The sequence below is a fragment of the Amborella trichopoda genome, chromosome 8 (genome assembly GCF_054954075.1).
Source record: "Amborella trichopoda isolate Santa Cruz 75 chromosome 8, AtrichopodaSantaCruz75HAP2 v2.0, whole genome shotgun sequence".
NCBI classification, from domain to species: domain Eukaryota; kingdom Viridiplantae; phylum Streptophyta; class Magnoliopsida; order Amborellales; family Amborellaceae; genus Amborella; species Amborella trichopoda.
The window spans coordinates 5,809,214-5,953,392 of NC_142343.1; the positions used below are offsets into that span (position 1 = coordinate 5,809,214).

General features: G+C 34.7%; 4 protein-coding genes and 2 long non-coding RNA genes across 16 annotated transcripts; 4 read left to right on the forward strand and 2 right to left on the reverse strand.

Annotated features, from left to right (window-relative positions):
• The first annotated feature begins 17,720 nt into the window (after positions 1–17,720).
• On the forward strand, positions 17,721–22,275 carry LOC148780734 (uncharacterized). Its single transcript, XR_016039734.1, has 2 exons — positions 17,721–18,746; positions 21,626–22,275. It is a non-coding gene; the product is annotated as an uncharacterized LOC148780734 (long non-coding RNA).
• Positions 22,276–37,501: 15,226 nt separating this feature from the next.
• On the forward strand, positions 37,502–44,319 carry LOC18436259 (uncharacterized). Its single transcript, XM_020668444.2, has 3 exons — positions 37,502–39,156; positions 42,735–43,277; positions 44,048–44,319. The coding sequence occupies exons 1-3, from the start codon at positions 38,170–38,172 to the stop codon at positions 44,150–44,152; spliced, it is 1,635 nt and encodes a 544-aa protein (XP_020524103.1). The 5' UTR covers positions 37,502–38,169; the 3' UTR covers positions 44,153–44,319.
• Positions 44,320–52,004: 7,685 nt separating this feature from the next.
• LOC148780735 (uncharacterized) lies at positions 52,005–57,981 on the forward strand. The gene is made up of 2 exons (XR_016039735.1): positions 52,005–52,138; positions 57,533–57,981. It is a non-coding gene; the product is annotated as an uncharacterized LOC148780735 (long non-coding RNA).
• A 9,357-nt stretch (positions 57,982–67,338) lies between these two features.
• On the reverse strand, positions 67,339–69,642 carry LOC18436258 (uncharacterized). Its single transcript, XM_006846280.3, has 3 exons — positions 68,427–69,642; positions 67,778–68,317; positions 67,339–67,665 (listed from the first exon to the last, which is right to left on the reverse strand). The coding sequence occupies exons 1-3, from the start codon at positions 69,288–69,290 to the stop codon at positions 67,552–67,554; spliced, it is 1,518 nt and encodes a 505-aa protein (XP_006846343.1). The 5' UTR covers positions 69,291–69,642; the 3' UTR covers positions 67,339–67,551.
• Positions 69,643–82,181: 12,539 nt separating this feature from the next.
• Positions 82,182–87,507, reverse strand: LOC18436257 (glycine-rich RNA-binding protein 4, mitochondrial). Its single transcript, XM_006846279.4, has 4 exons — positions 87,156–87,507; positions 86,970–87,038; positions 82,886–82,992; positions 82,182–82,701 (listed from the first exon to the last, which is right to left on the reverse strand). The coding sequence occupies exons 1-4, from the start codon at positions 87,289–87,291 to the stop codon at positions 82,597–82,599; spliced, it is 417 nt and encodes a 138-aa protein (XP_006846342.3). The 5' UTR covers positions 87,292–87,507; the 3' UTR covers positions 82,182–82,596.
• Positions 87,508–89,086: 1,579 nt separating this feature from the next.
• On the forward strand, positions 89,087–104,161 carry LOC18436256 (Tetratricopeptide repeat (TPR)-like superfamily protein). Of its 11 annotated transcripts, none has more exons than XM_020668368.2 (9): positions 89,090–89,251; positions 89,324–89,455; positions 91,391–91,486; positions 91,741–91,813; positions 99,921–99,982; positions 102,425–102,506; positions 103,010–103,070; positions 103,388–103,467; positions 104,098–104,161. In XM_020668368.2, the coding sequence occupies exons 1-8, from the start codon at positions 89,129–89,131 to the stop codon at positions 103,437–103,439; spliced, it is 681 nt and encodes a 226-aa protein (XP_020524027.2). In that variant the 5' UTR covers positions 89,090–89,128; the 3' UTR covers positions 103,440–103,467; positions 104,098–104,161. The 11 variants fall into 11 exon arrangements, 9 of the variants coding, with proteins under 9 accessions (XP_088701768.1, XP_088701769.1, XP_088701765.1 ...); XM_011625837.3 differs by lacking the exon at positions 104,098–104,161 and adding an exon at positions 103,573–104,013; XM_088845640.1 differs by lacking the exon at positions 104,098–104,161 and adding an exon at positions 103,573–104,013 and having other exon boundaries at positions 89,107–89,251; positions 89,385–89,455.
• Positions 104,162–144,179: the final 40,018 nt, after the last annotated feature.

The window sequence follows — 144,179 nt, forward strand, 5'->3', positions numbered from 1 at the left end:
ACATTTCCAGATTAAGTGCAGTCATTCTTATGGATTGCTTGTCAAAGTAAAGCTATAACAAGAGAAAAAAGGGGTTTATTGTACGTAGCATTTGTGTCTGATAATGGAACAGTGGGTCATCTCCTTCTTCACTGCCAATCACACGATGGAACTATGGACTTGGGGAAGTCAGTGGCAGGATTTGTATATTCATGTTTTCAAGAATATAGAGCTGGTGTTGCAACAGAGGACTTCTCCTGGTATTTAAAGATGGGGACAATCTTATCGAGATATATCTGAGTATCATGTGGAGCATTTGGAGAGAATGGACAATGGATCCTTTAGAATTCAGAGAAGAAGTTGTTATGGTCCCCTTCTTCAGTAGGTTCTCTCAAGCTTAATTTTGACAGTAGTTCTTTTGAAAATCCCAATCTTGTTGGATTTGGTAGACCCATTAGAGAGGATAGAGGCAATCCAATTATTTCTTTTTCGGTCCTTGTGGTTTTACTACTGCTAATGAGGCGGAAGCTAAGGGGTTATTTGAGGGTCTAAATCTCATTTCTAGATTGGAGGGACATAAGGTCATTGAGAGAGACTCGATTAATGTTATTACTTAGAGTAAAACAATGCTAGATTACCCCAGAGATTGGTTCCTATTTTTTATGAGATTAGAATTCTTTTATCCAGTCTCAGCTTTTCTTCATTACTATATTAGAGGTCACTTCTGAGGCGGATTCACTTGCAAAAAGGTGGTGTCTATCAACCCTCATTGGTGGGCACCATTGGTGGGCACCCTATTCTCTTGAGTTTTTTTTGCTATACTCTTTATCTTCTTGGACTATTACCACTTTGCAATGAAAAATAAATAGTTAATCTTCAAAAAAAAAAAAAAAAAAAAACTACTCTTGTAGTTCCATGTATGTGAGGTGAGAGACGTTCACATGCACGTGCTCCAAGATTAACTGTACAGCAAGAAAATTGCACGAGTCAAATTAGAATTTTTTGAAGGAAGAAGTTTATATAAGAATGCAACCTTCTAATGTAGAACTACGGATGCGTCTCAAAAAGTCCATCAGAAAAGGTAGTTTTAATGCTGAAAAACCCTTTGATTGATCATCTCGACATCGAGATGTATGACCATGAAAAATTAAAGGATTTTAACTATCAGAAATATTGCATTTTACAACATATTATCTACACCGTCCATTTTCAAGATTTTCATATGTTTATAGATCTACGTGATTTTAACCATTTTTGAAATTTAAAATTTTATAATTAGATATAAAAATAGATTTTGAGATAATCCCAAGAACATCTTACATCAAAATTATATACCATGATAAAATTTGAAGGTGCACCTTACCTCTACAGCTACGGATGCATCCATATGCCAACTGCACCCTTTATTGAAATAGTTGTGGCTAAGAATCTGGATATCATGTGGCATAATCCTGTTAATCGACTAAAATTTAAACTTTTAAAACATATATAAGAAAAGGGATTGTCTACAAAAAGATCATTTATCTTTCGTACATGGAGGTCACAATCATTCTTGTCTATTAAATTTTAAAATGGGTGATTGCACAAGTGTAAGTGAATCGACACGAAGTTCCCAAAAAAAAAATCGGACTTTGTGACCCAAGCCATCCAATTTAATATTTACGGAGTGCGAATGATTGTGACCTACGTGTACCAAAGATGAATGATCTGACCTACGTGTACCAAAGATGAATGATCTCTATATAGATATACCCATAACGAAACTTTATTTACGATGATAACGATTTTTCACAAATTTGAATTGACATGTTGTTTAATTGCATACACAAGGCATGCTTTGGTAATGGGAAGTTGGGGATTTCTTGGAACTTGAAAGTTTTAGTTCTTTGAAAGAAGTATTGGAAGTTGGAAATTCATAATTGCCTGGTTTGACATGAATGGAAGTTCTCAAATATAGAGAACATGCAACATAGTACTCAAACATACAAGATTAGGCCCAGAGAGAGAGAGAGAGAGAAAGGCACAAGTAAAGAATACACGATTAGAGAGAAAGAACACATTTAGAAAGAAATGACCAAATGAGTTATAGCGACAAACAAGCATGATTTGGGGAGAGAAACAACACATTTAGAGTTAGAGACAGTTAGTGACAGAAAGGTAATGATTAAATAAATAGAGATATAGGATATGATTAGAGAAAAAAAAAATACGGTTAAAGAGAGAAAAGAGATGATTAGAGAAAGAGGCATGTTAGAGAGGAATATATTAAGGAGATAAACACATGTAAGTTGTATGTTCTCGTTGCACTTCCTGCTAATTAATTAGTGCTATGACAAACTGAAACTTCCAGCTTTAAGAGTCTTAAGTTGGAGTTTTGAGGTGGAAGTTCCCATTATCAAACATGCCTAAAAAGAATATATAATCTATTAAGGGAAAACTTACTATATATTGTAAGCCTAGCAATGGGCCAAGTGACATAGCCCTAAAAAACTAAGTCTTGGGCCAGGCCAAGGCTGAGCTACCAAGGCCCTAAGCCCGAGCCTGGGCCTAAGCCAAGGCCACAACATAGCCTAGCTTGGCCTATATTTTCCATATTTTTAAAAAAATATATATTTTGGTGCATTCGACCCGTACAGAATTAGGCCAGCGTCCTTCACCTCAAGCTGGGCAGGGATTGGGCTGCCTTAAATAGACCTGGACCAGGCTGTTGGCCTGGCCCAAGCCCTGCCCGTTGCCATCCCTAGGTAGTGCCATCGCATATTAAGAATATGCGATTTGCTGTCAACCATCCCATCTAAACATACAGTTGGACTGCGATGAAAAAAGAGTATACTGTACCATTTCAATAACAATATTTTTGGCGACACCGATTTTCTCTCCACGGCTCGTCAAGCGACGGTATTGACCTTGTGAGCATGCTTGTCATAAAGTGCATCATGCTTTCCTTCTTTCAATGTGCTCACTACCAATATTTGCTCTCTCTATCTCTCTCTTCATGGGCATGACAGTTACCGCAGTCATTATTCGACAATGAAGGAAATTTTTCTCCAATCATGATATCATTTCTTTTCGAAAAGCTTTATTTATCATAGGAAAAATTTGGTGGAAAACTTTTATTTCTCGTATTATTTTGTGGTAATCTCTCTTTTTTTTTTTTTTTTAAGCGGCATAAAACAAGCCCTAACGATTTCATCGTACTCCTCATCCCTTATCTCCTTCTTTTATTGACTTTTAACTATAAAAATTAACCTCAACAAATCTTTGTATATCATTTCATCCCAAAAACTTTTTTAACCATCTTTTTTCCTTTTCACCTATTAAAAAGGTTTTTAGGTTGAAATGGTATAAAAAGATTTGTGAGGCTAATTTTTATGATCAAAAGTCAATAAAAAAAGAAAAAGGAGATAAGAGAGGAGGGGGTATGCTGAAATCTTTAGGAATTTTCTAATGCTTGTTTGAAAGAAAAACGGAAAAAGGGTCTACTACGAAATAATATGAGAAATTAGGGTTCTATATGAAATTTTCTCTTTATTTTATGGACCCGGTTTCTATGCCGTCAAGCCCGCATATGTAGAAATGTGGGCATATTAATAAATCTATTTTTGAAATGGATTTTTGGACTTAATTATTAAGGACATGTAATCTCTAATATGGAGAGCATAAATATGAGAAAACAAATAAAATTTAAAAATTAGAAATAATAATTCTAGCAAGAAAACATTTCGACAGTTGGTTTCCATTGTTTTTAAATGGAATACCTATTTGGATCCATCTTTGGGATGGATGCCTTACCCTTTTTGGACCGCATATGTAGTCATGCGGTCTAACTCGCATGAAACAATTTTCCATATTTTATTGCTTTTTTTCTCCCCTTTTAATACATAAATGAAGTTATCATTTTTTTTTCCTTTTTGGGATATTTCTTGAAAGAATTTTCCATTTTATGGCCTTTTGTTGAGGCTATACTCTATCTTAAAGGGTTATAAACGGAGGGAGGGTTTGGATAAAAAACGAAAAATTCAATCAAGTAAGTACGTAAGATTACGTTTGGTAAGTATTATATTTTTTGTGTCTCGTTCATTTCCCATGTCAATTTTGGAAAGTATAAATATCTTGTGAACTTCAATTGTTCTTTAATTGCTTCTAATTACCTCATTTTATTAGAGTAATTAGTAAGAGAAACACATGTATATAAAAAATTGGGAAAGTATAGAATGAAATCATTTACTTTTGATACAAGGTGGTCATATTAATCTTGACCATTAGATGTGAAATTGGATGGCTACAAATATTCTATTGACCTTGCCCAAACTTCAAAAGAAATTTTCTCAAACTTTGTGACACATCCAAGTTATTACATTTCACATCAAATAGTTATAAGGAATTGTGATTACTTTGTATCAAAAGTAAATAGTCTCACTGTATACAATTCTTATTTTTAATGGAAATAATATTGTTATTTTTTTAAAAGGGAATGTATATTATGATACCATTTATCCTTCATACAAGAATATTATAATTACTCCTAGCCATTAGATGTCAAATTGAATGGTTTGGAGTGTAGCACGAAGTTTGAGAAATTTCTTTATGAACTTTGAGTCTAATCAATAATATGCTCACAACCGTTCAATTTGAAATCTAAAAGACAAGAGTGTTTGTAACTTTCTTATGCTAAAAATAATCGGTTTCTTTGCATACTTTTTCTTAAAAATATATAAAAACACATTAAAAAAATATAACATAAGCCTCTAAGATATAGTTATGGCACTTGGCTCATCTAAATGGCAATCCCAAAACGCGTTTTCACACAACTCATGCCGAAACCCTAGAGAATGAGTCAACTGAACATAAAGGCCATGCAAAAATAAGCAAAAATTGCCCTAAAAAACACATACCAAAATAACCAAAACAATATTGTGGCCATTTATTACAATAACACGTCAAGGAAACGGTTTCTGGGCCTAATGGCGACGCTAGCATAACGCCAATCCTCTTTGATCGGGTCATAAAAACCTCCCTCCAAAACCCTAAAATAACCAGAAGGAGAAACAAAGAAGAAAAAACCCTAAATTTTTGTTGACCCCAATTCCCCATCTCTCTCTTCTTTGATCTTCTTACCACCCAAACAAACCTAGGGTTTCTAATGGAGACCAGACCACACCCTGAAACCCCACAAACCCTAACCCAAGAAAATCCATTAGACCATAGTGAACCAGATGCCAATTTTTCCATTGCCAAGTCCTATGAATGCACCTTTTGCAAGAGAGGTTTCTCAACAGCCCAAGCTCTAGGTGGTCATATGAACATACATAGGAGAGAGAGAGCAAAGCTTAAGCACTCTCTCTCTCCTCTCTCTCCTCCTCATTTGGGCCTGGTTTCTCTCCCGTCTCAATCGGACAACTCTATGAATTATCACCCTATGTATAATTCGGCCCGTGGGTCTTCTTCATATTATGAAATGGAGCGAGAAAATGAGGATAGATGGCTTAGTTGGCCATACCTAGTGGAAAGGGATGAGAGAGAAACTGGAGATGAGGAGGCTGTGGAGATTAGGCAGCTTCCTTTGTTTGTGGAGGGGCCTGTAGAGAGAGAGAGAGGTAGTGAAGATAGGGGCTTGGTTGCTGAGTTGAAGCTCGGAGAGATGCCTGGTGGTGGAGTGGAAATCCATGAAGGTGTGGACTTGGAGCTTAGACTTGGGCGTGAACCTCAAGAGATTGTGTTGCAATTGGCTCTTAAGGGATTGCAGTAAGAGAGAAAGAGATTTCTCTTATAGATTGTTTGATGGAGTTGTGTTCATGATTAGTTTTGTGAATATATAAAGGAGAAAAGTTTCCCAATTAATGGATTTGGGAATTGTTGGGGTGGTGAAGGAAGAGGATCAAAGGGGTCACTCTGCTCATGTTATATTATGTTGTTGGGCATGAGGTACATAATTCTCCTTTCCCACTGTTAGTATTGAAGGCGATCATTTAGCAAAAGAAGGAAATAGATAAATGCAGGTATTCTTGTTCATAAATGTTATTGTAACATATGAAGTTCATCTTCTTCTCAGTAATGTTTCCTTTCATTCATGCATCATCCCATGGTTCCTTTTTTGCCTTGTCCCCTGTCTCTCTAACATTAACAGAACCTCCCTCTCTCTCTCTCTCTCTCTCTCTCTCTCTCTCTCTCTCTCTCTCTCTCTCTCTCTCTCTCTCTCTCTATTTCAGAATTGATCCTCCCCATTCTTCAATAATTTTGTGTAGTCATCTAATCTACACCCACATTTTCCTATGTTGGTGGGCACCATGTTTCTTGTGGTGCTTTGCTACATTAGTGATCTTTACTTGAATAATCTTACAATAATTCGTTTTTCATCGATTAGTTCGTATTCCTTGTTTATGATAGGAAAGATTGCCTTTAATTAATAATCCATTAAAGTATTTTCAATGTTTGTAATCAATTAAATTTGGAATAATTTTGATCTCTTGTGGCATGGGTGGGTTTTTGTTTCAACTTTCTTCCTCAATGATGGTTCACATGGAAGATGAACTTTCTATGTATTCACTGAAGTGCTTTCTATATTTGATTCCTTAAACTTTGCTTTCTGATGCTAAAAGGGTGGTGAGAGCAACCAATTGTACAATATTTAGGACATGAAGTTCAAGTTGCAACTGTATACAGCCATGAAAGCTAAGAATAACAGTGGACAATAGTCCTACGGTCCTCATGTGTTATGCAATGTACCAAGCTTGGACAATAGTCCTATGGTCCTCATGTCTTATGCAATAACCTTGGACAATAGTCCTATGGGCTGTCTAGAGCTATAAAGGGCCACCATTTAAGCCCACAAGAGCATTAAGAGGGGAGAGGGCCCCACCTAAGGGTGGCTATATGTAGGCGGAATGTACAAATAGTCATAGGTGTAAGGTACAAGAGAATCAGTATAGATGCATTGAGAAGTCTTTTTGTCATGAATGGACCAAAGACAAAGGATTATGAGTTCCATGAGCAAATTTAGGGCAACTACACAACCTTTCCTCGCTTGGTGGGACAACTAGAAGTAGGGGGACGGTTTGTCACAATCCATTAGAATTATGGGGCATACCTAGGAACATATAATGTCTAATATCAAGGAGACTTAACATCATATTTGATGTGTCTTTGCGACCAGGGAGGAGAAGGGTGTAAAAGGTTATTACTTAGCTGTTAAGCTTGTTTTCTCGACTAGTTTTTCAGAAGGATAAGTCCAATGGAAACTGCTAACCATCATCCAAAATGCTTTCTTAAAGTCTTTTTCCCAAGTATAAATGGGAAATAATTTGTCCGTAAATATCAAAAAACTTCTTGAAAGGATGGTACCGTACATCTTTGTTGCATTGTTGTGAGATTCACAACATTGTCTCATCACCTTATTGTTGCCGGATCATATGGATATAGGGTAGAGCAATAGGCGGCTTAAAGAATGTCTTAAAGATAAACATAACCATTTGATGCTAGAGTAGGTTAAAGGCCTTCTTCTCAATTCAGACTTCAATTCATCAAGAATAATAGGAATATATAATAAAGGACTAAGAAACAAGTCCCTACACAAGTAGCCATGTGTTCCACAGTCTAGGTTAAAAACTAGGTTGTCGCATTTTTGTGTGATTGAAAGAACCACCCTAAATTAGGAATGTGCTCAAGGCTAGTAGTCAGGATGATAGGGTGTGACAATATGACCCCTCGATATCCATTTCTATCATGGGTAGGGGATCCACTTACCAAAACAAAAGAAAGCACTACCCTAAATTTGATTGACTACATAAGACTCCTAAATAACTGCAGAAATATCCAATCATAAAGTAACCTAATCCCCCAAACAAGCTATACTATCTTCTAGGACATCAAGCAACACCCCTATTCAACCAGGAATGAAAAGAGTGAACTCAAACCCTTGAGCTAATTGGCCAAGTGAGTTCCCTTCCACATTCTAAAATTCCTCCCTAAGGATCATGCCCTAAATAGATGATTGAAGGGCTCATGTATTGCCACATATACGCCCTCTCTGACACTTATTGGTCCATGTCACTCACCCTTCTATGTGGGCCTACTCCAACCCTTCAAATGGGCTACTTTACCTCCTGTTTGCTACTTACACAAATAGATCCTGGTAGAGAGACTATTGATATTGTGCTTCGCCTCAGAAATGATCATATACGAGTATCTAATTTAGGGCTGGAATGGATTCAAGCATGCATGCAAGCAAGCTGGCTTCTTGTAGGACCATGCGACAAGGATTGTGTTTGTGCCTTCAATGGGCCTGTCGGGTAGGCTGGTTCCGTCCTTATTATGCGTAAGTTACATATAAATATGCATAGTAAAATACAAATTATATAATGTAATTTATGTAAACTAGCTGACCCCAAATAGTTAAGTTAAGGCTCAAATGATGATGAATGTAATTTATGTAAGCTACATATTTTATTTACTTAAATTTGTATCTAAATTATATTATGGTTAATCATTCGTGAGATCGCTAAAATCAAATTTGTTTGACCATTTAGCTTTTTTTTTTTTTTTTGAAGTTATTTTTGCAATCCACCTTCTTCTAGTTGTTTAATATTTATCCCTATTTTAATGATTTACCTGTTCCTAATTATTTTAGCATTCTACATCAGAATCCAACGTTTCTAACAATATATGATTCTCTAACTATTTTCTCATTATTCCCACCTGGTATTGGCTGGAAATTTGAAGAGATGAGCAGGCTAGGCTGAGTACGAGTCTCCGCTATTTCAAAACCAAATGTGATGGACCTTAGTCTTCTAGGCTTGACCTGTTAAGGGCCCTTTGATTTCAGGAGGAGACGGTTCGGCCTTATCCCGAGCCTTCTGCACCCCTAGATTCAAAGGCTTTAAATGTCATTGAACTTCGAATTTAAGAGAACAAGGATGAAAGTGGGAAGTCTAAATCAAGTTTACGATAGTGTCTTGAACTTTGGGTTGAAGAAGATCTTGATGGTTTTGATATTGCAGCCAATATTGAAAGAAATGATGATGATATGGTTAGGTTTACATGATATACTGTGGTATGTATGAGAAGATCAATTAAGGAACATGTGGGTCGAATGGTTTGAATGTCCAGTTAGAATGATGATGATATGGTTAGTGGAGACATGATGGAGGGTGGGGATATATGGGAACATCGATTAAGAAAATAAGACATTGTAGTAGTACATGACAAAAAAATAGAATTTGGTTGGAAGACTAAATCATAAATCATTATGAACTGAGGGAAAAATAAGAAAAATAATATACTAAGATAAGAATTATAAGAATAAATATTAACTTTCTATAAGACGTTTTAGAATTTATAAATATTTAATTTTGATTATTATATACCCATTTCACTATTTTCTTCATTATATTCTTTATTTATTTCCATTTAATTTATATATTCTATTATTTAATTTATATATTCTATGATTTTAGTACTTATTAATCTATTCTATATCCACTGAATTCTACAGAAAAATATAAATTTATTAGAAAATCCAAAACATAAAAAAAAAACATAGATACAAATACATTTATTGTATAAATATTTAATAAGAATTTATTGAATATTCATAATAAATATAATAAATATTCATTAATAATAAATTGTTAATTATTAGAACGGATGGAGTTGTGACTGAAAGTGGAGTTGCAACCAATAGGTGCTGAAGATGAGAGGAAAGCGTTCCTAGTAGATGAGAGGATGGAGGTAGAGGAATTCGAAGATTGGATGAAGAGTAAGGGCACCACAAAAAATCCCTAGCCAAATATGACATGAATTCCAACCCAAATAAATAGCAAAATCAGAATCTCATATAAAACCAATTATTACGAAAACAAGAAAAGCACTTACTAAAACTGTGTTTCACGTTATTAGGATAATAATTAGTAAAATCTATAAGAGCACCACCTTTGATTACATTCACAATGTTAATATCGAATTTTATACAAAAAATTAAGCTCATACAACATTGCAATCATCCACCAATTTCATTTTTCAAATCTTAAGCTCTCATAACATTGTAATCACTCTCCAATTTTATTTTTCAAATCTTTATTGTTTATTATTTAGGACAATGTCTTTTTAATAAAAGTTTGAGATGTCTATTGAAATTTGTAATTCAAAATATATTTCAAAATAGATTTTTGTTTAGAAGTTCCATTAATATTGTTGGCTTCTGTTTTCGATTTTCAACTTGAATTTTTAATGGATCTTGACATGCATAATCACTTTTTCAGTAAATAGCATTCTTGTAATTTATTTAGTCCCATCCAATATCTCACATATAACATCAAATTAAAATCCAAATAAAACATATATCTCTAAAATATTTTCAAGAGTTGATCATACCAAAAACATATCCCTCTAAAATATTTTCAAGAGTTGATCATACCAAAAGCATGTGGAACATCACCCCAAAACCATGATAATCACAACAAAAGCATACTATCACTCTAAAAACACGTTGAAAATCACACCATACACGTAGCAAACATCACATTAGAAGGATCAAATCACTAATGGACTATTTGATTGCAAGATTTGTGAAATAGTGTTTCTTTTTCAATTTGTAATTGACCAAATGACAATTCCGTCAATAGTCATTTGCACTTCATGGAGTGTGATTTTTTACATTTTGATATATCAATGGGTGTAGTTTTGAATAAGGATGCAATATTAATTGTAAAAATAAGGTTCCGATACATTGCACCATCCATTTTATTAGGACAGTATAGATTTGATACGTATTTTAAGATATTTTCAATACATAGCACCTTATTTAAAATAGTATCCAATCTACACCATCCTAATAAAATGAATGGTGTAGATAAGTGCAACCAATAAATAAGATTGCAACCTTATATAAACTTTTCCCTTTATCAATCATTATTGGCATGTTAGTGGTGGTGGTAGCGATGGTGGTGGTTATACAATGGTGGTGGTATTTGTGGTGGAGTAGTGCCTAGCACGTAGTAGTGGAATGATGATAGTAGAACAATGTTCGAAAAATCGAACTTCCCTAAGAAACAAACCAAGAGCTGGGTCCAAGTAGCTGGTAAATTGGCCGGTTCAACCAACCTAACCAAATAGGCCCCGGCTGGTCTAAAAAATATTAAATAATAAAAAAAATACAAAAATAAAAAGTATATTTAAAGCATGATTAAACAAAGAAAATTCAAATAAAGTTGAAATTTAGTGAAAAACAATGGAATTTAAAAAATCGATTTGTGCCCAAAGGTATTTTCAAAAAATTTTAAAAAGAGGGAAAATGTAAAAATAAGTATTCTGGACCAAAACACTTTCCAATTTCTGCCAAAATGAACAATCAAAACCACATTACAAACAAATCCTTTATTTTTTCGGATTTTATATATTTTTTGAATTATTTTTTAAATACCCTACCGGACTACAAAAACCAGATCAGCCAATGCCCAGTTCAGGTTTGACAAGTCAGTTCCAGGTTGGACCGGATGAGTTTGCAAACACTGCACTAGAGCGGTGGCGGCAGTGATGTGACGGTGGAGAGGAAGGGGGGCGGGGGGTTGTTATTGATTGCAAAAGAACATGTAAAAGTTTTCAAAAAATTCACTTTGGGAGCACAATTATAATTGGGTTGTGAATCACTAAAATAAAGCATTTCTTGAGGTCAAATTGTGTTGTGAAGGTTTCAAATAGCCCAAATCACAAAAATAGTTACAAAAACACATGCCCAAACGACTTGTTGAGGTTTGCATATTAGCATCACTTTTATGTGTGAAGGTGTCAGGGAGAGCTCAAAAACTTTTCAAGTTATAATCATATAGAAGTGTGGTGTTTAACATAATTTTGTGATAATCGGTGAACCTTGGGGCCTCTAACCATAGTATATGACTGTGAAACCATACAAGCCAGCTGAAAAACCAATCCATTTGATTAATGAATCAAACTACTGCAGTAGTGTTCCCCCCAACAAATTCTTTAAAGAATATATGTTGTTATTTCAGTTCAAAATATTATGTGGGAAATTCCAACTTTCAAATGACATGGACACTTACAACACCTTAGTTTAGGTATTCAACTTCCATAAGGCATGGCCTCCTTCAATGCTATTAAGTATATAATTAGTCACACTCAATTCATCAACTCTCATTGCCCAATCTAGTAGATCGAATTTCTTGTTTGAGACAAACCTATGGAGAAATATAAAATGCTTCTAGAAGACTTGGGACTTTATTCAATCATGTAACTAGGGTTGTTAAAGGTCAGGTTTGGGCAGGGTTAACCCTACACGAGTGTTCGCAAAACCGGCCGATCTGAATCAGAACCAATCAATTAGATTGCTATCGGTGGGGTGACGAGTTTGGTTAGGGCCGGTTTTACGGTACATCTCACAAGACGGCACTATCCAAAACAAATCAGCCACAAAACCTATCGTTTCAAGGTCGAACCGGCCGTGTTTTTATCGAACCGACTGATTTTCAATTAAGCAGACCGGTTCACCGATATAACGGTGTTTTTTAGAAAATAACGGTACCGTATAAATAATGGCGTTATTTTGAAATAGAGACTGTTATATGTAGCAGGAAATTTGTTAATCCAATTTTGTACCTTTTCTATTCGGTTTGCCGCCAATTTTTTATTTTTTCCATGTTTTAATAGTTTAAATCACTATATAATTGATATAAAACAAGTAATTGGATTTAATCATTGAAAAAAAAGGGTTTCTTGGATTGAAATGGTGGATTTTTTAGGTTTTTGAAAATTTCCACCATTCTTTCAATAATCTCCTCAATACCTAATGGTTCTTAATGAAATTTGAGGGGTTTGATTTCTATTCGAAGTATTCAGTAGATTGAAGTTTTAATTTGTTTAGAAAACAAAAAAATCAAGGGTTTATTTTTGCCTGAAAAGCTGCTGCTTCAAGAACTTGTATTCTACCCAAAAACGTAGATTTTTGGTCTATTTACTGGTTGTTTTTTATCAGATTCAGTTGTGTATTTCGATCATTGAGGCTTCATATGTCAAATAAAATTGCTATGTTTATTTATGATTGAATCAATTTTTTTATATGAATTTTATCGTTGCATTATATCATGAAATTTTTATAGATCTGAAATTTCTGCCTTTTCTTGAATTAAATTTAAAATACTGAATATTTTTTTAGGATATTTGGTACGTTTGAAAGATGATCGAAGCCTTTACAATGCATGTATGTTTCTTTGTTCGATTATTCAAACATTGAGGGCAGTTTGAAATGTTGCTTCACTTTTGGGGTTTTTGAAAAGTCGATTTTTCTAAAAAAGATATATTGAGTAAGAAAATTATATTTTTTGATGAAATTGGGAAGTGTTTTTCTATTTTTATTAATAGAATTATTTTTAATACAATTATGATTTTTTAATAAAATTATGTTTTTTGGCTAATATAGGAAGTGTTTTTCTAATTTGCTTAATAAAATTATTTTTGGATCAAATTATTTGTTCTACTGTTCTTATTTTTTGATAAATCAATGCACAACACACTGATATGGATATGGTAGATACATACAAGAACATATAAGAACTGTAGCACATATCAGTGTGTTGTGCATTGATTTTTCGTTTTGTTGCATATTATGAGATGTACTTTTTGTGAAGTATGCCTTATTTAACTTCATCGAAAAAGTATTGTATGAATTATGCTTTATCTAACTATATGGAAGAGGTCCACTCTATTTCTTGTCATAATTAGTTGGCATTTTTATTTGATTTAATAGCATCAAGCTACTTTTGTTATTTGCAAAAAAAATGCATAAACTTTTATTCCCAATGTGAGCGATTTTTGTAAAAAAAAAAAAAAAAAAAAAAAAAAAAAAGGAAAGAAAGAAACATAAATTTTTCATGGAAGGTTTGGGATAAATATGTTAATTCTTGGAAGAATATGTTACTTGCAATGTTAATTTTTAAGGCACGTACAATGCCTATGCGGTTTCATTATAACCTTTAAAGTACTTGTGCAATAAAGGTACGTTTTGCCACTCCCACCTGTTGGGTCTTTGAGAATTTAGGAATTATGCAAACATTTGAGTCACACTTTGGAGCTTATAATACTCCCCCACTACTTTCTTGGCCACTAATAATAACTTATGCAGTAAGCCTTTGTTGTTTTGAGGTGTTGCCTGTTTAGCATTCTTCTCTACAATCTAGTTGTGGTAGTCTTTTGGACCCATCTAGAGAGATTTTTTTTTATTATTTAGATTGAAACTAGCATTGATTCCTTTAATTTCACAAAAGGGAGTCTCAATGAATATTTAAGAAGAAAAAGAAATGTACTCCTCAAGATTAATTTTTTTTAATTAAGATGTATAACATGCTCTTGTGGGAGAATATAGTATAGAAAATATATACAATGAAACCATTTACTTTTGATATAGAAAAGTCATAATCATCATTTGGCCATTGGATTTCAAATCAAGTGGTTGAAGATGTATCATTCTTTAGTCATAAAGTCCAAGATAAAATTTCTCAAATGTTGTGACAGTTTTATATATTAGGTTTCACATTCAGTGGCTAAAAATGATTGTGACCTCTTGTATCTAAAATAAATGGTTATATATCTTAGAGTTACATTTGTATATTAACTCCCTCATGTGAAGTGCCTATTGGGGAGGACATTTTTTATCTGAAATTTTTAAATCCACATCAGAATAACTCACTTATTATTTTTTAAAAAAGAAAAAAACAATTTTGTGTTTTTCAAATCGATCGGCTTTGTTCAAATCTTGGGACATTATTTAATCAATCAAGCATAGAAAATGTGTGCTTTAATTTATTGGAAAGGTTTCTATGCTTCCCCTACAGCATAGAAGTTCTATCTTCCCTCTACCATCCAGCCGTCCAATTTTGATCAAGAGAGCCACTCACCATTTGATATTAGATCCGACGTCTCAAACTATTTTATGTTTAGTTTTTTTATACAAATTGTATGAATATACAAATTGGTATGTGTCATCTTCTCATTGGGGGGAACCTATAAAAATTATTAAAAATAATTTTTTGATAAAATATAATAACCAAAATACCTCTTGAAACTTACAAGGGTATTTTGGTCATTTTATTTTATTGAAAATATTTTTTTATATTTTTCGCTAGTGCGAGTTTAATAAAGGAATGGACATCCAAATTTGGTGTCAAAATAGTTTATAGAAAAAAATTAAACATAAAATAGTGTAGAGACGTGACATTGTGATTGGGGCAATCTTAACCCTCCATTCAGAATAGACGATTGGATAAGAGGGAAGATAGAACTTCTATGCAGTAGGGGAAGCATAAAAAGCTTGCCCTTAATTTATTTTGTTTTTCCTTATTTTTTATGAGGCTGGTGGGCAATTCACCATGTTACATCCCGAAAAGCTGAGGTCATAAAATTACATCTAATTTGGGTTTTTTCATAGGGAGCAAAATAGACGCTCTCTAGTGCGGGAGCAGCAGACTTTTTCACTTCTATTATTTTGGTTAATAATTCAAGTGACTTATTTAAAAATTGTCATTACAGATGCGTAATGTCATGTTGCTAGGTATTATTGATTATATTCTATCCAAGCTAGGATATGATGCATTGCTCCCAGATAAAACTAACGGTTTCATGGGAAAAGGTACGGATGGCAATGGACCCCATCAAACTGGGCATTTGACGGGTAGACTCGACATTGGGTTGGGGTATGAGTCTAACTTTTGGAATCGAAAAGTTGGGTCCTGGTTTAAAACTTGGACCTATATACTATTCACATCCAAGTCTACGCACGGGTCCATTCGGACTTGACCCGGACCCGAATAGTATAGGTATATGTGGGTATTCATAAATGTTGTCCAATATTGTATATGTTGCTAATAATATAAGTATATGATGCTAAAAAAAAAGCTCATAATTATAGCCCATGTGTCTCAGTAGGTGACAATAGACCCGGGACCCGATAGATAGACCCAATCTCTGACCCGCGTATCGGTCCAAATTTTGGACCTAAAATGTTGGGTCTGGGTCCAAAACTTGGACCCAAATAGTATTCGGGTCCGGGTGCAATCGGACCCGACCCATGGCCAACCCTAGGGAAAATAGAATGTAGGCTGCACAACCTATGGAATAGTACACGGAAGATGGCTAAATTCAATGGCAGTGATTTGGATGGGGATGTTGTCTTTTCTTTTCTATTTTTTGGGGAAATTTATGAAAATACACAGACTATCTGATATTTGCCATATAATTTGGTTTGATTTCAAAAAGTCTATCAAAATACACTTGGTTATATGAGTTGAACAGCTAATATGTTATGTGTCTGTTGACAACAAGAAATCAAGATGATGTGGCTAGATTGACCTGATATGGTGTGGGGGTGTATGAGAAAATCAATTATGTAACCCGTTGATGATGATATAATTAGAAAAATAAGAAAAAATAATAAATATAAGATAATAAGGTACGAATAATAAGAACAAATATTAAGATTGATATAAGACCTTTTAGAATTTATAACTATTTAATTTTGATTATTATATACCCATTTCATTATTTTCTTCATTATATTATTATTTTATTTATTTCTATTTAACCTTTATATTATATTATTTAATTTACATATTATATTATTTCATTACTTATTAATCTATTCTATATCCATAGAATTCTATAGAAAAATACAAATTTATTACAAAATCCAAAACATAACAACATGAATATTTATAAATACAAAGAATTATACACATATTCAAATTCATGTTCCATACTTATTAATAAGTATTTATTGAAGATTCATGATCAATATAATGAATACTTTTATTAACAATTAATTGATTAATTATTGGAACGGGTGAGTTGTGACTGAAAGAGGAGGTTGCAAAGATATGGCATATTGGAAGATTTGTGATTGAAAGAGGAGGTTTTAAGGAGATGGCAACGAAGAGAGATTGGGAAGATGAGAGGAAGGCGTGGGTGGATGAGAAGATGGAGATAATGGAATTCCACGATGCATGAAGATGAGAAGATGGAGGAAATGGAATTCGACCATGGATGAAGATGAAGTGCACTACAAAAAATCTGAGTAAAATATGCCGTCAACTTCAAGACAAATAAATAGCAAAATCAGATTCTCTTGATAGCAACACCATTTATCATTACAGAATAACAATGAGTAAAATTGATAGCAAGATCATTTCCTAGTGCATTCACCTTATAGAATTAATTTAACTACGATAGCATTCCAAATCACTCTGACTAGTTAGTTTTATTTTTCAATTCTTTATTATTTAGGTCAACATTTTGTTGATAAAGCTTAGAAAAATTTATTTAACTTCTATTTTTCTTTTTGTTTAGAAGTTACACCAATATTTTTCTTTATGTTTAAATTTTTTGTAGGCTTGAATTTTTTTTATATGATCTTCAAATCCACAGTGATACATCTTCAATAAATAGTATTCTTCTACCCAATAACTTCAACTACTTTAATCATTCTCATCCAATGTATTAGATATAATATGAAATTAAAATCCAAATAAAAGACATCCACTTCAAATAAAAGATATCCCCTCCAAAATATTTTCTAAAGTTTCACAAAAGACTGTTTAACAGACAAAACTATCAAGAATCGTAAGCATACAAAAAACAATGAAGATCATACCAAAAGCATGTGGAACACCATCCCAAAACCATGTTAATAATCACAACAAAATCATCCTATCAGCTCTAAAACAAGTTGAAAATCTCACCATACATGTAGCAAAGGTCACATTAGAAAGACCAAATCACCAAGGGACCATTTGATTGAAAAATTTTGTGAAACAGTGTTTTTTTTTTTTTCAATTTGTAATTGACCAAATGGCAATATTGTCAATGGTCGTTTGCACTCCACGGAGTTTGATTTGTTATATTGATCTATCAATGGTATGGTTTGTATAAGGTTTTAATCTTATTTGTAGAAATAAGGTTGCAATCTTATTTGTAGAAATAAAGTTGTGATACACTACATATCTATTTTACTAGGACGGTATAGATTTAATACATCTTTTAAGATAGTATCAACACATAATACATACATAGCCCATCTTTTAAGATAGTGTCCAATCTATACCGTCTTAATAAAATAGATGGTGCAAATTACTACAACCTTATTCTACAAATAAGGTTGCAACCTTATATAAACTTTTTCCTTTATCGATTGTTATTGGTGTGATGGTAGTGGTGGTAGCGATGGTGCTGGTACATGTGGTGGAGGAAGTAGATGGATGGTGGTGGAGCAGCAGTGGAATGATGATAGTCGAGCGGTGGCGGAGGAGGTGAGAGAGAGAGAGAGATAGACGATTTATTGCTAATGAACTTGTAGTAGTTTTAAAAAAAAAAAAGTGTTTTAAGAATCTCAGACATGCTAGCCCGTTGACTCACAATCGTTCATCTTTAAGATGAACCTCCACAGCTAAAGATTCCTATCGAATAGATAGGAATTTTTTTAAAAAAAAGTGTGTGAAATTTTTATTTTATTTTTTTGTATTTTTTATATTCATGGTCATTATAGTGTAGATCAAGAATCTATACAAATTTGGATCCAAGATCCATATAAAAAATAGGTGTTAGAAGGAGCCCGCACGAGAATAGAATGAGTCGGGGGACTCATAAAAACCGGTTCCTTTCAAAAAATTTACTTTGGGAGTGAGAACAGGGGAAATCCATATGACGCAATACGTCAGACAAGTCCCACTATATGTCAACCCAAGCTGCGTCGTCTTCTGCAGAACTCCAAAAAGGTACTTTTGGAATACCATATTTGAGAATCAATTCAAACCTGTGAATCACTAACTCAAACATCTCTTGAGGTCAAATTGCTATTTTGAAAGTTTTAAAGGAAAAAGTTTATATGAGGTTGCAACTTTAAAATGTAGAATTAAATATTTATTTCAAAAATCTTTCGAAAAAGGTTGTTTTAATGTTTAAAAACCCTCTAATTGATCATCTTGATATCAAGATGTATGAATCTGAAAAACAAAACAAAAAAAAAAGAAGACGATTTTGAGTCCCCAAAAATAGTTCAAGATTTTTATACGTATAGATCTATGTGATTTTACTTATTTTTGAAGTTTAAAATTTTATAATTAGATATGAATATAGATTTTCAGATAATCCTAAAAACTTTTACAGCAAAACTACATGTTATTTCAACTACAATTCCTTTAAAGAATATATGTTGTTATTTCAATTCAAAATATTACGTGGGAAATTCCAACTTTCAATTGACATGGACAGTTACAACACCTTAGTTTAGGTATTCAATTTTCCATGAGGAATGGCCTCCTTCAACACTATTAAGTATATAATTAGTCACACTCAATTCATCAACTCTCATTGCCCAATCTAATAGGTCGAATTTCTTGTTTGAGACAAACTTATGAAGAAACATAAAATGCTCCTAACAGACTTGGGACTTTATTCAATCTTGCAACTAGGGCTGTTAAAGGGCCAGGTTTGGGAAGGGCCAACCCTAGACCTAGCCTAGCCAAAAAAAATGAATGGTAGGCCTGGGCCCAAAAATTTAGCATTGGGCTTAGTTCCAAAATAAAATAAAATAAAATGGGGGGCCCTATATAAATATGGAAAAATATTATTAATTATATGTGAATATATGCATTAGAACCTTTGGATAGGGCCCAGGACGTGCCAGTGGTAGTCCAGGCCAAGGCCCTCCCAAAGACCTTACATGAAGCTTGAAACCAGACCATCCCAAAAGCCTATGGACGGGCCCGGTCTTGTTAACCGCCTTTGTTGCCTTCCAAATGTGCTATCCAAATCCTGGTCTTCTTGCCTTCCAAATATAATTTTTTAGATCATTTTCCTCATTAAAGCGTTTTTAATTATTTGGGGTTGGTCATATAAATCTTAATCTATCATTCTGCTCTAAAAAAAACCGTACTTCCAATAAGATCATTTCTAAATAATATGGCATAAACCCACAATGCCTGTGGAGTTTCATTCCAGCCTTACAGCACTTGTGCCATAACGTAATGTTGTAACACTCCAACCTGTTGGGTTTTTTAGAATTTTAGTAATTAAACAAACATTTAGGTCACACTTTTGAGCTTATAAAACTCTCCCACTACTTTCTTGGCTACAAGTAATAACTTTTGAGGAAGCATTTGTTGTTTTGAGGTGTTGCCACAACATGTCTTTAGCATTCCTCTCTACAATCTAGTTGTGGCAGTTTTAGTGGAACCCATCTAGAGACATTTTTTTATTTAGATTGAAGGGCAAGCTTTCTATGCTTCCCCTACTGCATAAAATTTATACGTTTCCCCTAATCTAGCCGTACATAAAATTTATATGTTTCCCCTAATCCAGCCGTCCATTCTGAATGGAGGGTTAAGATTGTATCAACACAATGTCACGACTCTACATTATTTTATTTTTATTTATTTTTTTATAAACTATTTTGACACCAAGTTTTGTACGTCCAATCCTCTATTAACTCGCACCAGCGAAAAATATAAAAGCAAATATTTCTAATAAAATAAAATGACCAAAATAGCCTTAAAAATTTTAAAGGGTATTTTGATCATTTGATTTTATCGAAAATTTATTTTTAATATTTTTTATAGGTATGCCCCAATGAGAAGATGGCACATACCAAATTTCATATTCATACAATTTGTATAAAAAAATTAAAAATAAAATATTTTGAGACGTCGGATCTAAGATCAAACGGTGAGTGGCTCTCTTGATCAAAATTGGACGGCTGGATGGTAGGAGAAGCATAGATCTTCTATATTGTAGGGGAAGTATAGAAACCTTCCCCTAAATTGAAACTAGCATTGATTCCTTTAATTTCACAAAAAGGAGTGTCGATGAATATTTCAAAAGAAAAAGAAAATCTACTTCTCAAGATTAAATTTCTTTTGTTAGGATGTATCAAATGCTCATGTGGGAGTATATTGTATAGGAAATGTATACAAAGAGACCATTTACTTTTGATATAGAAAAGTCATAATCATCATTTGGCCGTCGGATTTGAAATCAAGTGGTTGAAAATGTGTCGTTTTTTTGTCACAAAGTCCAAAATAAAATTTTTCGAATGTTGTGACACAATTTTATCTATTGGATTTCATATCCAATGGCTAAAAATGATTGTGACCCCCTCATACCAAAACTAAATAGTCTTATGGTATACAATTTTATTTGTATATTAACTCCTTCGTGTATGGGGCCTATTGGAGAGGGCTTTTTTTATCTAAAATTTAGAAATAACTCACTTATTATTATTTAAAAAATAAAAAAAATCGAGTGCTTCAAATTGGTCGGCCTTGTTCAATCTTGGGATATGTGCTTCAATTTTATCTTATTTTTCTTACTTTTTATGAGGTTGGTGGCCAGTTCACCATGTTACATCCCCAAAAACTGAGATCATAAAATTACTTCTAATTTGGGTTTTATCATAGGGAGTAAAATAGAAGGTCTCTAGTGCGGAAGCAGTAAACATTTTCACTTCTATTATTTTGGTTAATAATACAAGTGACTTATTTAAAAGTTGTCATCATAGATGCGTTATGTCATGTAGCTAAGTGTTATTGATTGTATTCTATCCAAAGGTATGATGCATTGCTCTCGTATAAAACTAACGTTTTCATGGACTCAACAGGTAGACTCGACAGGTCAAACCGTGTGGACTCAACAGGTAGACTCGACAGGTGAAACCGTGTGGACTCAACTATACCCGATCAAACCGTGTGGACTCAACAGGTAGACTCGACCTTGGGTTTGGGAATAGGTCCAAATTTTGAACCCAAAAAGTCGAGTTTTGGTCCAAACCTTGGATCCAAATACTATTCGGGGTCTAGGTCCTGGCCTGAGTCTAGCAGGACCCGAATAGTATGGGTGTATGTGGGTATTAATAAATGTTGTTCAATATTGTAAATGTTAGTAATAATATAAGTATATGATGGTAAAGAAAAAGGCCAAAAAAAAAAACTCATAATCATAGCTCGCGTATCTCACTGGGTGGCAATGGACCTGACCAGACTCGGGACTCGACAGGTAGACCCAACGTCGGGTCCCATTATTGGTCCAAATTTTGGACTCACAAAGTCAGGTTTAGGTCCAAAACTAGGAGACGAATACTATTCGGATCCGTTTCCAGGTGCAGCCACATCCGACCCATTGCCACCCCTAGGGAAAAGATAACCTATGGAGTAGTCAAGGGAAGATGGCTAAATTGAACGGCATTTGGATGGCTGATGTCTTTTCTTTTGTATGTTTTGGGGAAATTTATGAAAATGCACACATATTTGATATTTGCCCATGTATTTTGATTTGATTTCAAAAATTCCATCAAAATGCACTTGACCATGAGTTGGAATAGTTGAAAATGGATGAAATGGTATAATTAATATGTTATGTGTATTTTGATAAAAAAAATTCTTTTTTTTAAATTTTATACGATATATGAAGCCTCATTTAGGAGCTCCAAATATTATACTTAAAAAAAAAAAAAACATGTACCCGCCATCGACAGTGAAGGCTGGCTATCGATCCCTCCTGTGCTTCAATCTGAGCTGTCCTTTTAAATATTGAAATCTAAATAAGCCTATTTTGTTGTCTTTTCAGCATCGCCAACCCAAACACACCGCCTCATAACATTGTTTAACTTGGTTCTTATAAATTGGTAACCATTCATAGATTTATTGCGACAGAAGTGCAAAACTTTTAAAACCATGTCGATGATCATGATGATTCTCAATATCAAATGATCCTTAGAAGGTCCTCAGCTCCATGATGTTCATGAACACACATTGTTTTGTCTGTCTTTGATATTCATGAACTTGTACCTGAGATTCTGGCCTTTCGGTACATCTTTGAAGTCATTTTTGTGAGTAAAAGAACATTTTGCAGTCAAGACCATACATCATCTGTGACACCCTTCAAGGTCCCAATAGAATAGATTAATTTCAATTTATCCTTTGCCCTACTTTTAGGAACCTTATGATCCTCTAGAGTTATTAATTACTTGTCTTTTATCATTAACATTTTTCGTAGTACCATTTCTGTTTTTAAAGTAATTTTGTACATAGTACTATTGAGTGCCTTATTAACCTGGCACTGTTATAATACCCTGCAACCATAGTGCATCTCTCATTAACCCAGCCAAGAGATGGAAATGCCCTTTCGAAGGACCATATTAATGACTTGTAGTCTAAAAGAGAAAAACGTAAAAAAAATAAATAAAAGTAGGTCAACATGCTTTTTTTTTTTGGGAAAATTTCATTTAGGACCCTAATTCCTCATATTATTTCATGATAGACCTTTCTTCCCTTTTTCTTTCAAGGGGCATAAAAAAAACACTAAAGATTTCACCGTACTCCCTCATCTCTTATTTCTGTCTTTAATTGACTTTTGACCATAAAAATTAATCTCAACAAATCCTTTTATACCATTTCAACCCAAAATCTTTTTTAACCATCTTTTTCTATTTCTATCCATTAAAAAAATTTTCGGGTTAAATGGTATAAAACGATGTTTTGAGGTTAATTTTTATGATCAAAAGACAATAAAAGGAGAAGATATGAGATGAAGGGGTATAGTGAAATCTTTAGGGGTTTCTTTATGCCGCTTGAAAGAAAAACGGAAGAAAGGTCTACCATGAAATAATATGAGGAATTAGGGTTCCATATGAAATTTTTTTTTTTTTTTTTGGGTTGATGACAGTGAAAGCTTTCTATATTTCTTCTACTGTATAGAAGTTATATTTTTCAACTCTCATTCCTATCAATAAATATATATACTTCAACCTTCATCCAACCGTCCAATTTAGATCAAATGAGCAAATGACTGTTTGATCTAGATCTGACGCCTGAGATTATTTTATTTTAAATTTTTTTACAAATCATATGAATATAAAATTTGATATATTCCATCGCACCTAAAAAACTATTAAAAAAATATTACCCATAAAATAAAGGAAAAAGTTTATATAAGGATGCAACCTTATAATGTAGAACTACAGATGCACCTCAAAAATCCATCAGAAAAGGTAGTTTTAATATTGAAAAACCTTGGATTGATCATCTCAACATCGAGATGTATGACCATGAAAAATAAAAAGACTTTAAGTCTCAAAAATAGTTCATTTTACAATATATTATCTATACCGTCCATTTTCAAGATTTTCGTATGTTTATAGATCTACTTGATTTTAACCATTTTTTATATTTAAAATTTTATAATTAGATATAAAATATATTTTGAGATAATCCTAATAACATTTTACATTAAAATTATATACCATGATAAAATTTGAAGTTCACCTTACCTCTCACCTACGGATACATCCGTATGCCAATTGCACCCTACCATAAAATGCCAAAATTTCCATACAAATTTTGTGGTATTTTGATTATTTTATTTATTGGAAATATCTTTTTATATTTTTATTGGTGCAAGGTTAAGCGAGGAGTGGACTCTCAAAATTTGGTGTTGAAATGTTTTGCGGTAAACATATTAAAAGGAAAACAGTTTAGAGGCGTCACATTATGATTGGGTCTATCTCAGCCATCTATTTAGATCAGGTGGCTGGATAGGGGAGAGTATGTAACTTCTATACTGTAGGAAAAGGATGGAAAGCCTTCCCCTAACTTTCAAGGTTGAACCCTTAACCTCTCCGTTACAAAGCAATTGTGGATGTGATCTATTAAATTCAAGCCTAAGAGAATCACAACTTAGTTAACATAGCATTGTGTATGTTATTTCATCCCATTCTGGAATCATCGATCTGGAGGTATATATAGAATTATCCACCATCTAAGGTGATCTCAACTTAGTTAACATAGCATTGTGCATGTTATTTTTGTTGGACATCGTGATATCTAAAATCACCCGTATATGAAAATCCCATATTATATGGGATTGAGATTGGGATTGATATTGATAAGTATTCTAAAGGAAATAGAATTCCAAAAAGATTAGAATTCTGTATATATCTCTTTGTTCTTGAGATATATGTAACGCATAAGAAGTTTCATATTTGGTGTGGGCTCCTAACCTCATGTATATGATAAGAAAGTACAAACAATTTGTGTGTTCTATTTGAGTCACCGTATAAGAAAGGTGGTTTCCTCTAGAGAGAGAGGTAGGGGCCTCCTGTACATGAGAGACAAGGCCTCCCCGTCAGAGAGAAGAGAACTTCCTATGGAGAGAAACTTAGTTCTATGCCTCATGTAAATTGAGAGGCTAGCTTCTCTCTATGGAGATAAACTACCTCTTGTAGATTGAGAGGCTGGCTTCTTGTAGAGAAACAATTCCCATGAAAATTTTGAGCGGTTACCTCTCTTAGAGAGAGAAAATCTAGGTTTCTCTCAAAGTTCTCCTCTTGGATAGTGGTTTAGCCATGAAATGAAGATGGTCTCTTCCTGAACAATGGTTTAGTTGTGGAATAGAGATAAGAGGTTTGACTGTGGAATAGAGATGAGAGGTCGATGGTGATGTCGATTGGGAGACTGGATTACTCGACTGGGTTTTGTCGAGGATTAAAGAGGTAACTCTCTGTCCCAAAATCTATGATGTAATTTTTCATTAGTACAGTGGATTTCAGTTTGCTATGCCCGTAGATGTAGCCTTCTTGGGGTGAACTACATAAATCTTTGTGTTTTTATGGTGTTTGTGTTTTATGCTTTATTTCTCGTATTATGGCTTGTGCTTTCGCATATTTTGTTTCTAGTTGGATAAGTACACGATTTTGATGGGATCCAATGTTTTATATTCCTGTTTCGAGATCTAACAGGGTTCTTAAATCTTAACAATTTTCCCATCAACTTTTACACCTAGTCTTGCTGAAATGTAGCAACACATCTTGTAAACAATTAAAGGTGTGGTTAGCATAAGGCTTAAGTTGTATTTTGAAAAGTGAAGTCATAGTTATGAGACCTCTATGATGGCCTACAAATGTATTTTTACTATTACGAAATTCAAAGCTCCAAAAAATGATGCACATGTGATGGATTTACAAACATTAGAAAATAAAAAAATATATTGTTTTCAAGGTCTCAAATCTTTTTTTTTTTAGATCTATGACGGTCTAGGATTTTGATTTGGGGCAGTTTTTTAATTCAAATTCCTTTTGAATAGAAAAAGATCTTAGAGCTTTATAAAAATAAGGTGAGACTAACAAGGTCCATTTTATCCCCCAAATTGGGGGTTTGAGGACAATTGTTCCTAGAGAACCATGTGGTTTGTTTAAAAGTTAAAACAATTAGAAGTCATCGCATTCACCCTCGGCAACATCAACCCCAATTTTTTAGCACCGAAAAAAGCAACCCTTAACTTTATAAGGCAAAACTTATTGTACTTCCCACCCATCTATATTTTTTCTACATCCACCGTCCCCCAGACGAGAGATATGACTTGATGGCTAGGATGGCTTAAGTCATAATATCACAACTCATAAACGAGTTATTGATCGTTTGATCTAAATTTGACAACTTAGAGTATTTTATTCTTAATATTTTTACAAATTGTATCAAGATAAAATTTGTTACATGCCATAAGCTCAATGAGGCGCACCTAAAAAAATATTACAAAATATTTTTAAGAAATAAAATGATCATTTTATTTCATCAAAAATATTTTCTTATATTTTTTGCAAGTGTAAGTTTAAGAGAGGAGTGGACGCCTAATTTTGTGTCAAAATGTTTTGCTAGAAAAAATTAAAAGTAAAACAATGTATAGGGGTGACATTGGGGCTATCTCGAACATCCATTCAAATCGGATGGCTAAGAGATGAGGGATATAAGAAAACAGCAAGCTTTTTGCGTCCCCTATTGCACAAAACTTATATTCTTCCCCCTATCCAATCACAATGTCATGTCTCTACACTATTTTATTTTTAATTTTTTTTTCAAAATATGACACTAAATTTTGGGTGTCCACTCCTCTCTTAAACTCGCACCTATAAAACATATATATAAAAAAATATTTTCAATAAAATAAAATAACCAAAAGTTCAAGGGGTAATTTGATAATTATATTTTTTAAAAAAAATATATTTAAATATTTTTTTTATGTGTGTCCCATTGAGATGATGGCACGTACCAAATTTTATATTCATACGATTTGTAGAGAAAAAAACTAAAAATAAAATAGTCGGAGACGTCAGATCTAGATTAAATGATTAGTGGCTCACTTGATCTAAATTGGACAGTTGGATGAGAGAAGTATATATGTTCTATGCAATTGGGAACATATAGAAACTTTTCCCATAAGAAAATATATATGGATGGCGAAGTTTAGTAAGTTTTTCCCGATAATAGCCTAATCCAAGGTGAAAAATAGCTGCAAGATATGTGAGTTTTTGTGCTATACTCTACTGAGGTGATTGACATTATCTTAAACCTCTGAAACACCGGTCTCTTATTTGTTTGCTTTCTTTTGGACACATTACTGTAATGTACGCGTATGCATTATGCATTTGGCCCCCATAATCTATAGAACAGAAATTGGCATTCCAGCCATTTTTACTTGTCAAATGGACGGTGACGAAGAGCTGCTGTTCTTTTCATTTTATGAATGCCCTTCAATCGAAATACCACTTCCAATACGATCGAGCAGGGCGCGAACCCCTTTATAGTCAAAATTTAATATCAACTGTAGTTGCTGCTCTGATTTCAAAATAAATAAATAAATAAATAAATAATGAAGATGGAACTGAAGAATGCTCCAAATCAACTCCCTAGGAAAAACTCTCCATAGTCTACTTTGAAAGATAATAGATCATGGATTTTTAGTGCACCAAAGATGTGTTTTTTTTTTTTTCATGGAATTATTTATAAGATTAAACGAACATGAATAGTTAGATAGAAAGATCTCCTTGGGTTTTTTTGGGTAGGCTACCTAATTAGGTGGCTTGAATGGAAAGGTCACCTATTTAATATCGACTCTACTCAATTTTTTTCCATCCTCTCAATTTTTTTCCATCCTCTGCAAAAACAAGTTCACCGGGTACTTTAGGCTTGGTCCATAAATAATTTGCAATTATGTTGGACATGGGTACATGGGCCAATGTCTGACACAACTATGAGTATCACAAGTGCTAATGTACAAATCGCTTACAAATATTTTAGAGACCACCTAATGATGAAGTAAGGAGGTAGGAAGGACCCGGTTTCTATGCGGCCAAGCCCGCATGTGTTGAAATGCGGGCCATTAATAAATTCATTCTTGAGATATATTTTTTGACATAATTTTTAAAAATATGTAGTCTCTAATATGGAGATCATAATATGAATAAATAAATAAATTTTACAAACAAAAAGATATTTTTAATAAAAAAATATTTGGACTGTTAGTTTCTATTGTTTTTAAATAGAACACCTGCTTGCATCCATCATTAAGCTTGGTCCATAAATAATTTGCAATCATGTTGGACATGGTACATGGGCCAAGGACTGACATAATTATGAGTATCACAAGTGCTAATGTTAAAATTGCTTACAAATATTTTAGAGACCTCGTAGAAATGTTGAAGTAGGGAGGTTGGAAGGGACCCAATTTCCATGCGGCCAAGCCCGCATGTGTAGAAATGTAGGTTTATTAATAAATCCATTTTTTTAGCTCGAATATTGTGACAATCTTCAATCTATTGGGTTTTACATATAATGGCTAAAAATTATTGTGATCTCTTGGTACTAAAAATAAACAGTCTCATGGTGTACGATTTTTTATAAAAATAGTATTGTATACAAGGAGGTCACAATTATTTTTACCCAATGAGTGTGAAATCCAATAAATGAAAATACATCACAACATTTGAAAACTTTTATTTTAGACTGTGTTCCTAAATAGTGATACATTTTCAACCTCACCATTTCAAATAATGATGATTGTGACATCTTTGCATGAAAAGTAAACAATCGCATTGTTTACATTTCCTATGAAATTACCTATAAAAGTTCAACAACGTGACATTTTACCTATATTGTTTAATTTAATTTCATAATACCCAATAAAATACACATGATAGTGATTTAGAATTACTGTAAATCGGTAAAATGTTTAAATAGTATGGGTATATTGTTAAAACTCCCCATTAATATTTCAAAAAAAAATTCTCTCTTATGGTTGGAGTGACTTAAAGCAACTTCTCTCTCCGTCCCTCCTTGGTTATACACTATAATCAAGTATAGGAAGTTTGGTGATTTTAGGGGTCGCAATAGACTTGAGAAGTGAGGGGTTGACCATATCCAGGTATGGGTTCAAAAATTGGACCTGGCAGGTTAGGTCTGGGTCCAAATCTTGGATCCGAATACTATTCGCGTTCAAGTCCAGGTCCGATCGAATCCGGAACCGGTAATATTTTTCGGGTTCTAATATATAAAATATATTTAAAATATAGTTCAATACATAGATATTATTTTAATTTTTGGGTAGGGTCCGGTTGGGTCAGGGTTCGGCCGGACCTGGACCTGGACCGAACAAGTCGATCTCCCTGGGCATACACAATAATCTTGCATGGTGGTTTGGGGATCTAAAAAGTGCTCAATGAATTTTAGGAAGTAAGTGATAAAACATGTTGCTAAAAGGAAAATGAAAGTCCTTGATTACGTAGGTAAAGTTTGTGTCTCAATGATTGGCACAATATATCATGAAATAAAGTGAAATTGTTGAGAGGGAAAAGAAACTACTAAAAATAAAGTACATTTTGGAAATGATCAAGAATGAAACGCGTTGCAAAATATTAATTGGATGCTAAGCGGAGATCACAATAGAAAGGTATCTTTAGAGAAAGAGAAAAGGAAGTATAATCGGAAAGCAAAAGTGGATAGTGGAAAAGGGGATTCTAAAAGAGAACGGGAACCACCTTTGAAAGTCAGGGCATTGTGGAAAAGGAGTGAACAGCCTTTTTCATAAGTCGGGGTTCAATTCGTCCCGGAGAGAAAGAGGATGTGGGTAGGGGCCATAGGGCCGGGGCAGGGCAGGGATGCCGCGGGCCACGGGCTAAGCCCGGCCTGGGCGAGGACCATAACAAAGCTAGTAGGGGTGGCGACGGATCAGGTTCGGCTGGAGCCAGTCCCGAATAGTATTCGGGCCCAAAATTTGGATCGGTACCTAGACCCGTCGGGTTCGAGGTCTGGTTGGATTTATTGCCACTCTATGACTATGAGTTTTTTTGTTTTTTTTTTTGCTAATAATACTGTAAATGTTACCAATATTGTGACAATATGAACACCTAGTATGTGCCTAAAGATACATGACTATCATCATATACCCTACGATTACAGGTACGGGTCCGGGTGGACCCAAACTTGAATAGTATTCGAGTCCAAAATTTGGACCCATGCCCGGACTCGAGGTCAGGTATACCCATCTGATCTCGGGTCTCGCCAGGTCCATGGCCACCCCTAAACGACAGCTCGATCAGGTGCATGTTGCCCTTTTGTTTTTCTTTTTCCTTCGAGTGGATTAGGTTAGGCCGGCCTAGCCCAATCCCCACATAGACAGCTCAAAGCCTTGGCTAGGCTTAGGCCACGCGCTCTTCAGCGTGGTCCACGCCCTCTTCAGCGTGGTCCACGCCTAGCCTATGGGAACCAGGGCGACCAACCAGGGCCACCTCAGAGCCAGAGCTAGCCCAAATGATTCCCAGCCCGGTGCCAGCCCTAGCCATGGGAACTGGGAGTGATTAAGAAAGGAATTGGCATTTAGATAGAGAGTGGAAGACTAGTAAGAAGGTAACAAGCTTTCATAAGTTGAAAATGGAATCTTCAATTGGGAAAGTGGGTGGAGCAGAACAAGTCATGGAGGTATATTATGAGAGAGGAGATTAAAAAGATCAAAGAGATAGAAGGCATTGAAATTCGTCGACTAAGAAAAGAGGGAAAGCTCCACTGGAAGTCAATAAAATATACTATATATGTTTGAGAGAGAGCTCCAAGTGACTGAGATGACATTAGTGATCAACATAATTACTTTTGACCCGGTTTATTAGCCTATGACTAAGGTCTGCACCCATGGTATAAGGATAAGGTCTGCACCCATGGTAAAAGGATTATCTTTTCCAAATGACAATGAGATTCTTAATAAAAAAGATATCTCATTTTCGTGGTTATATTATTTTTTATTTTTTTATTTATTTTTATAAACAAACAAATAAGAAAGAAGATAACCATACCTCAGATTATATAGTAAGGAAATTAACCTTATCTAGCCAAATTTATGGAAGAGATAATGTTAGGAGTTTTTACTTGTCCTTAAAAATTTTAAGGGAAATATTTCAAAACTCATATGTACCAAAGGTAAATATTCTCATTATATACTTTTCTTTAAACAAAAAAGAACAATAGATAGCAAGGATGCACTTTACCTTAACTATTGTTCCATAAACGAAGTTAACTTATTTTGGAAAGGACTTGGTTGGCATGCTGGCAACCTGCATATTGTAGAAATAGACCGTCTATTTTCAAGATTTTCAAGATTCTCATATGGACGGTCTAATGGCAAGGACGTGGTTAGCATGCGTCATATTCTCATTAGGTATGAAAATAAATTTTAAGATAATATTAAGAATTTTTTATAACAAAAATATATGTTATGATAAAAATTTTAGGTGTGCCTTAATTCAATTGTTTAAGGTTGCAACCTTATAGAAACCGTACCTATTACTTTTTGTACAAGAAGATCACAATTATATGTAGTCATCTAACGTAAAATCTGACAGCTTAAAGTGTGTGACATAGTTCGAAAAAAAAAAATTTATGAACTAGTCCTAATCAACAAAACTCTCCTAGCCACCTGGATTTCATATCTAACAATCGATAATGATTGTGATTATTGTATCCATTTACATTATAAAGATATTATACCCACGTTTGATCACTCCTTACCATTAAAAAATACAAAGATACCGATTGATTACAAGAGAAATGCATTTACCAATAGAGGAGATTTTGGGTAACATGTTTTATGCATGATACCAAATCATACACCAGGTTTGTTGGTAACATGTATCTTGCATTTTCGTCTTGATCTCCATACTCCGTTCTACTGCATTTTGGATTAGGCCTCCGTTTGGATGCTCCATTTTCTAACCGTACCATTAAAACTCAGTCTTACTTTTTAGCTGAATCAGTCGCGTGAGATGAGAAACCACTATTAAGGGCGCAGCTTAAGGAATGGCTCGCCGGGATGTCTTTTTTAGCTTATCGAATAAAAGAATAAGAAAAAATCCTTAATCGAGTAAAATTTGGTATTAATCCACTTAATTAGAGCCATTGAAGAGTGTCAATGTTCACAACTACCCCATAAAACCTAATGCTTGAAGCTTTGAACACAAAACCACACACCATGTTAGGGCCGGCAACGGGCTGGACCAGGGCCGGACCCAACCTTGATTGGGCCAAAGAGGCTCTGGCTTTGCCTTGTCCCTAGCCCTCTCAATGCAAAAAAGGGCTATGATGGGCTAGAACTTTTTTAAAAAAACTAAAAATAGAAGAAAAGAAAAATGAGGGCTGGGACAGCTAGCCATGGCCTGACCCTATATTTTTAGAGCTGGCCTGACCAGCTTGGGCCCTGCCCTTTAAAAATTACACATTCCCTAATAAATTGCAAACCATTGTTTTAAAACCCAGGTGAGTCGGCCATCTGAGAATCTGGTGCGGATTGGTGGATTGGACCAATTTGTGAGAATTGATAAATAATAATAATAATAATAAGGAAAAAAAAAAAATTGTGTAGGAACTACGCAAATGAACGGTCTAGATTTCCCGGTTCCCTAATGAAATCGAGTGACTCTAATGGAACTAGACTTATTCCCAATTCCAACAAATAATTAGGTCGGATCTTGACCCATTCCCATTCCAAATCACTGGTCTTTTAAGCATTGATGCAAACAAATTCCTAAATTCAGGTTCTCTAATAGATGAGCCATGATTTTATTTTTAAATTTGTACTATGTTATCTAGAAACGAAAAACAATTCAAGAAACAAAAAAAAAGAAACAAATACAAAAGAAAGAGACAACCAACCACAACGTAAAGAAACAACTAACCACAACACAAAGATATACGTGGTTCGACAACGTGTATATATCCATGGCGAGATGTGAGCTTATTTATTTGTAATGGAGAATAGGAATACAATACTTCTATTTCTCTCACTTCTCTTTATTTTTGTATAACAAAAAAAACTCCGTTTTTTCTTCTGACCCTTAAAAGAACCCCATCGCAACAATATATAATCCTAGGTAGATGGTACAAATTACTAAAATACCCTATGAACGGCCCTTCGGAGTCGTCCTTTGGACTCCACCTTGACAGATCTATTTCCTCAAAATACAAGACATCAATTCTCAACATGTTCATGAACCTTTTTCTAGCACTTTCTGGACCACGGATTAAATCGTAAATCGTGACTTCATTGTATCATTAATGAACTTTTTTTGCCTTAGATTAATGTCGTTTTAAATTGTTGTCATATTTTCTGTCCAATGAGCTCTGTCCTTGTGATACTTCATGGCAACTTCAGTAAATCACGTCATCAAAATTGCTATTTTTTTTATCTTGGCCACGTAAAAAACGACATGGGAACAACAATTTAGAGGCATAAAATAGTACTTTCTTCAACTTTTTTAAAAATAAGCGATAGAAATCATAAAAACATTTAGATAAATAAAACCAAAGGAAAAAAATTATAAATTGAAGTCATAAAAATACTTAGACAAATAAAACCTCTTATAAAAGGAAAAAAAATTACACAAGCCAATAGGCTTATACTCCAGCATCGCACTTAGAAAAATAGGTGTTTATTAGAGTCAAAATCTGCACACGTGTGTAGCATCCAGACCATCGCTGTAAAAAGAGATTTGAATCAGGCTAAAGAGGGGAAATCGTTGATTATGTTTGATTAACATTGTCACACCCCAAGAATTTTCAATACTGTTGTTCCTGAGATGTGACATACAAAACATATATACATCTATTGATAGGACAAATTTACAGTGGCGGGGTCTTACAAAATAAATAAATAAAGCTAGCACAACAACAGTATCTTCCAAGGTTGATCTTGACTAGCACTCAAAATGGATTCGTAGTTATCCTGAAAAAATGTTTACCATAGTTTGATGAGTTTGGCTACTCAGTAAGTGATCATCATAATCCTAAAAATAATCATGATTGAAAGATATCAATATTTTCCAAAATGAGATCTATTAACAGAAATGCATCAACAGTTTCACTTTCAATAAATGCATAATTAAGTATAATCCGAATAATTGAAATGCATATAACACTTTAACGGTGGTGCATAATTCAAAGGATTTCACAAAATACCCTACTGGCATCCCAAGTAGGTCACCTATATACCCCATCAGCGTCCTGATGGGTCCACTTAATCCCTATCGGCGTCCCAAATAGGTCCACTTAATCCCTGCAGGTCCACTTATACCTTACCAGCGTACCGGATGAGTCTACTTAATCCCTACCGGCGTCCTAGATATGTCCACTTATACCTCACCGGCGAACCGGATGAGTCCACTTGCATACTTAAATTATTTCTAAATCTCTTTAAACATTCGAAAGCAGCAATATCATGTAGTCAACATATCACTAAAATCATTAATATGAATTTCACTTAAACCATTATTAACAATCACTCTATATAACATTTCAAAAATAACCAATCAAATATTTTGGGTTCAAATTTAGAAAGGTAGCAGTTTGTAAAGGCATTCTAGCATAATTGCCAATTTAATATGTATAGAAAAACTCTTATAAAAATTCAAGAATACGGAATTATCACAATTTATGGGATATCAATCCACAAATAAACATTTCACAACAATACTATAATCAATTGCAAAAATGTCAATTTTTTTAAATAATAAGGCAGTCATTTGCACATGAATTTTACAATGTCTAAATATTCAAAACAGTAGAAAGAAATATCACAATTTTACTAAAAGCAGAAATATCACATTTATTTCTAACAATAAACAAGAAAAATAAATAAATTTATTTTTCTAATGTACAACATTCAAAATTTCTAACATAGATAAAATATCACAATTTTTATCAAAAAGATTATTTTTCAAGATAATGAGGTCACGTGCGCATAAAATTTATCGCGCCTAAAATTCATGATAATAAGCAGAAATAATTATTTCATTTTATTTTTAAAAAGAATGAATTATTTTTCGAAACAATGAGGTCACTTACACATAAAACTGATAAAATAAAGATCCTAGACGAAAATATCACTATTTATTAGAAATAGACTATTTTTCAGGAAGACGATGTCACTTACACACAAAACTTATAAAATAAAGATCCTGGACGGAAATATCACTATTTATTAAAAATAGACTATTTTTCAGGAAGACGATGTCACTTACACACAAAACTTATAAAATAAAGATCCTGGATGGAAATATCACTATTTATTAAAAATAGACTATTTTTCAGGAAGACGATGTCACTTACACACAAAACTTATAAAATAAAGATCCTGGACGAAAATATCACTATTTATTAAAAATAGACTATTTTTCAGGAAGACGATGTCACTTACACACAAAACTTATAAAATAAAGATCCTAGACGGAAATATCACTATTTATTAAAAATAGACTATTTTTCAGAAAGACGATGTCACTTACAAACAAAACTTATAAAATAAAGATCCTGGACGGAAATATCACTATTTATTAAAAATAGACTATTTTTCAGGAAGACGATGTCACTTACACACAAAACTTATAAAATAAAGATCCTGGACGGAAATATCACTATTTATTAAAAATAGACTATTTTTCAGGAAGACGATGTCACTTACACGCAAAACTTATAAAATAAAGATCCTGGACCGAAATATCACTATTTATTAAAAATAGACTATTTTTCAAGAAGACGATGTCACTTACCTACAAATACTTGAGAAGGAGCTTCCGATAAAAATTCGGCTAGAGAGAGGAGTTCACTGTGTTTCGACCAGAGAGAAAAATCTCATAAGTTTTCTAAGGTAGGAGTCTTCATCTCTCTGAATTTAAATTCTACTAATATATTATTTTATTCTTTTATTACGTTACAGGTGTAAGCGTTAGGTTAAGCTTTAAACGACTAAAGCCCATGTCCTTTAGTGGACGTGGCAAGCGCAAAGAAGCTTTTAAACGAAAAGCTTTGGAAAGTAGAGATGGTCCTTAAGGACCATCATGTTCAAACGAATCATCATGTATTAAAAGTTTATTTTCTTCTTCTTCTTCTTCTTTTTTTTTTTTTTTTTTTTTTTTTTCAAAAGTTTAGGATTGTTACAAACATAGTCCGTCCATTTTGATGGATGTCCGATCTTTTTTTTTTTTCTTGATATGTTAATAATAGAAGTGAAGGGCCTAAACCACCCATGCGCCAACCCCATAAAGGGTAAATATCGGCCTCAAAACTTAAAACTATTGATATAAAAATATATTTTTAATGCAAACAAAATTATGCAAAACTACACCCAAAAAAAAAAAGGGATTGTTTACTATAGGAAAAATTATATAGAACCGAGACACTAAACAATCAAATTTGAGCCTGCTTCAAAAATTCCAATAGAAGAGGTTGTTTTGATACCTAAACATCCTCAAATTAATAATCTCGGCATCAAGATGCATAGATATTAAAAAAAAAAAAAAGATTTCAAGTTTTGAAAATAGTGTATTTTATAACACATTTTTTGACGATCAATTTTCTAGATTTTCATGGATCTATTGATCTACACTATTTTATAAGCTTTAAAATTTATAAATAAAGATTAAAATATATTTTAAAGCTATCACAAAAATTTTAAATATCAAAACTACATTTTTCGAAACCATTTGAAGGAAAGCTCTAATTTGATTGTTCAGAGGCTAGCCTCTATACAAACCGAACACCTTAAAAAAGAAAGTCAAAACTAATGCTAACCACTGAATGTCAAATCGGACAGCTTAAAATAAGTGACGGAGTTCCAAATAATTTTCTATAAACTCTTAAGCCTAATGAGTCACACACACTCAGCCTTCCATTTTAAGAGAACACTTTTTTAAGAAAAGTCGGGTGAATTCGGGGTAACTTTCTTCAATACACTTCCCAATTCAGGTACCTATAACTTACCGACCATAATTATTTGTAAAAATGATTTCTTAATTAGAAAATTTTGAGGGCAATTTAAGCATATAAGATAATGGCAGGGGAATAATATCGTCAATCTCTTGAAAAAAACCGCTGCGTCAAGGCCGGTTGATAAGAAGATTAAAAAATGACCAAAATATTCCGCAATAGCCAAATAAAAAGACAAAGACACCCTTCCTAAGAGGTATGCCCTATGCATAAATTTTAACTTTTATCCGTTAATTGGCGGAGTTTCCTCCAATTTTAACCGGAAAACAAAACCCGTCCCTCCAATTTCACCGGTTGACCGGGCTTCGCGTTACTCTTCCAATAAAAACACGCCACGTCATTATCGACCGCCAGCTGTGCGTCGACAGCTCTTTTATATACTGAATATCCACCACGTTTCAATCAGCCGGAGACAGTTTTTTTGAAACGCTCTGCCCCGTTTTCCGGCGGGAAAGCCATCGTTTTACGCCTACATCTCCCGTTTTGCGGCATCGCAATACCGGAGATTCGAACTGGTTTGGGAATGAATCACAAGAACCTCTGTGGTTTGCTTTTTTGGTTTTTTCCCATTGATGGCGAATTGATAACCTCTGAAGAGGCATTTTCTTCTGTCTAGTGTTCGGACACGAGGTCAGAGAGAAAAAAGCCGAATTTTGCAGGTGGAAAGGAAGCATAAGGAGCTTTCACGGCGGATTAGGGTTTCTGTATGGCAGATTAGGGATTCAGAGCAGCCAGGGCTGCTGGGTGTCTGGAATTAATTAGATTTAGTCCTTCAGTGGAAGGACTTCTTTAGGGTTTAATGCCCCCTTCAAAGCCCTATGAAAGCTTGCTCGTACTCATCTATTTTTGCACAGAAATAACCAAGAGCTCTGCATATTTTATTAGATACAGAGGAGGTGACTCATAGACTCCTTTATAACTGGAGTGATCCTTTAATGGCGTATTGTAATCCTCAAAACTAACGCTGTGCAATTCAAGCCTCTTTTCGCTTTTGGAAAACAACGATTTATTTACTATAAACGGCGTGAACTTCATTGTTACTGTCTCTTCTCCTGCTCATCTTTCTCTCTCTATGGGGAGCGAGAAGGACCTCTGGTTTTTCCGGTGCAAATCCGGTGTTTATCCAGTGGAAAATTGCCGCGAGCTATGGTGGAAAGGGTTCAAAAGAACGGTCGGTTTTGTCCTCCTCATTTCCTTCTGTTCTGTATTTTACCTCGCCTTTTTCAATCAATCCTGCCTCAAAAACCCTTCTCAATGTTCTCCTCGTCTCCTACCCTCCTATATTGGCCGGAAAACTATCATACTCAACTTTTCTGGGGAGCTCTCCAGCCACAACTCCGGTGCCCCAAACCCTAGCCCAAGCCCTTACCCTGATCCCCCTGTTCCCTACCCTAACCCTAACCCTAACCCTGATCCCCCTGTTCTCTCTCCAGGTATTGTTACAGAGAAAAACATAAAGACTAATTTTTCTCATCTCCTCTTTGGTATTGGAGGTTCTGCAAAGACATGGCAGAAGAGGCAAGGATACACAGAACTTTGGTGGGAACCCGGAAAAACCAGAGGCTTTGTATGGCTCGACGAAAAACCAGAGGAAAATGAAATCTGGCCGAAAACTTTGCCGAAATTCAAAATTTCCGGTGATACATCAAAGTTCCCGTACACAAACGCATGGGGTTCGAGATCGGCCATTAGAATAGCACGAATAGTTTTAGAGAGCTTCGCTCTGGGGCTCGATGGAATTAGGTGGTTTGTTATGGGCGACGACGACACCGTCTTTTTCACTGAGAATTTGGCGGAGGTTTTGGGGAAATATAATCACGAGGAGATGTATTATATTGGGGGGAATTCAGAGAGTGTGGAGCAGGATATCATACACTCGTACGGTATGGCGTTCGGCGGGGGTGGATTCGCGATTAGTTACCCTTTGGCAGCTGCTTTAGTCACCATACTGGACCGGTGTATCGAGAGATACAACTTCTTCTATGGCAGCGATGAGAGGATTAGGGCCTGCATGAGCGAGATGGGGGTGCCGCTTACTCGCGAGCCTGGTTTCCACCAGGTATGCCTCTTTTTTTCCCTCTCTAAACTTGCTGTGTTTCTCTCTCTATCCATCTTTCTTTCCCTCTCTAAACTTGCTACGTTTCTCTCTATATCCTCTGCTTTTCTTGTTTTCGTGGGTATTGCGCTCTCTCTCTCTCTCTCATTCAATTTCTCGCTGCTCTCTCCTGATTAATTTTTTTTCCACTATATGGGTTTCTCTCTCTCTCTCTCTCTCATTCAATTTCTTGCTGCTCTCTCCTGATTAATTTTTTTTCCACTATATGGGTTTCTCTCTCTCTCTCTCTCTCTCTCTCTCTCTCTCTCTCTCTCTCTCTCCACTCTGTTTTTACTCTGGGTTTTTATTTACTAAAAAAATGGTTCCTTTAAGGTTATTACAATTTGTAGTTAAACTTTGTGTAAATATTTTACAAGGAGGTTATTCTGTAGCTTTAATAGCTAGGAACTGATATTCGGGAAGTTTCGGCATCCAGTTTGACTACGAGGGAACCGAAATTTTGGAGAAGTTTAGGTTCTTTGCGTTAGGTAATTTGTAGGTTTCGTGTGTCGGTTTAAATCTCCGCCCAAAATTTTCAGCTGAATTTATCGCCTTCGATTAAATATTGAGGGCATGCAAAGAGCCTTAACTATGAAATGTCATCCACTTTTCCTCAAACTTTTTTTTTTGAAATTTGAAAGGTTGGATGATATCGATCTTCTCGGATTTTAATAAAGAGGTGGGTGTAGCTTTGTAGGGAATGTCACGTTCCCCATGTTTTCTCGTCATCTTAAACATTTGCAATTGGTTTCCTCCTGTCGTTTTCGTCCCATCATGTTTTGCCCTTTCAATAATGTAAATTTTTGAAATGAATTGGACTTATGATGATACAGCAGCCGATCTGGTTTGATTCATATAACCTATCTCAAGATGATGGATGATTTTTTTTTTTCTTCGATTTCGTAGTTTTATAATGTAAACTTATTATAATGTAAACTTAAACATTGGGGACTCGTTAATTTTTTCCCCTTGTCCTGGTGTTTTGATTTTTTTTGCCGGTGTTCTGGTTTTTAATGAAAACTTTGTTTAGGCATGGATTTAACCATAGGCATCTTTTCTGTTTAATTTGATATAATAATATGTACAAGTGTGACAAATGGCATCTTTAGCATCCCGTTTTTGAGGTGGCATTTGGATTCACTTGTTTTAATGAGTACACGTACCCTTTGTGAAGGATAGCGTTGTTTTCTTTCCGCATATGTGGAGGGTGCAGGCCCGGGTCCTCTCACTCATGAACCCCCTTTTCGTTTCGTTGTGGGTGGGGTTGTTTGGAACTCTGCGATCGAATCTATTTTGAGATGGGCCCGGTTCCCTTAAAACCACTCTTCTTATAATTATTATTTTTTGTCTTAAGTTTATTTAATATTTATTTTTTAAGTCCCATTCAATTCCTGCTTTATAAAGTCTTATTTTATTTTATATTGTTTTATTTATTTTTAAATATTTTTCAATTACTGGACTCACATCGATCCAAACCCTAATATGACACCGATCTAGCCATCTCACACAAATTTATAACCGAACAATCTACCCCTGATCTAAATTCTAAAACATCGCCCCCCCTTTCCTATTTGTACTAAACTTCTTGCAATACCATTGTAGATTTGATTTCGCCAGTCTTTCTTTGATCCAAAGGAAACATCGGGATCCTCCTGCCTCTACTCCCTATCTTCAAAGACCGACCCTGCGGCTCAGGTCCCACTTAAACTGTAGGTTACAATTTCCAGTCCGGTTTATTAATCACCGAGCGCGTTTCCCTTGTTTGTTGTCCCCCATTTCGTCACTTGAACAAAGGGTTGGATTTTCTTTTCCTTTGCAGTTCATGGCAGTTAACTTACTAAATAAAAAAAAATAAAAAAGAAAAGAACAAAAAAAAAAAAAATCCACATCCACAAAAAGATAAATGGTGTGGAATGTGCTAGATCGAAACGACGTGGAAATCTCATATTTTTCTTTCTTTTGAAAGAGGATCTTGGGCTTGTATTTCTTCCCATTTTCTCCCCAACGAAATCTTCTCTCCTGGAATTTCGTGCGCCGCACGATGTTAGTGGACACGTGGATCCGCGTATCTGGTGGTGGGGGCCACCATCTTAAAAGTTTTTCTTGTTTTGCAGTCCTCTCTGGATGGACGGTCCTGATTCAAACTGACACGGTCTTGCTTTGTCAGTGGTCGTGTGGATCGCGATCGATGCTGGAGTGGTTCATATGTTTGAATATTCGTGTTTGGGATTTGAATTTCTCCGAAATCTCATTTGAATTTGAGTTTATCATCAATTTCATTTTTTTAGCGCTCAAGCGCAACTTTTGGCACAAATGGCTGAAATTCTGAAAGTGCTTTTATTTTTTTTATTTATATATATATATATATATATATATATAGAGCGTTTTAGTTTGTGAGAGAATTTCTATCCAATTTGTCAAAAAATTTGAATCTTTAGTAAATTTTTTGTTCGCGGTAACTTTGTATTTACTGTAGGGCATGTCTGTCATGGTCCTAGGGGAGCACACAATACACTTAGTCCCTCAAGCGAAAGACTTTTTACATCTCAAATTTTGGGTACCACAAGCCACACTTGCTCCTCAAAGCGAAGATATCAATCTCAAATAGTGGGACACATTTGCTCCCTCATGTGCTCTCAAAAGATCTTTTCAATCCCAAATGGTGGGTCACACTTCCTCCTCCTAGGTGAAAGACCTTTTAGTTCTCAAATTTTGGGATCCACCTAAGAATCACCGGTTAGAAAAAAACGTAAAAAAAAATGGAACTATCCAAAAATTGATGGTCTTTGCTCAATCTTCAGATGTCTTTTTCCTGCCCAATTCAGAGTTCTTTTCGTATTTTTTTTCCCTGTTTGGCCTTGAGTTTGATGGTGGGGTTAAAGAGGTCATATCCCCAAAGTTTGGTGTCCTAACAATATTCCTATAATGGGTTTTGCCCACGGGAGTGGATTACTCTGGAGCGTGGTCTGTTGGCGAGAAAAAGCAAAAAAGTAACATCAGTGATTTCTATGTTTGAGCACTATGGTGGTTTTTCCATTAGCAACTGCATCTAATCTCCACATGGTTTATACTATTAGAACAGGGTCTTAAAGTTTGGAATTCGACCCTGAATCGCAAGGGAGCCAATTATTAGCCCACTGATCTGACTCGGGCAATTCACGAGTTGGAGTGAAATAGAAATAAATTAAAAATTTCAAGAGAAGGGGGAGTAGGGCAATTCCAAGCTTATTTCAAGAGTTGGGGCAAGGTTCCTCAAACCAGAATAGCCTGCCCACTTATTCCATGCAAACTTGGGTGACCTTGGGTCGGTTCTGCAATTTTTTAATAATGCATACACCAATAATTTAGTACAATGACATTGAGGTATATCCATCATCAATAAGTATTGTTGATCTGAACAGACATGGCTGCTTGTGGTCTCACCATGCACCACTTCTGTATAGTACTCTGCTGCACAAAAGAAATGGGTAATATTGCCTTAGTGCGCCTGAAATTTGTTGATGGACATTGTGCACCTGAAATTTGGTTCTCAAATATTGCAGGTGGATATTCGTGGTGAGCCCTACGGTCTTCTCGCTGCTCACCCAGTCGCACCACTTGTCTCATTACACCACCTCGACTATGTAAGCTCCATATTCCCTGGTCAAACCCAACTAGCCTCTCTTCAGACCCTAATCCAAGCCTCTAAAACCGACCCAGGTCGAATCCTTCAACAAACCTTATGCTATGAACCTGAACTCAAATGGTCAGTCTCAGTCTCTTGGGGCTATACTGTTCAAATTTACCCATCTATTGTCTTACCCAATATTCTTGAGAAACCTTTCCAAACTTTTAAGACGTGGAGAACTTATCAAAGTGAGCCTTTTACCTTTAACACTAGGCCTATAGATGCTGACCCTTGCAATAAGCCAGCGGTTTTCTTCTTGAAAGAGGTGGGGAGAAATGGGTCGAGGAGGCTCTCAACGACCTATAAGAGATACTCGTCGGATCCTTCAAAGATTTGTAAAGAGAGTGGGTACCCTTCATTTGAGCTTCAAATGGTCAGGGTTTCCTCGGAGAAGATGGAGCCAGGGGATTGGCAGAAGGTATGTTATTGCATTGACTGTTTTCTACTCTTTGGTTTCCTTTTTAGTATCCGGATTAGTGCGTAGTTTTCTTTTTCAATATCTGAATTTATGATTTTCAAACTTTTTAGGACAATCCAAATTATTTGTTGCCATACTGGTTGTGGATTAGTGTACAATGTAATTATGGTTTTCATTAAATTGGATCCCTTTGATATTTGATTTGAATTGTCAGTTGAAATACTAACTTCTATGTGCTATAGTTTAAATAAATTTAGAAGAAAATACTGATTGTTTGAATTCGATAGATAAATTTAATGACCATGTTGAAAGGATAGAACTGGTGTTGTTTGAAGTTGGAACTAACCCTTTTTCTTGGTTACATTCTCTTTCTTCATTAAGGTTTAAGTTTAGCCACCATTATGATTGCACACCAAGAGGTTAAATCCTGATGCTGGTGCAAGCTTGAAAAACTTGTATGTAGACTATAGGGATAGAAATATGCTGAGAGGAAAGGGACAATGAAGATGCAAGGAAATCCTAGTACAAGCAATTAATTAACCACATTTAACATAGATATCCTTTGTGTTAGGTGGGTTAATAAGATATTCTGATCGTATGTATTAAGATATGGAACAAATGGGGATTTTGATTGAATCCCAAACTTCACACTCTAAAGAAAATCCAAAACATTACTGAAACTCTCGAGGGATATTGGTGTGATGCTTTGTTTTTATTTTTCTTCTATTCTTGACCTTTGTTGCTAACTGTTCTTTGGCTTTCTTGAGCAGGCAGCAAGAAGACAGTGCTGCGATGTCGTGGTCTCGAAAGATCAACGCAGCACGGACATCAGGATCAGGAAATGCAGCTTACTGGAAAGCATATACCCCTTTTGATTTTTTGTAAATAACCCTTCATTGAATTTATTTAATACATATTTCATGTTAGTTTTAGACTGTACAGTCCTCAGCAGCCTATACTCGTTTCCTTCACCCTGTCAGTGATGATTGTGCTCTTGATCACATGATACTAAATGCCAAATTGTCTTATTGGCTTTTTAGCACTTCAGTTCAAAATTTGATACTTGGATGGCCCATTTCATACTTTTTGTCCGGTAGCAAACATATATGATAGTTTCTGAGCAAGCTTCATCATGAAATATTAAGGAACCGGCCAGTTCGTTATATTAAGTGGGAATTGGTTTGCTCCCAACGATTTTCTATCTAGATCGGCCAGTTTTGATCCGGATTGGTGTTTTTAAACCTTCGTTGTGAGCACTCGTTGGCGCCATTATGAAAATCATTGTATGGTGTACATTTACCATTAAAAGAAGAAGAATTTTGCCAAAATACACGAGATCAGCTATTCAACATTTTACCCGTCTTTTGATCTGATTTCATAATATTCATCTAAATACACACTGACCGGACTAGTGGAGATGGGATAAATTGTTAAATTGTTGGAATAGTTGAGATGGGTTACATTGTGGAAAGTGTATTTTATTTTTTTCATGAATTTCCTGTTAGAAACTTTTGGACACAATTAACTAGTTTTAGATATGACATTTTTTTTCTTGGAAGGCTTTTTATGTGACCCTACTCATATATATATATATATATAGATATAGTATATAGTCTCAGCCATAGACCTAAGTAGATAGTTACGATGGCTTTAGTCACATTGGCTTTTAACAGATCAGATGGTTCAGATTTTTTATTTTTATTTTATAAATCATTTTAAAGCAAAAATTTGGGAAATGAATATATGGAATAGGGGCAGATCTGATAAGGACGCAAGAATAAAATATAATAAAATATTTTTGATGATGAACAATTACCAGAATACCTTTGAAATTTACGGGAGTATTTTAGTGATTTATATAAATCATGGGGGTATTTTGGTGATTTATTTTTATATAAATTTTTTATTTTTATTTTTTTCAAGTTCGTTTTAGTTTTATGATGGGACATTCAAAATTTTATGCAAAAATATTTTGTAAAAACAAATAAAAAATAAAATAATATTTGACGTGACATTAGGGTATGAAGCCGTTCAATTCAAATTAAAGTGCGAAGAAGTGGGGTCATATATAACTCATATATGTTGTTGGGGCCACATAGAAACATTTCCCTTTCTTTATAGCCCCTCGCAGCGTTTTAAAAATCGCCGAGTCGAACCGGGCGGTTCGACTCGGAATTCACGAAAAAGGGACCGGATCGGTTCAAAAATCGGGAATCGTCCGGTTCTAGAGAGAACCGGACGATTCCGTACAGTGACTCGCCGATTCACTGTGCGGAATCGGCGAGTCCGTGAAGAACACGGGTTGCACAGTGTTCTTCACGGATTTTTTTCAAATTTGTCATTTTTTGATCATTTTTTTTGTTTTTTTCGGCACGTGATCTGTTTTTCAGGCTGTAAACAGCTTTATTCAGCTTTTTTAACGATTTAATGGTGGAAAAATTGGTTGTTTTTGGATCAAGAAAAATTCGGGGTTTAGGGTTTCCGCCATTTTTGAAATTTCATGCCAAATAGGGCATGAATCTTTCAAAATCTGTAGGCATATTGATCTTAAAGCTGTGAATCAAAAGATTTTGTTACTAATTTGTGAAAATCGTTGAGAAAAACAGACTTTTTTGGAGATTGAAGGCTTCGGTTCACAAAAACAGGTAAGAACTTTGGGTTTTTTTGTTTTTCCGCCATTTGATTTATTTCATGGCATATTTTGAACAAAATGAGTTCAATAATTAGGGTTTTTAATCTTTATTGTGTCTAGTATGATTTAAAATTTTTAATTTTACGTAATCTGGTCAATTACAGCAAGAAATTTGATATGAACAGTGAGATGTCAGGGGAAAAAAATTCCGCTGTTTTTTTTTTTTTTTTTTCCGCCTTTTGATTTTGTTTTCATGATATATTAGAAATAATGTGTTAAAAATTTAGGTTTTTGATTCCTTATATTGTTGTTTATCAGAAAATATAGTCAATTGGATGTAATTTATTCACTTGGAGGTGAATTTTTGAGTTAAAATCGCTTATGTAAAACGACTATGTGAAGAACAAATTTTTTTTTTTTTTTTTTTTTTTTTTTTTTTTTTTTTTTTTATTGTAGCCCATGATAGAATTTTTTGTAATCTATGATCGAATTTTTTGTAATCCATGATCAAAATGTTTGTTTTTTTTTCTTGTAATCCATGATCGAATTTTATTTTTTATTTTTTATTTTTGTAACCCATGATAGAATTTTTTGTAATCCATGATCGAATGTTTTGTAATCCATGATCGAAATGTTTGTTTTTTTTTGTAATCCATGATCGAATTTTTTGTTTTTTGTTTTTTATGTAACCCATGATAGAGTTTTTTGTAATCTATGATTGAATTTTTTGTTATCCATGATGTAATTGTTTTTTTCTTTTTTAGTAATCCACGATCGAATTTTTTGTTTTTTTTTGTTTTTTTTTTTTGTAATGCATGATCGAATTTTATGTAATCCATGAACGAATTTCTTGTAATCCATGATAGAATTTTCTGTAATCCATGATCGACTTTTTTGTAATCCATGATCGAATTTTATGTAATCCATGATCGAATTTTTTGTAATCCATGATAGAATTTTCTGTAATCCATGATCAACTTTTTTGTAATCCATGATCAAAATGTTTGTTTTTTTTACTTGTAATCCTTGATCGAATTTTTTGTGTTTTTTTTTTTTTTGTAACCCATGATTGAATTTTTTGTAATCCATGATGGAATTGTTTTTTTTTGTTCTTGTAATCCACGATCGAATTTTATGTTTTTTTATGTTTTTTTTTTTTTTTGTAATCCATGATCGAATTTTATGTAATCCATGATCGAATTTTATGTAATCCATGATCGAATTTTATGTAATCCATGATCGAATTTTTTGTAATCCATGATCGAATTTTTAGAAAATTTATGAATTTTTTTTTTTAATCCATGATCGAACTTTTTGAAAATTTGTTAATTTTTTTTTTAATCCATGATCGAATTTTTTGAAAATTTGCTGTACTTTTTTTTTTATTTCTTTTTATCCATGATCGAATTTTTTGAAAAATGATGATTTTTCGAAAAGATGTGAAAATCGTGATAAAGTTTTGATTATCATGATGTATTAAACATTTAAACCTAATTTTTAATTTTTATTGTTTGAGTTTGCTGTAATTTTTTTTTTTTTTTTTGGACTGGGAACACAACAAAACACTAACACTCAGGGATTTGGGAATAGTCAGACGCCCGCTAATATCGATGATTCGTTTTTAGATCGAATCAATGAATTGTCAAACGAATTCAATCAATGGCACCAGCGTGACCAAAAAGAACAACAACGTCGTCTATCATTTTATTTTTAGATCGTATGTTATTAATTTTATGCTTTATTGTAGTCCATGTATGTTGATATACTTATTCCATGATAATTCTATGTTTATCCTTTTGTGTGATGTAAATTAAATGTTGAATGGCGGTTCATGCAGGAAAAGAACATATCAATATTCGCATATTCATCCAAAAACATGAAAATTCTTAATGGAGTACCCTCATTTTTTATTGAATTCCTAAAAAACAATATTTATAATGAATTTTAATAATTTTTTCGGATTTTTTTGAAGCTTTATTCTGACCGATTCACCCGATTCCGATCCGGACCGCCGATTCGCCGATCCGGATCGCCGATTCGCCGATCCGGATCGATTTTTGAAAAGCCCGATCCGGGTCACCGATCCGGTTTTTAAACCATTGGCCCCTCGTAATTGTGGCGTTCCTTTCCATGCACTCGACACAAATACTTGTTTTATATATGACTTTTCTGTTTTGGGCCGAAGGCAGGCATACTGGTTTTATATTTCCCTTTTAGGCCGGAGGGGGCCAACAATGAGAGGCGTATGGTTTTATATATTACTTTTCTGTTTTGGGCCGAAGGGAGGCATACTAGTCTTATCTTTACCTTTTAGGCCGGAGGGGGCCAACAATGAGAGGCGTATGTGGGGTTAAGAATGGGTTGGATCGGGTTCGGATCCAAAAAGTAGAAGGCATTCAGATTCAAATTTGGATATGAAAAGTATATATGAGATCCACATCCAAATCTAGACCTAATGCATCCAAAAAATTATTTTATATAATTTTAAATCTATAAAATAATATATAGCTAAAAATATTATATAGCATATATGTATATATAAAATTAAGGTGCAGATTTTATACAGCCTAGGCTCTAAACAATCAAATTAGAGCCTACCTTTAACTAGTGTCGAGAAATATGGTTTCAACATTGGAAATCTTTGCGATAGCCTTATTGATAAAGTTTAAAGCTTAAAAAATAGTGTAGATCGATAGATCTATGAAAATCTTGAAAATTGATGGTCCAAAAATGCTTTATAAAATACACTATTTCCAAAACTTGAAATCTATTTTTTCTCATGTCTGTTCATCTTGATGTCCAGATGGTCAATTTGAGGATATTTGCGCATCAAAATAATCTCTTCTTGTGTAATTTTTGACGTAGGCTCTAATTTGATTGTTTAGAGCCTCGGCTCTATATAAACTTCTCCCATAAAATATTATATAAGATTTTAATAATTGGGTCGGATCCAAATCTGATCTGCCTGTTCTAGATCCGATCCAAAGTATTATTCGGATGCAAAATTTAGATCCGGATTTCACCCATCATATCTAAATTTTGGATCCATGCCCAGATCTGAATAGAATCCGAAATTCGAGTTTAAGATTCAAACTGGTAAATTCTTAACCCTAGGCGTATATGATTGGAAATTTAAAACACAAGACATGGATTCCCGTCATAAAAACTGTTAAGGCTAGAGTATATAGAGATAGAATGCAAAAGTAATATGTTTTAGGGAAAGCTTTCTATTTTTTTTCTATAGCATAAAACTTATATACTTATCTTTACCCAACCGTCAATTCTGAATGGAGGGCTAAGATTGCCCCAATCATAATGTCACGTCTCTATACTATTTTAGTTTTAATGTTTTTTCTATAAACTATTTTGACACCAAATTTTGTACGTCCAATCTTCTATTTAACTCGCACTAACAAAAAGAATAAAAAAAATATTTTCAATAAAATAAAATGACCAAAATACCCTTAAAAATTTTAAAGGGTATTTTGGTCATTATATTTTATTGAAAAATTATTTTTGATATTTTTTATCGGTGCGCCCCAATGAGACGATGGCGCGTACCAAATTTCATATTCATACAACTTGCATAAAAAAAAACCAAAAATAAAATACTTTGAAACGTCTGATCTAAGATCAAACAGTGAGTGGCTCTCTCGATCAAAATTAGACGGTTGGATGGTAGGGAAAGCATAAATCTTCTATGCTGTAGGAGAAGTATAGAAGCCTTTCACTATTTGTGGGGACAACAATTACTTGTGTGTATTACAGGTAATGTCAGTAATATTTTTCAGGAATGATTCCAAAGCTTTTAATTAAAACGTTCGAATAGCATTAGAGTCAATAATAAAATGAACAATAACAAATCTACATTGTCTTTTTATGTGATCCTAGAGAATATCGTCATGTGGGGCTGCTAATGTGCTGCCCCTCTGATTTTTATATCCATACATTTTGTTATCTATCTCTGTGTATATTGTTTTTGAATCCTACTTTGTTATCTTGATGGATCTTGTAGCACATGAATCAAGGATTAGTCCTAAATGGAGAGTGAGTTAGCTAGGGCTCCATATCATGAGAAAAGCTCTTTTTGATATATTGTAAAAATCGGTGTTTAAAAACCCCATTGGGAACCAGGGTGCTTGCTAGGTCTGAGTCGGCTGAGGTGACTCAGAGAGCCGCTCAGCTGGACCGATACCGGAAAAAAAAATTTGAAAAATTATGAAAACACATAAAAATTAGTTAACAGCTAAGTATTCAAAATAAAAATAAAAATACAATAAAAAACATTTCCCGTGTCTTGAATACACATAAGAGATCAACTATTTAACATTTTATCCATGTCACACTCAGATTGAATAAAATAAAGGCCAAATTAGGAAGGGCTAAAACAAGTCATTTCTAAACGAAAAAGAAAGGCTAAAAAACAACTGAGTCGATTTTCATAAGGTAAGTAAGCCAATTATCTACCAGGCCCGAGCCTACTTGGGCAATTCTGAGTTGACTTGCGAGTTTTTAAACTATCAGTAAAAATAAATTAGAAATCCTAGTTGATGAATAGAGGTGGCAATGGGTCAGGTAGGGATATGGGACCCGACCGGACCTGGACCTGGACCTTAAAATATAGTACGGAAGCCAGACCCAAAAAATATTAGCAGACTTGGACCTAGACCTAGACCCGAATAATGTTCAGCTCCAAGAGTTGGACCCGGACCTAACTCGCTAGGTCCAATTTTTGGACCCATACCCAGACACAGATCAGGTCTACCCCTCTAGCCCAAGGTAAGGTCCAGATCCATTACCACCCCTACCCTCGAGCCCCAGGTAAGGTCCAGGTCCAATACCACCCCTACTAGGAACTAAGTTATACGACTCACATTCAAAGATTTCTCCCAAATTCTGGATCATATTTCTTACCGCAATCGTCGGGTTGGAGGTAAAAAATGAGATTGTGACCTTAGTGGGAAGAAGACGCGTGCATGGTTGCTGGCTATCATCATGTCAAACGGCCATTAAGAGGATTTCCAATTGAAACTATGTTGTCAAAAGTCATGTGGAAAATGATTCATGACAAGCTTCTCAATTGGTGGCCACTACTCTTTCAATCTTTAATTCCTTTGACAATTCTTCTCCAAGGAAAAATTAGAAATTTCCAAGCATTTGAGCATCTAGACACATTTTTTCTAGTCAATTCCTCGAGATATCATCATATGTGGAATGACTTAATTCTTCTTAGAAACCATGGATAAAAGCATTGAGTTTCTTAGGGGTACAGTACCCTATGAGATTTTTGGTGGATTGGTCAAGGTTGATAGGACAATTTCCTTCCAATTTAAATAAGGGTTAGAGACGCTCAACTACCCCAACCCCCTTCCCCCTCCAAAGGTATTCCCCACATCCCACTAAAAGCAATTTTGATCAAGTACTTGAAATGTGGAAATTTCGTACTCTTTGATGGTTTCTTGGGTATTCAAATGTCAGGAATTCTCCTTGAGAGATAAATATGGAGATGTTTTGAGGGAGGTAAAGGGGCGGGGTCAACAAGGACATACTCTAGGCGCGGTTAGGGTGATGGGAGCCACAATATGACATCTAGAATTCAATTATTACTGGATCTTTAGATAATATTCATAAAAAAGAAAAAAAACAGAAATCGATGCGCTGAAGCATTCAATTTTACTGAGTTTCAAAGAGCTTGATTTTTCATGGGTTATCCTTGGAAAATGGCAGAGAAGAGTAAAAAACTATAGTTACCAAAAGTAAATAACTTGATAAACATATGAATGCTTAAAATAAAATGCATTTTCGTTATATGGTTTTTAAACTTTTGGCTTATATGGATGAATACTATTTCAAAAAATTTAACTTGACTTTTTCTATCAACAACAATAATTTTTCATCTTACATATTTTTGTGAAAATGTATATAATGAGACCATTTAGTTTTGATAAAAGGAGTAATAATGTGTATATAAAAAAAAATGTATAATTTCCAGTTGTCCTTTATTGTTGTTTCATATTTGTATAGGGATAATATGGTCTATACTAAATTTGTATTTACATATAAACCCTTTTAGGGTTTCATTCCTGGTTAATGAGAACTGATCAAGATTGTTTCTCTCTCTAATTGTTCTTGAGTTCTTCATCTTCTCTAAATCTAACATGGTATCAAAGCCTCAAAGATCTGATGATCTCTTCTTTGTTGTTCCTCGCAAATCTCCTTTTTTGTGAAGGTCAGTAATCGATCTCTCAAATTTCCATTGAAAATTTTCATAGCAAATTTACAAGTTCCGTTTGCATCTACAAATTTGAATTTGTTGCATCCGTCACTAATTTACAAGTTTCCTTTGCATCTACAAATTTGCAAGTTTCGTTTGCATCTGTAGCAAACTTGCACCTACAAGTTTTTTTGGACGAGTTGGTAACCAACCACTTGAGTTACGTTTCATCCTATTCTCTATTTCCATCGAAACTGTGAGTTATGTGTGTTCGGGGTGCACATGCTTTGTGCTTTTACTCTCTCTTATATGTGATAAACTCTCACCTAAGTTTGTCAAATGTATATTTGTTGGTTATCCAACAAATAAAAAATGATATCATTGTTTTGATCCTTTTATTAATCGAATTAGAATATCTTGACATATTACATTTTTCGAGCACATACCCTTCCACCAACATCGCTCACACCTTAGTTCAACCACACATGGACTCGAGTTTTTCTTTCTTCGTGGTTTCGATATTCCTCCTTTTCAAGATGATAGTTTTCATTATCATGAAAATCAGGTATTACCACTTTCAGTAACCTACTTTGATGAGCCGTCAAATGCTGATCATATATCACATCCAGTTGTTGATCCTTCTAGCGCTCTTGTTCACTTTCGGCGGTCACTTCGAAAGCCCGTTCCACCTGATCGTCTTAACTTACCAGTGGTTAGCCCATACCATACTTGTTCTCCTACAAACATTACTAATTGTTTCATGAGCCATCTTCTTATTTTCAAGTATCTAACCTTCAATGCTGGCCTATAGCTATGAACGAGAAAATTACGGATTTAAATGCAAATTACACTTGAGATTTGGTCACATTGCCCCCAGACAAGCATATCATTAGTAGTGAATGAGTTTATAAAGTCAAGTTACGAGCTGATGACACCCTTGATTGGCACAAGGCCTGATTAATTGCTCAAGGTTATGCTCAGAAGCATGGCATCAATTATGACAAAATTTTTGCTTCTGTTGCTAAGATGACAACTATTCGTACTCTTATTGCACTTGCATCTATTCGTGAGTGGCTCATATGGTAGATGGATGTAAAAAATGTATTATTTAATGGTGAACTTAAAGAGGAAGTTTACATTTGCCAACCACATGGGTTTGCTTGTCAAAATAAGTCATTGGTTTGTTGACTTCGTAAGGCAATTTACAGTCTCAAACAAGCTCCCCGTGCGTAATTTGAGCGTTTTCAGGCTGTCATTTTACAATATGCTTCATTCAAAGTAAACATGATCACTGCATGTTTATTCCTACCACAAAGCATGGTATTTGTATTATTTTATTATATGTTGATGATATTCTTATCTTTGGCAATGATTTCACTTCCATCAAGGATGTGAAGCTACGATTGCAAAATGAATTTCAAATGAATAACCTTGGGGAAGTGTCTTATTTTTATGGCCTTTAGATCTCTCGCTCTAAACATAGTATTTATAACTATCAACAGAAATATGTACTTGATCTTGTTTCTAGTGGCCAATTGATGCGAATGTTATTGATACACCCATGGAACTCAATATTAAACTTTCTACACATGTTGCAAATCCTCTTTATAAGCCTACGATATATCGTAAACTCGTAGGTTCCCTCATCTATCTTACTATGACTCTGAATTTTGCGTTATGTTTGAGGTACTTCAATTCGGGTATTCTTTGACTCCACATCCTTGTTTGATCTCAGTGCATATGCAAATGCAGATTGGGCAGGTGATCCAAACACTTGCCGCTTTACTACAGAATATTGTGTATTTCTTGGATCATCATTAATATCATGAAAAAGCAAGAAATGAGTCACTGCCTCCAAGTCGAGCACTAAAATTGAGTATCGTACTATGTTCTCTATTGCTAGTGAGATTGTTTGGGTTCGTGCTCCTCTTAATGAGTTTGGTATCTCTATTTCAAATCCCACACCTTTATATGGAGATAACCAATGTGCAATTAAAATTGCATCTAATCCAATTTTTCATTAGCGAACAAAGCATATTAATCTAGATTACCATTATGTTCATGTTCGTCGTCTTGATGGTACATTATCTCTCTCTTATGTTCCTTTTGCTGCGCAAAAAGTTTATATTTTTATCAAATATGTTACTCGAAACCGCCATGATTTTTTAGTGGACAAGCTAATGTTATACTCATGTCCGCATTAGCTTGAAGGGGGGGTAATAATGTATGTATAAAAATAAAATGTATAATTCTCAGCTGTCTTTTATTGTCATTTCATATTTATGTAGGGATAATGTGATCTACACTAAATTTATATTTATATGTGAACCCTTTTAGGGTTTCATTTCTGATTAATGAGAATTGATTAAGATTGTTTCCCTCCCTAACTGTTCATGAGTTTTTCATCTTCTCTAAATCTAACAGAGAGGTCATGATCATCATTGATCGTTAGATTTAAAATTGGGTGGTCGAAGATGTGCACATGTTTGGGCACAAAATCTAAAATAAAATTTCTCGAACGTTGTGACACACTCATATCTATTGGATTTTACGTTCAATGACTAAAAATAATTGTGACCCCCTTACACCAAAAATACCAAAATAAATAGTTCCATAGCATACAATCTTTATTTTTATTATAATATATCATTTGAACCAAAAAATACCTTCTAACTAACCTATAAGTGCTATTTTTGGAAACAAATGTTCAACTACACAATTATTCTATATTTTAAAATGCACAGCACTGAAAGAAAATATCTCAGCATTAATGGGGATATCTTGTATTTATCAGGTTTTTAGAGTTCTAAATAAGACATGCAAATATTTGTGAGCGGGTATAGATCATCGACATCCTTTGCTATAGAAAAATAATAAGAATGGATATTAGCTAAGTAATTGTAAGCTATTGTTTTGTTGTACTTTGTTCTAACACTAGAAAACATTAAATTTGTAAGAAATTAGTAAACGTAGACAAAAGTAAAATAAAATTTGAATAATACACAGCCTTTGACCTTTTCCAACTCAATTACCCTTTATAGCCTGCATTGCACATTCAAATTATATTACCTGACCACGGGTCTGGTGTGTCTCCAAATTTTGGACCCGAATACTTTTTGAGTTTGGGTTTGAATTTAGCGGGACCCGACCCGTACCTGTAGTCATAGGATATATGATGGCAATCATGTGTTTTTGGACACACACTAGGTGTTCATATTGCCACAATATTGGCAACATTTACAGTATTATTTGTAAAAAAAAATAAAAAAAAATAAAAAAAATCTCATGGTCAAACGGTGGCAATAGATCCAACCAAATCTGGGACCCATTGGATCCTGATATGGATCCAAATTTTGGACCCGAATACTATTCAGCTCCGGTTCCGGGTCTAGCCGGACCTAGACCATACCCAGCCCTTTGTCACCCTTATTACAATGCCATACAACTCTTGTGTACCTAGCAAGTTTTGGAAACTCTTTTTTTGTATTTTTAATGCAGGGCAAGTTTTAGAAACTCACGTGAGTCGACTTGGTCTTAGCCGAGTTACTTAGACTTGGCATCTTTTCGAGCTAAGTTATTACGTACAAACCCATTACCATAAAAAAATAATAATATAGGAATACGCTATGGCTAGGTAGTTAGGGTGATTGCGGGCGTTGTAACATAACGTTTTGGGTTCTATTTTATGAGTAGAGGACATCTTCAAGTTTGAATTACCCAAAAAACATAAATTTTTTATAAAAGGTTCATTATTTTACTAAATCATTATGTAAATATTCTTATAGAAAAATTGGATTTTCTTTATGATGATCAATGAGTTTTCTTAGGGCCAGTTTAGATAATTAAATTTATCTAAAGCATATTAAATTATAAAAAATTAATATACTCTGGATATATGTTTGATATGTATCTTGATTATGTATAATACAATTTAGAAGTTTATATTTGGGTACTCCTACATATTGAGTATTTCATTAATGTATTCAACATTTTAAGACACTTGGTACTTTACAGTAGAGTGTAGCAATTTTTTTATCTAGGGGTATTTTAGGTAATTAATCAAGAATAAAATATAAATTCTTGATAAAAAAAAAACATTTATTAACTATAGTTAAAATATCATCCACATGAAGCATGACATCACCTACATACAACATTAATTACTACTAGTTTTTTATAGAGATATATATTCTAACCCTCCTAATCACCAAAAGGGCCATTGCTCAAAAAACTTTTTATTACAAAGCTAGGGTGTTAAAAATGAAAAAATAATGAGTACATTAAGGAAAAAGTCGTTGTGTAAGAGTACCCAAATGTAAAATTTATTTAAATATTTAATTTTTTAGGTTTGGAAATTGTTCTATGCATCAAGGGACACATTTCTACATTTGCCCCCTAGGTATAACGCATCCATTTTTAAGATGGATGCAAATTGGTGGTTCATATAAAAACAGTTAAAACTAACGGTCCAAATGATTTCTTCATAAAATTATTATTATTAATTTTTAAATTTTATTTATTTTTTCATATTCATGATCTTCATGTTAGAGTTTATATGTCCTTAAAAATTGGGTCCAAAAATCCTCTCAAAAATATATTTTTGAGAGCAGACTCACTACATGGACTCATAGAAACCTTGTCCTTAAGGTTTCTACATATTTTTAGCTATTTGTTTTTAATAACATTTAATGTTGACGAAATTACTTTGAATAAAGTGAAAACAACTTCTCAAAAAGATAGGCATTTACGTAAAAAGTTTATATAGAGTCGAGGCTGTAAAGAATCAAATTTGAGCCTACCGCGAAGTTTTCACTAGAAAAGGTTGTTTTGATAGCCAAATATCTTCAAATTGATCATCTCGACATCAAGATGCATGGACACGAGAAAAAAATAGATTTCAAGTTTTGGAAATAGTGTATTTTGTAACGTATTTTTGGACCGTCAATTTTCAAGTTTTCATAGATTTGTCGATCTACACTATTTTTAAGCTTTAAACTTCATAAATAAATATAAAAATATATTTTAAGCTATCACAAATATTTCCAATATTGAAACCTCATTTCTCGACATTATTTGAAGGTAAGGATGTAATTTGATTGTTTAGAGTCTAGGCTCTATACAAACCGCAGCCTAAATGTAAACTAAATAGCTTGTTATTAGGATTAACTTTATTGGAATAGTGAATTATTAGTGATACAAGTACATCGAAACAGGCCATGATAATATGCTATATTTTTCTATTTTCTGGTTTTGCGGAGTTTTTGTAAATGTTTTCAATCATCAATTTTTTTTTTTTAATCCCATATTTTGTTTATAGTTTTATTTACTTTATATTGTTGTTTCTTATTTTTAACAAATTTCTTTCTTATTTTTTTCTTTTTCCCTTATTTGTGCTGGTACACTTCTCAGTTCAGGCCACTTAGACTGCTTGGACAGGGCCGATCCCAAGCCAGACCCAAGTAATTGAACCTTGGTACTGAGCAATCATAAAAGAGAGGAATGAACATGCATGAGGTGAAGCTACATGCCTTCTTCGGGTACCCAATATGGATATCGGGTAACTGTTGGCAGGAAATTTTGAAATTATGAAACATAGATTCATCTGAAAATGGAGACTATTTTGGGCATTCCTCACACTTGAAGGGGAATGAATAGAGTTTTGTCTCAGACCCTAAGAATGAACGTATTCTCATAAAGTACCATATTTCAAAACCTTGTTGCAGTATGAAATTGAGGAGTAAGTTCTTTTTTCTTTTTTTTTTTCTTTTCTTTTTTTTCTTTGTTGGGCTAAGTGAAGCACAACTGTTTGTAATTCTTAGCAAAGTAAACTCATAGAGTGGAGAGATATTATTTTTTCTCCTTGTATGCTAAAAAGAGATTATTTTTTCTCCTTGTATGCTAAAAAATATAGACATATGTTAGTAAGGATCTGACCATGTGTCCACCCATGGTAGACAAGGATACATGTGTCGATCTTCTAGAAATGCATATGATACTTCTAGAGATCGTATAATGGTATGACCCTTTTTTGACATGTTTTGTTTTTTGAATTTGGCACTTTTTTGTTCGGAATACCATTTTTAGAATAATAAAATTATTTTTGATAAAAATAGAAATTTTTTTACATTCTATTGAGGTTACAAATGGTGTGATCATATGATTTTGGATAAATACATTAAGAACCAATTTAATAGCCATAAATTAAAGGTGATACATTTGACTTAATAATTAGCTGATAGTTTTTAGCTTTTTTCCATGTTGTTATGATACAATCTTACATTGACTATAAAAAAGAAATTATGAAGAAAATTCTGATTCATAAAATAACATTTTTTGGGCTAATAATTTAACTTTAAAAAATTTTATGCTTAATTATTGTGATTGAAATATGAATGGTTGAAAATGGAAATACAGATGTGAGGTGCACATAAACTTCAATATATGTACATAAAAGCATGCGCATGAACATAGAAACCTATATATTATATGGATGTGTCGTGTCCATATGTCATTTTTTTGGTTCACATTAACGACACTCGCATCAATATCACAAACTGACACAAATGTCTGCTTCTATGTAACACAGCTTGTATTCAACTTATTGTGGTTAAAACCCCCAATAAATAAGAAACAACAAGTGAACCATGTATAAATTGACACATTTTTTTAATGTCCGGAAGATCCACTTTGCTATAATGTTTCAACTAAGCTTACACGGTGTTTTTATTACCCAATCAACCTTGTTTTATATGGGTTATCATAACTCTAACGTCCTGTATTCCTAGAATTTTTTCATTTTTTAAAATGGCCCTCTCTCCAATCCTTTTGGAGTTATCCATAAATTAACAGTTTTTAGAAAGGAATCTTTTATACTATTTTGAAAATAAATAACAAATAGGTAGTAATTTTATTAAGGACACGGTTTCTATGAGTTGAGTCACCTCTTAAAAATCTATTTTTGAAATGGATTTTTTACCTAATTTTTTAAGGGGAAAGCTTTCTACGTTCCCCCTACAACAATAAAAGTTTTGTCCTCCCCCTACCATCCAGCCGTCTATTTTTTATCAAGAGAACCACTCACCATTTGATCTTAGATCCGATGTCTCAAAGTATTTTATTTTTAGTTTTTTAATACAAATTTTCTGAATATGAAATTTGGTACGTGTCATCTTCTCATTGGGGCGCACCTATAAAAAATATTAAGAATAATTTTTCGATAAAAAATAATGATCAAAATACCCCTTGAAAATTTCAGAGATATTTGGGTCATTTTATTTTATTGAAAATATTTTTTTATATTTTTTGTTAGTGCGAGTTTAATAGAGGAATGGGCGTCCAAAATTTGGTGCCAAAATAGTTTATAGAAAATAAAAATAAAAATAAAATGGTGTAGAGATGTGACATTGTGATTCGGGCAATCTTAGCCCTCCATTCAAAAATGGACGGTTCGATAAGGGGGAGTGTGATTCGGGCAATCTTAGCCCTCCATTCAAAAATGGACGGTTCGATAAGGGGGAGGATAGAACTTCTATATTGTAGGGGAACATAGAAGTTTTCTCATTTTTAAGTACATGTAATCTCTAACATGGAGATCATGAAAAATAAATAAATCTTGAAAATTAATAATTCTATGAGGAAAACATTTGGACTGTTAGTTTCAATTATTTTTAGATGGACCACCACCTATTTGCATCCATGTTTAAGATGAATGCTTTATACCTCGTGGACCACATATGTAGAAATGTGGTCCACGTGCATGAAACAATTTTCCTTTTATTAAAAACTTTAATAAAATAAAACAACCCATACGTGGTAGCAATGAAGCCTCATGGTCACATATGTAACAAAATGTCTCATTTGGTCATGATGGCTGGATACATGGATGCGTGTCAAAGAATATTGCCACTCATTTGGTCACGAGTGCTGAAAAACCCAATTCAGCCTGGCCCTTATTTTTTCATCTCCTTTGCTCGGGTTTCCATTAATTTTACTCCATCAGGCCCGGCCCTCAAGAGACTAGGTCCAGGCTAGGGGCCAAAGCTGGCCCGGCCCATTGCCAACCCAAAACTTTCTAAAGAAACTTCTAAAGAGTACAAGGATCCTACTCTCTTGCCCTAGCTTCGTTTATGCTTTTAGTATGATTTCCAACTGATGAAAACAAGTTTCTCAAAAAAACGGTCGAGAAACAAGAGAGAAAATGCAAAATTCAGCAATTTGTAAATAAGAATTGTAGAGAGCAGTTGTCCAAATCGAAGTTTACGCAGAGTTTCCTCTCCCGATACTCTCACTCGTTCCTAATGAAATCCAACTGGGGATATAGAGAAGAAGACCCTTCTGCTGTAGATCGACTGTTGTCAACTTAAAATAGAAGAGACTTTAACCATGATCGAGAATGTTTATCACTCATTACTGATAGTTAAACAATGATGAACAAGGCTTAATTCATTGTTTATGGTTAAACAACATAACTGCTGCCAAAACCTGCCAAACCACAATCAAAATCATAAAACAGAGTAAAGCTCAATTAAATTGTTTGGGCTTTAATTGTGTTAGGAAGATGTTCTGAAATCCATCTCATCGTTAGCACCGACATTGTCCTAAGCAACTTCTACCAATTGATTCATCCCATTAAACATGTGTATTGATCAGGCATCCAAGAACAAAATGCACCACATTATGCTCTCATAAACTGAAACCAATTCTTAGAATTTAATACAATTAAAGTTGGCTTGAAACAGAAAACATACTATCATCCATGATAGCGAAGTATCTAAGGGCATAAGTGAAACGACCGTACAATCATGATTACAATCAAGAGAAAGTGGGAAAAATTACAAAATGAAAGTATTAGGTCCCCTTGTATCTCCAAAACCATCACGCCATTTGTGAATAATGCAAGCCCTTATGTTCAAAGATAATCTATTATCATCATATAAATCATATATACTTCTTTTTTTTTTACAAATATTCTTTACTTTATTTATAAAATCTACTCAAAAGAAATTACATAAGAGGAGACAACTAGAGCGGACAAAGAGGCCCCTACTTTAGCTAGAAAGTCAGCCAAAGAATTTGCCTTGCAAAAGACATGCTAAAAAAAAATTAAAAGTGGAGCTACCAAATCCATAATCTACAACCAGCTAAGACCATAATTCCCATGAAATAGGCTGCTCCTTCTTGCATCAATTAATTGCGTTCATTGAATCTTCTTCAATAATGCAGCTATTCCCGATGTTTCTAAAGATACAAATTTTTAACCCTTGCAACAAAGCCAATAACTTCGATCAGTTAGCCGTGGTTATACCAATAGGGCCAGCATATGAGAAGATGACCTCTCCAAATCAGTCTCGCACCACATCCCCTAATGCCTGCCAAACCTGGATTGTCCAGAGAGCTCCCATCAAAATTTAACTTAAATCCCCCACTCTCTGATGCCACCCAAATACTCATTAGTCTCATCTTTACTCTACTCATCAAAAACAAATTTGTCAAATTCAACAGAACATCTGGTTGTGAAATCCCTCAACCCTCCTTAGTCACTGAGAGCCAAGACCAAATAGACAGTTCTACTTTACTCAGTAGTCTATCAAAAGATAAACTCTCTCCTTCAAAAGTCTGTCTATTTCTTTCTTTTTATAGTTCCCATAGAGTAGCCCCTCTTACTATTTGTCACACCAAGATACCCCCGGAAGGTAAATGATTAAAGGCTAACTATGACACTAAACCCATCACAGATTGGGACAGTGAAGCATGAACCCCAAGTAGCCCAAATAACCAGTACCAAATTCTTGAGGCAACGTGGCTGTGGATGAGAAGATGCTTCCGAGATTCCTCATCCGCTTTACACGTCAAATAATTGTTATGTAAAATTTTTTCCCCTCTTAATCAAATTATCCACCGTCAGAATCTTATTTTGGATCACTAACTATAAAAATACCTGCACCTTATGGGGAACAGGCCATTTCCACACTTTGGCTGCGGCAGGTAAAGACTATCTCCATCTATCGTAAAAAAAGAGCCTATAACAGGACTTGACCGAAAATACCCCATCGCACTCAACTTCTCAAATCACTTCATCTATTGCCCCTTAGGAAATATAAATCGAAACCAAGATACCCATCAAATCATTCCATTGAAGATAAATATCTTCACTCAACCTATTATATGGGAAATTAATACTCCAAGCAACACAATTAAATCTCACTCCAACCATATCAGAAACCTTAGCATTAGGTTGCGAAACCTTAGTAAAAAGTTTGGATAAATAAGCATAAGAGGGACATCACCTATCCACTTATGACATCAGAAAGAGATGTTATCACCACAACCAACATTCCAACGAAAATAACTTATAATCATCAGCCTACATTTGTAAATAAACATCCACAAAGAAGACATCTCTCTATTTCTACCCCCTCCTAACCACATTCCCTGCCTATCCAGGCCATATTTCGAAGACAAAATCTAAAACCAAAGTTGATCCGTATACTAAAAACTTCTCCACCACCACTTACAAAGCAAAGCCTCATTCATATATTTTATCCTTATAATGCCAAGATCACCTTCACTCTTAGGGGTACAGATACGTTCTCACCTAAGCAAGTGATACTTCATTTCTTCCCCAAAAGACCTCCACAGAAAATTACGCATCAGTCTTTCAATTTTCTTTATCACTGAGGCTGACATTTGAATAAGAGGCATCAAGTAGATTAGTAAATTAGCTAAACAATAACTTAGCAATGTAACCCTACCACCCATAGACATGTATCTTGGTTTTCAACGATCCAATTTCACTTGGACTCTCTCTAACACCTTATCCCAAACTGCTATAGAGTGCCTAGAATTTGATATTAGCATTCCCAGATAAGTAAAAGGGAAAGAGCCCACCAAGCAACCCAAAAGATTTGCCAAATGTTAAATCAAGGTCGGAGAACAGTTAATATCTATCATTGAAGTCTTATGGAAATTGACCTTCAAACCCAATGCCACCTCACAACAATTTAAAAATCAAGCAATGTTTTTCACTTGCGTCTCATCTGTTTCACATAAAATAAGCGTATCATCCATATATTGCAAATAAGAAACTCTTGGACCCATCTCAGTCACTTGAAAATCAGAAAAATTCCCACAACCTTCCACTTTATGAATCATCAGGCTAAAACATTCTGCATAGATAGAAAAAAAAAATGGTGACATGGGGTCCCATGGCGAAGATCATTGGAAGCCTTAAAGAAACCAATAGGGCTTCCCTTAAAAAGTATTGAGAAATGAGCAAAGGATAAACATCCAAAGATCAAATTCCTCCATTTAGCCTCAAAACCCACATTCTTAAGAATTTCCATAAGTACCCCTTATTCAATTTTGTCATAAGCTTTTTCCATATCAAGTTTAATAATGGCTCCAGGAATTTGACTTCTCACTCTAGAATGAATACACTCTTGAGCCATTAAAATGCTATCGGTGATTTGACGATTCTGAATGAAAGCATATTGAGTATTAGAGATAAGAAAATGAAGACTGACTTCAATCTTTCAGCCAAGACCTTTGCCACAATCTTATAAAGACTGGTCAGAAGACTGATGGGCTTATCTGATAACTTTGTTGTCACTGAATTTTTAAGGATAAGAGCTATATAAGTGGCATTACCCCATTTGAATATCTCACCCCTAGTCATAAAAGCTCTAACCAGAATGAAAAAACTTAGTATTCAGATCACATTCCTTTAACCATTTTATCCTTGATATTTGCTTCCAATATAACTGTTTAGCTCTACGATGATCATGAAGAGATTTCAACTTCGAACTCCTTTCACCCATCAACTCCTCGGTTAACGCACCTATAGACTAAACGTGCTGATCCAAAGCTTCAATTCCACATAAGACCTCATCGATTGTGGATTGAACATTGAAATTATTCTCTTTTCTTTCAGACGATGAGCTTATGTTTAATATTGAACAGCTTTTTGTGCAATTGAAAATCCAAGGAATCAATAGAAATTGTGTTTTGACAGGTGGTTTTAATGACCAAACGATGAGCTTATGTTTTAATATAGATCATGTATACTTTCCCATGTGACAAGGTATACGTTTACCAAACCATCCTATTTTCTGTGCACCTCTCTTCAACTACTATTATTCCCCTCTCTCAGTCTCTTTCTCTCTCCATTGTGTTGATCAACCCAATGGGTGTTCTCATTGTTTATAGGTAGTGTTGGTCATTGTGGAAAACTGCTTTTAGTGGGCCCTTTATAAGCAATTATGTGGAGAGAAAAAGTTGATCTTGAGAGAGAGAGAGAGTGCTCTTGTGAAGTAGAGATTTTGCATTTTGGGCAAAAACCTAGCTACTATTTGTATCCTCTTTCGGATGGTTTTATTGTTATTTTCTATTGTAGGTGGAGCCATAGAGATGGAGTTGACAATGAAGGTTAGATCGATGGCTCTTTTGAGGTATTAGAAAGAAAAATCAGTGGTGCTTTACTGATTGTGATGTAATCCATCTATTTACCCAAATCTTGTAATTCTTTTATGCTAATAAAACGGTTTCCTTATCAGTTGCCCGTAGATGTAACCCGATTAGGGTGATTCACGTATATTTGTTTGTTTGTGGTGATAAGATTATTAGTTGTAGTAAGTTTGTAGTGGTTTTAGCTTTCATATTTTGCTTATCTTGATTTCCTTCTATTTTTTTCCAAATTCAATATACCATATATAGTTTTGGTATGTTTGGATTTTTTGGAATCGATTTGTCTGTGATAAACGAGTTGGTTTCAAGGCATTTTGATTTTGTTATAATGGGCGTTTACTGCAACCAAGGGTAATTGAGTTTCTAACAAGTGGTATCCAAGCTTGAGAGAAGTGTATAGTAATTTGAAACAATGGCTAGCTACAAATTGAACTACAGAAGTTTCATAGAATGAATAATTTTGAACTTTATAAAATAAAGTTCATGATATATTAGTGCAAAATTGTCTTTTATAAAATATTAGAAGGAAAATCTAAGAAACCAAAAAGCATGCAGGATTAAAAAGGTGCTCGCCATAATTCACTTGTGTTTAGTAAATTAAATACTATTTAATATAGTAGGAGAAAAGATGGCAATGGATTTATGGATACAGCTGGAGAGCTTAATACCAAACAGTCCCACATAAATTAATTTTTCTTAAAAAGAACATTGCATTCTTTGAGGACAAGAGATGAATATATACGAGGAACTTGAATGTGGTCTTAATAGGCGACGAGATGAGAAAAAGTAGACTTAGGTGGGCTGGCCATGTGCAGTGTTGGGCTAATACAACAATAGTCAAGAAGTGCTATTTGGTTCAAGTGGAAGGCAAGTAGTGAGAAAATATATGGTGATTTTTTGTCTTACTGAGAGTATGACCCTCGATAGAAAGAATAGAGAAACAAGATTCATGTAGCTGAACCCAAATCATTGGGACAAGACTTGGATGATGAGATGGTTTAGAGTGTCAGAACACTTGAAAAAATTCAACAACATACTTACCTAAATTGAGAGCGTCAGGGTGAGATAGGTAAGGAAGATAAGGCGGTGTCATTGCTATGTTCAATTCCAGAGTCTTGTAATAATCTTCTTACTACCTTGAGTTATAACAAGGACAAATCCCTCAATTTGGATTCGGTTTTTAGTGCACTTCTTGCCAGTGAACTTCAAAATAACGTATGGTTTGGTTACTCGATGGGTTAAAAAATTGATGTTCTAATGGCAAGCTACTAGTCAAATGAGTAGGGTAATTCATTAATAAATTCTTCAAGTGACAAATCTTACTTCCTACCGAAGTTGATGGGGTCTTATGAAAAGATTGTTGGTTTTGTAGCTAGCCCTACCACATAAAAAAAATTCTTGCAAAAGAATAAGGCTAGAGTTTGGGAATGGAAGATGAAGGTGAAACTAAAAATGAGGCCTACCAAATTGAAGAATCAACATCCAACTACATTGAAAATGAGGTGATAATGGTGGAATGCAATCCCATGTAGTATCACAGTTAGATTCATGATAGTAGAGTGTGCCCATATAGATTTTGCTTTGATACATATATGCCATATGAGGGCAGTTTCACATCAATTTGAAGTAACTCAAGGAGAAACTATTGGAATACCCTTCATTTGCATAAGGATGTATGATGGAATAGTTCGAACTCTTGAAAATATGTACCATGTATTGGATTTGAAGAATGGTTTGACTAAACTGTCTTCTTTTGATATAGAAGATTACATGTTTACCAATCAAGATGGAGTGCTCAAAGTCTCAAAAGAGACTCTAGTTATAATTAAAGGAGTCCGAGAAAAAAACTTGTATAAATTGTTAGTAAGCATAAATGTAAATAAAATAGTAAATTTGGTCATAGAGGAAGATCAAGCTCAAAATGGGGCATATGATTTGGCAATAGAAGATCTTGATGGTGCAAAGTAAAGTCTTGACAAGGATATTCAGCAAGGTGGAGAAATTGAGGATTTGGGATTTTCACAAGATGATGGAAGGCCAAAAGCACCTCATAAATTTTTTTCAAACCAATGCTCAAAATTTAGTGAAGGAAGGGCCGATTTAATTAAAGTGTTGCTTATAAATCTAGTGTTAATTTTGATCATTGCTATGCTTTGTATAAAAAATTTCATTTCACTTATTTTTTGCTTTCTTAATTGGCTTGGGATTAGCCATGGAATGAAAATTTGAAATCGAGTGAAATGCGTACTTCGGGTGGTTTCATGGGTGTACTCTATTGTAGACAAATCCATGGAGATGGAATCAACATGAGGGTTGGATTGATGGCTCTTTTGTGATTGTGAGCAAAATTGGTGTTGTTTTACTAATGGTGAGGTAACCCATGTATTGCCTAAATCTTGTAATTCTTACATGATAATGAAATCATTTATCGGCCGCTTGCCCCTAAATTGCTCCCGATTAATGTGAACCACTTATATTTATGTGTTTGTTGTGATATGGATTATTGTTTCTAGTGTGTTGTGGTTTTAACTTTTGTATTTCGTTTCTCTTTATTTCCTTTCATTTTCCCAAATTTATTATGTTGTATATTGTTTTTAGGTGCTTAACTTTCTTGAAATCGATTTGCCATAGGTGGTTGGTTTTGAATCATTGGATTTGTTGTAGTGGGAACTTCACTGCAACTAGGGGTAATCAAGCAAGTCTCAGTACCCAACACATTGCAGTAGATTTGAATGTATTCCTAAAGCCTCAGGTGACCCACATGTAAAATTGGCATCTTGTTTCAAAGATAAGAACATGTTTATATTTTGAAATTGTAAATTTTGAGAAAGAAGAATGTATGGGAAAAGGTATGGAGCATTCCTGTGACACATAAAATGAAGCTAATTCTGACAGGAAACGAAATGCTTGATCCCTTCTCTCTCATAACTTTTGGGATAATCCACTCAACGTCTTTCATCTTTCGCTTACAATAAAGGGAATGCAACATTTTCGTCATCCAAGCATTCCCTTATCCTTATTTCAGTGACATTCATGCCTGATGAGGGAAGAACTTCACAGCACTGTCTTCTACTCCCAGCCTGCAAAAAGTACCCAATTTTTCAAAATCATGGAGAGAGAAGTGACAAATACCTAGCAATACTCTTCAGACACACGCAAAAACCAAAAATCTTAGTTTATAACCAAAATTACCACTCTAATATCCTGCAACTCGGAAAAAATTCTGACTTCATCGACTATGTTTGGCAAACTCTGATTCAAGTTACAGGCCGAAATGCTTCGATCCTCTCTCCCAACATAAACCGTCTCAATGAGGTTAACAAATGGACTGACTGGTTTCACAGAATCAAAGAAGAAAACAGTGGGTTTTTCACACGGATCAGTGGAGAGAGGCCTGGTATTGAACATGAAGGAAAGGACCCCAGATTTCCTCCATGGCTTGAAGGTTTGTAAAGGTATGGTAAGAAAACCTGGGGGGTAAATCTTCTGGTAAATTTGAACAGAGTAGCCCCATGATACTGAGATAGACCAATTATGTTCTTTGTGATAGCATATGGATTGTTGTAGTAGTTGTGGGGGATTGGCTTTCGAAGCCTTTAGGAGAACTTTGAGGGCTTGAATCCTTGTCATGCCTGGGAATATGGGTGCTATATAATCAAGGTGGTGAAGTGAGAGCAACGGGGACATCGGGTGGGCTGATAGAAGGCCGTATATATCTCCTAATAGATCAATCTGTAACATAGTTGAGGGAAAAAAGAAAAATTACTCCACAAACCAAAAAAATTTAAAAGGAGTCTTACGTGTGTGTGACAGAGAGAGAGAGAGAGAGAGGAAAGACCACCTGATGAAACCCGGGCTCTTTTGTCAGGCGAACTCCAACCTCTGCAACACAAGACTGAATGATATGGTCACTCCCATAAAGTGTCTGATATCTTCTTATACAGTCATCAAAGATCCTTGACAAAGCCTTGGCCAAAGGATAACTCACTGCATAACCCCCTCCGCCGAAGGCCATGTCATACGAATGAGCCATGTTTTGCACCACACTTTCTGAATTTCCCCCAATATAAAAGTACTTGTTATGGTCATACTTTGCTAAAACCTTCACTAAATTATCAACAAAAAATACAGTATCATCATCCCCCATAACAAACCATCTCACATCACTTAGACCCAAATTGAAACTCTCTAGCAAAACCCTAGCCATTCGAATCGCAAACGGCATCTCATGCTTATTGTAGCCATTGAATATTGCTGTATTTTCTGAAATTCGAAAGGGAGGAGAAGAAGATGGCCATGGATACTTAGTTGGGGGACTGTCTAACCATACATGGCCTCTGGTTTTGTTGGGTTCCCACCAAAGATCGATATATGGACCCCTGTTTCTCCATGTTTTAGAAGAACCCGCTATACCAAATAGAATGTGGCCAATTTTGGTGGGACTTCTAAAATTATTGGAAAATGGGGAGCGGGAATTGGTTCTCTCTCTGGTTAACATCCAAGATGGGAAGCATTGTGACGACGGGAATGAAGGTTGAGATGAGAGTAAGAGGTACACTAGGCCAGCCACTAGAACTGCATGGAAGAGGAACCAACCAAACTTGGAGAAGATCACTGATAAATAACCACTAAATTTAGCAGAGAAATGAGCTATGCTTTCTCCAAGTTTGCTTAAGTTGTCTCCGACCAGCCTTTGAAGTGCCATTCCAGTTTGGATCAGAGGAAACTGTTGGGTTCTTGAGGTACTAAACCTAGTTCTGTAACATCTCGTAACTCATGGGTTCTGGGTTTCTTAGAGAACGAACATACACTGGCTTATAGGCTTTTAGAGAAGGAATTCAGAACTTTTTGTGGGTTTTTAGAGATCGAACATCAGATTAGCTTGTGGATTTTTACAGAGAGAAATTGATGCAACTCTCGGTTATGTAGAGAGAGAGATGCGCCAATTATCAACGATGTGTGTTTGTATTCCAAAAAGCTAAGCTTGGGTTGTTGTTTAATGTGAGAGGATTCTCTCAGGGAAGGCTGCGTTTTTAATGTGCTCCTCTTATATTATCTTGTAACGGCTAAATTTGGCGCGAAGTTTAAACTTTTTCCATCAAAATTCTCGAGTCTTTCTCGTGACTCTCATCACAAAGTTACCGTTGGATCCCGCGAATAAATGACCTAAATTTTGTGAACTTTTCCTACGTCCAAAAATATCTCCAAATCACTAAACTGCCCCTATCGAATGGTAAAAAGCCAGGGCACCCTTCCTTCCAGGACCATTTACACCAGTGAGCGTGGAAAAACGGTAATCTGGATCGGAACTGGTTGATTCGAATTGAGAATCAGTCGGGAGTCGGGTTTCATTTTTTCAAATTTTTTGATTTTTTAAATTATTTAATTAGGGGTGTTGAGATATGGGTTGCTGGTCAGCCAAACCAAATCAAAAATTTGGAGGGGCACCCTAGATCACCAATCCGTGTTTTAAGAGTTTGAGCTGTAAGTATCACCTACTTTATATGCTATAAACATTGGAACAACTCCAACTGTAAATAAGTCTTTTGGCAAATATCAGTTTGTTGAAGGTAGATAAGCCTCAAAAGGGAATGCAAAATAAGAATGGTTCTTTTCATTCAGGAATCAAGATCATTGGATAGGTCCAATGAAGTTCGATTGCAATCCGACTTGAGGCCAGCCGGACTTGAAATAGTGGGAGAATATTAGAGAGAGGAAGAGGGGACATTAACGAGAGTACAGTCTATAGAGACCGTAGGGCTAGTAATGGGTTGGGTGCCCGGGCCTTTAGTAAGTAGGATAATGTCGCTTAGGGCTGAGCCACCGCATACCTGACCTGATAGGTTGGTGATTGTCAAATTTATCATACTTATGTTTCATATCAAAAATTGAGGGTATTATGAAAAATAAATAAAAAAAAATGGGCGTCCTTGGTGAACAAGTGATGCCTATAAAAAAGATGGCTAAAGAAGATATAATACCCATCTTTTTGAAGGTCACTCATTTGGGAATGGATCTCCAAGATGGAGATTGGTCTCCAAAAGTGAGAGACATAACCTCCGAAAAAGAGGTATTCCCATGAGAATTGAGTTGATAAGGATTCCACTTTTAGAGAGAGAGAAAATCTCTCGGTTGCTTTCAAGGTTATCTTTCGGTTAGTGGAATTACAGTGGAAAAGAAGTCATTGATCGATGGTGTCACTCGGTCGGATAACATAATACCGATCCTTTTGAGGGTCACCCATTTGGAAAGGGATCTCCAAGATGGAAATTGGTCTCCAAGAGAGAGAGACATAGCCGCCGAAAGAGAGGTGGTATTCTTATGAAAATTGGGTTGGTAAGGCTTCCACATCTAGAAAGAGAAAATCACTCAGTTGCTCTCGTCCCATAACAGTATTACAATGGAAAAGAAGATATTGATCGACGGTATTGCTCGGTCGGTCGGAAGAGCGAGTTTATAAGGGAAGAACAATGATGGTCTTTTACCGATGTTTAGAGATAGATATTATCTCTTGTAACCCAAAAATGCAATCTTCATTGAGATAGAAGAATTCTACTTGATAAGGTTGTGGATGTAGCCCTACGAGGTGAACCACATAAATCATGTGTTGTGGTAGAGTGTTTTTTATGTTTGTTTTATTTCTTGTACTCAATCTATAGTTGTATTTATCGGCTTTGCATTTAGCCAATCATGTATACAATCTTGGGTAGGATCCCGGTATTTGGGATTACCGGTTCCGCAAGCTAGGGGTTATCGAGAACCCTAGAAGATCGAGTGCAAGGCTGGGCTGGGCTGGGCTGGGCTGGGCTAGGCTAGGTCGGGCTTGGGCCATGGCCATGACAGGGACGACCATGTTAAGCCTTATATGTTTATTTGTTCTTTCAACTTTTGTTTGTTTTTCTGTTAGGCCTGGCCTTGCCCAAACAAAGCTAGGGTCCTCGGTCCTTGCACGGCTCTTCTAGGCTGGGCTAGGGACTGGGGTCGGGCTCAGCCCATTGCCAGCCCTAAGAGAGAGGTAGAGATAGAGAAAGCAGAGTGCATCCAACCTGTTTTTTTTTTATTAAATTTTTTTAGGTAGTTCAGTAGGGATCAGACGCCTATCCATAACAGAAATGAAACTTAAGACGTCATATTGTGACACCCCGCCACTTTGACTACCTAACCTTAAACCTAAATCCCCAATGCAAATTATCTCCATAAACTAGCTAAAGAGGCATCTCCTAGAAGGCACAAAGTCGTGTGAATCACAGCTTAGAAGGAAAATGGGGAAATAGTTTCTTTTATATGGATACTTAATTCGAATCGGTACAAATCGTTGGGTGAAAAATTAATTTGCCTAGCTCGGTACATTTCAACAGGAAAGAAAGTCTACCTTGACCTTAACCATTTCATTTTGAGGGTGAAAATCCACAGCATAAATAAATACATTTGACTTCTTTCCTTGTGTGAAACTACTTCACGGTTTCTTCCCCCTTTTTTTTTAGAAGCCTTAAAAGGAAAAAGTTTATATAAAGATGAGGCCCTAAACAATCAAATTAAGACATACCTAAATTCACTAGAAGAGGTAGTTTCGATACTCAAAAATCTTCAAATCGATCGTCTTGACTTCATGATGTATGAATATGAGAAAAAATAACTTTCTATATATTGAAAATAGTGCATCTTATAATACATTTTTTAGACCATCAATTTTCAAGATTTTTAAACGCTTATAGATATCATCTATCTACACTATTTTTTTAAGCTTTAAATCTTACAAATAGATATGAAAATAAAATTTCAGGCTATCACAAAGATTTTCAATACTAAAATGACATATTTTGACACTATTTGAAGGTAAGGTTTATTTTGATTGTTTAGAACCTCAGCTTTGTACAAATCACACCCTATCTAAATGCCCCAAGGGGCTGGTCCGACAAGGAGGAACATGGAGACCGCGTTCGATTCCTTGGGTCCAGGAATGTTGGAGGATAGGTACCGCACTCGAGAGAGTGAGATAGGAAGTTATCTGCAATATGGGGCTAGTTAATAGCATTTCAATGGTGTTCCCAAATGGTATTTTTCAATTTTGAAATTTTTCAGCATTAAATTAAAGTAAGTTTAGAGGAAATTATCACTTGTTAAGGTCTCTACATCGAGGTACCTTCTAATTCCATATCAGAAGATGCAGTTTTGGTGTCTGAAAGCTTATGGCTCTTAAAATTTATTTTCGTTATAAAATTTAAATTTTCAAAAATGGTATTGATCAAGCAACAAATCCAGAAGCACTTGAAAATTTTGAAAATGTGGTATCCACATAATGTGTTACAAAGTGAATTAATTTTACAACTTTAAAAACTTTTTTCTTTTCAATATCCATATATCCAGAGTTCGAGATTGGTTTCTAGCGACAAAATAACCTTTTCTAATGGCTTTTCGAGGTGCTCCTTGCTTCTAGTATAAACTAACACATTATATACTTTTTTTCCTTTTTCTTCGAGGCATTATAAGTGGGAATGTTGTGAGCCCTAGCCCCACATGGGGTTGAAAGAGATGTATAAAGATGTGGTGATAAGAAGTACTTTTCCGCTTTTAGTAGTGATCTTTCAAAATGTAACATATGTTCATCAAATGAGAAACAAAGACATTGAAAAGCTCAAGATGACTTTGAAAATTAAATATACTTAATAAGTGATAGTGGTAGTGAACATTGCTCCCTAAACCTCCCTATCTTTTTTGCAAAGAATGAAACCATTCATCAAGTGAATACAAGCAACAAAATGATTTGGCGGAAAGGAAAAACTGCACACATATAAGAATTATATAAAGGAAATAAATTTTTCCGGGTTCCTTAAGGCTTAGGGTTGCCTTATCTATGCAAGGCTTCTTGACATTTAGAGGAACAATCTTAGATCTAAGAATTTAAATTGTATTCTTATCTAAATGTAGTAAACGTTACATATTTCTTGACGAAACGTTACATATTTCTCGACCTAGAATCAAATGCGATTTTAGAATCTATGAAATATAGAATTTTTTGAAACTGTTTTCCTTGGTATGCATGATAATGGATATGGAGATTAAGCATAGAAAACATGGACATGATGAGCATGATAATTATAGAGACCTGAGCCAAGGAAAAAGCAGGAGTCAGGAAACCAAGTGAATTGGAACCAACTTTTATATTTTCGAAATGAATAACCAAAAAGCTTTGAAGAAGCCATGATGTAGGGAGGTTGCCAGCAATGAGATGGTTGTGTTAATTGAATTTGCGAGATCATAGATTTCATCATAGTTCTAAACCTTAGGGTCGAAATATCAATTTTTCAAAAAAAGTTAGGGAGGATGGTGAAATTGAAAAATATAAAGCTAGATTGATTACTAAGGGTTTAAAACAAAAAGATGGTGTGGATAGTTGATACCCATGGCTAAAATGGCAATCATCCACGTACTTATTGCTTTAATTTCCATACTATCGTCAATAAATTCACCAAATGAATATCAAAATAGCGTCGTTACATGGTGAGCTACATGAAAAAATATATTTGAAGCAGGCTGAAAGATATATGTCCTAAAAGGACAAGAGCACAGGGACTAAAAATCATGGTATCTTTACATGATATAGATGACAAGGTCATACTAAGTAGTAGCATCGAGTGCATTAAAGATACCGAAACAAAGATAGGAATCCAACTGAAGTAATTCTTGGAACCGAGATAATGAGAAAACTGATTGATTATGGTTAAATGCAATCTCACCCTCTAGAGAGTTTTCAAGAGGTTCTACCTTTTAATTAAGCTGCTAGCTATACCCCCACATGATCAACATCTACAATTGAGAAAGAATAACAACCGTTTTCTCATCCATTAGACTATGTTATGGTCCTTGCATAAATAATACTACGCACGTGATATTTAATATCAATCACTAAAATATATTTATCATCGAAAAAATTTCAATAAAACATGGTCTTAGAGAGATAATTTAATACATTTATCTTCACAATTGAATATTGTATTAATTAATAATAAATGTGATTGCAAATATTATTTTTAATATATTATTAATTAACACGAATTCATTTGACATACAATTAAAATAATAAAGATCATTTAAAAAAGTAATTTAAATTATATAAATAAAACTAATAAATAAATTTATGCTGGGTCTTACTAATACAAATATCCAATAAATTAGTTTTAAGACATTAGATCTTATTAATGTCTATATATATTATATTATTTCATTAAGGCATATTCAAGAAGCATTAACCTTATTATAAATAAAAGAGTGATAAGAATTTTTATATATTGATCAATGCCTAATTTCAAGCATAAGATAGAGGAGTGAGATAAGAAAAGAGTGAGTGAGGGAGAGATTTAGCTGTGAAAGATGAGATTAACATGTATTTCTTTTCTTAACCCACAAGTTGCTCATTAAAAATAGGCATGGGAAATGGTAACTTGAGTGAATGGAATAAATTATGATAAATAAAATACATATTTTTTTTAATGGATTGAGGGCATTTTGTTGCGTATGAGAAATAATGACTTGAATGCGAGAGAGATAAATTATGCTTAATAAAAAAAAGCATGATTATTAATAAGGATGTGCATTTTCAATAGGTCTTGTTTCTTCTATTGCATTAACTTAAGAAGTATAAAATTTATTTAAAAAGCACGAACCGAAGAAATAATTCAGATATACTATTTGTCATAAAAAAAGACTACATGCGACTAAAAGATTTTTAATATTATTTTAAATAGAAGAATTAAGAAGGACATAGTACAAATAAAAAATAGTAAGAAAAATAGAGGAGATGGGATCACAACATATCAAGTATGAAAAATTTTTAAAATTCAAAATTCATAATAACAAAAAAAATATTAAAGTATCTCAAAAAATAAAGAATCATGTTTTATATATGTTGAGTCACATTAAAAAAAATACAGTATTGTCAATAAAAAATAATGTAATATTAAAATAGTCATACAAACTTTTAAAATATTAAAATTATAATTAAAATATGCAATTGCCAAAATTGAGATAGAAGCAAAATTATTATTTTATTTTATTTCTATTAGTAATATTAATATTAATATTATTATTATTTTATTTTTAAAATATAATAATAATAAAAAGACTAAATTATTATTATTATTTTATTTTTATCTTTTAAGGTAAGGCCCATTGATCTTAAATACTGAAGAAAAATGATTATTTTTCTTTTGGATTCTTATATTAAATGATAAATCGACTTTGTTTCTATCTCAATTTTCCCCTTTAATTTTGTTTCATAATAAAGAGTTCAAAAGAGGCAATAATACACCTAGAAAATTGCTAGAGAAAGCTATTAATGTCACAAAAAACTAATGTAATGTTAAAATATTCATAAAAAACGAAAATATAACAAAATGTAATTAAAATTATCAAAGGTAAAACTGAGATAGAAACAACTTGATATAATCTAATATAAGAATCAAGAAGAAAAAAATTGTTTTTTCCATTAGCATTTAAGATCCATGGGCTTTGCCTTATACGATAAAAATAATTTATAAAATAAAATTAAAATATTATTTCATAATAGAGGCATAATACAACTAGAAAATAGCAAAAGAAAGCTAGAAGAGACAATAACATAAATAAATATCTTATAGGCAATCAAAATAAAAAATAGTAAGAATAAAAAAATAATATTAATAATAAGTAATAATAAATATTCTTTTATTACTATGTTCAAGTTTATAATAAAAAATTAAAACTATTCAAGAATCTAAATCCTTAGTTTTTTCAATCTAATTGAGTTTCATGACCTGTAAGAGAGAAATCAAACCACTTATTTTCTATATGTAAAAAAGTCATATTACAATTTGAAAAATATACTACTATTTTATTACTATGTTCAAATTTATAATAAAAAATTAAAACTATTAAATAATCTAAATACTTAGTTTCTTCAATCTAATTGAGTTTCACAGCCTAAGAGAGAGATCGAACCATTTATTTTCTCATATAAAAAAATCATATTACAATTTGAATAATATACTATTATTTTATTACTATGTTCAAGTTTATAATAAAAAAAATTAGAAATATTGAAAAATCTAAATCCTTAGTTTTTTCAATCTAATTGAGTTGGATTGACCTATGAGAGAGAAATCAAACCACTTATTGTTTATATGTAAAAAAATCATATTACAATTTGAAAAACATATTACTATTTTATTACTATGTTCAAGTATATAATAAAAAAAATTAGAACTATTCAAAAATCTAAATCCTTAGTTTTTCAATCTAATTGAGTTTTATTGACCTATGAGAGAGAAATCAAACTACTTATTTTCTATATGTAAAAAATTCATATTACAATTTGAAACATATACCACTATTTTATTACTATGTTCAAGTTAGTAATAAAAAAAGTAGACTATTCAATAATTTAAATCCTTAGTTTTTTAAATCTAATTGAGTTTTATGACCTATGAGAGAGATCAAACCACTTATTTTCTATATGTAAAAAATCATATTATAATTTAAAAAATATACTACATAGAGATAGAGACAGACATCGTACCTTTACTTTTTCTCTTGGAAAATATTTTCTAGCTAAAAAATCCTTGTGAGAGATCACTAAAGAAATGAACTTGAGAGAGAGATAAATGCATTGTTTTCTCATAGAATAAGGGGAGCGTAATAGGCTTTGGGGCTATTGCGTAAGGGTTTATGGTGAGAGATGATGAAAGAGGTTTTTCCTAAAAAGATATTTTGGGAGGGAGAACTTGAGAGAGAGATTAAAAGAGAAAGAGATGAGTGAAATATGAGAAATATTATAAGAGAGATTTAAGATGGGAGTTATCACATAGAGGGAAAGAGAAATAATGAGTTTGTTTATTATACATTTTTGGGAGTTATGCCAAGATAGAGAAAATAAAGCGTGAGAAACCGTTGAGAGAGACCTTTGAGAGGGTGAGATTTTAGGAAAATAAATGGGACAAAGATTTTGTGAAAGATGGAGAGAGAGATAAAAACTGTTGAAAGGAAACAGTGGAAGATATAAATAAGAGGGATGTGAGATTTTAGGAAAATGAATGAGGGAGAGATTTTAGGAAAGAGGGAGAGAGATAGAACCAGTAATGAAGGAAACCGTAGATGATATAAATAAAAAATATAAAAGAGAGTCTTTAAAAAAGATATAAAACATTTAAGGAAAGGGATAAGAGGGAGAGAGAGATATAATCGTGTGGGGCGTGGGGAAGTGAGAGAAAACGTTGGGGAGGGTGATTTATTAGAAAGGAGAAAAGATGGGACACGTGACATAAAACAAGAGAGAGCAGAGAGAAAATCGTGTGGGTGGGGAAAGTGATTTATTAAAGCAAAGAAAAAATGAGACATTTGCACAAAATTAGAGAGGGTATCCCTCTCGCTTAATATATAATAGATAGATATACAATGTAACTCAATCTAACATTCACACAAAAAAATGTAATATACTCGATCTAATATTAGTAACTATGGATGGATATTTACTAGTAATCTAGGTCCGGAGCATTGGAAAGTAGTTTATAGGGCCCTATGACATCCCAAAGAGATTATGGATATGGGCACATCATGGTGGCGAACCTGGTACATCAGCGCACATTGGTTATTAGATTTCTAATCAATCCAAGTCTACTAGTGGTTAGAACTTAATCTTTGGTGAGGATGTAATTAAATGGGTTTGAAAGAAGCAAATATGTCTCTATAGTTTTACCATGGAAGCTTTAATTGCCTTGATGCTTGCTAGTGTAGAGGTAGAATGGCTAAGAAACTTCTGTTAAAACATATGCCATTTGTTCATGTGGCTAAAATCTCGATTTACTGAGAGTGAATCTTCTATTTACTGAGAGTGAATCTTCTATTTACCGTGCAAAGAGTAAGATATGTAATGTAGAATCATGGCATATCAGCTTAAACCATATCAATTGAGACAATAACTGGAAAATTAGAGTAACTACAATAGAGGATGGAATGTCAAACCAAAACTAGGTTAGTCGATTAACTAAGAGCATTGCAAGGGACCCAGTCTAGAATTACAGTTAAGAGGATGGGATTGAAACTTATTTAAGATGAGTTATAAAGTGATAGGAACCTTGCCTAGTAGACAATGAGATTCCGAAACCATGTTCAAGGGGAGTCACAGTTAATATAGTGACATGTGATTTAAGAGATTGAGCTTTACTGTTAATTTGTCAATATGTAGATTACGATGTGCTTAGGTAATAATATTGAGTTACAGGGAACCTACACGAAGACTTCGATGGAAGTTTGCCATTCTCTAAAGAGCTCATGAAAATGGGGACTTAGTATAGGGCATTTACGTACAAGCTTTCTACAGAGGCATAGTATAGTGAGAAAATGTGTAGTATGCTGATGTTTTAACTACAAAAATGTACAGATTGAGGTTCGTCCACTCGCTAAAGCATTTTGCATAATACTACATGAAGGTTCGAAGTCTCTTGAAAACCTTTGCTTACGCATTCTCTTCCAAAATTTTCTAAAATCAAAGTCAATTTGTTTTGGGACAGGCATATTAATGTTGTTTCAAAACAACTAATATAATTTTTCTTTGTTTAGGCATTTCAAGGCAAAATATAGTTAAGGAGAAGCTTATACTCTGAAATTGCCTATAGACAAGGCTCTCTTTGGCTTTATAAGTGGGAATGTTCCTCAGCGGGACTTAAAAAGTAAAGATTTTCACCTTGGTTGCTAGTAATTTGCTAATCCCCCTTGCAGTTAATTGTTAACCAGCTCTCTCTTTCAATGTTCTTCCACTTTGAATTTTAAATCAAAGCCAAACCCAAGCCATCAGCATTGAAGAGAAATGTTTGGAGACTATTTTCTACAGGCTTCTTCTGATCATGTAACATAAAGAAGATTTCACAGTGTTTCACTCAGCTGTTTTATGTCCTAAAAGCATATTCATCGCTTACGGATTGCATCTTGGAATTTCGAAGTTGAGAGGCGCTTAATATCTTGAAGACAACGAGAGTATCCCATGCCTCTCAATCCGTTGTCAAAATAAAGTTCAACTTTCCACAATATTTGAAACCTTGTGTGCATTTTTCAAAAATTGGGCTTTAAGCTCTGCTTGAAAACCATGTGCCCACTCCCATAGAGAAGTGTGAGCTTTGCAGTCACAATCTTTGCCTGTTCTCAACCCTGTTATTAAAACATGCTGTTTGCCATTGGGATTCTTTTTCACAATTCACAAAGACATGGCCGCAGTTGCAGTTATGTTCCCTCAGGGAGTCAAAATATTCATCAGTCAGTCAAAAGAGGAACCTATTGAAACCCTCAAGTCCCAACTACAATTATATTATACTAGAACTATTTTGCCCTAAATCTGTCTTAATAGCTACTAATACACTTCTCATACCAAAGGCTGCCTCCTTTCAAAAGGCTAAGTCAACTGAAAGCACCTCATGTCTAAGTATGAAAAGAGTTGCATAAGATGATGCTAAAGGAAGCAGATTTAAATAATAATGCTTGATAGACATGACACTGCGACGCCTCATGTGTCACCCATTTCGATTTTCCTTCCTTTTTTTTCTTTCTTTATACAGCCATTTAAGAGATATAAAAGTGTCCCATGCATGATACATGGCTGTATTCCTTGTTTGCTCCTAATGAAAAAAGGAGATTAAGAATGGACTCTACACATAGGCGGTCATGGGGACATACATCTTGAATTCTATTCCTACCTCACATGGAGGACCCTTTTCCCACTAATCTATTCAAAACTGTATATATATATATATAGAGAGAGAGAGAGAAAAAAGAAGCTAATCTATTCAAAACTATATATATAGAGAGAAAGGAAGAGGGGGGGGAAGAGAGAGAAATTGACTACATCCATACAGATTACCATCATAGAGAATCAAAGTCATCCTCCACCATCGATTATGAGAACCAAAAGATGGATATGCCACTTGGTGTATAGTGTTTTGTACTTTTCATACATAGATAACGTTAGAAACTGAAAGTAACTGAGTCATTGAGCTGAGGTCAGCCTCAAGATATCTTGGTGGTTTGGGAGGCTGATAACCATCACAACAATATGTACATAGATATGCCTTTCTTATCACAAATAAAAATAGTTTGGCTTTGAAGAATATCAACAATTTCATTAAATATTAGAAAAATGGTTCATTTTATTCATCACAAACTCAAATTTATAATAGGAAAAATATCTCCATACCTTTAACTTTTAAGTTTCATTTCACAATAGACCCACGATTTTAAAAAGATATCTTGAGGCATAAAAATTATAAATTTTATTTCTTCTAACCTCCGGAGCTAATTTAAACCGGCCTTTGAGGCCAAACAAATCTAAAAAGACATATCTTTCTAAAAACCATCATCCATTTCTAAACATCTCTCCCTTCTCTACCAAAACCCTCTCCGTATTTCCCCATTTTCTCTCCCCGCCTCTCTCTCTTCCCGTGATAGATAGATTAATTGCAAAACCCAACCAATGATCATTTCGATAATAGACAAATTGCATAACCCAACCAATAATCAATTTGATAGAGTGATAGATAGACAAGTTGCAAAACCCAACCATTGATGAATTCAATAATAGACAAATTGCATAACCCAACCAATAATCAATTTGATAGACGAATTGTATATGCCAACCCATCTGAAAGCTCCAATTTCACAACTAACCTCCATTGAACCTTTGTACTCCATCTCTATTCTCCAAATAATTTTAAATGTTTATGTTGTAGAGAAAGAGTTGGGTGTGAAGAAAGAATAAGAGACGGGGGGAGAGAAAAAAAATGGAAAACACGGAAAGAGAGAGAGGGACGGTTTGGGAGATGGGGAAAGAGAAAACGGGAAGAGGGCACGGGAAGAGACAGAGAGGGGGGAGAGAGAACATGAAATACAGAAAGAGAGAGTATTGAGAGAAAAATAATAATGGAATGCATAGAGAGATAGAGGATTGGGAGAGAAAAAATAGAAGAAAATGGAGACGGGTTGGGGAGAGAGAGAACAGGAAGAGAGAGAAAGGTTTAAAAAAATGTGCCTTTTTTAAGTTCGACGGGAGAAGAGAGAGTAAAAAGCGTAAGAAGAAATAAAGAAATTTGGTGTATATAAATGAAGTGAGAGAACAAATGGAGTTTAAAAAAAATATGCCTTTCTCACAATTATTTAAATTAAAACATATATATAAACTGATCAGAGAGTTAAAAGATATCTTTTGAAACTTTGGATTTATCAATAAATGAAACCTAAAAATAAAGAATATGAAGATATTTGCTCTTTATAATAATTATATGATATTTCTTGCCGTACCGTAAAGAGGGAGAAAACAGTATAAAAATCTATCTAGCTATTCTTATTGTTGAGATAGTATGGGAAAGAAAAATCGGCGAATCAATTTATCAAGATGATATCCCAAATTAAAGCCAATGAAAACCAGTCATTCCTGCCAAAGATTTGGATCCCAGACCCAAATATAAAAGTACCATACATCCAATCTTGGTTATGGTTAGTTGATGAAGTTAACATTTAATTAGACATTCTCTACCAAGCTACATGCATCTAATGCAAAATAGATTCTCAAAATGTAACAGGCACAAGAAAAAATGGTAGAAATTGATAAAAAAAAGGGACCAAGAGGAATCTAAAATTATCCCTTTGTCCTTTAGTCCAATGGTCTAACACAGGATTCTACAACAATTAGAAAACTTCCAGAAAGAAGATGACAGTCTCCCAGTCATTTTTTTATGATAAAACAAAAATGAAAGGGAACGGAGCACCAAAGTAGCAACTTGTGGACACAAATGCCTCTAACTCATCAATTCATTCATATAATCGCTGGATTTGGCCTCAATACCTCCAAGGAAGCGACTCTTTATGCCAAAATTTAGACCATATCAACCTCAAAGCCTTTCACCACCTTTCACATGCAGATCGCCAATATGCTTCAAGAATAAAGTAGAAAGAACACGGGTTTCCACCCCAACTAACGATCTTCTTTGGTTTGTCTAGTGCCCCTCACCACGAGTGCCAGAAAGGCGCGGTACTACCAGTGGCCCGCCTCGAACATTCTCAATTGCAAAGCTAATACGAAGAGGACGACCCAACAATGCCTGTTCAAAAGGATCTGCAGTGGTTATGCCTGGTGTGTGGAGAGAGAGAGAGACCTCACAAAACTAATTACACTAGAAGCAGTATTCTCTAATATATGGGCTCTCACATCTTCTCACAATGCTGAAAAATAATCATCAAAATTATTCTGATAATCAACACATTAATGCAAATTTGGTAGCTCACCTTCCCATCCATGGCATCTTTGGCACATTTTGCTTCATCCTCATTGGAAAAGTATATAAAGCCGAACCCCCTGGACCTTCCTGAATCTCTGTCATATATGATCCTAACTGAAAACAATGTACTCACAGGGATTAGTTGAAGTCTGAAAACAAATACTGCAGGTACATGTTAACTAAACAAGAGCAATCACAGTGAACTATAATGCAGCCAGTATTTTAATATTACCATCCACACTTGCACTAAAAATTTGACTAGCTATTATCTGATGCATCTGAACCAATTCTTACCTTGCATAAATAGACAAATGCCTGGTGCCCCTAGTTTTCAATTTCATAATAACATGTCTTTGACTAATAAGTAACTATGTTTATTAATGGTCTAACAGGAGAAACAACACAGTAAGCTCCTATGCTATTAAATCCAAAATGCTTTTTTGAGTAGCCTTGTTTAGCTCTGCCTAGAATTTGTTGCAGGTTAGCACCTGCTTTTTGGAATCGAAAATAGGCAGCGCATCATAAACCAGGTCTTGGGTACTCAAAAGCAAGAAGAGAAGTATATCATGGTTTGGATGCCTAACCAATCTAGAAAATTAGCCATATACACCATGAACATCTAGATCCTGTTTCCTTTTCTCTGGTTTGTTAAAAAGCTGGAATATTACAGATTTCCAAACTTCATTTTTATATTCTTTTGGGAAAATATTTGATTTGTATTGTATTAAATATAAAATCAGCAGCTTACAACATTGCGCAGCAAGACCTGCCAGTTACAATTAGAAATGAGAAATAGAAAAGACTGAAGGGTCTGGGAAGAGAATGAGAGGAGGGAAAAACATACATGTGCTAGTTCCTTTACAAAAAGGCTACTGGAAAATAGACTTCCAAACCCAAAGAGGTGGACGGTTCTTAGGGGTGGGCAAGGGGTGACCACTGATAGGGATTTGGGAGAGACTGGTCTACAAGAACTAGGATGGGCCTGTGACTGATTACTGTAGATAACCAACTAGTAGTGCCCTGTTTAGCCAGGGAGTCTGCCTCAGTGTGGCCTCTCTCTAGTCATGTCTATAGGAGACATCATATGGCTGTCAGGTTGAAAGTTCGGTTGATGATATGTTGTGGCTGCCACGGAATTGAAGAATCTTCCAAAGCTCTGGCAACAACATTTCTGAGTCGCTCTCTAGGAGTAGGGGGGTACCCCCGTTTTCATCAAACCACTTAAAATCCTCCGACAGCTCTTTTTGCTTCCGCCACAGTAGACTTCCAAAGCCAACAAGACACAAGAATGACACCACCACCTGCTACGTACTAGCCCAAAAAATCCCTCAAAACCAGCCTGGGTTGCCAAGGTAGACACCTTCAAAGTTAAGCTGGATAGCACCCAGAGGGGGAAACCAAACGTAGAGCGTTCAATATTCATAGGCCTATAGCGAACGATTACTTTCCAGTTAGTGGAAAAAATGTTTGATTGAGAAACCCATAAGAGACTTTCCAGTTAGTGGGAAAAATGTTTGACTGAGAAACCCATAAGAGATTTTTGTAATTCCTGGCCCAGAAAATAACACTTTCAGAAATTTTGACAACTACTTTCACTGTATGAGACTTACAACCCTCACAAATTCAAGTATTTCGTTCGATCCACATGCTCCAAATCGTTCCCAAGATCATGACTCGCCACATAATTAGACCTGAGACAGGTAAAGAAGGGGAGAAGAACGTGATAAGCAATTGATCAACTACTCTAAGGCCCAACTGGACCCATCCAAAGCCCAGTAAGTTTGATGCCCTCATTTTGCTCGTTTCCTGGCAGTATAGAAACAAGTGATCAATTGATTCTTCCTTGCGCATGATAAACTGAATTTGCTACTATCATTAATGTCAGTAACAATTCCTCTTGGTATTGAGGATGTAGTCAATCATTACAAGCTGTCAGAATCCACATCCTTGTCCTTAAAATGACAAAGTAACCTCTGATTAAAGGAATATAGAAAGGGTGCGGTTTGTATAGAGCCAAGGCTCTAAACAATCAAATTAGAGCCCACCTTCAAATAGTGTCGAGAAATGTGGTTTCAATATTGGAAATCTTTGACTAGCCTTAAAATATTTTTTCATCTTTAATTATAAAATTTAAAGCTTCAAAAATAGTGTAGATCGAGCAGGTCTATGAAAACTTGAATAACTTAAAAATTGATGGTCCAAAAATGCGTTACAAGATGCACTATTTCCAAACCTTGAAATCCAGTTTTTTCTCAAGTCCATGCATCTTGATGTCGATATGATCAATTTGAGGATATTTGGGCATCAAAACAACCTCTTCTAGTGAAATTTTCGAGGTAGGCTCTAATTTGATTGTTTAGAGCCTAGGATCTATATAAACTTTTCCCATATAGAGAACACCAAAAAAACATGACTTTTCTTAAAGTCCACAAGAGTTGCAACACCCTAGTCACTTCCCCATAGACTTGGACATAACATTGCTAGTAAAAGTATAGTAGGATTCATAAACAATGAACAATCAGTTGCAATTTGCCAGCAAACCATCTAAAGATCTCCAACATGGAACTTTCAAACATGGTTCTTGAAGCCCATCGGAAGCAATAGAAGGCTTTTCAGAACCATTAAACTGAACTAACCAGTAAGGTTATAGCCAAGCGAAGTCTCATACGAAACCTGTTCAACTAAAAATTAGAAGAAGTGCAAATTTCCATATTCCATATAAGGAAAATATAGTGTCTAGTAGGTGCAAAAATTATCGATTTTATAGTCCTCAAATAGGTTGAATTCGTAGTTAACACACCACAAATATCTGGTGTGTTATCCTTGGGCTCTTTGACTGCGGGTGGATGTGTCTGAGACTGTCCAACTGCTCTTCTCAGGTTACTTTGCCCACCCCTGCCAGCCAATGAACTTTTCCTTTGGCACACTACCATGCAGGCCCCAGATTAGGCTACATGGCTGGCGCACAACTCCCACATTTTTAGGGCAAAGAAGAATCTTTGGGGAGTCAGCCCCTGTCATGTCTCTGGCGAGAAATTGTAGAGAGTTTTCAGGAAGAGAGCTGCCCGATTTCACACAAAGCTGGACCATCATTCTCAATATGGGACTAACGGAAGTGTCTAAAACCAATTGGTGGGTCCATCAGAGTCAAATTTTGACGTTTGTTCTCTTGGCAAACACTGGTCCGGTAAACGTTTTGGAAGACATGGGAAGTTGCGGCTTCCAAAACAGCATAGCACTTTCTATTAACAAGCACTGGAAGTGCTACAGTAACTGGAAGACACGACTTCCAGTTATCAAACATGCCCTAAATCATTTTACTAGCAAGAGCTAGATGAAGAAAGACTCCTCAAGATCATAAGAAAACAAGAAAGCAAGCTACACCAATGTCTATCAACCAATTAATGGAATAACCATGCCCCCAATCTACCTTGATGTCTCCATCGCTCTAAAGACTTCTTGAGCAGTAAATGATTGCCTAAGCCTAATAGGACCTAAAAGAGGCCATAGCAAATGAATGCCTAAAAACACATTAAAAAGGCAAAGGGATGGACAAACGGTAGCATTAAGTGTAAATTGAGTTGAAAGAAGAATTGGTTAAACCTAATTTACTGCTTAGAAATCGATTTCTATACATTTGAGAGCAGATGGGATAAGATAACCAGAAGTCTATGCAGAATCTACTTTAAATCAGTGAATGGGGAAAACACAACATAAAAACATCAAGAACACAAATTCCAATCAAGTTTAGAGTAACCATATATTGCCATGAGCGAGTTTACAACGAGCAAAAAGAGCTTTGAATGGAATCAAAGCCAAGTATAGAAACAATAACCAACAATGATTTGCATTAGAGGAATAACTAACTACCAGGAAGACAAGAAATTGTTTTAGATTTTATTACAGTTTTTTTTATCCGGCAGTATTGGTAATTATGATAAATTTTTCAGCCAAACACCAAGAATAAAATCAATAAAGTCCCATTGACCTAAAAAAAGAAAAGCCAGCATGCAAAGAAACTTGACAACAAGAAGTAAAGCATAAAAAGAGATATGAAATAGATAAAGAGAGGATCAGCAGTTGTAATGAACCTTCGGTGACATCTCCAAATGAAGAGAAGGAATCCTTCAGAGACTTCTCATCCACTCCCCATGATAGACCTTTCACATACACATAGCAGGTTACATGGAGAGAGAAAATCCACTCCCCATGATAGAACTTTCACATATATTGAGACACAGAACTAGAGAAAGAAACAGAGGGGTAGAGAGGAAAACCTCCAACAAAGAGTCTAGAAGAGGAAGTGGACATGCAGCGCCTATTGAGGAGGGATGAGGAGAGAAGAAGAAGGCGGGTCCACCCCCCATTCCTCCCTGCAATTCTGCTGAGCGCCATTCTTCTCTCTCTAATCATTGGTCTTCCTGGTTTATAACCACAGGGACTACACCACTCCTTTCATTGGGCCAAAAGAATTATGGAAAGTGGTTTGACAGGACTGCAGCCCTATCAAAATAAGTAAATCCTCACCTCATAACGCATAAAAAATTGCAATTCAAAGTATTGAAAAACCTTAAAGAGGAATGCAAGTTAGGTGTTCCAGCTAAAAACAATGGAAACTAACGGCCCAAATGTTTTCTAGAATTGTTATTTTTAATTCTAAAAATTTATTTATTTTTTCATATTCATGATCTCCATGTTAGATATTACATGTCCTTAAAAATTAAGTCTTAAAGTTCTCAAAAATAGATTTATTAAGATGTCCACATTTCTACATGTGCCAGCTTGGCCACATAGAAACCAAGTGTTATAAGCTTGGGACCTTTTGCGATCCTTGGAAATCTTTTTTTAGGATTGAGATTTCCGGATAAGAGGTCATTGATCCTTTTATTCCACTTATTTTTTTCCTTAAAATAAAGCTTCATTTCAAATCCTCGTCAAGAAAGTATTTTCGGCACCAGAAATATCTATTATAGCTCTAAAATCAATTTTCAACACCAACAATAAATTTTAAAACTCAAAAAATGTATAGATATTATGGATTTGTGAAAACTTATTTGTAGGGCGAAAAATATGGTTTAGATAATTTATTGCAATATACTTTATTTTAAAGCTTAAAATCTTTTTTTCATTCACAACAATAATGTTCTAGCCGAGACGATCAATGTAAATGTTTTCTAGTGCTTGATTTGTAATTTTCAACGAGTTATGAGTTGGGGCTTTACTTATTTTGATACGTTTCTATAAGGCCTAGGCTTTATGAAAATAAAATAAAACCTCACCTCAAATCCTCATCCGGAAAGTACTTTTAGCGGAGAAAAACTTTACGAGGGCTAAAAAATTAATTTTCAATAGCGATAAAATTTAAAACTAAAGAAATGTACATATCTTGTGGAAATGTGAAAACTTATTTTAGGGCGAAATAGATAGTCTAAATGATTTGTTGTAATATACACTGTTTTTAGAATTTAAAATCCTAATTGTTTTACACAACCATAATTTTCAGGCTGAGATGATTAATTTTAGAGCCGTTTGGGTACCTGAAAATATATTACATAGAAATAGATTACTAATAAATATCAAATTTACACTATTTTAATATATTACATAAAAATATATTTACTAATCAATATCACATTTATACTATTTGGATATACTTTATTAGTAAGGAAATGAAAATAGTTTACACAATATTTCTTCTAAAATCTATTAAGTACGCAAGGGCTGGGAAATTTTTTAAGCTCGTGCTCTCTCGTGCTTTATAAAAACAAAAATAAAGCCTCACTTCAAATCTTGAGTAAGCACTTTCACCATTGAAAATGATTTCATGATGGGTCTACAATGAAAATTTAAAATTAAAAAAATATTACAGATCTTGAGGATCTAGGAATACATATTTTCAGGACGAAATGAACGGTCTTGATGATTTGTTGCAATATATACTATTTTTAGAATTTAAAATCCTAATTTTTTTTGGATAACCATAATGTTCAAGCCGAGATGATCGATTTAAAGGTTTTTCAATAATTGAATTGCAATTTTTTGATGCCTTATGAAGTGGGGCTTTAGTTATTTTGATAGGGTTGCATCCCTATCGAACCATTTTCCATCTTTAAGATGCTTTACTTTTTCTGGCCGCCTATGTAGAAATGCGGTCCAGCCCTCTTGGAACAATTTTCCTATAAAATATGATAACCCGTCCCCTATAAAATAGAAAATTACTCCCTTATCCATAACCCAAAAGAAAACATTCATGGCTTCGCTCAACGTCACCTTGTGTTCTAAGCCCCCTGTTCTTCTCCTTAAGTCCTCTTATCAGTCCAAATGCAAGGCCTTTTGCTTTTCAGAAAGCTCGAATTTTCAGAAATCCCTTTCTGTAAGCACAATTTATCTATTTTTATGTTCGCTTTCTCTCTTTAATGGTAGAATTCTCATGTTTTAGTTACAGTTGCAGAGAACAAATAAATCACAGCAAATTGAAGTTTTTTTCTCTTTGATTGGTGAGGCAGTTGCTAGAGCTGGCTTTCTGGCTCTTCTTGGCTCCTCACTTGACTTTGTTGATCCTGCCCTTGCCTATAAGGTACATTTTCTTCCATAATTTTGTTAAATACTTTTTTCAGTTTTTTTCTTCATTTTTCCTTCTCTCCGTAGAAATTAGGTTCAAAAGAATTTCTCTGCATCATTTTATGCATGGAGTTATTTCTAAGCTCAGCTATTGATTTTGTTCTTCTATTTTCTCATTTTTATTAATTTTTTTCCCCAAAATGAGATGATAAGATGCTTGCTCATAATTTCGGCTATGTATGCTGTTGTTTTATGGAGAATAGTGTGTGATGTCTACCTGACATTTATATTTTATTGATATTATTCATTAATTTCTTAAAGAATTTGGACCCTTTAATGGGGCTGTATCTTTAGTGTGTTATCTGGATCTCCTTGAAACGTTGCACGTCCTCTGTCTAATTCATCTTTGTAGTGATGCTTAACTATGGAATCAGGAACGTGCAGAATCAGCATTTTGACATGAGACATATACTGTGAAAAGGAAGTAGCAAACACAATGCCTTCTTATGCAATTAGGATTGTGGACAAACATAAAATGCTAGCAAATGTGTAATTTTTTAATTTTAGCTTTACATTTCCTTTCAAATATGACATTTTTGAGGTTGTTATGGTCTTCAATGACTCATTAATACATTTCAAGTGATCCTCATCCTACCTTGCCAGAAAACAATACTAAATCAAGAAACAAAATCTTCATGCTCTTAAGATCGATCCGCTTAATGGTTACTCATGTGTTTTACCTCACAACTATCGTGTTTGTGTCTCCTTTCCAGGTAACCTCTTTATTAATGTGAATGATTTGAAGGATGCAAACTAAAAGCTCTAATGAGTAACCTACTGTAAACCTTGTTCGAAAACTGTCCGTCCGTCCAACCTTCTCTTGCAATGTATTCTTGCATGAAGATGGGCGCAAAGAACAACTTATGCTTGGATGTTTAAAGAGTTAAAGTCCAGGGTGTCAAGAGAAGCTTTGAAGATGGCTAGTGTAGGTGCTTAGGAGAAATGAGACTCAGGGTTAGATGGTTTCTCTAGAGGTTTTCTCCTAGACTACTCATTTGTTAATGAAATCTGGATCAATGTGCATGTTCATAAGTTCCTTGAAAGATCAGTGTTACATTGGCACCTCAGTTTTTTGCTTCTGTCACCCGTGTGGACGACTAGACACACATTTGACACATGGTCCGTACTTGTTTGCCATGTTCTGCTGTTAAACAAGATTGCCATTACTCTTATCAGACATTTCATCTAGTTCCTTTGTAGTGTTTCCTAGATTTTCTATACAAATATGTCTATTGAATGCCTTGCTTTAGTAATAACACCATAGCATGCAAATTTCTTTTAAAACCTGGGATTCCTTATAGCCTTTAATCATGGGTCTTTCCTAATTAGATGGGTACCACACTCTATTTTATATAGTACAATAGAGATGGAAAGTGCCCGAGCCCTTGGACTCTGTCCTTCTCTGTTGTATTATAGGGTATTGGAGAAGTGCCGCCCCATTGCTTATGGTTTAGGCAAACACTTGCATTTCCGACCTGTTGATCGTTCTAGCATCATCAGCTGTATGGCATCTTTATGCCATACAAAGGCTTCGCAAATGTGTCCTAAACCACATTACAGTATTTGGCTGTCTCTTGCAATCTCTGTTTGCTTTGGTTTGCGTTGTTTACATCTCACTCCTCTCTATGTACAGATTTTAGATTAATTTGCTGTTTACACTGACTGCCCTTTGTTATTTATGTTTCCCTTATGTTATTTATCGGTAAACATTGAAGAAATTTTTAGCCGTTTATTTCTTTTCATTGCCCTTCTATTATATTCATGTCCTTGGGTGTGATTTTTGAAATCCTCTTTAATGATAATTTTTAAATCCTCTTTAGTGATGTCCATTTTGAACTAATCCATTGTTGGAAAGTCATAAACATGAACGCTCACCTTGTTAAAATTTAAGGGTGGTGGACCATATGGTGCTGAAGTTACAAGGGGCCAAGATCTCACAGGGAAAGATTTCAGTGGGAAAAGTTTGATCAGGCAAGACTTTAAAACGGTATATTCTCATTTCGTCCACTGTGTATATCGTCATTAGAATGAGTGCATGTTTATTTTGCATGCTATAATCTAGATTCAATAACCTTTTTTTGACCTATGGTCTATGACATGTATGTGTCTGATTCTTAACCATAAGAGACATTTAGGATTTCAAAAGGTACTATGTTGATGCCTTATGCAACTCGTATGTAACTGAAACTTGTGATCTTTGTCTTTTCTCACTTTTTTAGCCAATTCTTCCTTTAATTGCAGTCCATTCTTCGGCAAGCTAACTTCAGAGGTGCAAATCTATTGGGTGCAAGCTTCTTCGATGCAGATTTAACAGGTTGGTGCCCCTCTTCCCCTTGTCCATCATGTTTTCTATACTATTCGAAAGTTTATCTATCTGCATTTTGTGTATCTTTGTTAAAGCAGGTTAATATGAGTAATGATCCTATAAGCTCCTCACATACATGAGGTCTATAGGGCCCCAATCCATAACCGTAGGATCTTGTCCGCATCTCAAAAATAAAAGTGGATGCCAGGTCACCAGGTTAAGTGATAAACTGGTTCTCTCTCTCGCTCTATTTCTCTTCTCCCTTTCCCACCTATGATACACGTTCCACATCTCTCTCTCTCTCTCTCTCTCAACTTTTCTCATCCCCGTCTGCTGAGACCCTCTCATCTCTCTCTAAGCTTCTCTCATTTCCACCCAAATGCCCTGCCATCTCTGTGTATAATTTATTTTCTTTCCACTCTTCTCTCATCCCCACAAAACCACGTTTTCCATTTCTCTCTCTTTGAACTGTTCTCTCTCTCTCTCCAAACTTTTTCTCTCATCCCCACCCACTGGTGTCCTCCAACCTTCTTTTGTTCTAAAACTGGCAACTTTGAGCCATTAAACCTTGAGGCAATGCCACTCAAGGAGCACCCCCTAATCAAAAGCTGCACAGGGGCATAGAGATGAAAGCAAATATGTTTCAGAATATTTGAAATTTATGAAGATGTTGAATCGATGCAAGAATTTGAGGGGTCACCCAAGCTCACATGCTAAACAGTTGGTGGATCTTTGCCTTTAGTCTGTTGGATTCATTGATATCCTTCTTGCAGCAAACACACCAGAATCAATTGCGAGAGATATCCTCTGGCTTGAGAACAGCGGTTTTCAGGAAGATACGAATGCCTTAAATTTTGGATTTAAATTTGGAAAGGAGGAGAGGGAGGGATGACTTGTTAGAGGGGAAGTAGTTGTGGCGGGGGCCTTGGTCATGGTTGAGCCTGCACACGCAGCAAAATTCAAATCCCTGCTTACAATTCTCCTGCTTTTCCTTCATAGAACTTGTGGCTTGGTTAATAACAAGAGTGACATGTAGATTGATTTTGAAGCATTTTTTGCCCTTTCTCTGGATTTTGTTTGGGCTCTCCTAAAGGTTGCCTACTGTATTGAAATATAACAATTAACGCCAAACCTAAGAAAAATTAGGGTTTTGTAGAGAGAAGAGAGAGAAAGAGAGAGAGGCTCAATTCGTCCAACTATTTTGTCTGCCATTCCACTCAAATGTCTAAGACCGAATCATTAGAAAAGTTAAGTTTTCTAGAGAGAGACCTTTCTGAAGGCGGGAGACAATCCGTACAACTATTAGGTGCTCTATTATATGGCTAGGTTCTCAAAATTTCAACATTCATCTTTTCAGGAGAGAAGAGAGGGCAATGGTGGGCTGGCACGAGAGGAGAAAGCTTAGAGAGCGAAAATTTCTGGGGGAAGAGAGAGAATGAGTCTTCCCTTTTACTGTTTGACCAGGTGAGCTAGTATCCCATCTATTCTCGAGATGCGTATGGGGCTTCACTGGTCATAGATTGGGGTCCTATAAAGTCATGTGTGTGTGTGAGGGACTCACATGATCATTACTTGGTTAATATTGGCTTTTAATGCTGTGAGGGACTCACATGATCATTACTTGGTTAATATTGGCTTTTAATGCATTCAGTCCTTATCTTTGTTGTAACAGGGATACAACGGCCATTATATTTGTGTTAAATAATATACTAAATTTTCTTAAATCTTGTTGGGAGTTATAACATATGTAATGTCCTTTTCTTTCTATATTTTGAACGATGTAATGGTTAAAATATATAAAGCTGTTGTTAGGCATTATAAGACCTAATGGATCTTTTTTACTCATACAGAGTTTACTGTTATATAACATAGTGGGCAGAGGCCTCTTAGAACCTTTATTTTCATGCTTCTTTATCCGCATGTTCTACTAATTATAAGTTTAGTTTTTATGGTTTAAAAGACTTAAAAGGTAAATTAGATTTCTGGCTTCATCAAACAATGGATTAATTTCCATGATAGTTATAGTTTGAAACATTATTATGTTCCCCTGGTTAGTGGTTGTGGGTTTATTTTTCATATTTTTTTAGGGTAATTTTGGATCTATTTTTCACGAAATTTTTATTAGCTAACATCCTTAAATGATTGGTTTTATTGTTAAATTTACACAATATACTTTTAAATCTATTGGTTTTTGTAGTTACATTTACGTAATTTAATTATGGGATTTAGTTTGGGCCGCTGAAGTGGTGCAAGCCAAATGACAATAATACCTTTGGTTGTTCAGGTTTATCAATATAGAACAAGGGTTTACAATGAAAACGTCAACCCCATGTTGTTGCTAATGTTGAACGACTGGGGGTTATTGTAATCAAGTAGTTTGGTTTTGCTAACCTTGACCCACCAGGGGTATCATAATGATTTAGCTCTGGCCACTTAAGTTGAGCCGAATTATCAAAATGCGATTGCTTGTTCTTGTTTTCCTATCTTGAATTAGAGAATTTGGTCAATTTTTAACTTTTTAAGGTGATACCTGAATGAACTGAACCTTAAAAAGTAACTAAAATCTTATTTGGATGGAATATTGTGCAGTCAAGAAACAACATATCCATAGGATAAGTGTGGCTAAGATGGGATGTTGAGATGGATGAGTGACAAGACAAGAAAAGATGGAATTCGGAATGAATACATCCAAGGGAACTTAGGGGTGGCTCCAATAAGCGATAAGATGAGGGACACTAGATGTAGGTAGGCTGGTCATGTCAGCATAGACCTATACAACACCTGTTAGGTGGGGCAATTTGGTGAGGGGGAGAGAGAGGATAAGAGAACAAGGGAAAGAGAGGAAAAGAAGCCGGATCTGCCCTAGGTGCGGGTCTGTGACTTTTTTAGGCGAGAGAGAGAGTGAGCAAAGAAAGAGAGAGAGAGAGAGCAAAGGGAGAGAGGGTGGAGCTCAGACCCGCCCTAGGTTTGAGTGAAGAGAGAGAAGAGATAGAGAGAGAAGAGATAGTTGAAGAAAAGAGAAAGAAAAGAGAGGAAAGAGAAAGAAGAGAGAAGAAAGAAAAAAAGAAGAAAGAAGAAAGAGAAAGGCCCAAGAATTGGAAGAATTGGGCGGCCTTCTGGCGCAACCTCTCCTAATAGGTATTATCGGAGGCAAAGGAAGGTATTAGGCTCGAAGCCTTAATACTCGGGGGTTCAGAAAGCGAAGTCATGGGCTTAGCCCATCGGAAAGTCACTAACCCAAAGAGCCTCCTAACATGTAACCAAGAAAGAGAAGATAAAAGAGAATGAAGAGAAGAAAGAGAAGAGAGAGAAAGAACAGAGAGAAGAAAGAGAAGAGAGAGGAGAAAGAGTGGACCGGGTACCTAGGCTCGATTGATGGGCAGCTAGGTGCACCACGATGGTCCTTTAAGTGTTCTTCAATATAGGCTTGAACCTTGAAGTAGAGGGTTAGGGTTTAGGTTTGGTCATGGGTGAGCATAGATGGGTTGCCGTGACTAGGGAGTATGGATTAAAGTGGTCTAAGGAGTAGGGAGTAGGTTTGGTGTAGGATAGTCTAAGGAGTAGGAAGTGGAAGGTTTGGATGTTGGGAATTGAGAGTGGAGGGTTTGGAAGTTGGGAGTTGGAAGTGGGAGGTTTGTGGGAGGTTTGGAAGTTGGGAATTAGAAGTGGGAGAAGTTGGGAGTTGGAAGTGGAGGGTTTGGAAGTTGGGAGTTGGAAATGGGGGTCCAAGGGCAATTACCCAAAGTGGTAAAGTTTTCTCTCTTCTCTCACTTGAAGTTAGAAGCTATGAACAAGCAAAGGCTTGAAGGGACAAAAACCCAATTTTTTTATTATTCTTCAGAACTTATGTTTAAAATGACTTAAGTTCTTTATATAGAGCAATCCTAAAACAAAGGCGGATTGCTCAAAAACCACCAAAATTGTCAATAAATACACATTTTATGAATTAAAATATTAATTTTTTTTTTGACCAAATGATCAAAATACCCTTCAACATTTGTCAACAAATGACAAAACCATCCCTCCATGAGGGGCCTCGTGCCATTGCTAGGCCCCATGAGCTTTTTTCGAACACTTACAGTGGTAATTCAGGCGATCAAACGTTGTAGAATCGATACTTGAACTATTGTGCACATTTTGATATCCTTTGATCGTCTTGAGATGGATTTTAAGGAAGACCCCAAAATCCGGCCAAATTCCATAAACTTGTGATTCTTCGACCACCAATCTGACATGATTTATGTTGTTCGAAGACTTCACTGTGATCACAAATTGAAGAGGACCCTATCATGATCATTATGTGATAAATTTCGTCCATTTTGGTCTCCGTTTGAGCACACTCCAATTTTGGGAAGTCGCTGAAAAATGGGATTCAGGCAATTAGAAAAGTATGTCATCTTCGACCTCAAAATTCGATGTCATCCGGCCTCCGATCATTCACAAAAACTTCATTAAACTGTAGCTCTTCCAAGCACGGTTGCAATGGACCATTACTTGCGATGATCCGACATCGGGATCTTGAGTTATGTCCTTTCAAAGAATTGGATGTTATTTTTAAAATATGGATTTTCATGTTTTGAGCCCATCTTCTCTCTAGAAATTCTCTCGTTTGGGGCCACGCCATGATGCGTGCCATATGTCAAAGCGCGGGTCGTCGAGATCTAGCTCGTGTCCAAATTTGAGCTTAATTAGACCCAAAACGAGCAAGTTATGAGCATTTGAAAATCATCCCGAAATAAGAAAACACAGTTTCCATAAATAGAAACTGGTTCACCGAAGCTGCACCGCAATAGTGTAAAACCCAACATTTTATGGTAAGTTAGGCTCAGAATAGTCTCAGAGGGTTCGATTGAGTCTAAATTTGGTACCTAAATTTCGACGTTCCGGATCCAATGACGGTGGTCTGATTCTGTTTTGAGATCCAAAAAATAGGGCTATAGTTATAGGGTCCATTTTCTACATGATAGGAACTAGATTTGTAAACCGAGTTTCGTCCTGATCATCTCGTTGAAACACGGTGAAACTTTGTGAGTGTCCTCAGGGTAACCAAAACTACTCTCTCATGCAATTTGAGGCAATTCTGACACTTCTTTAGAGATTGACCAATATTAGGCGTATTGCTACAGTTTCCCGTGGTCTGGCGATGTCTTTGGCACCGGCAGGACCAGGTTACTATCGGCTCTCTCCTTATTCGGCCCGAGGATATAAGTACGTCAAAAATGATGTATAACAGTGAGAAGTTAACTTATTATTTTGGGAAGATTACATAAAGATCCTTTTATTTTTCATTATTACAAAAATACCTAAAACTTTCCGTTATTACTCATATGTCTGTTTTTTGAACTTCATAACAAGTTTTTTTTTAAAAAAAAGACGAAACTACCTATTTTCAGTTTTTGGAAAACTACCTATTTTCGATTTTTCAAAAATCGAAATTTTTCAAATTTTCGGTTATTCAAAAACCGAATTTATTAGTTTTTCATTTTTTGAAAAACTGAAACTTGTCTCTAAAGGTGCAGTCAGTTTCTTCCCTCTCTAAAACTTGTCCAAATCTTGTGTTCTTTATATATTATATAATACTCACTTCTATTGCTATTACTCAAATAGAGTATTGGTAAGAGCTTACGGACCTCTTCAAGAGGTTTGGGTGTCAAATCCCGCCCATTCCATGATGGGGTTTTATTTATTTTTTGTTTTTAATTAATAAAAACAGCTATTTTTTATTAAAAAAATTATAGTGCATATGGCAGGACACAAACTTTTGATGAGAAAGCATAGAGGCAATGTATGATAACCGAAAGCTAATTCATCCCCGAGTTTAAATACTTGGGCATACATAATATTGATAAAAAATCAGTACATAGCCTCGGCCAATTAACTTGGCCGAGTCTACAAACAATAAAATTTGGTTTTTCAAAAACTGAAATTTCTTAAATTTCGATTTTTGAAAAAACGAAATAGGTAGTTCCGTATTTTATTTTTTTTTTAAAAAAAAGGGGAAAATTACGTATATATCCGTTATATTTGTTGTTATTACAAAAATACCTTGTAGTTTCCGTTATTACATATATATTCGTTTTTTTAACTTCATAACACTTTTTTTTTAAAAGACGAAATTACCCATTTTTCGGTTTTTCAAAATCGAAATTAAGAAACTTCGGTTTTTGAAGAACCAACTTTCACTATTTGTGGACTCGGCCAAGTTAATTGGCTTCGGCCTATGGACCGATTTTTTATCAATATTGTGTATGCCCAAATATTTAAACTTGAGGATAAATTGGCTTTTTGGTTATCATGCATGCCTCTACACTTTCACGACAAGGGTTTGTATCCTGCGATTCGCAATCTAATTTTTTCAATAAAAATTAGATGTTTTTCATTTTGTTAAAAAACAAAAGAAAAAAAGCCCCAGCATGGAATGGGCGGAATTTGATACCCAAACCTCTTGAAGAGGCTAGTATGCTTTTACCAATACACTATTTGAGTAATAGTAATTGAAGTAGGTATCGTATTATATATAAGGAACACGAGATTTGGACTAGTTTCCTCGAGCACACACAAGAGGAATGGAACAAATAAGCACACAGGGTCATGCACAAGATAGAAACAAGGGACTTGCTCTTATTGTTCTATGCACTACATCTATGGATGCTTATCAAAGATCTGAGCAAAGGTTATATATAGCCCAAAGATTGCATCACACATTCACCATCATTTACTTGGCCATTAGGCCTGCACCACCCTTAGTGCACACTACTTACTGCGGTAGTTACACCCGCTTGCGCTCCACCATCAATGATGACCCACATGGCCCATGGCTCTTAATGCCCTCACAGCCTAGTACATGCTCACACGTCCTCTCTCACATGGTTTATGGTTGTTATACAAGCCCATGCTTGGAGTTGTTATACATTTTAAATCTGAATTCCCGGACTTAAGTTTAACCATAATCTGCACAACCAGGTGTATGCTCGGCGATTCTTTGACATGGACTTTGCACATTTCTAGGCAGGTAACTGCCCATGGTCTAGCCAACCCAGCCTTAGCCTGTTAGTCTCGATGATCCACCAAGTCCCATTGACTTAACCATCTGTCAACACCACCTGGTCAAGGCCTCTCACCAAGGGTCTTTTGCTAGAGCCAATATGTTGTTCGTGCAACATGCTGCACGAGCATTGCCTCCCACTAAGGTCAGTCAAGGCTGAAGGTACCCCTCCTTAAAGGTTTGTCGGTGGATCTAGCCAGCCAGACGAGAGAGTTATATCTCTAAAGCAGCACAAGTTCAGATAGGACCTTAGTTGTTGGGGTCATGATCAAGAGTGGGGGTTCGTGAAAGGCTAGAAGATCTTTATGGTTGGGAGCATCTTTTGTACAATCCATATGTTAGGGGTCAAGATTTGCAAATGTAGGGATCTCAATTCCAACTTTTTGAGGATCTTGATTCAGCCTTTTGTGATCTCTATCCTAACCTTTTAGGGATCTTGTTTCCAACTTTAAGAGTATATATAGTCTTGGACCATATACTCTTTAAAGTAGAAATTTCTTTATTTATAGCCAGCAAACAATGAAAACTATATTAAAAGTATAGTTGCATTGCTAGTTGACTAAAAATAAAGAACATCATCAGTTTGGTTGTTGTTTCGGTCTCTAAGGTGGGGACCGAGATTCTGGAGTGGGATTTTCACCTAGGTTGGGAGATCCTAGCAACTATATGTAGGACTTGGTGGTCCTTCATTAGGAGGTTTTGTGCCCTCACTAGCCCACATGCATAACACCAAGGAAATGGGTCGAACGCGAGATATTTGCAAAGAACCAAGGTGAATTGGGCAGATCATGAGCTGGCTTGCCAAATCCCATTAACCATGCAAGGGAGACTTATCTAGACTCTAGGCTTATAAATCTAATGAGATAGTTGTGAATTTACGTGTCAAGCTGAGGAGGTTTATCAAATCCTTTAGCTCCCTATTTGTTGCTGGATTTTAGTCACTTAAGTTTTAATTCAATCTATCATTAACAGGAGATGTTCGTCATCACTTCCACCATTGTCTTTGTCAAGCAATCATGGCTCACCCTCATTTGCTATTGCTACAAAATGTGCTAACTGTTTAATGTTCAGGTGCTGATCTTTCTGATGCTGATCTTAGAGGTGCAGACTTCTCATTAGCAAATGTCACAAAGGTGCTTTGGTTCGTATATTTTTATTAATTCTTAAAATTTCCATATAAGGGTCTCAGATCTCATGTTATGTTATTGTTTTCGTAGTTTATTTTTTATTCAGTATAATTCTCACTGCTACATACTTCTTTGGTTTCATCTCTCTTTGCACTTTTTTATTAGTTGATGATCTTCATAGAAAAGGGAAGCAGGAAGTAGTACACAATTTTCGCAAGGAAAGCAGATTTTATTTATTGATAGTCTATGCCATTACACCACCCTAGTAGAACCTTGATTTTCTATACTATCTGCCCACTGAAATTTGTTGCTGTTGTTACAACTATACTGTCCACAACGGGTACCAGAGAGAGTCAATAATTCATGAATAACCTTGCAAGCTTCTGGGAAATATGATTGTCATGCTCATCCACCAGATAACTTTGATGAATTATCCTCAAGGCTCCTCATAGCAGGTTTTCAAAAGCATAATTACTTACAAACAGTTCCCTTTAACATTGAATAAGAGCAGCTTGGTAGGCTGTTATGGCCACTGTGGGTCTCTATGTTGCCATTTCAGTTGGTGTGTATACTTTTGAGAATCTCTGATAAGAGGCCCTCCCCGTGTTGCTTTAGGATTTTGTTAACATCTACTCCATTAAAAAGAAATTGTTTTCACTTATTTCCAAACAACTCCATTCTTTAATGGAATTGTTGGACTGTTCAAATGGTGCCCAAGTAAACAAAGGACCTCCTATATGGGTCTCTTCAAAATATTAAAACATGTTTGAAACTAGATATTCATAGCCCCATCTATAAGTAATCGAGTGGAAACTCAAAGTCACATACAGAAATAAGAAAAAATGATTTTCTGATGGACATAGAAAACACATCTACAATGCATGGGGATCTGGGATAATGAAAGGTTTTCATATGCTTTGACTTCGCAAGACTTGATCGTTTCAGTACAGGAGTGAAAATGATCTAAGTGCATAAAACTGTTTAGTTCAAATGTTTAGGTTATTATGAGAAACAAAATATGCGTATATAGCAGTCATGGATAAGTAGGGAAAGACTAGTATAATTCAGTGGACTGGGGATAAACCATCCTATTGGGTATCGCCAGCCACGATAGACTGTGATGAAGAGAGAGTTGGAACCCACTATTAGGTTCATGTCTTTGTTCTAGCAGGTCCTGACCTCTCTGTCACCTTCATTCTTATTGTTGATGACTCAATAGCCTGTGATTCTCCATGGTCCATTACTTTCCATTGCACTTATGTGACGTGATGTTTAGCAGGTTGGCGTAAGTTTGAGGGATAACTTGCTTGAATACCTTTTGTTACCTTTTAAAAAGATCAAAATAAAAGGAAGAACTAGGACGGGGTGTATCACCTTGGCCCCAATAGGGGACTTTAAGGAGGTCCCTTGAACCTGCCGCCTCAACAAGAACATGAATGGTATATCACCTGGCGCACTAGCCTCTGGTGCGGCAACTTTGGATCGGTGGACCAGGCAGATATACCATTTCATTATTCATGCACTTACGTATACTTACACATGCATATCAAATTTTTTTATAAGTACACCTATGTCAGTATGTATATGTGGATATATGCATTCGTGAATGCATGCATGCATTTATATACGTGTGTTGCATGTTTCAATTATGCGTTTTAGAAATCGATGGGATGAACTGAAATCACCTGGTTCGATCTGATTCCCATGATTTTTTTATTTTTTTATTTCAAGGAAATTGAACGATTCTGGGCTTTCGTGGACCCATTCCCCCCCCCCCTATTTCCCCCGATCGCAGATCGAACCAGGTGATTTCAGGTCGACCCACAGATTCTAAAATACTGAACTGAGACATGCATACACATGTATGCACGAATGCTTACATCCACACATATATATTGACATCGGTATACCTATAAAAAAAATTGATATGCATGTGTACATGTATGTGTGTGCATTCATATTTATATGTATAGATAAAATGGTGACTTGAAGTCTTTTGGCATGTATTATGATACCCAAATTCCACAATTGCATCAATTCTCATAATCCATAAAAAATGGTCACTGGTTTTTTGTTTCGTCTGTCTCTGTGGATTAAAAGGTGACAATGATTGAATCAAAGTATTCTATTTTGATGGAATGGGATTGCATGACAGAAATAAATTTTGTTTATTCTACTCGAATTTTTAAGTGTTTCAAGATTTAGAACTGGGCCCTGTCTAAGCAGGGTTGTATCTTGAGTCCCCCCTGGTCCACTTGGGCGAGTTTGAATGAAACCATTTTATATTGAACATAAAAGATTTTAAAAATACTGGAAATCTAGGAGACTTGGGTGATTCCAGAGTTTTTCGGCCCGGAATCCCCGGCCTAGGTTCTAATCCAACTTGGGCGATTCCTGAGTTAGCAGTCGATTTTGGAAACGCCGTTTTAACTGGCTATGTCTTTCCAGGCAAATTTGACCAATGCAAACCTGGAGGGAGCACTTGCAACTGGCAACACATCTTTCAGGGGTTCAATCATCACTGGTGCTGGTATATTACATTTCTTTTGAGCTAAAAAATTGTAATCATTTGGTTCACAATTGTTCATCAACTGGGTTAAAAATACTATCAAATCTTTATTTGTCCAGATATCAAAACTTTCTTCTTTCCTTTGTTATTAATTGGAATCCGGTAACTGACTGGTGTAACTTTTTTACTTATATCAACCTGGTTTTGCATTAGGGTCCGTTTAAACACCCTTCCTTGCCCAGCAATAAAAAAATTGTATTTATTTTCTGGTTCAAATATCAGTGTCCTTCCTGTGCCATGCCCTTAAATACATTCTGATCTTTTAGTAAAAGTACGGGAACTTAGAAGCATATTAGCTTTGCAATGACTGCAGCTTTATTGCACCATAAGGAGGTAAAATTTGTTCATTGATTTCAATGTTCAGGTGGTAAGTTTGCTGGTTACAATCTGCATCTTTGAGTTTCAAAGTCTATATGCAGTCAGTGTTTTGGATGCCTTTAACTGATCATCTTGTATGTTGATAGACTTCACAGATGTACCTTTGAGAGAAGATCAGCGTGCATATCTTTGCAAATCTGCAGATGGGTAAGCACTCTTCCAGAAAAATAGGCCTATATAACTCAGTGGAAGATGGAAAAATCTTAGTCTCTGGGTCGTCACTGTCCAATGAAATGACAGATGGTGGGCACATTGGGTTTATGCTCGTTGTAATGGGTCCCCACTCTCTGCATCGCCATCCGTCATTTGATTGGCCATTGCTCACCAAATGGACTTTGATTTTCAGACTCCAATGGATTATAGTATTCTTTCCCAAAAGAAAATATGGATTGGATCTAAGAACCAATTGTTTGGTACTAATCATCCTATTTCTAACTTCAATCGCACTCATTGTACATTTTCAGGATTAACCCCACAACAGGTAATGCAACTCGAGACACGTTGCTCTGCAACTAATATTCTGAGGAAGGTCTTTCTTTCTAAGGTATTTGTGTACTACAAATGGAAAAAGATTATATGATTGTTTGTGATGGATGTACATGTGCATGAATGACTGATTTATTTATTCATTCATTTGATATCTTTAAAGGTAAGGGAGAAGTTTTCTTAGAAAGTTCTGCCTGAGAGAGAGAGAGAGAGAGAGAGAGAGAGAGAGTTTTGGAAAAGTCCCATTTGGAAGTAGTGCAATGTGTGTGCACTAGGCGACGGCACTTGCTCATGGTAAAGCAAGGTGAGGGCATTTGGTTAGCAGGATACATTGTTCATGTGTTTAGGCAAAGCTATGCTCTCATTGAAGTTCATTGGTGAGGACCTCGATGTATTAAAACATGTATGCTGGTGATTAAGAAGAGAACCATAGCCTGCTTTCACGGGATAATACAAGCAAAGATTGGAAAATATGGAATATCGATGGCACATTTGTTTCATGGAAGATTATAATTTGAAAGTTATTGTTCTCGTATTTGTTATTTTTCGTGAGAAACTGGTTGTTATTGTAGTAGCTGTGAAGTGATTTTTCGGCTTTTCTCCAGCTTTATGTATTTGGCAGCTTCATGTCTATGTTGGTGTGAAAGTGCTTTCTGAGGCTAATACAAAAGCTAATGGACTTTTGCAGGATCCTTAGAAAGCATCTTCACAAGAAACAATACTATCAGTAAATCTCGTTTTTATTTGGAATAGTGATGACTCAACTCATTCATTAGGCAAAAGTATGATGTAAGATTCTACACATATCCTGGTTTCTTTAGACATTTAATACTGGAAATGTTAGTATGGGGCCTAGGTTTTACAAGTGAGTGTACTTCAAAAGCCTGCCAAAATATGTTGTTATATTGTCGGGAAACTCCTAACATTGGTCATCTTGACTTCAATAATTATAGATCTAAAGGGAAAAAGAATGTTAAACTGGTCATCTTGTTCTAATGCATAGGACCATTCTTTTTAATAATTGAGGTAATTTATAGAGATAAAAAAAAAACGCATTACCCAGTCTGGTTTTGGATTCAATGAGGAGAGGAGGATGAAGATTGGGTTAGTTTGGGACGATGGCAGTAATGATCCATTGCTTGTATTGTATGTTGATTTTTGTTAACAAATGCGCATCTAAGAACATGAATAGAAATTTCCCTGCTGCATATTATTTGCTTCTGGAATTGACATGGCCAATGAGCATCTTATTGAAGAGAATCACCTAAATGAGGGATTAAAGAGGGGTGATTGGTGCATGTTTTATGAGATTTTAGGATGGAGACTCTTCTATGTCAAGACGTTTAACTCAATATTTTCATGACTTTCAGGACTCTTCTATGTCGAGGTTTTATTTTCCTTTCTAAGTCAACGATTTGGTAGGTGTTTATCCATGTTAGGAAGCAGATTATTTTCACAGGAAGTAATGCGAAGGTACTATGGCTGCTCTAGGAGCATGGGAGTTTATATCATAGCCTTTTTTTTTGTTTTTGCCAAAAAAGCATTATTTTTCAAAATGGTGGATATAATAAATCAGTCTTTGAATTGAGCGTGAGTCTGAGTGCGAAGGGAACTTTGTAGTTTTTTCTGGTTCATAATGACCTGCAATGACTATGAACCAAATTTAACCTGGAATCCTAAGATGGAAATCTAGTACATAAAGAACATGCCGAAAATCAGACAGAGTGAGGATGCATGGAGAGAATCCTGTCAGTTTTCGTAGCAGAAGAGCAAAGTACAAAGAGTTGTGGGCTTCTCTCTAAACTCTCTTTTGTCCCCTCTCTATCTTCTCATGTACATCCAAAGATGAGATATGCAAACAAGACGATTTCCAAACACATAAATTAAACGGTACATCCAAAAATGGGATATACAAACAAGACGATTTCCAAACACATAAATTAAACGATTTATTAAAATCAAATTACTCTTTTTATAAGAGGGAATGGCAATTGATAGCTCCTAATTATGTTGAAAGCTCACAAAGGAAGGGCATCAAAATCCTCTTTTCCCTTTTATTTAACTATCCAATTCTTCACCTAACAAAATTAAGAAATACACTAAATATTAATCTTTATTTTTAATGATCAACTCGACTAAACCTATTTATGAACCATCAACTTTGCAATCCTAAGGATCAACAATGACTCTTAACATCAATGACCTTGAAGTGGTTTATCTTGTAGTGGACTGTCCCAACTTGAAGAAAGTGTCTACGATTTTGAGAAAAATTCTATTGGCTGTAACCTTTTGGATGATACAGAGAGTGCGTATTGAAGGTATTAGTTTCGAATGTGAATCACATTAAATCGGATGTTATTGCTATGGTAGAGTCATGGGGGAATTTGTGGGGGTCACCAAGGACGAAATTATGTTTAATACAAAGTTAATTGCACAAAGAGGGAGGGAGGGCATTGGCAATCACGTTTAGAAGCTCAATCTTGATGGGAGTTTAATTGGTAATACCCACATGTTTTAAATATTGGTGAACTGGATGGGAACCGACTGGTTTGGATTGGGAATCATCAGGGCCAATAAAGTTTTGCTTAAATACCAAGAATTGGTCCCACTTTTTTTTAAAATATTTTTCTTCTTTTTTCTGTTCCTTAATATTTTTTATTTTTAATTGTCGGTTCTCTAGGCTGGATCGTCGATCTAGACTGTCGATCTCCCAATCCTAAATGGTTTTCCGAATGGGCGATCTAAGTTACCAAACCATATTTTTAAACCCTGAGAATACCATATTTCTTATGCACTAGTGTGGGAGGTATTCTAAAAGACGAAAGAGGTAATAATGCAGCCAAAATCAATACTCTTTTGCAGGGAACGACACGTTAAACAGTTGCATATCACAGAGGTTACAGTGGAGGGGGATTTGGGAGGTTTGTCTGGGTAGGAAAACGTTTATGCAAGGTTACAACCTTATAGTAGAAGTAATGTGCACCTAAAACAATAGTAGAAATAAGTTTTCTAAAGTTGCAAAACCCTCCTATTTATCATCTCGATCTTGAGATGTATGGGTATGAAAAAAAAAAAAAAAAAAATTCAATTTTAAAAATAGTGTATCTCGTAATAAGTTATTTAGACGGTTTATTTTCAAAATTTTCAAATGTATAGAGATTTTTTCGATATGTACCGTTTTCAAACATTTTAAATTTTGGGTTAAACATAGATTTCAATATATTGTAAGGTTTCCGAGGAAGCAACCATATCTTCTAGCAAAGTTTAGAGACACACCTTACTTGTATACTATGAGGTGGTCATCTTATACGAACCCCACCCGTGTTGCTATCAACACGTACCAGAAAACATCTATAATTATTTTAAGGTTTCTACAAAATATAAAGGTAATTGACCGCATTATACACTTTTTTATATTTTAAAATTGGAAAAAATTTATATAGAGCTGATGCTCTAAACAATCAAATTTGAACCTACCTAAAAAATTTCACTAGAAGAGATTGTTTTGATGTCCAAATATCCTCAAATTGATCATCTCGACATCAAAATGTATGGACATGATAAAAAAATGGATTTCAAGTTTTTGAAATAGTGTATTTTTGTAACGCATTTTTGGACGGTCAATTTTCAAGATTTTCAAGTTTTCATAGAACTATCGATCTACACTATTCTTTAAGCTTTAAACTTTATAAATAAAATGAAAATATATTTTAAGGCTATCACAAAGATTTTCAATATTAAAACCATATTTTTTAATACTATTTGAAAGTAAGCTCTAATTTGATTATTTAGAGCCTAAGCTCGATACAAACCGCACCCTTTAAAATAACATTTGAGCTAAAATATTCAAAGCTCCCAAAAAAATAGTACAACCGAAAGTATGGCTTAGGATCACGACTACCCCCGAGAGAGAGAGAGAGAGAGAGAGAGAGAGAGTCTTGCCCCATAATAATGAAGAATTTTCTTGGGGTTACATCATCATGTGGTGTTGTAGACTTGAGTTACGTAGTCAAACAAGACTAGTAGGATCCGGATGCATCAAAAAGAACAAAAACCAAAAAAAAAAAAAACCCTAGAAATTAACTAACGTTTTTTTAGTTACCCGAGAGATGGATGCATAAATAGATATTTTTGAAGTCAGTGGTGTTGTTTACAAAAGATGGTTTATAATATTTCATTTATAGTTTATCACCGTCCAATATTATTTGAATTTTAATAATTTTTTATAAATCGAATTAATTTCAAATTTAATAAATACATTCATCTCGATAAGACATACCAAAATAAAATATAAATAATAACAACCCCCACATTACCCCTATAAATATCCTAGGGGTTTTTTGCTATTTTATATTTTTGGTAATTTATTTGATATTTTACTTTTTGTGCATATGGTCAGATGTACACATACCGCAAATTGTAGATAAATCAATATTTGTAAAAAAATATTAAAATATAAATATTATAAGACAACCCCAGTCGTCTAATTAACTTTAAATGGTGGTGGACCGGGCCTTCATAGACCACGTCTTAGTTTTTAAGGGGGTGGGCTTCGCCGTGGACGAAATTTGCCGCCATCTGGATCCCCGAAATATTAATTTATTCGCCGGCGAAAACGCGTAGGCGAAATTTTGACGAACAAATCTGGCCGTCAATTCTGAGTTTCCCGAGAGATTCCGTTCATTTCACCATAGTACGACAAAGCCCTCGAAATTATAGTTGAGAAGAAAAACCGCTCTCGGAGTCAACAAAACCGCTTTTGACGGTGGACATTGAAAGTCGTGCGCCTCAAGCTGCGGTCTGCCAGAATCGTCTTTTCGTTCGAAACCACTTCTGGTTTCCCGTCACAATGGCCATTAAGTGAATGAAATGATAGCGCGGCGTCGTTTGTGCAGGGCGAATCTAGGGAAAGCCCTAACGGTAATTGTACGCCGTCAGTGAGATAGAGAGAGAGAGAGATCTTTTGTGAGAGAATCGGCAAAGTACGAAGTGGGCCCACAAAAGGTATTGATGACCCAAATGGGGCTAGCCGACAAAATCATTTTCCTCGGAATTATGCTATTTATGTTTCTGCCACTTCTGAGAAAAACACCCTATTACCTCCTCAAATTACCTTAATGCCCATCATGGATGCGCTTGTGTCAGCGCTTCGATTTGACATGTATGAAAAAATCTTCTCAGGGGAAGACACGGTCTCTATGGGTCCTAGGACCTATATGGGATACATGCGCCCCCTCTTAATAATCTCGAAAGGATAAGGTTGTTATGTAACGTCAACCCACACTCTTTCAAAGAGTATTTTTTTTGGAAATCTGATTGTTCTAAAATCAATTTTTAATATCGGTAATAAAATTTAAAATTATAAAGTTGTACAGATCTTGCGGATATGTGAATGTTTATTTTTAAAACAAAATGGACAGTCTCAATAACTTGTTACAATATATATTATTTTTAGAGTTTAAAATATATTTTTTTTTCACAACTTTAATATTTAAGTCGAGATGATTGATGTAAAAGTTTTCTAATGCTTGACTTGTAATTTTCGATGAGTTTTGAAGTAATAAAGTTACAACCCTATCAAACTATTTTGCTTCTTGAAATGGATTTTGGCACTTCAATAGTGTATAACTGGAGCGCTAATAAATAAATAATAATTAAAAATAATAATTTTTAAGGAAAATTTAAAGTATCGCTTTAAATTTTTTTTTGGAGGGACTATCATTTATATTTATCTTTGAGATGGATAGTTTATGCCTCTCGAGACATGTAAGAACGTGTACCCTGAAGCACATAATAGTTTACCGTTAGGGAAACATTTACAATGCGGTGCCCCATCGTAAATTATGTCATCCGTCTAAATTAAATGAACAGCTGGGATTTTTACTTATAATAATTTCACTAATTAGTTTTGATAATAATGGACTGACTGAAAGTGCTTTGTTTTAATCTTTATTTTACAAATTGTGTTGACATGAAATTATAAATTGAGGGCATTAATAAAACAAAAGGAAAAATATTTTTGAGTGTGCACCTTATAAAAATCTTACCCAAAAATAAAACGCACTAGATATGACACTATAGTAGATGTTACCACAGCCATCCATTTAGATCAAATGGGTGATAATAACATCGACATATATTATATTGGTGGGTGGCACCAATGTAAAAGCTTTCCAAGTATAAATGAGATTCTGCTAAAATATATCCATATTCGAGATAGACTTTGGATCTACGATACATTTTAAGTCTCTTGTACAGACAATTTTTGCTTTAGATACACAATTTTGTGGCTCAAAAAATAGTGGGCGAAAATTAAAAGCAATAGTGATGAATGATCTAAAATAAAAATTAAATTAATATATAGTTGAGTTTACCTTCTTTTTTTTTTCTTTTTTTTAAATTTATTATTGGAGTAATAGAAATTATTGACCCTCAAAATTTTAGGTTCAGAATCCACCTCTATGAAGGATTTCCGAAAGAGAGCATTTCAACATTTCAATGGGTCCAATGGCTGCCCCCCAAAACCCGCATCCTATAACAAACGAGAAAACATTTATCTGTTTCAAGAGTGTTTCTAAATTTTACATAACAATGTTAAACATATCTTTAAACCAAAGAGGAGTATGGCGGGATTGTACATTAGAAGGCGATTAATTTTTTGTACAATAAATTCACATTCATTTTTAATCATTAAATATAAAATTTGACAGATTTGAGTGTACCACAATATTTGAGAAATTTTATTTTGGAGTCTATGCCTAATCAATTTCACATCCTCGACCACCCGATTTTACATCCAACGATCAATAATAATTGTGACCTCCTTGTATAAAAACGAATTAGCCTTGTTATATACATTTCCTTCAATAAAATCATTCTCACACATTTCTTTTAAATATAGTAGTTTCCAAAATTTGTATAAATTACCTTCATTTTTTAGTGAAAAAATAGGGAAAATTTCATATAGAACCCTATTTCTTTGTATTATATTGTCGTATACCCTCATTCCGTTTTTGTGTCAAACAGCATACGAAAACTCTAAATATTTCAGCATACCCTCTCATCTCTTATCTCCCTCTTTTATTGACTTTTATCATACAAATTAGTCCTAACAAATTTGTTTATACCATTTCAACCCAAAAGCATTTTTAATAGGTGGAAAGGGAAAAATACGGTTAAAAAAGTTTTTGAGATGAAATGGTATAAAAAGATTTGTTGAGGCTAATTTTTATGGTCAAAAGTCAATAAAAGAGGGAGACAAGAGATGAGGAAGTACGGTGAAATCTTTAGGGATTCCTTGTGAAAGAAAAACAGAAAGATGATTTATCATGAAATAATATGAAGAATTAGGGTTCTATAAAAAAATTTCCGAAAATTTTTTTTCTAGTTCTTTATCCCTATCAAATTTACTAATGTGAATTGGAAAGTTTCTTTAATAAAAGTCCCTCCCACTTATTATAGGAAAAAGTTTTTATAGAGCCGAGGCTCTATACAATCAAATAGAGCCTACATCAAAAATTTCATTAAAAGTGGTTGTTTTGATGCCCAAATATCCTCAAATTGATCATCTCAACATCAAGATGCATGCATAAGAAAATAAATGGATTTCAAGTTTTGGGAATAGTGCATCTTGTAATGTATTTTTGGACCATCAATTTTCAAGTTTGTCAAGTGTGCATAGATATGCTCGATCTCCACTATTTTTAAAGCTTTAAATTTTATCATTAAAGATAAAAAAATATTTTAAGGCTATCACAAATATTTTCAGTATTGAAATTATATTTCTCGGCACTATTTAAAGGTGCGCTCTAACTTGATTATTTAGAGCCTCGGCTCTATACAAACCGCACCCCTTATTTATATAGTAGGTAAGGATTTTCCTTGACGGCGTGCATCAAGCATTCTAAATCTATTTTGGAGAAAGATTGAGATCCAAAACTCTAAATCCTACTTTCAACCTCCATGATTTTATGTTTCAAAAAGTCTGTCCTACTTTTTATATGGTGAGGTCAGGATTTTCCTTGGCCGCGTCTATCAACAAATTCTAAATTTATCCTGGAGATGGATTGAGGATCCAAAACTCTGCAAATCCTACTTTCAACCTTCATGATTATATGGAGTGCAAAAAAAACAAAAAAAAAAAATCTAGAGCCAAAAATGGTCTAGTGCCGCTTTTTTTTTTTTTCTTTTTTCTTTTGGATTGTCAATTTCAAAACCTAATAGACCATTCTCTTCCCCTTCCGCATTGTCTTGTTCAAAAAACTTAATAGACCATAAAAGCTACATTATAACACCAAGACTACTAAATAAACCAAACCCTTAACCCACAAGACCTGCAACAATCAACCCTCCAATGTAAGAAAAACCAGCCAGGTCGAATAGACGCAGCCGGGTTCCCTAGACTCGCCGATTGGACGAGCCGATTTTAATCGGTTTAGGGGGTCTAACCACCAGAGGTTACAACCCCTACTTGACCTGCTCGAGTAGGCCTCCTACTCGGGCATTTTTTCTACTACCCGGTCGGGTTTCCTTTAACTTAGGTGGTTAGCTTGGTTACATGAGTTTGGTGGTTGCTCAAGATCTTAAAAAATAATTTTATTTGTAATAAATTTTTTATATTTTATATCATTTTGGCAAAGATTGGAAAGTGTTTTGGCCATAAATACTTCTTTTTACATTTTCTCTTCTTTTTGGATTATTTTTAAAATACCTCTAATGACAATTTGATTTTTCAAAATCCATTTTTCAATACTTTTTTAACCTCATTTAGAAATGTTTTGTTTAATTTTACTTTAAACACATTTAAATTTTTTTTTTTTTTTATATGCTTTTAACATACGTGCCCATTTGGGCCATGTTACTCAGACCCAGCCAGGGTTACTCGGCTCGGCCAAGGGCCGGGTTCCGTTCCTGGTTCAAGCTTTCAACACTGCAACTCTCCTCGTGTGAGTTTCTGCTTAGCAAGTTGATCTGGCTGTCCATTTGTCTTAACAATCTCAGGGTCTTAAATCCCATTCATAACCAGCAAAGATGCATACACCCAAAGATGTTGGTTATGCACGGAAAACTTAGAAAAAGTTTATATTAGGTTGCAACTTTATCTCTAAAGCAACGGATGCACCTAAAAATTCCATCGAAAAAGATAATTTCAATTTTGAAAAACCATTTGATTGATTATCTTGACATCGAGATGTATGACCATGAAAAATAAAAAGATTTTGAGTCTCAGAAATAGTGCATTTTATAACATATTATCTACACAGTCCATTTTCAATTTTTTCATATGTTTATGGATCTACTTGATTTTAATCATTTTTTAAATTTAAAATTTTATAATTAAATATAAAATTAGATTTTGAGATAATCCTAATAAAATTTTACATCAAAATTATATACCATGATAAAATTTGAAGGTGCACCTTACCTCTACAGCTACGGATGCATATGTATGCCAATTGCACCCAAACTTATATCAAATATATATTTACATTTAAAAAATTTCTAAAATTTACTTCTCAAAATAACAAAGAACATGCCATTAGCTAGTATAATGTAATAAGGACCCGGTTTCTTTCTGGCCAAGCTCGCATATGTAGAAATGCGGGCCTCTTAATAAATCTATTTCTTAGATGGATTTTAAGACTTAATTTTTAAAGACATGTAATCTCTAATATGGAGATCATGAATATGAATAAATAAATAAATTATAAAAAATAATAATAATAATTTTAGTAAGAAAAGATTTGGACTGTTAGTTTCCGTTATTTTTAGATGGAACACCTACTTGCATCCATCTTTAGGATGGATGCTTTAAACTTCCTGGACCACATACGTATAAATGAAATCCAGCTCGCATGAAACAAATTTCCATTTAATAAATAATTAATGATTAAGCAAAAGTAATATTGTTATAAACGTGTTCATAATTAAGCCTAGCCAAGATAAATCAAATCACCTGATAGGCTCGTTTGTTCAACTTAGTAAGAAGGCCTTTGCAGTTTCGACCTTATAAAACCGCAAGCTGTTGGTTCAAATTCTCATTAACACATTTATTAACACATTTACGAGCATGTTTGATTAGCGTGAAAATATTTTTTAAAAAATATTTTATGTGAAAATATTTATTTATATGGTTAAGTGTAAGAATATTTTCACACCAATTAGCTATTAATTAGTGTGAAAAGATGCATTGGGATCAATTGATATAAAAATATTTCCACACTTATCCAATGAAAGAATTCTATCATGTAACATAGAAGAAAAAGAAGTTCCAACGAAAGAAAAGAAAGTTCAAATGATTTATCAATACAAAATAAAAAAAAAAAAAAATGATCACCCGGCCTAATGTTCATTGCCTTGGCAGGGTAGGTCAACAAAGAAAGATAAAATTAATAACAATAAAAAAAAATGTGTGGAAATCCAGCTTTAAAGACCCGGATCCCATGCCGACCAGTTTCGCCAATCATGTACAAAATAGGCATTTATAAAGTGTGCTAACTTTCTGTTGTAAAAATAAGATGGACCACAAAAACCCATTGCAAAAGTTGTTATGATACTCGAATACTCTCTAATTGATTATCTTAACTTCTAGACGTATGAATATACAAAAAGGAAAAAAAAAAAAGCGTTGAAGTCTTAAATCCGTTTCAAGATTTTCAAACGTTTATAGATTTAATTGATTTACATCGTCTTAAAAAGCTTATATTTTATAATTAGGGATAAAAATAAATTTTCAAGTTAAAAATTACATACATATTCGTTATAGTTTCTATTACTATGGCTCTACCGAGAAGTTTACGATATTACCACCGTGCCCATTTTTTTCATGTCAAAACCGAAATTTAAAAAAAAAAAACGACTTTACCCTTTTTCGGGAACAACCAAATTCAAAATATTTTCGATTGTTCAACAATGAGGCCAATTTCAGTTTTTGAATAACCGAAAATTCTAAATTTCTGTTCTTCAAGAACTAAATTTTTTTTTTCTCTTTTGAGAGTCTAGGTATCCTCTCTCTACCTCTCTCTCTCTAGGTAAAAATAGGTTTTTTTTTTTTTTAACTCTCTCCCCTTCACCAGATGCCCTTTTTGTGATAAGTTCATAATCCCTGGGATTTCTCATAAATTTAGGGGCTCAAACTAACTGTTCCCCTGATTTTATCGGATAACCAATGACTTCAAGGAGGTAGAGAGAGAACATCACACAAGATTTCTCCTAATCTTCTAATCTCATAATCCCTAAGATTTCTCCTAAATTTAAGTACTCATACTAGTTGTTTCCCTTTGATTTTATCGGATAACTATTATTTCAGAGAGGCGGAGAAAATATGCCACAAGTGAGAGAAAATATTTAAAATTTTAAATTTTTGGTTCTTCTGAAAATAAGACGATCTTTTTGCGGGGGAATACAATTTTTTCTTTTTAATGATAATAATCACCCCTTTTGTATTTTGGCAAAAGGATCACTTAGAGATGGTCTTTTTACAATCAATAAATATTTCAAAATAAAGCAGCACAACAATAAAATAAAACTCAACTATTTGATGTCATTTTTACAACTTAATATTATGCTTGAGAATATAAAATAAAAGAGCAAGAATGTAAAAGAGAAGATGCCGGATATTACCTCAATCGGACTTATTACACCTCACACCGAGACCACATCCAATGGCACGGGATTAGTGGTCTAACTTCAATCTCGAATTGGAAAGCAAATTTCGGCTAAACTAGGTAACCACTTTTAAATATCTACAAACAGGTGACTTGTGGGGTGAGAAATACGAGCCATCCATTTAATAGATAGGCAATCAATATTATAGAAGGTGCATGAACCATTATCCCTTTTTCTTATACCATTTTCCCATCAATATATTCAAATAAATTGAATTTAATAAAATATTATTCATTCCATAAAGTAGCATGTTCCATCTCATATATTCCATAAGAATATGTCAAATATTATCAAGTTAATATGTGCTACCATATTTAAATAAGATAAGGTTAATGTTTACTATATACCCAAATTGACCATATCCCTTAAAACATACTTTCCATAATACAAATTTCTTAAACATAAAGAAGCCAAAAGAGAATCTAATGGTGGGGCGTGTCACCCTCATGTGGCACATGTGGTCCCCACACATATGCCACATGGTGGGCCCATGTGCACTATGGGCCCCCATGTAATTTTCAAACAACAAAAACAAATTTTAAAACTTTTATTTGAATTTTTATAACTTTGTAAAATCAATAACTTTATTTTTATAAGTCCAAAAATCACAAATAAAATATTAAAGATTCATAAAAATTCAAATAAAGAATCTAAAATAATTTCTATTATAAAATGAACACAATTAAATTAATATGATGGGAAGTAGATCCATATGGTTCAGGAATTCTATCAACAATCATGGGGTACTCCACCTTCAACTGTGGACTACAGACCACACTTGCTTTATCAAACCAACCCAGTGTTTCCCATGACCCATAGTCCATGCAATGGCTCATTAACGGGTCACCAAAGTTTGGACGATGAGCCAAGGGATCACAATCCCAGTCTGTGGATTACAGGTCCTCCCCTAGAGATGGGTCAAGGTCACCACGACCTGATGCGCCCACAGCTCTATGGTGTATGCATACGCTTCACCCAAATGTGGATAATTGGTTTTTCTAAACGATCTATCGATTTGCATGTCGTGTGATGGAACATGGATAAGGATTTGACCCCCATCTCTGTAGGCTTACCATAACATACAAGGGTTACGCAGTCTCTCGGCTCACTCATCCAGGCATAAGCTCCGACCTCATCAAAGGCTAACCCAAAACCCTTCTCAGTTTATTCTTTATGCCCAGGCACCTTGGGTTTTTCAACCAACTGACCTAAATCGTCAAGCGAAGTTCGGTATCAGCAAACATTATTTGGTTAGTATAATCCTTGAGGGATCACATTCTCACTGAGTTTATGTTCCACTATAATAAATGTTTTTCATTACACACTCATAAGGGCTTTAAAGGCCACATAAACCCAACATCTTCAACTACCTAAAATTTTATATTTTTGGTTGGTGTATTTTCGGTTGTTCAAGAACCAAAAACGCTTTGAATTCGGTTGCTCAATAACCAAAAAAGGGTAAAGTCATCTTTTTTTTTAAATTTCCATTTTGACATGAAAAAAATGAAAACGATGGTAATAGCGAAAACTATTCGATAGAGCCGAAAACTATAACAAATATGTTTGTAATTTTCCCTAATGTTTTTGGCACAAGAACTACATCTTACAATAAAGATTGTTTGATTGTTAAAGCAGACACCTAATATAACTTCACCATTTTTCAAACACTGGCAGTAAGAATTGCCTTGTAGAATATCAAAATAATTTAAAGAATAAATACTTAATGAAAATATATATAATAAAGCAATTTACTTTTGATATTAGAAGGTCACAATCATCATTGGCCGTTAGATTTGAAATCGGGTGGTTGAGGGTGTGTTATTATTTAGGTAAAAAATCCAAAACAAAATTCTTCAAATGTTGTGACACACTTTCATGTATTGGATTTCACATCTAATGGCTAAAAATAATTGTGACTTCTTTGTATAAAAAATAAATAGTCTCGTACTATACAATCCTATAATTAATTAGGTAGATCTTCGAAATGAGTCAATCTTTTAGATACAACAATTACCATTGGATTCATATGTTAGAAAACGCATTAGAAAAGGTTTAAACAGTTTTTTTTAAAAAAAAAGGAACAAGTGGATTTATATGAAATTAGCCCACTTCGTCAATTCAACATGTTATGAGTATTTGTTTAGCGAAAGCTTTCTATGCTCCCCTACAACATAGAAGTTCTATATTCCTCCTACCATCCAGCGGTCCGTTTTTTATCAAGAGAGCTACTCACCATTTGATCTTAGATCCAACATCTCAAAGTATTTTATTTTTATTTTTTTAATAAATTTTCTTTTTTAATATAAAATTTGGTACGTGCCATCTTCTCATTGGGGCGCACTCATAAAAAATATTAACAATAATTTTTTGATAAAAAGTACCCCTTGAAAATTTTAAGGGTATTTTGGTCATTCTATTTTATTGAAAATATTTTCTTTTATATTTTTTGTTACTGCGAGTTTAACATAGGAATGAACTTCAACTTTTGGTGTCAAAACAGTTTATAAAAAAATAAAATAAAATAAAACAGTGTAAAGACGTGACATTGTAATTAGGGCAATCTTAGCCCTCCATTAAAAAATGGACGGTTGGATAAGGGGAACATAGAACTTCTATGTTGTAAGGGGAACATAGAAATCTTTCCCATTTGTTTAAGCTTTATTCCGATGTTGTAGCAATGGGCAAGCTTTCTATTCTTCCCCTATCCCCCTTATCCCACCATCCATTCTAAATGGAGGGCTAAGATTGCCCCAATCACAATGTCACTTCTCTACACTATTTTATTTTTAATTTTTTTCTACAAACTATTTTGACACTAAATTTTGGACGTCCATTCCTCTATTAAACTCGTAGTAGTGAAAAATATAAAAAAATATTTCCAATAAAATAAAATGACCAAAATACCTTTGAATGTTTCAAAAGGTACTTTGGTCATTATATTTAATCAATAAATATTTTTAATACTTTTTATAGGTGCACCTCAATGAGAAAATAACACATACCAAATTTCATATTCATACAATTTAGTATAAAAAAAACTAAAACTAAAATACTTTGAGACATCGGATCTAAGATCAAACGGTGAGTGGCTCTCTTGATCAGAATTGGACGGCCAGATGGTAGGAAGATGATAGAACTTCTATGTTGTAGGGGAAGCATAGAAACCTTAAAAATGCTCATGTGCTGAGCGAACATATAAAGACTTAGGCAACGGGTTGCATCGGGTCTGGACCCAAACATGAAAAACTATTATGGGACTCAAACTTGAAGTCGTTGGACTTAGACCCAGACCTGAAAATATAATGTAGGACCTGAATCCATACCTAGACCCAAGCATATCCCATCCCAAAAATCAAAGTATCTGTGTTATTTAAATGTGTTCTAATATATTTTTGTAAAATGAAAAATGTGGAACCTGAACTTGAACCTGTACCCAATCAGAGCCAGCACTGAATAGTGTTCAGGTCAAAGATTTGGACTTAGACCCGACCCGTAGGTCTAATTTTTGGACCCATACCCAAACCCAGGTTGGATCTAACTGTCGGGTCCGGGTCCATTGCCACCCCTATAAAGACCCCATACAGATAAGGTAAACAAAACATCACAAGTCGACTCGACCTAGGTCCAGGTTTGGAACCAGCTAGTGTATTAGGTCTGAATCCACTAGACTGAACCCGATTGGCCCATAACATAATATTGATTGTTGAGAACTAATAAAGTGGCGACAAATTGAGATGCTATGATTGCAAATAAGCAATACAAGTGCATACCTTCATGTATATTTAAATCGTTCTTAGTAAAGGGTTTATATTCACTTTACATATGTATGGTTTAAGGGCTAATGAACTCCATTACATGAACATAATCTAGGGTTCGTTCTATTGCCGTGGAATGCCGTATAGAGAATAATGGGATTGTCTACAACGAGAGTATTTATCTTTTGTATTTGGGGTCACAATTATTGTTATTTTTTAAATTTTAAAATGGGTGGATGTAAGAGTGTCATTGAATAGACACAAAGTTCCAAAAAAAAAAAATTATCAGACTTTGTGACTCACACCCTAAGCCATCAAATTTGGCATATAATGAGTAAGAATGATTGTAACATCTATGTACAAAAGATAAATGGTCTTTCTATAAACAATCCCTTGAAAAAATACTTACTTTTTTTTTTTAAGCGTAATTAAATTTGAGATGCAACATAGATTGACGGCGGCTAACGACTCAAGCCCAAGCCCAATTCCTAGGAAGAATAAGATAATGGCATAAAAGGAAATACAAGAGAGTTTTGAGAATAAGAAATAAAAGGGCCAAAGCCTAGAGGGAGCTCATCTCATCTCATCTCATCTCATCTCATGGAGCTAAGTCATCATGATTGTGTCACCTAAAACACTTGCAAGGCCACTTGTGAATATAATTGCGTTGCGTATTTGTAATGCATTTGCACTTTCCCCTTTCCCGCCGATAATGTGCGCGATGTTGCCGGCCATACATTGCTGCTATCATTCTCCCTCTGCGCATCCCTCAATCCTTCTCCTTTTTGAGCCTTGCTCCTCTCATGCTTTCACACTCATTGAACCAATGTCTCTTGCTCTCTCTCTCTCTCTCTCTTTTGGTGCAAGAATCTTGTGCTAAAAGATTAGATGAACCTGCCATAATGTAAAACCATACTTCCAGTATTTTTAGATGTGACTTCTACTTTTTGAGATGCAATTTTCTCGAATTAGTGACCACTTTGAAAAAGCTAAAAAAATGCACCCACTGATAAAATAAGGTTTTTATATTGAATGGAGACCGACCAATTTTCGAAGAGTCAGATCTAGTGTTTGAAAACTTGGCCAAGTCAGCTAGGACTTGGCTTAGATAGTTGGACTCAGCCAGAGGCCAAGTATTTTTTAGTAGGTGGTCCATCCCCCTTTGGATTGGACCCCTTAAACTACTCGCTTGAGTACTGTAGGTACTCGACTGATAAGTGTTGTACTTGGCCGAGTACTAAACTACTCAACCGGCTCTGTCGTTGCCTCAACCTCTTTCTCTCTCTCTCTCACACACACAGTTGGGACAGGTCCCCACCCCAACCTCTCTTTCTCTAGGGCAAAAACTCAGCCCAACTTGGGTAGTATTTGTCAGACCCCAAGAATTTACAATACTGTTATTCTTGAGATGTGACAGGCAAAACATATATACATCTATTTATAGGACAAATTTACAGTGACGAGGTCTTACAAAGTAAATAAAGAAAGCTAGCACAACAACAGTATCTTCTAAGGTTGATCTTGACTAGCACTCAAAATGAATCCGCAGTTATCCTGAAAAATGTTTACCATAGTTTGATGAGTTTGGCTACTCAGTAAGTGATCATCATAATCCCAAAAATAATCATGTTTGAAAGATATCAATATTTTCCAAAATGAGATCTATTAACAGAAATGCATCAACAGTTTCACTTTCAATAAATGCATAATTAAGTATAATCCGAGTAATTGAAATGCTTATAACACTTTTAACGGCAGTACATAATTCAAAGGATTTCACAAAATACCCTACTGGCGTCCCAAGTAGGTCACCTATATACCCCATCAGCGTCCTGATGGGTCCACTTAATCCCTATCGGCGTCCCAGATAGGTCCACTTAATCCCTGCAGGTCCACTTATACCTCATCGGCGTACCGGATGAGTCCACTTAATCCCTACCGGTGTCCCAGATAGGTCCACTCATACCTCACCGGCGAACCGGATGAGTCCACTTGCATACTTAAATTATTTCTAAATCTCTTTAAACATTCGAAAGCAGCAATATCATGTACTCAACATATCACTGAAATCATTAATATGAATTTCACTTAAACCATTAATAACAGTCACTCTCTATAACATTTCAAAAATAACCAAATCAAATATTTTGGGCTCAAATTTAGAAATGTAGCAGTTTGTAAAGGCATTCTAGCATAATTGCCAATTTAATATGTATAGAAAAACTCTTATAGAAATTCAAGAATACGGAATTATCACAATTTATGGGATATCAATCCACAAATAAACATTTCACAACAATACTATAATCAATTGCAAAAATGTCAATTTTTAAGTAAAAAGGCAGTCATTTGCACATGAATTTTACAATGTCTAAATATTCAAAATAGTAGAAAGAAATATCACAATTTTACTAAAAGCAGAAATATCACATTTATTTCTAACAATAGACAAGAAAAATAAATAAATTTATTTTTCTAATTTACAGCATTCAAAATTTCTAACATAGATAAAATATCATAATTTTTATTAAAAAGATTATTTTTCAAGATAATGATATCGTGTGCGCATAAAATTTATCGTGCCTAAAATTCATGATAATAAGCAGAAATAGTTATTTCATTTTATTTTTAAAAAGAATGGATTATTTTTCGAGACAATGAGGTCACTTACACATAAAACAGATAAAATAAAGATCCTAGACGGAAATATCACTATTTATTAAAAATAGATTAATTTTCGGGAAGACGATGTCACTTACCCACAAATATTTGAGAGGGAACTTCGATAAAATTCGGCTAGAGAGAGAGAGATCTCAAAATTTTCTAGGGTAGGAGTGCTCACCTCCCCTATTTAAATTCTTAGAACGTATTATTATAATATTTTATTACGCTCTACCTCATATCTGAAGTGTCGCATTAAGCGTCTGCTTTTAACATACGAAAACCATGTCCGCTAAATGACGTGGCGAGCGGCAGGCAGCAAGAAGTAAAAGCAACAGGCAAAGGCAAAAGCAAAAGTTTAAACGAAAGTAAAAACTTTTGAAAATAGTGATGGTCCTCAATGACCATTATACTCAAACAGACCATCACCTATTTAAAAGCATCTTTTCTCCTATTTTTTTTTTTTTTTTTTTTTTTTTTGAAATTTTAGGATTGTTACATTCTTCCCCCCTTAAAGAAATTTAGTCCTCTAAATTTGTGTACCTGATTACTGAAAAAGATAGGGGTATTTTTTTCTGATTTCGTCTTCTCGTTCCCAAGTCGACTCTTCTCTTGAATGGTACTGCCATAATACACGGACCAAAGGAATCTCCTTGTTACGCAACACTTACACCCTTTTATCCAGTATCAAAATTGGCCGCTCAATGAAGGATAGGTCCTTCCTGATCGGTAAAGGTTCATATTTTAAGATATGGGACGGGTCGGGCTGATATTTTTGTAGTGAAGATACATGAAAGATATTATGGACATTTGCCAATTCGGGTGGTAAGGCAAGTCTATAAGCGACACCTCCGATTCTTTCCAGGATTTTAAATGGTCCGATGTAACGTGGGCTCAACTTTCCTTTCTTGCCGAATCTCATAATACCCTTTATTGGTGAGATTTTTAGGAAAACTCGATCACCTTCTTCAAATTCAAGATCTCTCCTTCGGTTATCGGCATAACTCTTTTACCGACACTGAGCTGTCTTGAGCCTTTCACGAATTAATGTTATTTTATCTGTGGTTACCTGGACAATTTCGGGCCCCAAAAGCTTTCTTTCACCAACCTCGTCCCAATATATGGGTGACCTGCATTTCCTTCCATACAGGGCTTCATATGGTGCCATCTGAATACTGGCTTGGAAGCTATTATTATAAGCAAACTCAATCAAGGGTAAATGGTCACCCCAGCTTCCTGTAAGGTCAATAACACAGGCCCTCAGCATATCTTCCAAGGTTTGGATGGTCCTCTCTGATTGTCCATCAGTTTGGGGGTGAAAGGCAGTACTAAAGGTGAGTCTCGTCCCCATGGCTGACTGTAGTCTAGCCCAAAATTTAGAAGTAAACCGAGTATCCCTGTCCGATACAATACTGACAGGAACTCCATGCAACCGCACTATTTCCTTAATGTACAGCTGAGCCAGTCGATCCAAAGTGTACGTCGTGCGAATCGGTAGAAAGTGGGCAGCTTTGGTTAACCGGTCCACAATGACCCAAATGCTATCATGTCCTGAATTTTTTCTAGGCAAGCCAGAGACAAAATCCATAGAGATGTGCTCCCATTTCCATTCTGGCACCGGTAAAGGCTGCAACAACCCAGCGGGCCTTTGATGTTCAGCTTTTACTTGCTGGCATGTTAGGCATTTAGACACAAATAGTGCTACCTCTTTTTTCATATTATTCCACCAAAAAGGTTTTCTTCAGGTCCTGATACATTTTAATACTTCCGGGATGTATCGTATAACGAGAATGATGTGCTTCTTCTAAGATAGCTTTCTTTACACTCTCATCATTCGGGACACAAACCCGACTTTTGAATCTTAGCAAATCCTCACTACATATAGAGAATTCATCTCTCTTTCCTTGCTTCACCTCTTCTATAATTGTCATAAGCTGAGGGTCTTTCTTTTGTGCCAATCGAATCTGTTGGATTAATTGGGATTCCGCCTTAATATTGGCAATCATACTTACCACACCATTAATGGACGGAGTTGGATGCCAATCCACTATTTCCTCTAACAATCGCATTTCTTGGATCATTAGATGAGCTAAGACTCCCGTAGATTTTCTACTTAGAGCGTCGGCCACAACGTTAGCTTTTCCTGAATGATAATGGATTGTACAATCATAATCTTTTAAGAAATCCATCCATCTTATCTGCCGCATATTTAAATCCTTCTGAGAGAAAAGGTATTTCAAACTCTTATGATCCGTGTATATTACGAATTGCTCACCATATAGATAATGCCTCCATATTTTCAAAGCGAATACTATTGCAGCTAGCTCCAAATCATGAATTGGATATTTTTCCTCATATTCTTTCAACTGTCTAGATGCATATGCCATTACTTTCCCATATTGCATTAATACACAGCCCAAACCTTTATGTGAAGCATCACTATAAATCACAAATCCCCCACTCCCCTCAGGAATAGTTAAAATAGGTGCTGAAGTTAATCGAACTTTTAGTTCTTGAAAACTCTCCTCCCATTCACTTGTCCACTCAAATTTGACATTTTTCTGTGTCAATCGAGTCAATGGGATTGCGATTCGAGAAAATCCTTCTACAAATTTTCTGTAATATCCTGCCAATCCCAAAAAGCTTCGAACTTCAGTCACATTACTTGGTTGTTTCCAATTAACAACGGCTTCAACCTTTGAAGGATCAATTGATAGACCTTCCTTTGATATGACATGTCCTAAAAATGTCACTTGTTCAAGCCAAAATTCACATTTACTAAGTTTGGCATACAATTTCTTTTCTCTTAATATTTGCAATACCATTCTTACATGCTGCTCATGTTCCTTCTGATTCTTGGAATAAATTAAAATATCATCGATGAATACCACAATAAATTTATCCAAAAAGGGCCTAAAGATTCGATTCATCAAATCCATAAATGCAGCTGGTGCATTAGTTAATCCAAAAGGCATAACTAAAAATTCATAATGGCCATACCTTGTTCTGAAAGCTGTCTTGAGTATATCTTCACTTTTAATATTAAGCTGATGGTATCCAGATCTAAGATCAATTTTTTAAAACACTTGTGATCCTTGTAATTGATCAAATAAATCATCAATTCTAGGTAATGGATACTTATTTTTCACTGTCACTTGGTTCAACTGTCTATAATCAATACACAATCTCATAGTCCCATCTCTCTTTTTGACAAACAGTACTGGAGCACCCCAAGGTGACACACTGGGCCTGATAAAACCTTTATTTAATAATTCTTCCAATTGTTGTTTCAATTCTTTAAGTTCTGCAGGAGCCATTCTGTAAGGTGCCTTAGAAATTGGTGCTACCCCTGGCGATAATTCAATAGAGAATTCAATTTCCCTGTCAGGCGGTAATCCTGGCAATTCTTCAGGAAAAACGTCGGGAAATTCTCGGATAACCGGAGTGGTATCCAAATTTATTTCTTCCTTCATATCTTCTTTGATATAGGCAAGAAAGCCTTGACACCCTTTTCGAAGGAGGCGATTAGCTCGAATACAAGAGATTAAATATGATGAGGAGTCTTCTTTGACACCATTGAAGTAAAATACTGTTTGATTCGGAATACTAAAGGTAACAATTTTCTTATAACAATCAATACTTGCATGAAACAATCAATACTTGCATGATATGCAGAGAGTCAATCCATGCCTAAGATTACATCAAAATCTTGAATTTCCAAGAGTATTAAATCAACCAACAGTTCCTTTTCTTCTATCTTTATTACACATGATTTGTACATTATATTGGTGTTAATTGAATCTCCCATCGATGTGGCTACCTCTAGAATGTATTCTAATTGTTCTGGTTCTACCTTTAAGTGGCATGCAAAGTGTTGTGACACAAATGAATGAGTAGATCCAGGATCAATCAAAACATGAGCTACTTTTTGGAAGATAGTAAGAGTACCTTGGATCACTGATTTTGAGGCCTGAGCGTCTTGCTCGGTAATCGCAAATACTCTTCTCTTCATCTGAGGCTTCAGAGCTATCTCTTCCTGCTTTGGAAGTTGTTGTGTCTGTAAGCTAGGACATTGTTTAATCTGGTGTCCAATTTTCCACATTTAAAACAGGCTCCGGTATTCCAATAACAAGGGCTTGATCCATGATTTTTCCCACATTTTCTCATGGTTCTATTGGGTTTTGAAATGGTGAGGGCCTTGGCTTCTTGTTTGGCCTTTCAAACTGTTGTCGATTAGATGATGTAGGTCTAACATGACTGTTCTGATTTTTCGTTTTTTGGTAATCTTCAAAATCTTTTTCGACAATTTGGGCACGATCCACTATTTCAACATAAGTTCTTAATTTCAAGACTGATATTCTGCTTCTAATAGCTGGCCTGTGACCCCTTTCAAATTTCTTCACCTTTCTTGCCTCATTGTTAATCATATGTGGTGCAAACCTGGCCAATTTAGTAAACTTGGCCTCGTACCGTGCTACTGTCATATTTCCTTTGATTAATTCTAGAAATTCCATTTCTTTTTGGTCTCGAATAAAATCTGGGAAATATTTTTCATTAAATGCATCTAGAAATACTTCCCAAGTCAAGGTTTTATTTTCTTTGACCAATACTCCTTTTGCCATTCGCCACCAGTGTTGTGCCTCATCTTCTAACATAAAAACTGCCAAGGCCACCTTCCTATCATCAGGACATTCCATAACCTCGAATATTTTTTTCAATTGCATAATCCATCCCTCGGCTTCTAGTGGGTTTACAGCACCCTTAAAAGAAGGTGGGTTTAATTTCTTAAATTGTTCGATATTGCTCCTACCATTTCCTGTAACTGACAGCCTGGGTGGATTGTTGTTTTCCATCTGATGTTGCATTAGAGCAACCATATTTTCCAAGGCTTTGTGAATTCCTTCCATATTAGCTTCAGCTATTCTGGATCCTAACTTTATCCCGGTCTGTACACACGATAAATGTGATTTTTAAGTACATTGTTTTTAAATTTCCTAAGGATCTTAAACCTATTGCTCTGATACCATAATTGTCACACCCCAAGAATTTACAATATTGTTATTCCTGAGATGTGACAGGCAAAACATATATACATCTATTGATAGGACAAATTTACAGTGGCGAGGTCTTACAAAGTAAATAAAGAAAGCTAGCACAACAACAGTATCTTCCAAGGTTGATCTTGACTAGCACTCAAAATGAATCCGCAGTTATCCTGAAAAATGTTTACCATAGTTTGATGAGTTTGGCTACTCAGTAAGTGATCATCATAATCCCAAAAATAATCATGTTTGAAAGATATCAATATTTTCCAAAATGAGATCTATTAACAGAAATGCATCAACAGTTTCACTTTCAATAAATGCATAATTAAGTATAATCCGAGTAATTGAAATGCTTATAACACTTTTAACGGCAGTACATAATTCAAAGGATTTCACAAAATACCCTACTGGCGTCCCAAGTAGGTCACCTATATACCCCATCAGCGTCCTGATGGGTCCACTTAATCCCTATCGGCGTCTCTGATATGTCCACTTAATCCCTGCAGGTTCACTTATACCTCACCGGCGTACCGGATGAGTCCACTTAATCCCTACCGGCGTCCTAGATAGGTCCACTTATACCTCACCGGCGAACGGGATGAGTCCACTTGCATACTTAAATTATTTCAAAATCTCTTTAAACATTCGAAAGCAGCAATATCATGTACTCAACATATCATTGAAATCATTAATATGAATTTCACTTAAACCATTAATAACAGTCACTCTCTATAACATTTCAAAAATAACCAATCAAATATTTTGGGCTCAAATTTAGAAATGTAGCAGTTTGTAAAGGCATTCTAGCATAATTGCCAATTTAATATGTATAGAAAAACTCTTATAGAAATTCAAGAATACGGAATTATCACAATTTATGGGATATCAATCCACAAATAAACATTTCACAACAATACTATAATCAATTGCAAAAATGTTAATTTTTAAATAATAAGGCAGTCATTTGCACATGAATTTTTCAATGTCTAAATATTCAAAACAGTAGAAAGAAATATCACAATTTTACTAACAGCAGAAATATCACATTTATTTCTAACAATAGACAAGAAAAATAAATAAATTTATTTTTCTAATTTACAGCATTCAAAATTTCTAACATAGATAAAATATCACAATTTTTATTGAAAAGATTATTTTTCAAGATAATGAGGTCGTGTGCGCATAAAATTTATCGTGCCTAAAATTCATGATAAGCAGAAATAATTATTTCATTTTATTTTTAAAAAGAATGGATTATTTTTCGAGACAATGAGGTCACTTATACATAAAACTGATAAAATAAAGATCCTAGACGGAAATATCACTATTTATTAAAAATAGACTAATTTTCGGGAAGACGATGTCACTTACCCACAAATATTTGAGAGGGAACTTCGATAAAATTCGGCTAGAGAGAGAGAGAGATCTCAAAATTTTCTAGGATAGGAGTACTCACCTCCCCTATTTAAATTCTTAGGACGTATTATTATAATATTTTATTACGCTCTACCTCATACCTGAGGTGTCGCGTTAAGCGTCTGCTTTTAACATACGAAAACCACGTCCGCTAAAGGACGTGGCGGGCAGCAGGCAGCAAGAAGCAAAAGCAACAGGCAAAGGCAAAAGCAAAAGTTTAAACCAAAGTAAAAACTTTTGAAAATAGTGATGGTTCTCAAAGACCATCATACTCAAACAGACCGTCACCTATTTAAAAGCATCTTTTCTCCTCTTTCTTTTTTTTTTTTTGAAATTTTAAGATTGTTACAGTATTACTCATACTCGGCCGAGTAGCTTGGCATAAGCTAGGGCCAAGTACTTGTCCCGAATCGACCTTTCGAACATTGGTTAGATCTAAGTGATCTGTAAGTCGAAACTTAGTTCTTTTTAATTAAAATACTCATATGGTAGTTCTAAAGTGGAGGCCAAATCTCACCTAGAGAAAGTCCTCCTAATCAGGTCTTTTTCCCTAGAGATTAGATACCGAGTTGCTCATTGCTCTAGGGGGGTCACCATAAACACGTGATAATTAGCCGAAATCTTCTCTCTCTCTCTTGTTTATTTATGACTTTCCATGTTGATCATTATTTTGTGTACTCCTAAAAGGCTCCATCTCGTTTGTTGGCCGTGCTTTTATTCACTTTTATAAATGGAACATAAAAGTTAAAAATATTATATCCTATGATTTAGTGGATTCACTTTCTAATATGAGGAACCTTTGAGTTGCATTTTTTTCCAGCAACAAAATATTTAACTTTATTTGAGAAGACACTTTTGTACTTGATAGATTGCGGGTGTTTTTAAAATCATATTTTTTGGTCTTTCTTTCTCTAGACATTTGCACCTCCTTTATCCGTGTACAAGGTTTGAGGGTCCTTTCAAACCTTTTTTAATTACGGTACGGTTTGTATGGAGCCAAGGTTCTAAACAATCAAAATAAAGCCTACCTTTAGATATCTTTGAAAAATGTGGTTTTAATACTGAAAATATTTGTGATAGCCTTAAAACATATTTTTAGATTTAATTATATAATTTAGATTTTCAAAAATAGTATAAATAGAGCAGATCCATCAAAATTAAAAAATCTTAAAAATTGACGGTCGAAAAATACGTTATAAGATGCACTATTTGCAAAAGTTGAAATCCATTTTTTTCTCATGTCCATGCATCTTGATATCGATGGTATTTCAGCATCAAAACAACCTCTTCTAATGAAATTTTTTAAGTAGGTTCTAATTTGATTGTTTAGATCTTCGGTTCTATATAAATTTTGCCTTTTAATTAATACGATAACAAAAAAAAAAAGACGTTGGCTGATTTTTTAAACATCAAATAGTTTTTAGCCGTCAACAAATTGGAAGAATTGATCATGTTCTTCATTTTGTGGGGACCCCAAAGATCCTCCCCAAGCTTTGCATAATAGTTCCGTGGTAGGGGCGGCAATGGATCGGCTACGGCTAGGACCTAGACCTGGATTTGGACCCAGATACGAATACTATTTTGGTCTAAAATTTTGATCCATACCCGGACCATTTGGTCTTGGATCTATCCATCGGGTCTTAGGTCTGGTCGGATCCATTGCCAACCTATGAATATGATTTTTTTTTTTTTTGCCTTCATACACCTTATAAGTATGAGCTTTTTTTATTTTTTTTCCCACAATAATACTGTAAATATTGTCAATATTGTGACAACATGAATACCTAGCATGCGCATTAAGACACATGATTGCCATCATATACCCTATGACTACAGGGATGGGTCAAGTCTGGCTGGATTCGAACTCAGAACCGAATAGTATTCAGGTCCAAAGTTTGGACCTATACCCAGAACCGAATAGTATTCAGGCCTAAAATTTAAACTCATACCCGGACCCGAGGTCAAGTATACCCGTCGAGTCTCGGGTCTAGTCAGGTCCATTGCCACCCCTAGTCTTTGGGAGCTTAAAAAGTCGGACTCAGGTTCTGGCTTGAGCCCGAGGCAAGTCGGAGTCCAAGTTCCTGGTCTCTCTTGGGCGAGCCTATGTCCGAGCCTGACCCAAAAATATAAAATTTGTGAAGGAAAGAAGAGTTTTGGGCGGTCCAGGCCTGTTCAGCCCGGTGACATCTGGCTTCTAATTTGGGCGGTGTCGGGCAAGTCCCAAGTCAATGTTGTAATATTTAAGCAAAAATATGTAATGAGAGTGTCTACTTTTAATGCATGATAGACACAATTACTTTTTGACCTTAGATGTGAAGTGATATAGTTGGGTGTATCTTATTAACCATGCTTCAAGTGTAAGAAATTTTTCCTCGAATTGTGTCCCATTTTTACCGTTAGATTTCACATGTGATGGACCTTCTTGTATCAAAGAGAAATAGAATTACCAAATACAATTCCATTTTATAATAAAATAGCCGGGTGTGGTAGTACCATTTGAATCTCAGTTACAAGCATATCCTTGAAGGAGAAGATAGATTATGAGCTCGAATTATGGAAGAATGAACCGACAAAAAAAAAATTGCCTCGATCGAGATACTCAGGCAAAACTCGCGTTGACCGGCGAGGCCGAGTCATTCGGCCGAGTACGCTGTTCATGATATTATTGCTTCTTTCCTACGGAAGACTTCCTTAAGCAAATGCACTTTCATTCTACTTGTACTAGACAGTATATTTACCCTTTGATATCATCTCACTCACATTCTCCCCAAAAAAAATAAAAAAAAATAAATAAATAAATAAATAATAATAATAAGAATAATAATCTTTGCTTCCCATCCCGTTCTTTCTCTTCATCCACCGTGCATAAACAACATATATGCTAGAACCCGTAGGCTTTGGGCCCTTGTAAATAACAACAAGATCACATGATGGAAAAAATTACGGCAAAATCGAAAAATATTTTTAGTACTAAGAAATACTTCATTTTTGTCAAAATTTATGCGAATGTCCTATTTTTTCTTTTTTTTTTTCTTTTTTTCAGTTTCCCCCCTGTTCGATGTTTATGCTGATTTTTATTTTATTTTAGTTTTATTTTCTTCGTTCATGTGCCTTTTTCTTAGAGTATAAGGTTGTTTGGGGGCTAGTAATTTGATGTTTAAAACATCGGATATACTTAAAGTTAGGCTATTCGATATCCCAAACATCAAACAACCCTAACACAGGCTATTCCCTTGTTGTATCGGTCTGATGTTTGAAAAATCGTGATTAACCCCAATTGTTTTTCCCATTTAAAATCCGATCCAATGTCCCAACCGGTTACTTGAAGAGTGGTCAGATGTCACAAAAAATAGATTGCATTATTAGCAAAAAAAAATTTAAAAAATAGGGGTTGGTCGTATTTTTAAAAATCTAATTGGCCTTCAATAGACCTTTCCACAATCGGACGACCCTAAAATTCAATAAATAAATAAAATAAAATAAAACATATATCTGATGTTTGCAACATTGAATTAGAAACAAAACTGAAAAGAGATAAAATAAAAATTTTAATTCTTTTTTGTTTTGGTTTTTTTTAGTAGGGCAATGCCCGTGCGGTTCAAGGTTAGAATCCTCAAACCACAATTTATCTCAAAAAATAAGAAATAAAGAGCAGTTCGAGGATAAGAACCTCGGACTGCCCTGGAACTAAGTTGTACTCAAGTTTAGAGAGCGGTCTGAGGTTTTCATCCTCAGACCGTTATGTTTTGTCAAAAAATAAGACAAAGCATGGTTCTAGGATGGAGACCTTGGACTGCTGTTTTTCTCAAAAAATAAGAAAGAATGAGAGATCCGAGGATGGGGACTTTGTACCGCTCAAGAACCAAAGGGCGGTCTGAGGATTCTAAACTTGGATCACCCGGGCAATGCCTTCCTAACGAAAAAACTAAAAATAGATAAATTTGGTTTGAGGATAAAATTCTCTGACCCAGGGGCAGTTTTGAAAAAATAAAAAAGACTGGTTGACCGACCTTTTTTATAATTTTTTTGTATTTTAGTGTCCGTACATAAATCACTCAATAATATAAAACAATAGCTAAGAATTGAGTGTTTTCAAGTAACCATTGCCTGACTCTAAAAAACTAGGCTCAGTCACAAAATGTGGCTGAAGGGTTGGGCACAGCTAAGCCACCAGGTCCTTAGAGATCGGGCTGGGCTAAGGCGAGGATAGGTCCCCAACAGCCCTCTTTTTTCTTTACTTTTCCTCTTGATTTATTTTTATTTTTAGATAAGACTAGGGCCGGGCCTCAGCCAAGGCCTCTATAGACCGTCCATGGCAGGTTCGAGCCTGTGTTGTCGTTATGGGGACCAGGACCAGGGCCAGGGATGGCCTGGCCCGTTGCTAGCCCTAGTCATCCTTCAAGCTTTATAAACTTTTTTAAACTAGTATGCATCTAAGTGATGATCAAAGACCTGCCATAATGTCTTCATTGCACCACATAAAAAATAGAGTACAAAAAGCTCAGCTAAATCCTTGTCTGTGATCCATTGGGCCTAAAGCCATGAGATATTCCCATTGTTTTTGAAGCAATACGACACCAACACAGGATGTTGTACTCTCTGGATAACCTTTTGAGGACCTTAGAGCTCAAGATTGATTTGCCTATTTGATGAAATTACCAGGCCAACATCTAAGGATCACAGTGAAACAAATTTTTCTAAAAAATAGTCTAGAAATCTCAGAGAAATCATGGTTTAACAGTGAATACAGGCAAGAGAAGAGTTTCACCTCTTTTTAACAATCTTCCATCAAATGTTTAATTAAAGAAATGGGTTTTGAATTTTGATAGCTACCATGGAGCTTGTACGAGTTGTCACAAAAGATTAGAAGTACAGAATTAGGGGGGGTTAGGTACAACAACCATGGTGAATCAAGTATTGACCAAACAATCTTCTGTGTTAGGTAGAGAATTATAATCTACAATTCTTTGTAATTTGAAATTAAATGCTCAAAGCCGTTTTTAAGTTGCTTGCAAAGGACCATCATGGTAATTGCCCCAACTTTGAACTGTACTTTGTACAGTGTTAAGAACTTATGCAAATAAAATTAGGGTTGCTTTAATTTTTTTTATCTTCTTATTCTTTTGTTTATCTTTTTCAACAATAAGAGTGAGCTATGGATAATTAGGTGGGCATGAGTTTATCTTGTGCTTCTGGATAATTAGGTGGGCATGCGTTTATCTTGTGCTTGGATTGATATTGACCAATTGGGTTGGTTAGTTTCTAAAAAAAGAATATAAATACGATAAAGTTAAATCTAGGGGAAGGATTTGGATAAAACGTGCGCTATCTATTTAGAAGCAAATCTCTTTAATACGTACGTGAGGTTAAGAAACGAAAATAGAGAAGGGAGATAAAATAGGAAAATATTTATCTTTTAGTTTATTTAAGGAAGATTTTTCTTCATTGTAAATCGGTGAATGACTTAATAAAATTTGGTTTCATGAAGAGATTATTTTGGGGTGGATTTCCTCTCAAACCTTTAAGAGATGGTATATTCTTTCTTTTTTTATTGTTATTTTTTTGGTTTTATTTTCTCTATGTATCAATTGTTATTTTTCTGGTTTTATTTTCTCTCTGTATCAATTGGTATCATAACAAGTTAGATCTAATGTGTCAAAGCAAGTTAGATTAGAGCAAGTTAGATCTGAGCAAGTTAGACCTACATAGAGCAAGTTAGATCCATAGAGATACTGTTTGTTTTACAATGCCACCAAAAGTTAATCAAGCTAATCCTGATCATATGGATGATCGTTGGTTGAGGTCAAGCGATAGAAAATTTGACTAAAGCACTAGAGGAGATAAATCAGAGGTTGCAGCGTTTGGAGAACAATGTTCTTCGCAAAGAACATATGATGCAACAGTTGGATCAGAGATTGTAGTGGTTGAAGAACAATCTTCCTCGTCAAGAAAGTACTCACAACCACATTAGTCTTGCCTCAGTAACTCCACGACCAACACAGGGTGCTGATTTCGAGGGTAACGAAGATTACAGCCAAGATCCATGTTCTATAGAGCGACCACGAGTTAGTATTAAAATCAATCTCCCAAAATTTCATGGTCAAGGGTGTTCATCAATTGCATTATTTGGAGCTCAACCCATTCCTAGTTAGGAATAATCTGCCTAAGCTTGTATTCAATCATTACTCTTGGAACACAGTTGCAGGCAAAGAGTCTTATATCAATATTGAAGAAATTGAAAAAAAAGTACCAAGGTTTATAGTGGGATTTTATCACCAACTTTTGAGAAGGCCCTTAAAATATTTAAGTTCGATAAGCTCAAGGTCGAGCTTCTCCCAACCAGGGAAGAACGATGTAAATAAAATTAGGTCGTTTTTTTTAATTTTTTATTTTATTATCCTTTTGTTTATCTTTTTTAACAATACGAGTAAGCTACGGATAAATAGGTGGGCATGAGTTTATCTTGTTCTTACAAATAATTAGGTGGGCATGAGTTTATCTTGTGCTTGAATTGATAAATTGGGTTTTTTCGTTTCTAAAAAAAAGAATATAAATATGATAAAGGTTAAATCTAGGGGAAGGTTTTGGATAAAAAGTGGGCTATCTATTTAGAAGTAAATCTCTTTGGTACGTGAGGTTTAGATATGGAAATAAAGAAAAGAGATAAAATAGGAAATTGTTCATGTTTTAGTCTATTTAAGGGAGATTTTGCTTAATGGTAAATCGGTGAATGAGTTAATAAAATTTAGTATCGTGAAGAGATTATTTTGGGGTGGATTCCTCAATCTTTTTTTTTTATTATTGTTATTTTTCTAGTTTTATTTTCTCCCTGTATCACGAACCAACTCGGATTTGCCACCCTGACACGTCCGAGTATCCCAGAGTTGGGTTGTCAACTTGGGGATCTTAAAAAATTTTATAAAAAATTAAAAAAAAAAAAAGAAATATATTTGTAATATGTGTTTTATGTTTTCTATTATTTTGGCCATTGGAAATTGTTTTGGCCATAAATACTTATTTTTATATTTTTCTTTTTTTTAGATTATTCCTAAAATAACTTGTAATAAATTTATTTTTTCAAAATCCATTGTTCACTATTTTTTTAACCTCATTTAGATATGTTTTGTTTAATTTTATTTTAAACATATTTGGTTTTTTTTTTTTCTTTTTTTACACTTTTTGACTTAGCTATGATCCTGTCTGAGTCAGGTCAAGTAACTCATACTCATGCAGAGTTACTCGGCTCGGGGATGGGCCGAGTCCCGTTCCCGAGTCATGGTTTTCAAAACTGTTTTTTTATCCATATTCTCTCTTGGTTCATACAAGTGGACGATCAAGGTTGAGCAAAACCCTTCTTTGTATCTAGACTCCTTTTGATCACTAATGGAGACCAAGAATTGATACTAGACAAGAAAGAATCTCTCTTTTTAAGTATTTGTTGACAGTTGATTGATGCTTTTTGCTACTGCACCTTCAAAAGTCGAATATTGCATTTTTCACAACGTCATCTTTCCTACAAGAAAAAAAGCTTAAAAGCCATCGCATATAAAGGCTCTAAATATGATACTTGATATATTGGTATTGGAAAATTGCCTATAAAGTAAAATGATGATAAAAGCTTGGAAAATTAATATAATATTAGATTGTTTTGTCCTCATGTATCATTATTTGCCCGTGTTGTAGAAATTAAGTAAAGTTAAATGATGATCAAAGCTTGGAAATTAATATAATATGAGATTGTTTTGTCCTCATGTATTCATTATTTGCATTTTTGTGGAAATTAATTGAATGTGAGGTCCTTCTGTCATCATCGTTATTTGCATGCTTTGGAGCAATGTAATAATGGTGAACATGGTGCCAATTTCATCACATGGGTATAACAAAGCAAGACAAACGGTCGTTTAGGAAGTAGAATAATATTGAATTTTTGTTATTTTAAATTGGTTGTTTCAAACTAGTCATTCTAATAACTTTCATCAGTTTAAAAATGTTTCCCGATTTATATAAAATATGCATTTATGCAAAAGCTAAGATTTTTTTTTCGTTTTGGTCACGACATCAAAATCTCTTAGTGCTAAGAACATCAAGATTAAATCGAGTTGAAACATGGAAAGATTTGTACAAATCATACATTTTGTCGAGGAAAATTATTAAGTTGTTTCCTCGATCTGGTAGCCAAATTAGAGTACTATCTTACATGTGCAGTCACGAAATGGAACCAATTAGTTGGGTGGATTGTCCACCCATAGATCCAAGTCAAATTTGTGGATTACTTGTTGGGGTCAATCCGAATCATCATCTGAGAAAATATTTAAAATAATAATAATAAAATTAGTAGGTTTTTTTCTATTGGGTGGGAAGTGGGTTGAGGGGGACTTACAAAAACATGACATAAGCTTATTAAAATAAGCATAATAGAGGGGGAGGGGGCGCAAGGGTTATTGGGAGGTTTAGGGGGAATTAGGCATTCCCAAAACTAGTTCGATCACAACTGATTTCTGATCCAAATTAGTGATTCCCAATCAAATCTCAAGGTTTTGGGATACTGGTTGAAACTATATTTAAGGTTTTTTTATCATGATGGTAAAAGAACATCAATTTTCCTTTATTGCTATTAGTAAAACCCTACTAATGACTAGATTTTGCTAACAAGCAAGTTTCCATTCCTAAAATTCCTCCCACAAATAGTGGCGCGCTATATGGAGAAGAGAAGCTTGCTATTAGGTAACGATTTTTTCAGCAAAAGGAATAAAGCTTCATGGAATTTGAACTTTTTTTTCTTTAGCATGCATAATTTGTTCGCATAAGAAAGTAATGTATACTTACTTCCTAGGGTGGAAGACCCACTTAGGAGAATTATCTCAGCATAAATTCTTGAGATCCACTTTAGAAATACTGGAAGAGTAAGTTTCGAAAAACTTCGATATGGCCATCCAAAAATTGGACGGTCTTTGTTCAAACTTTGGATGATTTTTTATTGGGTTATGTTAGGATGCTCGTATTGTAGAGCTCAACAAATTTTGGACATTTATATACCATTGTTTTGTACATTGAGCATTTTTTTAATAAGGGTATTTTTTTTTATTAGTAGGGGTGTGGCATCATCAATATGGGGTGTGGCACACTAATGGCATTTAATGCTCCATATGGGTAACGTTACATCTCATGTGGATGATGTCATACCCCTCTTAATAAACAAAAATACTTTTACTAAAAAATACTCCATGTACAAAACAATGATACATAAATATCCAAAATTTGTTAAATATAATTATAAAATGCTCTATAACGTGAGCACCATAACATATCATTTTTTTATTAGCTAAGGTGAGAGATAAAATCACTACTCTCTACCATAATTTCAACCCCACCGAAATTAGATTAATTTTGAATCCCTAAACTCTGGACCAAACTAGCCTCATGAACCATATGACACACTGAACCCTAGTCCACAACCAAGGCCATAGTCCAACCTTAAAATATTCCTCAAATATTCTAGATAAATCACTTTAGGAGAATATCACTCAAAATAGGTAGGGCCCAAGTGAGACCAAAGAGAAAATATTTAAAATCCGTGAACTAGACTCCGTAAAAAATAGAAAATATAAAAAAATCCTATAAATTACGAAGTACAAAACTTTTCAGGTCATTCGATGCTGAAAATAATAAACGCTTGTGCCCAACTTGCATGTTTCTAGAGATCTAAAATATAAAATATTGGTTTCAATCAAATCACATTTATCCTTTTGAACGACCTTCTACAGCTTATATAAGGAGGGTTAATTTTGATTTCACGAGGAGATACGATCTTTGAGGCTCAAACTTTACTATATCAAAGTTAGGGCATCCTCAGAGCTACTGAGGTCTTGAGATTTGTAGGCATCCCGATCACGATTAAAGGAGTGGAGTGAAGTTTTTTATCCATATTTTTTAATATAAATAAAAAAATAAAAAAAATAAAAATAAAAAGAAAAAAAGGTTGTGTAAGATTAAAATTGAGTCAGAGTGGCCGGGGCCTAAATAATGAATGTGGCTTAGCGTATATGTGATCTTTTCGCGAAGCCCAAGGGATTTTCATAGGTCCCGCAGCCAATGAGTATGTTGTCTTTATTTTGAGTCCTGTAAATATTTGTATTAATCAAGAGTATTCCACTAGTAAAAAAAACTTGGACATAAATGAAATACAGTACCTGAGGAACCCTAAAACTCTTGTCCCCATCCATATGATCATGGTTGAATTTGATCATCGACTTTCTATAGTTTATTTTGGAGGCTTTTTCTCTTTTCTTTGAAGTACACTTTTTATTGAATAAGTACACCATTTGCATATTATTGATACAACGCAATGGGCCTATTGTGAGAGACTTGCATGAATTTGATATTTTTATCTTTGTTAGAGCATTCTAATATTGTGGGTCATACATGCTAAGCATACATTAATATTTGCAGTTACTCAACAATAGTAGACTTTAGTGAATACCTCTTTCATTTGCTTGCATACTAATTGTTGGACAAAGGTGATATAGTGTATACAATTTTAATGTTTTTGTCACCTGTTGGAACACTTATAATAGTCCAATTACAATAAATTGAACTAAAATAATAATAATAATCAAATAAATCGGTTCTCACTTGTTGCCTCTATTTATAACTTTCCTTTATGGAATGAAACCATTACAATGCTTTATGGGAATAAGAAATAAAATAATGCAAACTGTAAAGTAAGATGCTAAAAGATTATCTTAATTAGACTTAGTACACCGAACACACGGTCTCTTCCTCCAATAGCTCACGGGATCTATGGTCAATATTGAATCTTTCAAATATAGAAAAGCCCTAGCTAAACCTCTTCAAAAAATATGAAAGCAACAACTATTTGATCGAGTCAAAGCCTCAATGCCTTGGGCAATTTTGTGAGTGGGGTATGCCCATCTCTATAGTCTCTTATAAGGCATGCCTTCTATTTCTCTTCAGAGAGATTATAACTTCAAGAGAAAGAGAAGAATTTCTCAGAGGATAGCGTGCCACCCTAGAGAGTATATAGAGAGATTTTTGGTATAGAGAATGCGAGGTGAGGATGCCCCTATCTATAGACTTTTTAGGAGGATATGGTTCCATAGGGATAATTATACTTGTAAATCCTGACCAATAGATTATAGGAGACATATGGGGTGAGAGATCTGAGTCATCTAATCATTGGATCAGTCATCATGATTCAAAGGATGATGTTGAACCCTATTATTCAATATCTTAAATCTTTATCCCATCAAAATAAAATACGTAAAATATTTATCTCTATATAAATCTCTTTTATTTATATATATTCTTTTTAGAAGCTTTAATCTAAGATTCTATAAAATATATCTTTTTTATTTATATTATTTTTAGAATTCCTAAAATCCTTAGGATTCTATAAGGCATATATTACTCTTAATTGACTTGGTCAGCAATACATGATCCAAATCAATAAAACCTAAATAAGAGGATATCAAAATTGTAGAGAATTCCACACTTTAAGTAGGGCGTGCCAACTAGGGTTCCCATAATGGGGCCCCACGTACATCCCATTGGGGCACTGATGGCCTCCATGGACCCTCATTTATTATACTAATTTTTAAAATAAAAAATTGATTTTTAGAAATTGGAAAATAAAGTTTACTTTTTCTAATTGCTTAAAGGAAAAATTTTATATAAGGTTGCAACCTTAAAATGTAGAACTAAAGATGCATCTCAAAAATCTATTGTAAAAAGTTGTTTAATTGTTAAAAACGCTCTAATTGAGCATCTCGATATCGAGGTGTATGATTATGAAAGAAAAAAAGATTATGAGTTCTAAAATAGTGTATCTTACAACACATTATCTAGATCATACATTTTCAAAATTTTCATATATTTATTGATCTACTTGATTTTAACCATTTTTAGAGTTTAAAATTTTATAATTTGATATGAAAATAGATTTTGAGATAATCCTAAGAATATTTTACATCAAAATTATATGTTATGATCAAATTTGAAGGTGCACCTTAGGTAGATTGTTTAAGGTTGCAACCTTATGGAAACCAAACCCTTGTTTAAATACTGAAAATTGAATATTTCTTATTTTATTAATTTATTTTACAAAAAATAAAATATCCAGAGACTCACAAAAATTTAAATAAGCATTTTAAAAATCAATTAACATCAAAATAAATAAAATCAAATAAATTTGATAGGAATATGATCCTTCTAGGTTTAGGAATTAATATTTTTGAAGTACTTTATCTTCTACTGTGGATTATAATTCACATTTCTTTTATCAAACTGACCCAGTATTTTTCATGACCTACAGACCCCTGCAGGAGTTCATGATTGTGTTACGAAAGTCAGCCAATAGGCAAACAGACATAATCTCAATCTATATAGGTTCTCCCTTAAGATAAACCCATGGTCACCAAGACCGGATGCAACAACAACTCTACTGTGCATAGGGGTAATCTCTCGTATATGTACACGTTATACCCTCGATAGTGTATTTCTTTCCCGATACGGCAATCATATTTACATGTCGTGTAATGGTTCAGTAATGAAGCTTTAGCCCTCATCTTTAGAGGTCATCCATCACACACAACGGTCACATAGTCCCTTGGCTTACTTCCTTTGGGCAACTCTGACCTCATCAAGGAATAACCTATAAACCTTCTTCGGTTTTATTATATGCCCAAGTATATAGGGGTTTTCTAACTCGACTGGCTTAGCCTGTCAAGCTAAGTCCGAGTTTCGGCAAATAGTATTTGCCTATTATGGTCCATAAAGGACCACACTCCCACTGAGTTTATATTTCACTAAATCAGGTTTTGATTATATGCTTTCATAAAGCCTTTAATAACAACAAAAACACAACACCTACTTCTAGCTAATCACATATCAACAAATGCCTCCTTCATTTGCTTTCCTACTTTCAGGTACTCACATATATCTAACAGTCATTAGCTTTAAATCCATGTTAGTGTAGCTTATCTTTTTGAAATATAGAAAAGGGGAATGATCATATGAACGTAGGAACCTTAAAACATTATGGTAAAAATCTCCACCCATTCATCCTCAAGTAGACTATCTTCATCATCTCCATTATCGTAACAAAGACATAATGGATATCCACCCAACAACTCGTACAATATGGTGTGCTAAACACAATTGATCACCATAATACACAACCGTAGCACGTATTTTGCTACATAGATCTCGCTTTTTCCCCCAACTACTTGTATGGATCTCATTATAAAATTAGGGATTGTCTACAAAGAGGCCATTTGTTTTTTGTACATGGAGGTCACAATCATTTTCACTCATTAGATATCAAATTGTATGGATTGGGGTGAGTCACAAAGTTTTGAAAAAAAAATTTTTGGAACTTTGTATCTATTCAATGACACTCTTACAACCGCCCATTTTGAAATTAAAGGGACAAGAATGATTGTGACCTCCATGTGCAAAAGATAAATGGTCTCTTTATACACAATCTCATAAATTATTGGAAAATATTTCTATACTTCCCCTACAGCATAGAAGATATATGTTTTCCCTACCATCCAGCCGTCCAATTTTGATCAAGAGAGCCACTCACCGTTTGATCTTAGATCTGACGTCTCAAAGCATTTTATTTTTAATTTTTTTATACAAATTGTATGAATATCAAATTTGGTACTTGACATCTTCTCACTAGGGCGCACCTATTAAAACTATTAAAAATAATTTTTCGATAAAATATAATGACCAAAATACCCCTTGAATCTTTTAAAAGGTATTTTGGTCATTATATTTTATTGAAAATATTTTTTTTATATTTTTCTTTAGTGCAGGTTTAATAGAGGATTAGACGTACAAAGTTTTGTGTTAAAATAGTAAGTAGAAAAAATATTAAAAATAAAATAGTGTAAAAACGTGACATTGTGATTCGGGCAATCTTAGCCCTCCATTCAAAATGAACGGTTGGATAAGGGGAAATATATAAGTTTTATGTTGTAAGAGAAGCATAGAAAGCTTTACAAAGAAATAGCGAGGTAACTTACCATTATAATACATAAAAATTACAATGTAAAATCAAAATGTGTTTCAATCCTAATCATACTCAAACTACGTCAAGTTAGCCTAGGAACTCAGAAAAACATTGTTAGAGCGCATGTCTAATAGATGTAAATATTGATATTGAAATTAGGAACTTCAAACTGTCAAAGGAGCTAATTCAAGGCTATGTGACATATGTTTACATCTTTGAAAAAGGAAAGAAATTAAAAATGCAACGAAGGTTTAGAGATATGCAAATTTGAGAAGTGAAATTTTGGAATTAAAACAAGTTGACCTCTATCCTGTTTAAGTATGAAGAACAACTTGAAATTAGTGAGAAGATATGGTGACTTATATAGTGTAATGGGGGCATGATCTTTTTTTGTTTTTTTACTAATGTTATCTTTATTTATTGAAATAAAAAAAAGTTACTCAAAAGATCATAAATAGAAAGTGAAGGCGAAGAAGCTCCACCCTTAACTAAAACATCCGCTAAAGAGTTAGCTTCTCCAAAAATATGCTGAAAAGAAATAGTCAATGCTTTTGTCAAGTCAAGAATCCGTAGCCAAATTGATTTAAGCTCCCATGGCACTCTTTGCTCTTTATTGCACCATCTTCAGGCCATGAAAAAGAGCAAACATTTCAGCATTTGCAATTGCTTTACCTAAAAGTCAGCATATGTAGGTATAATTTGACCATTCCAATAACAAACAAGACCCCCAACTCCAGCCATATTTAGATTTCTAAATGAGTTATCATCAAAATTAAGTTTAAGAGGAGGTGGAGTCCAAAAACTCCTTGACTGACTTCTTATCACTCCCATGGTCAATAAATTTTGGAGGCTAATCATCACATCCACCTCACAAATGTCCCATCCCTCCTTTGAAGCAGCTAGCCATCACCATAAAGAGTGTTTGATTTTATTGAGGACCCAATCAATACATAAGCTATCCTCTTCAAAAGTTAGCTATCCTCTTCAAAAGTTATTTTATTTTGCTCCTTTCAAATCTCCCACATTTATCACACTTCTGGCTATCTTCCATATCAAATTTCCAATCTTTGGTAAATTCAATAATGAAAGTTGTGTGTTGATGCCTAAAATATTTTGAGGCAAAGACATACTTATTCCCAAAAGCAAGAAAAACCAAGGCCAAACCCTAGTTGCAAAATGGCAATGTAAAAACAAATGGGCCAGACTTTGCATCTTTCTTGTACATGAAACAGATATTTGGTAAAAATTTTCCCTCTTTTAATCAAGTTACGACGACAACGAACAACTTCAAATTAGGATGAGATAGGTCAAGAGTTTCAACTTTTTTTAACTTATTAGGAAAAATAAAACGAGCTAACCTGCCTTTTTTTAGCTTTTTGAAACATTTAAGATGAAATTCTAACGTAGACCCCACTAACACAACATTTTTCTCATGAAGGACAATCAAAATATCGCTATAGATGCAAAATGAGTATAATTTTCACCATATAAGCAAGAATACATAAAAGAAAAATAGTAATAAACAGATCCCCCGTGTCATCCCATGGGTAAGGATGGTTGAAGGAGTTCAACCAAGAAGCCAGTTATTCAGAATTAAAAACGATACTATATTCCCGAGGGAGTATAATGTCCACTTACTCCCTTGGGTAAAATCTCACCTAGAACTAATCCTAGGACCTCAAATTACAAATTGGGGCAAGACTACATAGGATTTATATCTTTACATTGCGTGTAAGCCCTCACTCTCTATCAAGTTTGCCTACTTTGAATAACAAGTTGTTACAAATTTCTGCCATTTTTTTATACGAGAGGACCCGTATTTTAATAATATGGATTATGGGTAATACGTTTATAATGACAAGAGAAAAAAAATAAATTTGTTAAGAATAAATGTCACAATTGAAAGGGTGAATAATGATATTAGCCAAATGCTTGTAATCTATAGCTTATAGAGAAAACATGCTAAAGGCGTGCCCATTGCACAATGCTTTCATTTTTGACAATTGAAAATTATGCAATTCTTTGATTTTAAATATTTTTCCTTTTTATTTTACTTTTTACTATTTAAGTCCAGATAAAACAATTAGGATTATCAACTATTCTTAAAACAAATTTCAAAATGTTTAACATTTATTTACGAGAATTTTTGTAGGATTGCAAATTTTTTGTTTTGAAATATTATTGCCAA

Excerpts from the sequence above, each read along its gene's own strand:
- LOC18436259 (XM_020668444.2), top strand. The coding sequence starts at position 38,170 with ATGGGGAGCGAGAAGGACCTCTGGTTTTTCCGGTGCAAATCCGGTGTT. Across the intron at positions 39,157-42,734 it reads GCGAGCCTGGTTTCCACCAG|GTGGATATTCGTGGTGAGCC; the intron begins GTATGCCTCTTT and ends CAAATATTGCAG. Across the intron at positions 43,278-44,047 it reads AGCCAGGGGATTGGCAGAAG|GCAGCAAGAAGACAGTGCTG; the intron begins GTATGTTATTGC and ends TTTCTTGAGCAG.
- LOC18436258 (XM_006846280.3), bottom strand. The coding sequence starts at position 69,290 with ATGGCACTTCAAAGGCTGGTCGGAGACAACTTAAGCAAACTTGGAGAA. Across the intron at positions 68,318-68,426 it reads AAGAGCCCGGGTTTCATCAG|ATTGATCTATTAGGAGATAT; the intron begins GTGGTCTTTCCT and ends ACTATGTTACAG. Across the intron at positions 67,666-67,777 it reads AGTTGCAGGATATTAGAGTG|GCTGGGAGTAGAAGACAGTG; the intron begins GTAATTTTGGTT and ends TACTTTTTGCAG.
- LOC18436257 (XM_006846279.4), bottom strand. The coding sequence starts at position 87,291 with ATGATTAGAGAGAGAAGAATGGCGCTCAGCAGAATTGCAGGGAGGAAT. Across the intron at positions 87,039-87,155 it reads TTCTAGACTCTTTGTTGGAG|GTCTATCATGGGGAGTGGAT; the intron begins GTTTTCCTCTCT and ends TGTATGTGAAAG. Across the intron at positions 82,993-86,969 it reads ATTTGGAGATGTCACCGAAG|TTAGGATCATATATGACAGA; the intron begins GTTCATTACAAC and ends CATTGTTTTCAG.
- LOC18436256 (XM_020668368.2), top strand. The coding sequence starts at position 89,129 with ATGGCTTCGCTCAACGTCACCTTGTGTTCTAAGCCCCCTGTTCTTCTC. Across the intron at positions 102,507-103,009 it reads TTCAATCATCACTGGTGCTG|ACTTCACAGATGTACCTTTG; the intron begins GTATATTACATT and ends GTATGTTGATAG. Across the intron at positions 103,071-103,387 it reads CTTTGCAAATCTGCAGATGG|GATTAACCCCACAACAGGTA; the intron begins GTAAGCACTCTT and ends GTACATTTTCAG.